We start from the raw sequence: 121896 nt of genomic DNA, 5'->3' as shown, positions 1-121896 counted from the left end.
AATTAAGCTGACTTTGTAATAATGCCGCTTGGGGTGTGTGTGAAAGCCCTCACAAGCAGGCATATACATAGAACGAAGGCTACTGCTAAGCTTGTAAGCCGCCCTGAGTCTTCGGAGAAGGGCGGGATGTGAGGTGTTCTCACAATGAATCGTTAAAGGAGCTTCCAAGCAAAGGCATCACGCAGAGATGCAATCATATTTAGCTTTATTCATGATAGATCAAAGAGAAAGAAGTACTTGGCATGAAAGCATTCATGCCTGCATGTAAGAGAGAAATAAAATAAAACAAAACAAGCTAGGATTACATGACTAAAATAGAGGTTAGGAGTAGAGATAGAACTGGAGACTGGAAAATGGAGAACAAAGAGCAGCCCCTCGTGCAGAGGTATTTATGGGGGGTCTTGGCCCCTCCTTGACCATAAAAACTCTCTCGCCAATGGGGCTGTGGGTCTGGGACCCTTGGCTCATCAGTGGAAGCAAAGAAACCTCTTTGCCTCCATCTGATGACCCTTTTGGGGAACTGCCAATGGCTGGCACTAATCATCTAACAATTCCCCTTCTTGCCAGCCAATGACAGGGACCAGTGAATGTATGTAAGGGGCGAGCAGGTGTCATAGACATGTATGAAAACATTCAGAAGGCCAAACACAAACGCTTACACAGAAGGTTGTGCCGGTCAACGGGAACAGGCTTGGTAAACAGATCAGCTATCTGGTCAGCTGTATTACAGTGCTCAACATGTATAAAACCCTCTTTCGCAAGGTGCCTGACATTTTTATAGCGTATGTCTATATGGCGAGATCTGGAGCCTACTGCATAAGCCTCCGAGATTGCAATTGCGGCAGTGTTGTCCTCTAGAATTTGGATGGGCAGAGGGGGAGATGCCCAGATGTTTGTTATCAGCTCATTGAACCAAGTCAAATCATTGGCCGTGTCTGACAGACTAGCAAATTCAGCCTCGGCCGTGGAGCAAGAAATAAATTTTTGCTGCCTAACATGCCAATGTATTGGGCAGCCATTTAGCAATATGAGGAAACCAGAAGTGCTCCGTCTACTTTTGGAGTCGCCAGCCCAGTCTGCGTCTGAGTAAGCGGAGAGCTGGGCCGTCTTCCCCTTCTCTGGTTCTAGCATGAGAAGAGCATCAGCTGTGCCCTTTAGGTATCTGAGCACCCTTTTGACAGCAGTCCAGTGGAATTCCTTTGGGTGTTCCACGTGCCTGGACAATAGATTCACAGCTAAAGCTATGTCAGGTCTGCTCCAATTGCTGATGTATAGCAAGGAGCCAATCACAGATCTGTAGAGCGTGTTATCTGTGAACTCAGGACCGTCCTTATGGGTGTGGTTGTAAAAGTCGCTTTGCATTGGGCTATGCGTAGGATTGGATTCTGTCATTTTGCATTTGGCCAGTAATTCCTCTATCTTTTCTTTTTGTGATAGAGCGAACCCCCCTTTAGTGGCCAAAATATGCACACCCAAGTACTTGTCAACCCGCCCCAAAGACTTCAGAGTAAACTTTTCTTCCAGGGCCTTGGCAAATTCATCACACCTTTCCTTGTTAGGCCCTACATATAATAGGTCGTCCACATAAACTAACACCCGTTCTGTGGTTCCCTTGGAATTGCGTGTGAAAACACATTGATCTGCATGAGATTCTGAGAAACCAACTCGTTCTAAACTCTTTCTAAGACAGTCATACCATAATTTCCCTGACTGCTTAAGACCATATAACCCTTTGTGAAGCAACCATGTATTTCCCCCTTCTTGCTGGTAGCCAGGAGGAGCCTTCACGTAGATCTGCCGGTCCAAGTTGGCGTGGAGGTAAGCCGTCTGGATGTCAAATTGGAAGACTTCTTCTCCCAGAGCGGCTGCAGTCACGAGGGCGGCCTTGACGCTCTCTGCCCGGACGGTTGGAGAGTAAGTCTCCGAGTAGTCCTCCATATAACGTTGAGCGAAGCCCTGGGCTACCAAACGGGCCTTGTATAGGTAGAGGCCATTGGCAAGTGGTTTGGCCTTGTAAACCCACCTTGTGCCAATGACTTTCCTCTCCTTTGGGGGTTGCTGGGGGGTGAAGACCTTGAGTTGTTTTAAGCTCTGCATTTCCTTCTCCATCGCGAGCTGCCATCTCTCCTGCTCCTCGATGGGCAGCTCCTGGATGTCAGAGAAGGATTTTGGGGTGACCACAACGCTGTTGACAGACGCGATGTGGCCAATGTCAATTCTCTTTGGCGGGACCCCCTTGTTGGACCGCTTTGACCTCCTTACCTTCTGCCACTCACCGCTCTTTTCTTCCGCGGGTCTCTGAGGTGTCGCTGGGGGTGGAGACGGTGTGTCTTCCTCCATGGGACTGGACGCATCTTCGTCTTGTTCCTCACTTTCGTCGGTGGCAGGGTACGAGGTCGCCTCTGGTGATGTCGCGGTCGGGGTGTCCTTGCTGGGTCGGTTGGCATATGGGCTCAGATCATTTGAGTGGATCTGAGTCCAATTGGAGTCCTCTTCGAAAGAGGCAGATTGGGAAGTCACAGGCCTGCCCCCTTCTCCCAGGAAACGATAGGCCTTGGAGCCAGGAGCATAGCCCAAGAACCTTAGTCTCTGAGAAACAGATCTCCCCTTCTTCCGCAGCTGCTTGGGAATGTGTACCCATGCATAGGAACCAAACACGCGCAAATGTGCCAGATTTGGTTTCCTACCGTGAACCAGGAAATATGGGGTCTGGTTCACAACACTGCTCCAGGTGCGGTTTAAAGTGTAATTGGCATAATGAATTGCCTCCCCCCAGTATGATTCTGCGACACCCGCGTCTGCAATCAGACTACGCATCATGGTTTGCAGGATTCCATTCCTTTTCTCAGCTACACCATTTTGCGAAGGCGTGAATGGTGCAGTTAGAAAATGGCGGATGCCCTTACGCCTTACCCAGTCCTGGAACTTCTGAGACATGAACTCAGCCCCACGATCGCTCTGCAATTGTGCGATCTTGGTCTTGTACTGGGTCTCTACGAAGTTGTACAGCGACTTTATGGCGTCAAAGGCTTCAGATTTCTCTGTGAGAGTATACACATGACCGTAACGTGAAAAATCATCAACAGCAGTGAGAAAATACCTTTTCTTTCCTAGGGAAGGTGTAAAAGGCCCAACTAAATCAACATGTACTAGTTGGTAAGGGTGTTGAGTCTTACGGGATGACATCTTTGGTATAGGAGCAGCCTTCCTCTTTGTTTTCTTGCAAATGGCACAGTCCAGAAACACATCACAGTCCTTGAGCTGGACTCCCTCAGCAAATTCTCCCATCTTTTTAACTACAGGGAAGCTTGCATGACCCAGCCTTCTGTGCAATAAGTGGGCGCACTTATCGTGAATTGGCTTCCCTATTGACACTCTCTTGGCTCTGGTTGCTTTGAGTGGTGCTGCAGGTGCCTGCTGAGATTCAGGCTTCTTGCCCACACTGCCCTTGGAAAGCCTTGGGGCAGGTTGTGGTGCCTTGGGAGAAAAATATGGCAAGCCATTTATTATTGTAATATTTCCAATGACCTTCTGGTCTCGGGTGACATGACCTCCCCCCTTGCGAAATAGGACTTCCACTTTGTCATCGTCACACAATTTGGTGATGCTCAAAAGGTTGTTGGCTATAGAAGGCGCGTGCAAGACACCCTCTACTTTTCCAAGCCCAGGTAGAGAAACAAAACCCTCCCCAACAATTGGAGCAGTGTCACCGTTTGCAACCTTGACAGATGAGTTAATTTTCTTTAACCTTTTAAAACCTTGACTCATATTAGTAATGTGAGAAGAAGCTCCAGAGTCCAGTAACCATAAATCAGTGGAGCTATCAGCCCTTGTTGTGGGGGTGAGGGAACAAGTATGCAGTGAATTTCCTTTGCCCCTGCCACGCCCCTTTCCTCCCCCTTTGCTTCTTACTTGATTGGGACCACGTTTAGGGGCTTGATGTTGATGGGGGCAGTCTTTCTTGAGGTGCTCCTCAGAGCCACAGATGAAACATTTAAGCAGAGCATTAATTTGCTCTGAGTTGTGGCGCCCCCTTCTGGCTTGCTGAGTGGTGACTCTAGCGTATTCTCCAGCATTTCTCCTTCTCCGATCTTCTTCGATCAGTCTCCCTGTGAGGTAGGACAGATTTATGTCTTCCCTCTTGACCGCTTCGAGTGAAACAATGAAATTGCTCCAACTCCTGTCTAGAGAAGTAAAAATTATGGAGAGCATGCTCACATCAGACACAGGAAAATCTCTGGAAATCAATTCTGCCCTGAGTGCCTTTAATTTTGCAAGATGTTCAGGCATGCTGGCACCAAACTTCAGTTTGGTTGTATAAAGCTCAGTTGTATATCTGGTGATGGAACCAATGGTATTGCTGTTGAATAAATTGTATAACAGTTTCCAGACCTCAGCAGCTCTGAGACCAGCTGGAATGCTTGGGAACAAGTTATTGTCCAGAGAACTGAGTAGAGCAGAATAAGCCTGCAAGTGTCGCAGCTCTTCTTGACGTCCCCATGGGGGAGGGGGGGGGGTTCCGAACCATTTGTAGAATCCCATTCTTTAAGAGATGTAGCTGTATATCTTTACTCCAACTGCTATAATTCTCCCCATCCAGCTGTAGTTTTTTAAAATCATTTGGCAAATTTGTTACAGGAATAGAGTCCTTATCAGACCCACTTTCAAAATTTTTTGATATGTCCATTGATGTAAAAGGAAGCGGAAAAATGCTTAAGTCTGAAGTGAGTCCTTCAGTGAAAGGGTTCCCTCTAGTGGTCGAGGAGGGAATCCTTTCTTGATTACTTATTGACTCCAGGTGGGCGTGCCCGGGAACCACGTGACCCGGGGGAGGGCGTTGTTCAGGGTTTCTCCCTTCTTCCCATGAGGCATTGGGGGGGCGGAGCCCAGATTTGCCGGCCGGCATCCCTTTCTTGTTGCTGCAAGCACATGGATTTTCATCATTGTCTGTTTCTCTTTGCCCTCGCTGGTCATGAAGACCTGAAGAGAAGGTGGGAGGCCGTGGGGGTTGATTGTTGGGAGGCTGCAGGCTGGATTCCCCCCGGCAGTTGGGCTCTGGGGAGAGGATGGGAGGCCTTGGAGGGGGGGTGGGCACCCCCGATGTCTGTTTGGCCGCTGTCTTGCTGGCCTCAAAGGCAGTGGCCAGAGCTTGCATGGCTGTCTGGAGGGCCGTTGTAACAGTTTTGGCTGGACAGACATCATTGCTATCATAGCATTTTAGGCTTTGTGGGGGGGAGAAATCAGGAATATGCATGCTGTCTTGGCTGGAAGCCAGGGATTGCATGTCATTTCTGCTGTACGCCAGGGACTGCAGGCTATTCTGGTTGGAAGCCACGGATTGCTGGCTTTCCAGACTTAAAGAAATCAAGTCTTTGTTAGATATAGTGGGGGCCGCCATCTTGTTTCCTGTGCCAGACCACGTGGGCGGAGCCATCTTGTTTCCGCTTGCCCCAGGAAGCTGTAGCTCACAGCTGGGGGGGCGGGTTCGCGCCAAAAGCCTTGGGGTCCCGGGGTCACTAAGGGAGGTGGGCGCCATATTTGGGGGCCTCGTGGTCTCTAGGGAGAGGCTCACCAGGGGTTCTAAGGCTTTCTGAGCTGTTCCCTGGGCTGCCCCTCCCTCCTCCTGCATTGCAAGGATTTCTTTAAGCAGCTCTTCACGTTCCTGTGCAGTCAGTTTACTCACGCGGCGTTTGGTCTCAGCCAGGTCCGTCTCTGCAGCATCTGAGCAGCCTTGGACAGTCTGTAATCCTTCTATGCTCTCCTCTGTGGCGTTCAGTTGTAGAGAGGCAAGTGAAGGGGTCCTAGACGCTCTGCTGGATCCTCTGACGGGATGAAGGCCATTTGTGCTTTCATCTGCAGCTGAGGTTGCTTCAGGGACTGAAGTCTTGGATGTAGGCAGGGAGGCTGTCTTCGATCGATGACTCCTGGTCACGATAGTAGAAGTCCTGCCATCTGTTATAAATGGATTGGAGCCGGGTCCTCCAGACATCTTATTGGTTAGTTCCTGGCTGGCTTGGAAGCTTTCCTTTAAACCATCCTCTGCTACCAACTTGTGAGGTGTTCTCACAATGAATCGTTAAAGGAGCTTCCAAGCAAAGGCATCACGCAGAGATGCAATCATATTTAGCTTTATTCATGATAGATCAAAGAGAAAGAAGTACTTGGCATGAAAGCATTCATGCCTGCATGTAAGAGAGAAATAAAATAAAACAAAACAAGCTAGGATTACATGACTAAAATAGAGGTTAGGAGTAGAGATAGAACTGGAGACTGGAAAATGGAGAACAAAGAGCAGCCCCTCGTGCAGAGGTATTTATGGGGGGTCTTGGCCCCTCCTTGACCATAAAAACTCTCTCGCCAATGGGGCTGTGGGTCTGGGACCCTTGGCTCATCAGTGGAAGCAAAGAAACCTCTTTGCCTCCATCTGATGACCCTTTTGGGGAACTGCCAATGGCTGGCACTAATCATCTAACACGGGATATAAATGGAATTAAAATAAATAAATAAATAAGTATTCTATTCGAATGTTCCAATGGAAGCATTAGAGGAAACCTATTCTCAACCTTGGAAGCACAGAATTGCAGCTCTTTATGTTAATTGTGCTTGCATTTATATAGATGTGCACTTGGATCCCTTCCCTGAATGGAGAGCAGCTTTTTGCACACGTTTCCTACTGAATTGGGCTACCAGATCTCAGCTACAAAAATGTAGACCATGAAATGGCACCCAATATATATTTACAAATATAGTGAATATACAGATTATTGCAATATATATCTATTTTTAAGACAGCTCTTTGCTGCTCTCTAGTGGCCATCTGATCCTGTGTTTCTCGACCTCAGCAGCTTTAATTATGTGGACTTCAACTCCCAGAATTCCCAAGTCAGCATGCCTTGGCTGGGGAATGCTGGGAGTTGAAATCCACATATCTTAAAGTGGCTGAAGTTAGGAAGTGCTGTTAATTTAATCCCTAGTAAACTTTCTTTCCGTTTGTTGATACAGATCCAGCTCTGGATTCCAGATTCCTCCAAATTGTTGAGGGCAATGCAATAAACTGGAATCTAGCCTGTGCACCTCTTTTCCAGGACATAATCCCTCCACTAAAGCAGCATAATTCTTGTCCTTCCTGTCCCAACATGTTATTAGTACAGTCGTCAGCTTATGACCATTCGTTGAGCAACCATTCAAACTTACTGAAATTAGTGAATTACCAGTCTTTTTATTCACAACTGTCACAGTGTCCCCCACGGTCACGTGATCACAATATGGGCACTTGGCAACCAGCATGTATTTAGGATGACTGTAGTATCCACAGGGTCACGTGATCTCCATTTGTGACCTTCCCGGATGGCCTCCGACAAGCAAACTCAATGTGCAAAGCTGGATTTGCTTAACAACTGCAGCAAAAAAAGGGCTGTAAAACCAGACATGGTCATGTGATGACTCATTTAGCGATGGAAGTTCTGGTCCCAGTCGTTGCCATAAGTCAGGGACTACTTGCATGCATTGAATAACAGCATTGGGCATATAAAACCATATAGAAACCTCTTTTGTTTTCCATTTTCCATTCTTGCTTAGCCTAAGAGATAACACTCTTTCCTTCTTCCTAGCTGCGTACAGCCCCCCAATCTTATAAACATCCTGCAAGGGGCTTGCTAACAGGGTGGGAAGGAGGGATGACAGAATCCAGAGCTTCCAACAAGGTGGTCCCAGAAGGAGTGCCCTCTTTCCTAGTGATGCTCCAGTCCTTGGACCAAGGCATCTGCAAAAGAAACAGGAAACTGGCTGCAGAGATGTGAATACCCACACAAAACCCTGGAGAAATCTGACACCACGGTGTTACGCAATTTTGCTGCCAAATGTAAGCCAGACGCTTCCAAGATTTCAGAGGGTGAGCTAAGTACAGTACCTAGCTTGCTCTTACAATACATGAGTTAACAGCTGATTTGGTTACAGATGTTACTAGAACATACTTTTTTTCAAACTTGTCAACTTTGAGATGGGTGGACTTCAACTCCTAGAATTCCCCAGGCCAGCCACGCTGGGTAGGGAATTCTGGGAGTTGAAATCCACCCATCTTAAAATTGACAAGTTTGAAAAACACTGCTTTAAACACAGGAAACTCACATCTTAAAGCTGACACACGTGTGTGTGCAAAGTCCAGGCATCTTAAAAGATTACAAGTTTGAAAAACACTCCTTTAACACAAGGAAACAATATTTTAAACACAAGAAACACTACTTAAAGCCAGGGAGTGAGAGGAACAAGGAGTCCATAAACTACTCACATTGCTGTTGGGCTCCAACAGGTTGTCCCAATGCCTGCCAGAGATGGGCACCAAGGCAACAGTAGCCAGATTGTAGCCAATCTTCTTAATGTTGGTGCTCACTTCCTTCATGATTTCCTTTACAGCAGGCATTGCTGTAAAGAGGCTTTGTGGAATCCGTCTTGTTTACTCCAATGGTTAATTGCTTCACCCCTATAGAGTAGGCTAAGAGGGCATGTTCTCACGTTTGCCCATTCTTGCAGATGCCCCGCTTCAGATTCACCCACACCTGCAGCCACAATCAGAACAGCACAGTCAGCCTAGACAGAAATTCCCAAATCAGATGATTTGCATTGACCACCAGGGTCCATTTTTTTTCTTGGCAAAAGGAAAGAAACTGTTTACATTGTCTTTTTTATGTTCTTGGCTGACACTCCTGCTGTTGCCTGTGGTCTCATATCCAAATATTACCCAGATTCAATCTTGTTTAGTTTCCAACACCAGCTAAAGTCTGCTACCTCCTCAGGCAATGTAAACTTAATTACGTTTATTTCATTTCCATGTATGCAATTCAGTTTTCCTTCCAGTCCATTTAGGTGGTCCTAACCACCTTTTCTGAATTTGATTTTAATCCTTATATTTTCTCCTGGCTTCTCACCAAAGTTCAGGCTCCGGATCAGCCCTTCAAGACAGACCAGACAAGAGGGAGAATCTTCTATGCACAAAGGTGGAGAGACACACTAATTCTTGGATGATAAATGTGATGGAGTTGGTGGAGATGACGAAACTGACTGTTTTAATTAAACAAAAGAGTTTTTGTCTCTACTTACAAGGCCCTTCTGGATTTGTTTACTCAAAATTGAAAAAAAATCCTGAAACTTTAGAATGATTTTGTAATTTTAGAAATGGCTCGAAATGTTGTAAAATATAAAGCAAAAGATTGATGTTGTGTTCATTTTGTAATTTAGTGCACCAAAGAAAGTCAGAAGTCATTACTTTTTCCTCTCATTGCATTTTTTCTTCTTTCTCCTTTATTTCTTCTATATTGTATCATATAATGAAAGTTAATTAAAAAATGCAAGCAGTCCTTGACTTACAACCATTCATTTAGTGACTGTTCAAAGTTACAATGGCAACTGAAAAAGTGGCTTTTGACCATTTTTAACATGACCGTTGCAGCATCCCCATGGTCACATGATCAAAAATTCAGATCCATGGCAACTGGCATGTATTTATGACGACTGCAGTGTTCCATGGTCATGCAGTCATCTTGTCATGGTTCCGACAGATGAAACTCTTCAAAAGAACTTTGAGGCATTGTTTACTTTAAAGGATCTTTTATTCGAGTAGCATAACATCGGCACTACATAATCTAAGCCAAAAACTGAATTCCCCTCCCCTGGGCACATAGTATCAAAGCACAATTCCCTCCTCCAATTAACAGTCATAAATCACATTCCCCAATTAGCTTGAAGCATGGGCTTCCTCTCCAACTCTCCAGCCTGCCAATTCTTTATCAACTCTGGGCTCAGTAACCTTGATTCTCATGCTACGTTTAGTGTTGTTATGTCTAGCTGGACTCTCATTCACATTCCACCCCCCCCCAGCATCATCTAACTTCAGATTATAAATGGAATATGATTATAATCCAGATGATAAATGCTTCCATTTCTGCTGAATGATGGCATGCAATATGTTGATCTACTCAGAAAGAAATATTTTTAGTTGCATATGTACCAAAATCTAATCCATAACTTATAAACCACAGTATCTATCCTACAGCAGGCTAAAGCAAAACAAATACTGAACACTAATTCATACCGGTATATCCAAGACAAAATATGGTTTGCAGCTTTTGGCTTAGCCACTGTATTTTGTGGTCCTCTGTTTGTAGCTTAGCATGCTGAGTTAATAACAGCCAGAGAGAATATGAATGACGTATGAATCCATCCATGCACCTAATCTCAGTTCTGGGAGACTCTATAGCATCCTGAAATAAAGAAGCTTTTGGATGCTAAGATGGAGAACATCCTCCAAATTGGTACTGGTGTAAAGTAAAAAGCCAATTTTGCTCCTTTTTTACATATATAAAGAAGTCTAGATCAGAAAAAAAATCTTAGACTGTTGAATGGGGAATGAAACCAGACTGTGTCTGGGCTGCAGAATCCAGATCATCATTACGTGGCAGCGAAGGCTTCAGAGGTTTTTAGCATTTCCTTGCACTATTTACACAGGTATATCAGATATCCTGAATCTGTAGCACATGTGTCAAAAATGCCAACATTCACCAACACCCAACAACTATTCTCTAAAAGAATGCCCCATTCTTGCATGATTTTTGGAGGCTGCAGAGGCCATCAATATATGGGGTTCCCCTGTCACACAGAGTTGAAATGGACTTGTAAACCATGGTTTATAGTCTTAGGGGGGCAGAATTAATTAACTGCTTCATTCAGGAAAGGCTGGTCGGTCCCAGAACAGCACAATGTAATGTATGGGTCTCATGAAAGACACAATTTACTCCACATGCTAAAGTGCAATACGTGAAGTCAGTCCCTTAGTCAAAATGGAGGCAACCTTGCCCATTTCCTGATGGTTGAAGTGGAATGTTTACTCCGTAAAATTCTCAGGGGTTGGAGCGTGTCTGTTGAAAATAGGCAGTTGGTGAGGCAGTTGGTGTAGGAGTGGTCCTGTGCCTTAAACACATTGGATTTTGGAAAGACAAATCACCTGTCCAAGAGGATCTAGTCTGATCCACAGTGTTAAAGAATCCAAGATCTGGAGCAACCTCCCTCTCTAGGAATAAGTACATTAATGGGTGTTAATAGCATCTCATTCTTTTATTATTGTCTTACAAGATAACATCCTTATCTTGCTTCAGGATGGGAACTAAAACATAGATTAAAGAACCGGACTGATTTAGTATTTTAAGCCCTGAAACTTGTAAGCACTTAATATAATTAGACTTAGCAAAGCTCCTGGCTATATGGCAAATTGTCATTATTATCATTATCATCCTAATTTATCTTGTAGCTGCTTTTTTCCCTAAGAGAAGCTGAAAGTACAGTATGTGCAAAGTCCAATAGGTTAGTCTCCAATAGAAACAATATTTATAAAAAGAATATTAAGACCATGAAAACAATTAAAATTCAACTTGTATAGAGTTGGTCCTAGAATAGAGAATCATTTAAAATGATTCTGAATTGCAAAGAAGGACAAACGGGAAGACATTTGTGGATCTTATAGTAGGCACCTATGGTTTTGTTTACCCCAGATGCAGACAGGAGCCCCACAGGGTGTCAAAATAGTCAAGAAAGTGGCTGTTTGTATTCTCAAAGTACAACCACCCCCCCCCCCCATTTTTAATGTACATCACAACAATGTAAAGTTGACACATCAATTAATAATAACAACAACAATAACAACAATAATAAAGTTGGAAGGGACCTTGTAGGTCATCTAGTCCAACCCCCTGCTCAGGCAGGAAACCCTATATCATTTCATACAAATGGCTATCCACTCTCTTCTTTAAAACTTCCAGTGTCGGACTTTATGAGCTTTTTTGTCGTAAAGCAACCCCATTGTTTGCAGTGGGCCATTTTTGCCAAAAACCAGGTTTTACTTTGGGTTTTCAGCAAAAATGTCGTAAATCACGGTCACGTGACTATGGGTGTGGCAACCAGCTGTAAATGTGGGCTGGTTGCCGAGCACCCAAAATGATGGGCATGGGGGGGGGGGGAAACTAACTGCTGGAACTTTGGAAATGGGTCTTAAGTACCTTTTGTGTGGGTCATTGGAACTTTGAACTGTCACTAAGTGATCAGTTGTGAGACAAGGAGTAATTTATCTCCAGGTATCCCAGCATACTTATTGAGCTAAGTAGGTATTTGAGCCTAGGTTTTCTGTTAGTTGAAGTCCACAAGTCTTAAAAGTTGCCAAGTTAGAAGACCCCTGTACTAAACCATTTTGGATCTTGGGCTGAGGGAGGGGCAACTTCCCCAGAAACCCCAGAGGAGCTTCTGTGGCTCAAGAAGAGCTAGAATCTTGATTTCCATTCTCCAAGTCTAACTCCTTCAGCCCCACATCATGCTGGCTCTCTTCTCACACTGGCTTTGTAATTGGCAATTGTGTTCCTCCCAAACTATACAGGTTCTGGTCTCATTTTCCTCCCTTTGTCCTCCTCCCTACCCTACCCTGATCAGGAAGGATCAGAAGATGGAGAAGATGCTTCAGAGTGAGAACCAAGGGAGAATCTGCAGCAAGGACCAAGAGATGGAAGGATATGACTGCTGTGCTCCATTGCTTCCAGCTCAAATGCCTAATGATGGGAATTGGCATAGTCCTAAGATGCCTACAACCTCAAAGCCAGACCATTTAGAGCATCCTCGCACACCAGTTCCTTGGTGCAAACAAAGACCAAGCAGGTTCAGTCACAAGCCTGTAGGTGTGTATCTCCTGCTTTGGTTTCTTCATTCCTCCCACCCTCCCACTCTCCCACCATGATAAACACCGATGAGGTTTAAGCTTTTTCTGGAGCTTGATGTTTCTGGGTTTTTTCTTCTTGTTGTGCGTGTTCATTTCTTGTCCATCTTAATGAGTTCAATCAATGTCAGACCCAAAGAACCAAGAAAGACACCTGGTGATTCTTCCAAGCTGAGTTCTTTATTGTTTCCACACCTATAGACAGAATCTTGCCAAACTGAAACAAGCTATCTGCATCTACAACATTCTCTGGGAACGATTAGGGAAGGGCTGTCTTCATCCTCTTTCTCTCACACAAAACATGCAGACTGACTTCTCTCTTATTCTACTGGAATGCACCTCCTTTCTTGGCAATCCATTTGACTACATTCCATCACAGTCAACCCTTAATGGTCCATGGCTACATCCCTCCTCATTCCCCAAATGTAGTGTGGAAAATGCACAAAAGTGAGGCAGTACACTGAGTTGCATGCCTCTCCAGAAGCGAGACTCTCAGACTTCGGTGAATTTTACCTCCTGATGAACAATGGATTGTAGCGGGCTCATGAAAAGAGATTGTTGGGGGCAATTAAGCTGACTTTGTAATAATGCCGCTTGGGGTGTGTGTGAAAGCCCTAATAAGCAGGCATATACATAGAATGAAGGCTACTGCTAAGCTTGTAAGCCGCCCTGAGTCTTCGGAGAAGGGCGGGATATAAATGGAATTAAAATAAATAAAAATAAAAAATAAATGTCAAAGGCTGGGTTAATTCTATTTGGGAAGCTAGCTGGGTCTGTCTGCATACTCTCTCCATCACCCAAATAGGTACATCCAAACCTAAAATGCACTACTTGTCCCCAAGGATGCTCTCTTTGCAAGGACTCTAATTCAGTGGCAGCTGCTCTCGGATCTCTCCGTCATCGTGGGAAGTGTGGGATGGGAAACCTGTCTGTGCTATAATTCTCACCACTTTTATTCCAGCAGGTGAAGGAAAGAAGCTTTCTCTCACCACCTCCACAAAACGATCAGAAAGACTAGCAGCCTTGGCAGCTGCGGCTGTGGGAAGCGGAGGCCACCAAGTGCAACAGGCTGAAGACATTGTGAAGGAAAAGGAGGCCAAGACTTTGCACCCAGGGCATTCAGATAAAGTCAAAGCACTGGGTGTTGTTGAGCACTTCATAGCCCACTTCCTCATTCACCTGCATGAATGTCCAGACAGACCTGAGTTCAGGGATACCAGAGAACTGATCCCAGGAGATAATTATGCATACGAACAGGTACGGACAGCAATTATCTATAAACTCTTATAAAAACTCCTGCTAATTTACCGCAGTGTTTCCCATTTTCCAGATGTGTGAGCTTCTATTCCCAGAATCCTTCACAAGGGCCATTCTGGCTGGAGAACCCTGGAAGTTGAAATCCACCAATCAGGAAGTTACTCGTGTTGGGAAACGCTGGAATAGAGCAGGGGCCATCCACACAGGAGATGGAAAAAGCAAGATGGTGGCCATGCCTAGGGGACCAAAGCCCTACCTCTGTTTAGATGCATGGACACATGTAAAAAAGAGGTAGTGCTTCAATTGCTCAAGCATGGTAGCCAACTTGACGTTTTGATAAAAAATGATTAAATGCCCAAGAAGGAATCATGTTAATTCTACCTAGTCTAATTGTTGTTTTGCCTTTAGTTCTTACGTCCAGGTGAGTTTGAGGTCCTCCTGACCATCCCCCTTCCAGATTGCACCCAATACATGGAAGTAGAAGGCTACAGAGGCCTCTTCTACACCCTGTCCCTCTTGAAGAAGTCCCATGGCTTCCCAGCAGCTTTTCTCCTGGAAGATGGAAAAACCATATCCCCAAGGAACATGACGGAGGAATTCTGGAAGCAGGTCAACGCGTTCATTAACACTGCTTATTCAGGTGGGATTTCCAGGTGGGACAGCAAGGGGAATACAGGTAGACCTTGAGTTACGACCACAATTGAGCCCCAATTTTCCATTGCTAAGGTCATAAGTACCCCCTCGGAGGTCTATTGTAATTTCAAACAGTCGTTAAGTGACTGGTCATAAATTGAGGACTACCTGTATTGGGGGAGGTACCTAGAAGGAGAAGAGAAGGAAGATGCAGCAATACCTTTCCTTCCATATTCCATCTTACATTGCATGCACACACTTTACTTGGGGTGCAGACTCCTCTATTTTGCTCCGCTTGCCATCTCTTGGGGGACGCGGTCATGTTTGCCTGATGAACTATCCGTCTGCTGTCTCAGTGCCTTTCCCAGGTTGGCAGGTGAGGCTGGAGAAGAAGAAAGCCAACAGTCCCATGGTTAGCCTGGTCGTGCTGGATGACTGTTGTGCCATGTTCATGACCATGAACCTCGTCCCTCTTCTGGAGCTCACTGGCCAGGGGCCGCTTGCAAAACAGGCCAGAGAACTGACGGAGGAGAACTTTGTGGCATCTCTGATGAAGAGGTTTTATTTTACTGCCGAACAGTGTCCGGGGAGACATAATAAAGGTAACAAATCCCTGGGACCTCAGCAAAGGTTTTTTTTTTTCATCCAACAAAATAGTTTTGTAAAAATGCTAGACAAATTTTGCTAGCTTGCCAAAAAGAAAAAGAAAAAAAAGAAAAAATAGAATGAGAGAATTGAAAGAGAAGCGGAGGGAGTCCTCGACATACAATCACAATTGAGCCCAAAATTTCTGCTGTTAAGCAAGGCAGTGAGTTTTGCCCCATTCTATGACCTTTCTTGCCACAGCTGTTAAGTGAATCACTGCAGTTGTTAGTAAGACAGTTGTTAAGAAAATCTGGCTTCCCCGCTGACTTTGCTCATCAGGAGATCGCAAAAGACCTTAGGATAGGGGTGTCAAACCTCTGGCCTGAGTGCCGGATGCGTCATGCCGAAACCGCGCCCACCCCATTGCCAGCAATGGAAAAAAAGTCGCGCTATGTCGTGACACGTCACATGACGTTGCGAGTTTGACACCCCTGCTTTAGGATATTGCATGTTTTATCCCAAATCTGGGATATCAATCTCATTCTTATATATACAAGTAGTCCTTCACTTTTGTTGCTTAGCAACCTTTCAAAGTTATGATGGACCCTTGAAAAGCTACTTATGACCCAGTTTTTAAGTTCCAAATTTTGTCCCTCGTTTGATCACATGAGTGCTTTTCAGGCACTTGGCAACTGACCTGCATTTTGGCTGTTTGCCAAACCACAATTTATGACAAGTTTTGCTGGACACTAGCTTCTACTTCTGACAAAACCTGCCCCGTAGCAAACAATGGCTTTGCTTAATAGCAGATTGTATAGATTTCAGCATCTGTCTGTCTCTGACCTGTTGTATTCAATATATGTATATATTTTAGAAACATGGAAAATTTCCTTCTCTCATGTGGAAAAAGAGATTCTGTACCACCACAGCACTCCTCCAGCATGCTACAGACACCATGGGTCAAAATGCTGCAGGTATGTGTGTCTAGATTACCTTACATCAAGGATCTTCAAACTTGGCCCTTTTATGACTTGTGGACTTCAACTCCCAGAATTCCTCAGCGAGGCACGTGTATTTTATTTTATGGCAAGTCATAGAAGGGCCAAGTTTGAAGATCCCTGCCTTACATGGTCTAAGTTGGACTGAATTTGCTGAAGATACCTTTGAGTCAGACCAAAAAATATTTTGATTGCATCACCCTGATGGGATGATGATCAAGTTCACTCTTTCCCAAACTGGCATCTTTCAGGGGTGTCATGTCATTTCTCAGAATCTCTAGTGTTATAGTCACCACAATATGAAAAAAGAGGTTGAGACTCTAGATTCTAGAAAGAGTACAGAGAAGAGCAACAAAGATGATTAGCGGACTGTAGGATAAATCATAGGAAGAACGGTTGCGGGAATTGGGTAGGTCTAGTTTAATGAAAAGAAGGACTAGGGGTGACATGATAGTAGTGTTCCAATATCTGAGGGGTTGCTACAAAGAAGAGGGGGGTCAAATTATTTTCCAAAGCACCAGAAGGCAGGATAAGAAGCAATGGATGGAAACTAATCAAGGAGAGAAGCAACCTAGAACTAAGGAGAAACTTCTTAACAGTGAGAACAATTAACCAGTGGAACAGCTTACCTTCAGAAATTGTGGGTGCTTCATCACTGGAAGTTTTTAAGAGATTGGACAGCCATTTGTCTGAAATGGTGTAGGGTTTCCTGCTTGAGCAGGAGGTTGGACTAGATAGAAGACCTCCAAGGTCCCTTCCAACTCTGTTGTTCTATTATTCTAGAGGAGCATTAGCTTATAAGAAGCTAAAAGACCACGTTGCAGCCCTTCTAACAATGAATCCATGACCTCCCCACTCCCAAATCACCATGATAGTTTAGGAAAACCTGGAATAGAATTAGAATTGAATTGTGATGTTTTGGGTTTTTTTTGTTAACGTTCCAGGAATGATTGCCTGAAGATGCTACAAGATCTGGTGGATTCTCTTAAGATGGAACACCCGCTGATGTTGGCTCCGCTGAGTTCTTATCACCTTCAGATGTCTTTTCTGCACACTCTCTGGACGTGGAAGGCTGACACGGATTGGAAACCCTCTGAGGTCGCTTACTGCTTCCAGAGAGTCCTGGGCAATTTCATTCAGGAGGTGGCCTCTGCTCACCTGAGCCATTTCTTTCTCCCTACATGCAATCTGTTTGCAGCAAAGCTCTATCCGCCCACTAAACTGAAGTTCTTGTACTGTCATCTGAAAGAGAAAGAAGCCATTGCCAAGACTTCCCGTCAGAAAAGTTATCCTGCTCTGGCTGTGCGTTCTGACATGACACGGCCACACTGGGCTGCTCTCAGTTGTTCTCCTTGATGTGGCCGTTTAACCCACATTTCTTTTGCTCCACTGGGCAAAAGAAAAGCTGGGCGCCTTCTTTGTTAGCAACCAAGTCATTTAAGCCAATCCAGGTGATTCACAGGTTTCGCAATTGCAGCAGGTCCAAAGAGGGATTCTTTATGGACTTCTAGAGGGCAAGTCTGAGCATTCTTGTAAAATCCATAAATCTTTTCCCATCCATTTCCAGTCACATTGTCTGTGAGAATACTAACACTCATCCCACAAAAGGCCAAATATTACCTCTCAAGCGACGATGGCAGGCAACCTCTTTGGGTATTTTGTACTGCAGTTCCTATCATTCATGATGGCTGCTCATTTTGCAAGTGGCTGATGAGAGCGGCTATCCTAAAACTCAAAGGTGGGAAGAGCTGTAGCACATCTTCCCATTACAATTTGATTTATAAAAGTAGGTGACGACAAAGCATACTTTGTGCTTCAGGGGAAAACCTATTCTAAAATAATGTACCAATTCATTATTCTTAGCCAACTGGGAACTAATTTTGTTCTCCCTTGAACTAGAAGTTGCTGCCAAGGAATGTTGATTGATGCTTCAATATCTTTTTGATGTACGTTTCATTATGTACCAATCTTGTTCCCTCTGGTGCCCTCTTGATGTTCCAGGACTACCACTCCCAGAAGTCTCTGCCAGCTTATCAGGGAATGCCAGTCTGGACTTTGTATTTCTTTTGAATCTTGAATTTTAAGCTGAGCTACTTTTTACAAGGGCAGGAGCACAATAAATTCAAGGGGCTTTACCCCACCACCCCCTCTGCCAATACCAACAGCAAGATTGCAAATGTGTGAATGGCTGGTTGGGGAAATTCTGAAGTTGAAGTTACCAAGTTTGGGGACCCCTGGCTTAGATCATTGCTTCTTTTGTTCGTTTGTTTTCCTTGTTTGGTGGAATAGCCAAGTTAACGAGGGGCACACAGTTTGTTTTCCATGTTCTTGTTGTTGTGGTTTTTGATATGAATTGCTACAATAATTTTTGTGTTCTGAAGCAATCTGTTCCATTCTTTCTTTCCATCTGAAAATACACTTTTTTCTCCCCAAAACCTGAACTGGCAGTTGCATTTTTGTCTATTGCAATCTTTCTACCAAAATGTTCAAACAGTTGTAAATTGCTCATCATTTTCTTTTTCTTCTTTTCTCCTCCTATCAAATGGGTCTTCCAGGCTTCTGGGGGATTGAGAAGCACCATCTGAGGTTGTGTAAAAATGTGCAGGTGGATTTTTTTTTCCTACCCAGTTTGATGGAAGTTGAGAAAACCATACATTCCCACTTTCAAAAAATGCCCAAATACACTGCTGAAATGATGGCCATCTCTGGAAAGCAAGAGATGGTTTAGACTGGAAGATGATGACCGGCTCAAGATCACCCAGTGAATTTCATGGCAGCTCCAGTCACAAAGAGGCAACAGCAAAGATGCTTAGCATTAAAATTGTGGGTGCTCCATCACTGGAGGTTTTAAAAAAGAGACTGGACAATCACCTGTCTGAGACGGTATAGGTCCTCCTGCTTGAGCAGGGGGCTGGACTAGAAGACCTCCAAGATTCTATTCTATTCTATTCTATTCTATTCTATTCTATTCTATTCTATTCTATTCTATTCTATTCTATTCTATTCTACTCTACTCTCTGGAGCAATGTTTCTCAATCGTGGCAACTTTAAGCTGGGCGGAATTCAACTCCCAGACTTGCCCAGCTAGTAATGCCCCACTGTAGTGCCCCATGTTGGTTGGGGGAATTCTGGGAGTTGAAGTCCACACAGTTTAAATTCGCCAAGGTTGAGCTTCTTGGTAAAAGGTAAAGGTTCCTCCACACATGCATGCTAGTTGTTTCCAACTCTAGGGGCCGGTGCTCATCTCCTCATCTCCGTAAGAGCCAGCGCTTGTCCGAGGACGTCTCCGTGGTCATGTGGCCGGCATGACTAGACGCCAAAGGCGCACGGAACGCTGTTGCCTTCCCACCGCAGTGGTCCCTATTTTTCTACTTGCATTTTTACGTGCTTTCGAACTGCTAGGTTGGCAGAAGCTGGGACGAGTAACAGGCGCTCACTCTGCTACGCGGCCCTCGGGATTCGACCCGCCAAACTGCCGACCTTCCGATCGACAAGCTCAGCGTCCTAACCCACTGACCCGGCTTTAAACGACGGGTAGGGTGCAGTGCTTTCTTCCTACCTTCAGAGGGCAGTGCGGCGTCGATCCCACCTCTCTAGGGAACCCCTCGGTTTACGAACTCACTGCCTTGACTCGGGCTCTATGGCAGTTTCGCGTGACCGGCCGCATTAAGATCCTCTTCCGGAGCTCCCGTCCTTTTTCCACGCCTCCAAGATGTCGGTGAGTTGTAGTTTTGCTCTAGCGGCTCCCTGAGTCGCCTTAAATCCACCTCCATCCTCACGGATCTGAGGCTTCTCGGCCAGGGCTCTGTGCCAGCTGGGCAGGGAAGGGTCGGGGCCTCCTTTGGGGCGATTATGGTAAGCGGCCAGCGGAGATTCCTGCGCGGATGAAACGGTATAGAAAAACGACTGGCCCCTTTGTCCAGCGCGGTCCCTGCTCCAGGCCGGCTCAAGATTTAATTCCCCACCTCGGCCTTCCTGTGGAGTTTCCCCTCCGCGAGAGAGGTGCTTCTTCTTCCCCGTCCCAAAACGGCTGGGCCTGACCTGTGCTCTTGCCAGCTAAAAGACAACTCTGGCCGGGTTCCCACGACATACTGACCTTAGTTTAGCCAGTTAATCGGGGTGTCTCTGCGTTTCTTGGTAGTAATGCAGGTTCGGTGAATTCAGGGCCTTTGCTTAGGGCAGGGGTCTTCAAACTTGGCCCTGTTATGACTTGTGTACTTCAACTCCCAGAATTCCTCAGCCAGGCATGCTGGCTGAGGAATTCTGGGAGTTGAAGTCCACAAGTCATAAAAGGGCCAAGTTTGAAGACCTCTGGCTTAGGGGGTGGTGTGTATTTTATTTATTTATTTATTTATTTTAATCCCATTTATATCCCGCCCTTCTCCGAAGACTCAGGGCAGCTTACAATCTAAGAAGCACAAACCAATGTGCTTAGCAGTAGCCTTCATTCTATGTATATGCCTGCTTATTAGGGCTTTTGGGGCCCCCCAAGCGGCATTATTACAAAGTCAGCTTAATTGCCCCCAACAATCTGGGTCCTCATTTTACCTACCTCGGAAGGAGGGAAGGCTGAGTCAACCTTGAGCCTGGTGGGATGCGAACCTGCAATAATTGCAGGCAGCTGGTGTTACTTAAGGAGGCATTAGCCCACTGCTCCACCAAGGTAGTGGATTGTGTGCATGCAAGTCCAGAAAACGTGCATATTCAGTTAAGGTGTTGTGTGAACAGTTTTTTTCTTTATGTGATCAGCTGGTGGCTAACTCCCCTGTCGCTCCTTCTTGAGGATAGTCAGAAATGCAGTTGTCATTTCATGCCTTGGGAAAGTGTCCTTCGTTAAATTAACACTCAGATGGCCAGCACGAATTGCCCGCTGCCTGGTAACTATATGTCAGTCTGATGTTAAGAGGAGTATGATTAAATCTGTATTTTGCAGCAATGTAGAAATGCAATTTAAAAATCTCTGCTTAAGGTAAGAATAAGCCCAGTCCTAATTATTGTGTTAAATTTTAAATTTGGGCATTATATTTAATTGTATTTTAACTTTTATATTCTGTTTTTTATATTTATCGCCCTGTACACTGCCCTGAGTCCTTCGGGAGAAGGGCGGTCTAAAAATATAATTAATTAATTAATTAATTAATTAATTAATAACGTAAGGCACTACGGTCTTGGTTTCTAAATATAATTAATAAAAGGCGCTGAATAAGGACGACAGAAATATAGGGGCACCCTGAAGAAAAGAGCACGCGTTGGATGCTGTATATTTGGTCAGAATGTTTTCGTTTCTGCGCTCTTTGTAATTGCATGATATCACTTTTTCATGGGAAACCGATTTTACTATTTCAAGAGCTCAGACTTTTTAATCTGCTTTTTTTAGTGCAAACTCAGGTTAGCAGTAGCTTTCCAAGCAGGAGGAGTTATTAACTTAAGAGATTCTATAGGTAGTTCTCAACCTATGGCCTCAATTGAGCCCAAAATTTCTGTTGCTAAGTGAGACAGATGTTAAGTGAGTTTTGCCCCCTTTACGACCCTTCTAGCCACGGTTGTTAAGTGAATCGCTGCAGGTATTAAGTTAGCAACACCGTTAAGTGAATCTGGATTCCCCCATTAACTTATCATGTTATAAAAGCGGATCACATGACCTGGGACACTGCAGCCATCTTAAATATGAGTCAGTTGCCAAGCATCTGTATCCATGGGGATAAAGCAGTGTTTGTAAGTGTGAAAAAAAAGTCATAAGTCGCTTTAGTCAGTGTGGTAACTTGGAACGATCACTATACAAATTGTTGTAAGTCGAGGTCTAGCTGTATTTTTTAAAGCTGAGGATATCAGTAATTGAATTCAGAGCCTTGGTGCATCCAAAACATGTTTTATGCAACTGAGTTATAATCTCACCCTATTGATTCATTCAAGCGTGAGCTAATGAGTTAATTGTTTTTATTTTTCAAGAATAGTGCTAATATTACTAGTTATGAAGGTTATTTTCATTCACATGTTTTAGATTGCTCCAGTCCTGTGGTGTTTCTGTTTGGGTATAAACTAAATCATAACTTGCACTATGGGGGACTATGGGGACTTTGTGAATTTCCACACAGCACTATAATTGTTTTTCTTTTTTAAGGTATATTCAGTGGGGCCAGGGGGCCCTAACCTGTGACTTATAATTAGAGCTAAAATTAGTAGTGCATTAAACTCCTGCTTTAAGTAGCTGTTGTTGTTAGCTGCGAAGTCGTGTCCGACCCATCGCGACCCTATGGACAGCGTTCCTCCAGGCCTTCCTATCCTCTACCATCTTCTGGAGTCCATTTAAGCTCACGCCTACTGCTTCAGTGACTCCATCCAGCCACCTCATTCTCTGTCGTCCCCTTCTCTTGCCCTCAATCCTTCCCAGCATGAGGCTCATCTCCAGTGAGTCCTTCCTTCTCATGAGGTGGCCAAAGTATTTGAGTTTTAGCTTCAGGATCTGGCCTTCTAAAGAGCAGTCGCTACCACAAATTAAGAGCAGTAGCTGCCACAAATTAAATAGTTTTTGAAACTGGAGCACCAAAGTTTAGGAGCTATTTAGTCACTACTTTTTTCTGTGTGGTGCTTCTAAGTTTGCTGTGCATTCTGGCTATGATATCAAGACTGATTTGTGCAGACGAAGAAATATGGGGATTTCTATGCGATTTTGAATTGACTATGCTAATAACGCCTACCTGGTGCTAATTATGGTTTCCTCTCCCCTTAGCTTACTAGTAGGTAGATTGGCAGATTGAAGCTGGAGAGCTCAAAAACAGGCAAGAGTTACAATCGTGATTGATAGCTCAAAACTACTACAGGGAAGAGTGGGGTAACCAGTTGAAGGCATTTAAGGCAGAGGTCCTCAACCTTTTGGACACCAGGGACTGGTTATATGGAAAGAGATTTTTCCATGGACCGGAAGGGGCGTGGTTTTGTGTGTTGCCTGCATCCCACAGATGGGGCTTTGCTTGTTTGTGTGGCCCGGTTGCTGGCATGACACAGCCTGGAACGGGTCCACGGACCAGAGGTTAGGGACCCCTGATTTAAGGCGTTATGCTTTATTTGTAACATAAAACCGAAAATAGCCATGCCAGTCTCAAGAAATCGAATCCCAGTTCCAAGTGTTGCTCCTTGTTCCAGAGTACATATGATGAGAATAAGACTGGTACATTTCTGCCATAACCACAACCCCTTTTCTCCCCACACCCCCTACCATTTTGCAGCATCAAGACCAGGGTGAGAAGGAAAACCCCATGAGGGAGCTGCGCATTCGCAAACTCTGCTTGAACATCTGCGTTGGAGAGAGTGGGGACAGGCTCACGCGAGCAGCCAAAGTGTTGGAGCAGCTCACAGGACAGACCCCCGTCTTCTCGAAAGGTAAATTTGGTCAAAGGCGTTGATTGAATTACAAGAACTAGCAGCCTTCTGATCAGCCGCCTCCTCGTTCAGCTGCCAGCCTTCGTTGAATTGCCAGCCTTCACCAAGCTGGTGCTTTGATATAGCCCTGGGTTGGGGAAGATTATTGTAGAGCAAAGAGTCGTGAAAATGACTCTAGAATCATTTGAGGTTTTCCTCTATGAGATTCCAAATATTTGGGGTGGTTGTGCTGTGAGGAGTTTGTTTAGCGTCATGATCTGGTATAAATAAGCCTTTTGAATTAGGCTCAGATTCCTTCCTGTCAGAAATCAAGAAACAGGCTAAAGTACCTCACAGTCCCATTTCCAGACATCTTTTCAATAATGAGGGCTTGAACTTAAAGTGGATAGAAGTGAATACAGCAATTCAGCGGCAAATTTATTTTAAAGAAATTACAGGGTATGTGATATGCTATCCTCAATAATACAGGTAAGCTGGCTTGAATCCTGCTCCCATTTTTAAAACAGTTCAAGCCCTCATTATTGAAAAGATGTCTGGAAATGTATTATTGAGGATAGCATATCACATACCCTGTAATTTCTTAAAAATAAATTTGCCGCTGAATTGCTGTATTCACTTCTATCCACTTTGAGCCACTGGGAATAAGCAGGAAATATAAGGAACGGGCCAGTCAGTTTTCTGTCCAGTGAGGAAAATGCACAAAGACAGCCTTTGCTGTTTTTCCATCTGAGCCTACAATCTCATTATGTCAGCACTGCCAAGAATATACTAGTTTCGTTTTGTTTTCCAATAACAATTGAGCTGGAAATACTTTGAGCTTTAAAACACTTAATTATACAAAGCTTTTGTCCTGAAATGGACTGTTATGTGAGGATGCCCATGACCTTCCCCAGATGTGTTGAACTAAGTCTGGTGTTAGATATCCCAGTGGGTGACATTTGAGATAGGATGCCATACATCTGGAAGGCTGCAGACTTAAGGCTGATCTGAGCTGTTGACTCAGGAGATCTCAACCGATACTTGGATTTGGGATTTCCAAATTCTTTTTGTATATTTGCTGAAGTTTGTTTTCTGCTTATTTTTCTGACTTCAAAATACCTTATAAAACTGGGTTTGTTTTGCAGCTCGATACACCGTCCGATCATTTGGGATCAGGAGAAATGAGAAGATTGCTGTGCACTGCACTGTACGTGGGGCAAAAGCTGAAGAGATCTTGGAGAAAGGATTGAAGGTAAACTGCTGTTAATCACTTTTCTAACATACGGAACTTGGAAGGGTAAAGATTTAAACTAATGTCATTATTTCAGGTGCGAGAATATGAGCTGAGAAAGAATAACTTCTCTGACACTGGCAATTTCGGATTTGGGATCCAAGAACACATTGACTTGGGAATTAAATATGATCCCAGTATTGGCATCTATGGCTTGGACTTCTATGTGGTTTGTATATTTTGCTTAAACTTCTACATTCTTACATTTTTATGTTGTATAACACTAGTTTGGGCCCTTTCTAACACTGCAATGACAGCAGAGATGCTTGGCTCGTTCTCATAAACTGAAAGGGGACTGGTATCCTAAAAAATGGAGAAATGGACAAAATGTTGCAGGTGGCGTACTTGAAGCATACACGAACCAAAACAGAGAGAGATTTCAGTCTATAATATTAAATGTAGGTAACTGGAATGACACATGACTCATCTTGCCTTCTGGCTCCATGCCCCTTCCAATAACATCTGGAGAGAAGGCTTTTATGGTTTAATTTAGTGTTTCTCAACTTCAGCAACTTGAAGGTGCATGGATCTCAATTCCCAGGATTCCCCAACCAGCCATGCTGCATGGAGAAAGCTTTGAGTCTTCTGTTTTATTACCAGATTTGGTGTTGAAGAATTCTGTCTCATACCTGTGAGAATTAAGTCAGGAGTGTATGGCAGGGAATAGGGTAGCAGAAGCAGTGGCAGAACCTGGGGACGGGGTCAAAAGAGGAATCCGCCTAGAGTCACTATATAGCCACAAACAACTAAGTGCAACCCCTCTTGGATTCCTTTAATCTAGGACCAAAATAGTGCTAACCTGTGAGTAGATTCCTGCGCATAGCATCAACGGTAAATCAGTTTAGCTGGAATTTCACTTGTCTTTCTGGCTTGACAGATAATACAGATAATAAATTGAGAAGCATGACCAGGAAGAATGTCATTATTACTGCTGCACCCAGAAAGAACTGAACCAATTTTAGAAGAAGTGGAAGTTTGTTGGTTTCATTTTGTTCATGGTTTGATTCACTTTAAGAATGAAACTAGCGTTTGTATTGAGTGAAACGCTGTCGCAGATGTAAACAACCTGGTGCTTCCCAGATGTTTGGAGCTCCCAAATCCTATCAGCCACAGTATATCCAGAGGACATTTGCTTACCTTTGATATATCTGCTGTTTTTTTAAAAGATATTTCTAGGAGGCGTGATACTAGTTTCCTGGTTATGATATTTATAGCTTTCATTTCCAGGATTTTTATAGTTGATGGGCGTTTTGTCATGTGACTTGTTTTCCACCACATTAAAAAGAGAATGGATTAATAAGTCTGTAGAATGTTTTAGAAAACCTAATAAGAATTGATCCCTGACCTGTTCTAGCTAGGATTATCCTGTGAACAGCTCATTTCATTTATTTGGGGGTGCTTATAATTTTTCTTCCTTCCATGGAGCTTTAAGCTTTGCCATAACTGTTAAATAGATTAGTATGTAGCCTGTATCTTTCAGGGACCCCTTTCACCTCTTCATTGTTAAGGTCTTTAAAGCTGTAGCTGTTCTGTATCCCAGGTTGAACACACTAGGTCAGCGGTCTTCAAACCTGGCCCTTTTATGACTTGTGGACTGCAACTCCCAGAATTCCTCAGCCAGCAAAAACTGGCTGAGGAATTCTGGGAATTGAAGTCCACAAGTCATAAAAATGCCAAGTTTGAAGACCCCTGTTCTAGGTGCTGCAGCCCACAGGCTCAGCCTCTGAGAATCTGAGGGACCCCCCTGTTGATTAACCTCTGCTCTCCAAAATTTCTGGTGCTAAGTTTACTTTCAGCAGTTTGCTAGTTATGAGTTACTCCCTTTGAATTACTGGGAGCGTGTCGGAAAGGCTTTCCCGAAGCTTGCCTTTAGGAGTTAACTCTGCTTGTGTGTGCTACTGCTTGTGCTTCAGGTTCTGGGGAGGCCAGGATTCAGCATTGCTGACAAGAAACGCCGAACTGGCAGCATCGGGGCCAAGCATAGAATCAGCAAGGAGGAAGCCATGCGCTGGTTTCAGCAAAAGGTAAATCGGTGCAGTTTTTAACCACCACAAACAAGCTTTTGCGCTGTTGGTTTTTAAATCGGTGGCAGGCATTCCTTAAACCAGCCTTTCCCATCTGGTGCCCTTCGGAGGGATGCAATGAGAATTCCCAGATACAATGCTGGAGAGTCCTGCCGCCCGGGAATGTTGGGAATCGTAGTTCCAGCTGTTTGGGAGGCACATCTCTAATCCAGCATATGCAACCCATTGCCTCTCCTATCCTAGTGAGGAACGCCAAAAGTATACAGGGAGTCCTCCACCAATGACCATTTGTTCGGAGGTTGGTCAAAGTTACAGTAGTGTTGAACAAAGCGGAGGGAGGGGGGAGTTGGGACCAATCCTCAGAGTTTTGGCCATCCCAGCATCCCCACAGTGACATGATCTTGATCTGGTGGAGGCCCTTTGCATTTACAATCATCCTGCAGTCATGTGATCAGGATTGGTGACCTTCCCTGCTGGCTTCCAAAGAAAGTCAGTGAGGAAGCCAGCAGGGAAGTTCGCAGGTTGTTGGGATGTCTCACACCTCTCCAGCTCTTTGCACGCTCCCTCCCCCACTTGGGAGTAGCCACTTGCCTATCTGCCAGCCTAGGACTTGTAACTTTGTGTTGGCTTCTCCAGTTACTTTGGTTGTGGGAAGCTGACAGGAAGTTGCTTTGCTTTATGACTGTGCAATTCAGTTAATAACAGCAGCTGCGACTGCAGTGATGCAGTCACACTTTGCAAATGTGCGGAGCAATGGAAATTCTGGTCCCAATTGCCATCATAAGTTGGGTAGTAAATTTCTTTCTTAGTGGTTTTGTTGGATCGGATAGTTTTGGAGGGTTACCTTGAATTGCTAGCATCTATCAGTCCTTAACTAAGAGAGATCTGTTAAAACAAATGTAAGAGAAGGGCATATGCTTCACATGTTACAGCAAATTGTAGTTTATATGGTTTTAATTATGCATCAATTGTCATGGAATATCCAGGAACATTGTATTTCAAACGTGCTTCCATATGAGAAGACTGTTCTTTAATGCATCTCATTCATGAGACCCTCTTTTTTCCGCAACCTAATTGCACAAGGAAAATTTTAAATAGTTAGATGGGTTGAGTAAATAGAGCCTTTGAAGACAGTCTCAAATTAATTATTCATCTTTTTAGGCCTCAGTCCAGAATAAAGTGTCAGTAAAATATTTTACAAGCTTCAACCTTTTTGAGTCCGTTTTGTGAGATTGTACATACATTCACACATACATGGAAGTTGGGGATAGAGGGGGATGGGATGTGTGAATGTTGAACTGGTTTGAACCTGCTGTGTGTTCAGGCATAGCTTATAAATCTGAAAAAAATAGAATGTGAGGGACCTTACATGTTTAAAGCAGAGCTTGCCTTGCTTATACCTCATCCAATTTCTTTTTTTCTCGTTGCAGTATGATGGCATCATCCTTCCAGGCAAATGAATTGTTTCCACTAGGAAGTAAATGTGAATAAAATTTTACATTGTTTAATTTGCCATTGGGTAATCTTATCTTCTCTCCATGGACTTTTCTATATTTGGGCATTGGATATCACTCTTTTGGAAGAAATCTGAAGATTAGTATAAAGTATTTTGGGACTTCTGTGCTGCATCGGGTAGGAGCATATGGGTTTCTGAAGAGGTTAATTGTTATTCATCTGGATTTGGCAGTTTGTTGGCATCTGGAAGCCCCAGTGTGATTCAGTGGGTTTGATGGCAACACTACTAAATATGCAAGATGTGTCATAGGTCTTCCTTTTTCTCTTTTGTACAATAACTTGGAAAATATCCAGTTTTCATTCAATTTCCCTACACCAGTCTTTCTCAACTGCAGCAACTTTCAGATGTGTGGCATGGCTGGCTGGGAAATTCTGGGAGTTGACGGTCACACCACCTAAAATTGCTAGTTTGAGAAACATTGTCCTGGAGTCTAGACCAGGAATGGACAATAGGCTGCGTACACCCTATGGGCATTCCAAAAACAGCACTGCTGAAATCCGAGGGCCAATCCTCAAGAATGTATAATCCTTTGATTTTGTTGCAAATATAACAGTAGGATTGGCGCAAACCAAATTCATTTCTCTTCTAAAAATCCATCAAAGCTGCATCGTTTCAGTTGTTGCCGTGAGTTCAAAGATGGAGTGGTTTCTCTTCACAGAAACTCCTCTTCCTCCCTGTTCCAAAAGGTCCTGTAAGGAGGCTAACTGCTTCATTAGACCATTGCTCCAGTACATTCTTCAAGAGAAGTGCATTCACAGACCGGCCAAGCATAGAGTTTGATCCTTGCTGGAGGTGATAAACCACGGGTGTCAAACTCCGCATCATGTGACGTGTCACAACATATCGTGACTTTTTTTTTTGTTTTTTGCATTGCCAGCGCTGGGGTGGCTGCGGCCTCCGTGTGATGCAACCGCGGCCCACAGGCTGGCAGTTTGACACCCCTGCAATAGACTGCTATATAGGTGAATCCTGTGGAATGGTAATTTTGAAGTCTCATTTGCCTATTAAAGACATGTCTAGGCATGTCGTAATTCTGAGGAAAAGCTTCCTTCCCTGACAACCAACCTCAAAATACCTCTCACAGCTGCACATGTTATCCCCTTGTGTTCAATTCATTCTGTGCTGGCAAAGTGTATTTGCTGTACTCAGCCTGCAATTATTGCTCTTCGCCTCCTTGGTCCTCTGATTCGAAAATGGATATGAAAGGAGACATGAAGATGAAAGAATAAAATATAAACTGGGTTTTGGGAAACAGGTTCTGCAGCTAAATGTCTTTTTTTTTTAACTTGGTGATGAAATGCCTAAATTGAACAGGAAAGGTGGAAACTACATTTATTCCCAACTAACAAATGTGAGTGCAGATGTCTAAGGATGCTCAAATAAGAACCTGCCTTTTTCTGCATAGCCAGCATTACTGAGGCTGAATTTTATAATTGGGTAAGAAATGATGCTATCCTTAGAAATGGGGCACATTCTGGGCTCATATAACCATCACAAATTAGGTACCTTTCTATATCAAGTGTATTCTGCAAACCTACTCCAAGCGTGTTCTTTTAAATCATTTGATGCAAAACCAAAAAATCAAGATAGTTGACTAAACCAGGGGTGTCAAACTCGCCACGTGGCGTGACTTTTTCCGTTGTTGGCAATGGGGTGGGCGCAGTTTCGGCATGACACATCCAGCCCGTGGGCTGGCAGTTTGACACCCCTGGACTAAACTAGATATCCATGCTACATGAACACAACTACTATATTAAAATTTGCTTTCTCCGAAAGGAAGGAAAATGACGTTGCATGCAATACGTTTAAACAATCTTGTATCTGGCTAGGCTTACCACATAGAAGATTAAAGCCAGTTCCAGGTGTGAACTAAGTTGTACTATCTGAATCTTGGCAGATTTAATTAATTACACAATAAATGCTTGACTTTCCTGCTGTCGCCGCATGACACATCTGGTTCTCCCATTCCTGGTCTTATTCCTTAGTTGCCTCTGATTATGATGCCAATACTTAGTATTGCACTGATTCCATCACAACTCTCCCCATATAGGATGGTATATGGAGCTAGTTTGGCGTAGCGGTTAAGGCAGGGGTGTCAAACTCAATTTCATGGAGGGCCGCATCAGCATTGCGGTTGCCCTCGGGGCCGGGTGGGTATTGCCAGGGTGGGTGTGGTGTACTGGGTGGGTGTGGCTAGAGTGTGTATGGCCTACTGGGTGGGCGTGGCCAGCTCTACATCATTCGCATCAAGGGTGCCTATGGGGGCCTGGGCAGGAGTGGGACAGATCTGAGGGTCTCTGGCAGAAGGAGGGTCTCTGGGCCAGGGCCAAGGCAGTGGGGGCCATTCCCTCACTGTTTCCAGGATGGCTTCGCGGGCCACATGAAACCACTTAGCAGGCTGGATCCGGCCCCTGGGCTTGTGTTTGACATGTCTGGGTTAAGTAAGGCATTAGGCTACAAACTGGGACACTGAATTCTATTTCCACCTTAGGTGTGAAAGCTGGCTAGGTACCCTTGGCTAGTCATTCTTAGCCCAACTCACAGGGTTGTGGGGAAATAGGAAGGAGTATTAAGTATGTTTGCCACCTTGAGGTATTTCTACAAATAATAAAGGAATATAAATAGTGCTGGGTGCAGAAATGTCACGGATACATGTGTAATCAAGTTCTAGTTTCATAACGTTAAGTGAACTAGGCCCATTATGACTTATTCAGTAAAATCCAATTAAAGTGATGTATAAATCCAGCCACCATTATCCACCCCACCCCAAATTAAGGGACTCCCAAGACATTTTCAAGCCCTAAGCCAAGTTCACCCATCCTGCACTTTGAGCGATTTACTGTGGGATTTAAAACTCGTGCAATCCTCCCATCATCCCCAATCAAGCTGGCCCATGTGCATGTTTTATAACCAAATTGTTAACCCCACTATCTTTAGAGAAAACCGGTGGAACGAGAGCTCTGCATGAACTAAAGGTTAGCTAAACTGGGAGTCCCAACTGGCTGATAAGATTGTGTAAATGAACAATAGTGCTTCATAGTCTTGTACAGTTCCATGTAGAAACTGGTGCTCCTATTTGAAGCATTGTTTCTCCTAGACCAGGTGTGGGGAATCCTGTGGCCTTCCAGATGTTAAAATACAACTCAACATGTCTCAGTTGCCATCTCATTTGTGGTTGGGATCTGTAGTTCAACAAAAAGTTAAAGCTAATGAATACTTCCTAGTTTAGTCATGCAGTGGAGCAAGAACAGAGGCTGGGAATATTCACGTGATATCAAACTTCTCTGCTTGGTTAATGACAATCCATTTCCAGCTTTATTTTCTTTGGCTCTTTATCTGTGGTTTGTGTTGTGACTCAGGGCCAGCCTGTGGGTCCGACAGCCGGCTCTGATGTATCGGATGACTCTGAGGGGGAGGAGGGAAACGAACCGGCTGATGATGGTTTGGAGGAGGGAAACGAACCGGCTGATGATGGTTTGGAGGCTTTGCAGAGTCCTCAGCCGGGGACCTCTTCTCAGCTGCGTGAGCCCGAGAGTGCGGAGGATGATGACCCACAGCTGGCCCTGTTCAAGGACGCCCGACGCAGGAGGCAGTCAAGCAGGAACAAACAAAGAAAGGCTGCAGGACTCCTCGGGAGGAGGCACAGGGAGACCACGCCCTGAGCTCTTTATAAAAGGAGTGTTTGGGGAGGGGCTGGTTGCTGAAAGCAACTTTTCCGCTTGAGAAGACAAGCTCTTGTGTTTTTTGTTAACTGCGTAATTAAATCTTGGCAGAAGCCTTTTAGCCTTGGACGCTTTCCAGACTCTTCTTTTTGAATAGGGGTTGCGAGAAGAGGGCTGGTTCAGAACAGTTTGTGGTTACACAACACCTTATTCAGGATATCAGTCATTTGTAGTTAACATGACAGAGAGCGTTCACACAACATCCCAAATCAGTTCTTCTGGACTTGCAAATGACATTGATCTATAAAATAGCTAAATGAGCTAGCTGCAAGAAATTAACCAAGCTAACTCTGACCATACTTAGTATTTGCAACGTCATGGCTTGATCTGGTTAAGGAGACTTTGGTGAATAAAGATATGACTAATCTTAGGTTTGAAATTTTTTTTCCTGCTACAGAACGATAGCACCTCTTAGCTTGGATAACATGTTTGGAAACAGACAATGTCAGTGAGCCAGGTCACTGGGCGGGTGGTGGTGTGCATTCCCAACTGCCTAGAGGGGGTTTAGCGGTTGTGTGAATATGCAAGAAGGAGCAAATTGGTAAATTTTTCATGGAATAGCTACATTTCCCAGGTGAGCTGACAGATACAAAAAAGACACTGGGTCTTAAAAAGCATGCAGAGAAGAGCCATAAAGGGGATAAGGGGCTTGGAGGCTAAACCATATGAACGGCTAAAGGAGCAAGATATATTTGTGCTAAGGAAAGCTTAGGGGAGACAAAATAACAGTGCCCCAATACTTGAATGGCTGCCAAAGGGAAGAGTGTTGATTCATTCTCCAAAGCACCTGAGGGCAGGGCCAGAACCAGTGGGTGGAAGCTCATCAGGGAGATCCAACCCGGAAATAAGGAGGAATTTCCTGACAGGGAGAACAATTAATGAGTGCAACAGTTTGCCTGTCAGAATTGTGGGTGCTCCATCACTAGAGGTTTTTAAGAAGAGATTGGACAACCCTGGATTGGATTCCTGACTTGGGCAGTGGGCTGAACTAGAAGATCTCCAAGGTCCCTTCCAGCCTTGATTCTTTATAAATGGGCTACAGCAGGGGTCTGCAACCTTGAGAACTTTAAGACTTCTGGACTTCAGCTCCCAGAGTTTTAAGTCCACAAGTCTTAAAAGTTCTCAAGGTTGCAGACCCCTGGGCTAGAGTACTTAAACCAGGGGTAGGCAACCTCGGCTCTTTTATGACTCATGGACTTCAACTCCCAGAATTCCAAGCTGGCTCAGGAATTCTGGGAGTTGAAGTCCATGAGTCATAAAAGAGCCGAGGTTGCCTACCCCTGACTTAAACAAAAACACAATGTTTTTGTCTTGCCTTTAATTAAGGGCTGAGGTGCCCAGGAAACTGACCATTCCTTGAAAAGAGCCCCTCCCCAAGGCTTCCCAATCCTTTAAAAATCGGGGCTATTCTGGGGGGAGGATGGGAGAAGATTTCAGATTATAATGAGGAAAAGAGGTCCCTTGCAGAAGTGAAAGGCCTTAACGTCTGATGAGTCAGCTCTGGACATGTTTCAGTTTTCAGTTCCCCAAAGGAGTTACAAAAAGGTCTAGACTAGAGGTAAATCCGAGCATCCAAAAAAAAAAGGGCTATTATTGGGACGTGAACCACAACCCACAACAACCCTGTGCAATGGGAACTCTCTTCAGCAAACCCAGCGCATCCTTCACCTTTCCTGCGAAGCCCCCCCCCCCCCATTCAGCAAGCCACCAGAACCCAAATTCCCACAGCTCAACCACCGCTCCATTTACATGCTCACAGAGGCCGAGGCAACCGAACTAGCTCTGGAACTGCGGGTGTTCGCCTGAGGAAGAGCAACGGTGCAGCAAGAGACCCCCACGGTGCCTTCCAAAAGCTCCCCTTCCTCGGTCCATTCGTTCAGATCGGGGTTGAAGGCGTGAATTGTCTTCTGGTATTTTTTCCCACTTTCGTTCCATCCCCCAACGAGGAGAATTTGCCCACCGAGAGTGGCCACCCCCGCCATGCTCAGGCCGGTGGTCAAGGGGGCCATGAAGCTCCACTGATTGGCGGAGGGGTCATAGCACTCCACTGGAATGACGTCGACCCTCTCTCCGCGGGGGCCCAGCTGGCTGCCCCCCAGAACATAGGCCCGGTCAGCCAATGTGGCAGCACAGTGCCAACCTCGAGGGCTGCTCAGCCAGCTACAGTCCCGCCAAGAATCCAGGGCAGGGTCATAGCTGCAGACGGTCCGGGAGTAAGCGTTGTTCACATAGCCGCCGGTCAGCAGGATCTTCCCGTCAATGACCACGCTGGCGTGGCAGCAGCGTGGCAGCTCCATGTTGGCTTTGGGCTGCCAGCTGTTGGCCGAAGGGATGTAGCATTCGATGGAGACCAAGGTGCCTTTGGCATTGCGGCCTCCGATGGCATAGAGGTGCCCATTGAAAGCACTGAGGCTGAAGTGAGTCCTCTTGTGGGTCATGTTAGACAAGTGTAGCCAAGTGCCGAACCGTGGATCATACCTGCAGAGAAAGAAAAGGATGGTTTGTGAGGATTTGGTGGTATCCTTTGGGGACTCTAGCCATGATACATGGCACAGGAGCCTATCAGATAAGAGGAGAGCACTGATGCCCGGTTTTGGGAGGGACGCAATGTCAAAAAAGCCAAGATTGTACAACTGGATACTCAAAGCTGGCCCCAACCTTGGCAACCTTTGCTGGCTGAGGAATTCTGGGAGTTGAAGTCCACAAGTCTTAAAGTTGTCAAGGTTGAGGTCCCCTGTTGTCAGGCACATGAAGGGGGGCTGAGCTTCAGTTGCATAACTGAAGGCTGCCATTTTGATTTGTTTGACCTCCCTCCCAGACACATCTGGATGCAAAATATGAACTCAGCCCAATGCAATAGGAACCAGGAAAACAAAGTATCCTTGTAGTATCAAGACCAGTGATTCTCAATCTCAGAAGGTTGAAGATATGTGGACTTCAATTCCTATTGAAGCTATGCTGGCTGGGGAATTCTGGGAACTGAAGTCCACACATCTTCAATGAGCTAAGATTGAGAAACACTGATCGAGACAGTGATTCTCAGCTGTGGCAACTTCCAAGCGGGAGGACTTCAACTCTCGCAATTCTTGCCCAAGGCCCTGCTGGTTGTGGAATTCTGGGATTTGAAGTCCACACACCTAAGTTGCCAATACTGGGAAGCAGAGATCTAGGAGAAACTTTCTTGTTTTAATCAATGCCTCACAAGAGGCCTTGAAAAGATTCCTTAATATATCTTGAAAATTCTCTGGGCTTTTAAAGTCAGACCAAAGTCTGTTCAAATGGCTATATTCAAATATTGTTTAAACCATAATGTGGTCTCTTTGGATTTTGCTTAGTGCAGTGAGGCTGGTAACAGGCACTGGTCAAAAAATGCAAGATGGTGGCTGTGTGATTCAAAACACTCCCTGAAGACTAGTCACAGTGACCATCTTATCTTTCTTTTGCCCTGCCCCTGCCAGATGATGCTGGTTTAGTGTATTGGATGAACACAGCCTACTGTTTTCCATAACAAATCATGATTAAACAATGATTTGGTTTCACATGGGAAAACACTCATTGGTCTGGTTCACTTAAGGTAATATGGTAAAACGTAATGCGGTTTGTTTGCTTTTTCATCAGGATGTTACATAAATCAACTATAGGTAATCCTCCACTTACAACCATTCATTGAGTGGTCATTCAGAGGTGCAACAGCACTTGTGACTTGTGACCATTTTTCACACTTATGGCCATTGCAGCACCCCCAGGGTCACCTGATCAAAATTTAGACACTTGGCAACTGACTCATACTTATACCAGTTACATGTCATTGGGGAAGAACAATGGTGTTACTAACTTAACAACTGCAGTGATTCACATAACTGTGACAAGTAAGTTTGTAAAATGGGGCAAAACTCATGCAGGTCCTAAAAGTAAGCATCAGAATATTTGGTCTCCTAACTTGCAGCGGCAATACCAGGCCTGGGAAATGTTCTTGCTTGGAGATTTGGAAGGGCCAAGTAGACAGAATGGCATAAGGACCCAGATTGTTGGGGGCAATAAGCTGACTTTGTAATAATGCCGCTTGGGTGTGTGTGTGAAAGCCCTAACAAGCAGGCATATACATAGAATGAAGGCTACTGCTAAGCTTGTAAGCCGCCCTGAGTCTTCGGAGAAGGGCGGGATATAAATGGAATAAAAATAAAAAAATAAAAATAAATAAAAATAAATAAATAAGATGGAACAATGGTCTGGCCCAGCATTAAATCAGCTTCCTATATTAAACCTCTTCTTCGCTGTTCCAAGAGATCTTATCTTTGTATTGTTATTACCTGCATAAATTGCTAATTGCATGTTTTGCTTGGTTCCGGGCGTCGTTTTGATCTTCACCGCCTGCCACATAAAGGAAGCTGTCCATGACGGCAACACATTGGTTGAAACATTTGGTGGGCATCTCGGTCAGCTTAGCCCAGTTCCCTTCTTGATCTCTGTAGCTCACATCTTTGCTGAGGGCCTTCTCCGCAGAACATGGCCGCCCGCCAACCATAAGCAGCACCTTCTGGCCCCCTCGAATTTTGGTTCTTCTGGACTGAAGCTCATTTTGCTGATAAGGAAGCAAATGGTAATTCATCGCATCTACCAAAAGTTTGTGACATTCTGGGTTCTGCATCATACACGGAACAGGTTGGACATAATTGATCAAGTCATGAGCTGGGATCGTGCCGAACCGCACGTTCTTCAGGAGATCTGCCCCATACTTGATCCTCTTGGCATCAAACTCAAGCCATTTCATGGCAATCTGGAAGACCATCACCTCACTGGGGAACTCCAGATTATCATCCATCAGCAATTCATTCAAATGTTCAAAGGTGAGTTTCAAAAACTGCTCAGTATCCGAGAACTCTAGGAAATGTTCCCGGATGAACCTCCGGGCAGCATCTTTAACCCGGCTGAGATTGTATGTGTTTGCCATATTGGCAATATACATCCAGTTTTCCACATTCATCTCCTGGATGAGGAAATCGGAGCACATGTTGAGCAGTGCAAACATCTGCAGGTGGCTGGCGGTGGAAAGGGTGCTGCCAATGGTGTACAGGGAAAGACTCAACTTTCCGGTGTACGCATATGAGATGACAGTAGCCAGGCCCAAGGAGGAGATGTCATTGAGGTCCACTTGCTGAAGGTTGGGGCCCTTTTTCAGCTGATTTTTGAAATATTCACTGCAGGAGGACATCACCAGTTTATGAACTCTGAACGATTTGGTTTTGGTAGCAATTGTGAGATCACAAAGGAAGTGCTCTTGCTGCAGAGAACTCATCTCCATCAGCATGTCAGTTCCATGGCTTGGATTGGTGACTTCCGTGGCAGTGCAAAGGAAGCCATCGGAACCGTTTTCAAACAAACTGTCCAGTTGATGATGGTGGTCAATGTCAAGAGAGGGATCTTCGGCTAGGGTGACGTTAACAGGAGTGTCTCTCTTCACCGGCTTGCTCTTTTTGGAGCTTTTCTTCTTGGGGGCCATTGGGGCAAAGGGCGGCCTGTAAGGTGATATCAAGAAGTTGCTTGGTCAAGGAAGACACATCCTACCCAGCCTATGCCAGCCTTCTCCAATCTGCGCCCTGCAAGAGTGGTTTAATTAAGGACAATATTATTGTGCGTTTTCATTAACAAAAATCAAAGCAGTGCAGCTAGTCCCCGACTTATGACCACAACAGAGCCCAAAATGTCCATTGTTAAGTGAGACATCTGTTAAGTCAGTTTTGCCCCATTTTACCACCTTTCTTGCCACAGTTGTTAAGTGAATCACTGCAGTTGTTAAGTTACTAAGGCGGTTGTTAAGCGAATCTGGCTTCCCCACGGACTTTGCCTGTCGAAAGGTCGCAAAGGGTGATCAGGTGACACACGCACACATCCTGGACACAGCAGCCGTCATAAATATGAATCAGCTGCCAAGCATCTGAATTTTGATCACGTGACCGTGGGGATGCTGCAATGGTCATAATTGTGAAAAAACAGTCATAAGTCACTTTTCAGAGGTGTTATAACTTTGAACAGTCACTAAATGAACTGTTGTAAGTCGAGGACTACCTGTACACGGGATATCAGCAGAACGTAAAGTTAGGTGGACATTTGCAGAAACAAGAGATTCCTTAGAGCAGGGGTCTTCAAACTTGGCCCTTTTATGACTTGTGGATTTGAACTCACAGAATTCCTCAGCCAGGCATGCTGGCTGAGGAATTCTGGGAGTTGAAGTCCACAAGTCATAAAAGGGCCAAGTTTGAGGACCCCTGCCTTAGAGAGAATCTGGTCTTGAGCTGCTCAGGATCTCATGAGTTAATTTCACAATCAGCACCTTGACAAAAACTTGGCAGATAATTGGCAGCCTCTAGATATACCAACACAGCTGCTGAATGCATGCACTAAAGCAGGGGTCTTGAAACTTGGCCCTTTTATGACTTGTGGACTTCAACTCCCAGAATTCCTCAGCCAGTGTGGCTGAGGAATTCTGGGAGTTGAAGTCTGCAAGTTATAAAAGGGCCAAGTTTCAAGACCCCTGCACTAAAGTCCTGTGACAACAGCACCCAGAATTTCCAGCCATCCTATTCAAATTGGGAATTTTGAGACAGAAAGTATTGTACCAAACATCTGGAATGGGAAGTGGAAAAGGCTGATCTATATTAAATTGCTGAATCTGGGAAAGAACATATCATTATATTGTCAAAACATATCATTATATTTGTGCCTGGCCCTAATGAGAGTCCACCAACTAATCCATTTTTGCTTGCCTTGGTTCAGTTCAGAAGAGGTGCTTTATAACATACAGGAGCATGAATGCAGCACCTCTCCATCTCATTAAAGCAACTGTGTCTACTTCTAGTGTTCTTTTCAAAGGCATTCCCTGATTGATAATACAGTAGGCCAGGGGTCTTGAAACCTGGCCCTTTTATGACTTGTGGACTTCAACTCCCAGAATTCCTCTGCCAGACAAGCTGGCTGAGGAATTCTGGGAGTTGAAGACCGCAAGTCATAAAAGGGCCAAGTTTCAAGACCCCTGCAATAGGTAATATTTGCATATTGCACATACTCTGAGTGTGGTTAACTGAACCACGAATCAATTAAGCCAATGTTCACAAAATCCTGGGAGTGTTTATATAATCTACTAGCTATCTGATGTGGTTTGCAAGTACGAATTCAAACCAGCTGTGCTGGTAGTAGGCAAAACCTTGAAAGAAGGGAGAAGAGATGCAAGGGAACCATCAGATAAGAAACAGCATAGCCTGCATCTGGATAATGAGTGGGACACAAGACCCTCCCTTTTTTTCTCTGATAGTAAAGGACACAGCAGCAGAATTGTGTTTTCTGACTTGCAAGATTTCGTTAATGTAGCTTTAAAATAAAGTAGAATGAGCTCATCTGGTCATGTTTCCTGTCTGGTCTACCTGGTAAGAGCGACACTGTCTGGGTTTATCTCAGTCTGCTCCATCTGGACTGCAGGAACTTGGACAAACTGCATTTGGTCCCAAACTAAGTTATGTAGGGAATCCTGCCCTCTACAGAGGAACATTGGCCTGATGGAGTCCCCAGCTGTTCCTCAGCTGTTTCTGTCCTCCTCCCCTTTTGAGCAAAAGGGGTGAGATTGCTGAGCTACTGGATAACAGACCTGTTTGTAGCAGGACAGAAATAGCCAAGTAGCTGTGCTTCACATTCTCCCCTCCGAGCTGGACATCAAGATCAGGTTTCTGGAAGGTTAGGCAATCTATCATTCTCAGAATAGGAGGGGGTGGATGAAAGGATGAGAAGTAAATCACTGTTGCCTTTCCAGGCTAGGGTTGCCAAGTTTGCTACTTGTCTCTGCAGCTATGCCTTTAAGGGAAAGGTGAGGCACAGGCATCAGCAGGTAGGTGTTAATATTTATTGCTCCCTCCAGATATGCAGAATGGGGCTTCCCTCTGCTGCTAGAAGGATGGACTGCACTGGTGGCCAGGAAGGGGTTTGCTCCCAGGTATTGCTTGGGAGCAAACACACTTCTTTGATGAAACCCAGATTGGGCTACTGCAGTATGAGTCAGCTGGGGCTGCCCTTGAAGACTGTTGCAAGGCTACACCTGGGTTTCAACTCTAATTGCCTGAAGCCTTTTGTTCAGACCATGTGACTGCACTAGTATTTAGCCGCACTTTGACCTGAAGTGCTCAGTTGAAATTTGGGAAAGGTAGAAGATGGCTAGTTCCTATGAGGGTTGGGTAAGAGCTGCTTCGTATCTCACCACTTTTCTGTTGGGTTTCCCTTCCCCCCCCTCCGCCCCCATATAGGAGCCTGTTCTGGTTTCTCTGCTGCCTAAAACACTTTTTAAAAATTTGGATAATGCTGCTTTTTCTTTTTGAAATGAGTTAATGGTTGGTTTTGTAAAACTTAGTTTTATAGCATGATTGTAGTTTTATTTAACTTGATAACTGATCTTTCCTCTCTTTCTGGGGTTAGGCTGAACCATAAGCAAGCCAAGTTAGTTTATAATCATGGTGTACAAACACAGGTTTGAGTAACCCATGGTTTAGTTAACTCTGGGTAAGTCTATGGTGTAAATGCAGTTTCTATTTAAACATGGCCGCTGTAAGACACGCTGGTTTTACTTTTCCCTGAGTGCCTACAATGAATTACTTTACAGTAGCTTTTTCCATTTCTACCTAATAGTATAACCTGAAAAATGTACTGTAAAATAGAACCATAATCCATAGTTAACAAACCCTGATGGCTCAATTGGCATAATGCTGAATGAAACATGGTATAATGTAACAGACCAGCATACTACAACATACTAAGATACAATGGATGCATTTGTATTCTGTGCTAAAGTTGGTTAGTTTTAATGTTGGTTAGTGGTGGTGGTTTAGGTGAACCTATTAAGTGTGACTAGTTCAATATTATGTAAATTTAGAAAATTGGATAACTTAAAATTGGATAATGATGGATAAGCATGTTAACTGAAAACTTGTGATTGGGTTTAAGTGGGCTTATCTATAATGTGAACACAAAAAATGAAGTTGAAAGTGTTTGCTCAGAGTTAAAATAGCTAAATTGCATTTTTTAAACAGGATAAATATTAAGCTTACAAAAATAATTGTAGCACAGTGAATTACATTCAATTTAGTTTTTGCTTTGGTCTTGCAAGCATGCTGGAATCAAACCTCCATTGGTTTTTAAGAGCTCATGAAGGTATATAGCAGATTTATTCTAGATTTATTTCCAGATAAATGAGTACCATTAACATATCTTTGTAGTTGACTGAACAAACCCTTGTAACATTAAGTCTTCAGAACATGGTAAATATAATAGAGAGCCTGTGTATGCACAACTGCCTTTCTTAGGAAAATGTGAACTACCTATATTTTAAACTACGAATTTCTGTAAAGGCTAATTTGTAATGTTGGCATCAAGTAACCCACTCCTCACTAAATGTGTATGCTACATAGTAAGGTGGGAGATATGCTAGCTTAAAAAAATGTTCTTATAGAGCACCCTTCTCCAAGGTGGAGCCCTCTAGGCTGCAACTCGTATTGCCTACTCCATATCTGGGGAGTGGCAGTTCCAGCCCACCCCCACCCCCACCCCCAAAGATGTTGTCTAGTTGGCGAAGCTGTTATCAACCAAGGTTTTGTCCTTCATCTATCTTAGTTCTTCCTTACCTAGCAAAATGGCATATTTGGAAAAGGAGATCTAATGTTTAACAAAATATTTTGTCTTGAATTCCAGCCTAATTATTTTTGAAAATGAGTAATGAATAAGTCTCATTAAATCCAGGTGTCGTCTATGCAATCTATTTAGGTTACTATCTTATATGGAGCTAAGAGGAAGGCCCTCTAAATTCCACGGGGCTTATTTTGAAGAAAACAGGGGTAGGATTATGGTCTTAGTTTGCACCTGACTTTCAGTTATTCTAGCTGCACGATCCCTACCAGTAGCAAACAATTAATGAAGATTAATCACACTACAGGTCATTGCAAATATATACTGTATACATTTGTGTGTATTTATTACAAATCATGCATAAATATTGTGCATAGGCTCTGTTGTGGTGGATTACATTCCATAACTTTAAAAGAAGATTCTTCCTTCTTGATTCAAGGTATGTGATAGAAACACATTTTGGGGGATGAAATGAACTATACACCAGTACTAGGGATCCTCACATTTATGCTCCAGAACTATCGAGCAGTATTTAAGAATTCTACATTACATATACTTGCTGCTTTCTATGATCCACTGTTGCTACGTATCTTGGTAAATTCTTCACTCTTAGGTGCCTCTTTTTGTTCTTCACACCTTATTTTAGCTAACAAAATTTAATATCCCAAATTAGATTAGTTAACCAGTTTTATGCGGATCTTTTTTAGAGGGGAAGAATCCACAAGCTAAACTTTTAAAGTGCAGACTCAAGATCACCCACCCACATGGCATAGTGATCTGCGTCAACGGATACCAAGAACTGCTAGGCGATACTTTAGCTTCACCAGGGATGAAGTTAGATCAGGCCAAGATCTGCATACTGTAATCCAGGATACTTTATAAGCAGCCTGGCCACTTGCAAGTCTGGGGTGATTAACCAGAAATTAACCCCTGATGAGTCTGTTTTTAGATTGTTTCTCACCTGTGCCCACTTGTGGAATAAACCACACTCTCATCACCGCTATTCACCACACACACACACACACACACACACACACACACATGTACACAGGTATACTTTCATGTTTATATAAAGATGTAGATATATATATACATACCATTCAGAGAAAAAGCCTGAGGTTTCAGCCACCACATCTAAGCTTTGACATTTACTTTTCTCTTTTTAGACCTTGGCAACTGATATCTCTTTCACAGAATGACTTCTGTTACCTGCTCAGTCACAGCTCAAGAGACTTGGAAGCCCCCTCCCAACTCCTAGCAAAAAAAAAAAAGAATATGGAAAAAGAGCATCTGGGCTCATTCACCAGCTGGGCTCAGAACCGCCACCGCCTTTGAACTTACCTGGAAACGGAGTATGGCCCAGGAGAGGGAAAGGATCTGATGCCCGTCTGCTCCACACGCTGGATGACCCTGCTGGTTCCAGCAGAAGCCTTGAAATGTGGCAATGCTACTGCCCCTCCTCCCTTTTTCCCAATTCAGCTTGGCCAGCTGACCATCCTTCTCATATCGCCTGTTCCCCTGGCTGGATGCTTGTGACGCAGGGGGGATGCCTGATAGGGCTGGAAAGAGAAGAGGGCCAAGCGTCCACTTCAGCTTCCAGAATCCAGATAGCTCTGATCTGCTCTGGGCTGGACTGACCGATGGAAGGGAAGGAGGATAAACTTTGCAGAAGGAACTGCTTCCCTTTTCATTTCCACCATCTGCTCTCCAGGAGCCTGAGGCCAGCTAATTTTCTAGACTTTACCTCAACTTTTTTTTATTTGCTATGAAAGCTGCTTCAATTGTTTCTCTCAACCTCAGCAAAGTGAAGATGGGTGGACTTCAACTCCCAGAAGTTCCCAGCCAGCTATGCTGACTGGTGAATTCTGGGAGTTGAAGTCCACCCGTCTTGAAGTTGTTGAGGTTGAGAAACACCGCTCTACCTAAATGCATGGATGTGTATGCGCCTGCACAAAGTTTTTGTTCTTTCAACTGATTCTCTCTCTCTCTCTCTCTCTCTGGAATTCCATCAACTCCATTCAACTGTGACTTTCTCAGTTTTTGACTTCATCTGCAAGCATACAAGTAATATTAATAATGACCTACTTTACGGAGCTATTGTAAGGCATTCTGAGTTTGTATCAGCATAGTACATGTATCTCGGAGTGTTCTGGGGAGAGGGGTAGGCAATACCTCAGTGGTTTACAGAATAGACTCTCCATTAGAGATGCTCTGTGACAATGTCTTGCTGCAAATACTGTATCTGAGCATGCACGGAGCAAAATACACAAGTTCCCCTTGTGTTCTATTGGACAAGTGCTAATAGTCCAGAACTATCCTTACCATTAGCAAGGAACACTGCATCTGGCACAAGTACATCAAAAGCTGGAAATCTGTTTTATACCTTCTTTGTATTACTACATATCTTATGTAAAAACATTGGATTCAAGCTCCTCACGGGCAACAGAAGTTAATGTCTCTGGGCACCTCTATATCTATGTATTGTATCAAATGGCTTTAATTTCTTTGTGCTTTGCATAATGCTGTCGACCTAGAAAATGGGTAGCACAATTGATGCGAATGTATGCTTGTAAAGATTTAATGTCCTTTTCTACGACAAAGCAAAGTGGCAGAGTCTGAAAGCTATTTTGTCCTGCCAGTTTCAGGCTGTGTAGGGAGTGATATTTGCAGGGAGTGATATTTTTGAGTGAAGTCGTCTTTCTAGATTCTTCATGCAGAGGGAAAAAAATGCATCAAGTTCCATGGAATAAGCCAGTTAGAGTAGAGTTATTAACTCTCAAAACGTCTTCACAAGTTCCTTCAGTGTACAGGTAGTCCTTGGCATAAGAGCACAACGGAGCTCAAACTATTTGTTGCTAAGCAAGATAGTTAAGTGCACTTTGACCCCATTTTATGACCTTTCTTACCACAGTTGAGTGAATCCAGATGTTAAGTTAGTAACACAGTTTTTAAATGAATCTGGCTTCCCCATTGACACTGCTGATCAGATTATCACAAAAGGGGATCACATGACCCCGGGACACTGCAACCGTCATAAATATAAGTCAGTTGCCAAGCGTCTGAATTTTAATCACATGACCATGGGGATGCTGCAACGGTCATGTGAAGAAATGGTCACAATGGACATTTTTTTCAGTGGCGTTGTAACCTTGAATGGTCACTAAATGAACTCTTATAAGTTGAGGACTACCTGTATTGGAAGTAATGACTCTATTGTTTTTTATGGATGATTATCTTTTTCTCTTCACGCAGCCTGAAAAGAGACCATGGGAACATTCAACTAGAAGAACTCTCCTTGAGCAGAATTGGCATCCAAATCTCGAAGAGCCCTGTTGTTTTGGATCAAGGGGTACACACCACATCTTGCAGCAGTGAACACCCTAAATTAACTTTGCATCACACCAGTTTGAGGAGAATAGCTTGTCTGTGCTATTTTTCTTAAATTCCCAGCTTTTGTGTGTGTGTACTTGGTGGGAGACTATTTTGCACACATGTTTCTTTGAGCAGGGAGTTAAAATCCAAAAGAAAATACGTGTGTGTGTGGGGGGCGTGTGGTGCGTGGCGCTTTGTGAGTACAACATGGCATTTGACATTGGAACCCAGCCATCATCTTTGCCATGTTCTCAATTTATTAGATTCCTGTCCCCCCCATCCCCATTCCGTCCCCCCCATCCCCATTCCCCCCCCAACCCGGGTATTTTCCATTTAGTTTCCTAGCTTTTTCTATGGGAAGTCATGCTTTCCAAGAGACACTCAATCAGGGTTGCTATTTTGTGAATGGACATTCTTCCCTGTGTCACGGCATGTATTTTAAAAGAGCCTACAAGGTGCCCCGCTCAACCCTGAGTGATTTTAGGACTCCTCCAGAGATTCTCCTAAGAATAGATATATAGAAAAATTATCAAATATGATTATAATCCAATAAATGCAGAGACTATCCCCAGAAATGGATTCCATATTTTCAGCATCCATTTTCTGGGTTCTGTGAGACACATGTTGGGCAACAAGATCTTGTGACACCCAGGCATAGCTCATGTAATGCATGCAAACCACCAATTGTGGCTTTTTTTGCTAAAACATAAAATAACCCACAGCTAATCTGGGTGCAATGCAAGAATTTAGTCTGAGCCTCCAGTGCATTGCCTGTTGAATGTGAGAGTAAAAGTACACAAACCATAATTGCTAGTCTGTAGCACAGGCTGTATAAAACCTATTCTGGGTTGAAAAACCATGGTTTGTGTTATTGTACTATGTAAATTGAGCCAGGAGTACTTTATTCAACAAACTATTGCTTGGTGTGTTGCATGAAATAATCTCTTCCCAGAATTCCCCAGCCAGCATAGTTGGCTGGGGAATTATGGGAATTGTAGTCCATATAAAAGTTGCTGAGAGAGAGAAACACTGCTTCAAATTCTATAATTTTTAAATGTGCTTTAAGCAGTGGTAATGGGTTTTTAAGCACTGTAAACTGGATTCCTGCCTCTGCGAAGGAGTATATGTGATTCAAAGCATTTTGTGTGAATGTCAGTTAATCTGTGGTCAGCCCAATTGGACGATAGCCTCCATAAAGGCCAAAAAAAAGTCTCATACTGGTAATGAAGGTCTTATTTGAACTCTACTGGCAATAATATTGGAAAATCGGTGAAAAAGCAGAAGCGCTTTCTGGACAGGGACTAGCCAGCCGTGGCAGACCAGGCTCTTGCCAATATTTAAAATGGCCACTAGGTCACAGCAGGACGGTTCTTGCCCTTATTAAAGATGGGGACGTTCTCAGCTGTCCGTTTAACAGCTGTTTCTTACCGTTTGCCCTGACCCATGATGGCGATTTTCCTTCTTCCCTGCCTTCTCGACTGAGAAGCCTTTGCCAGCTTACGAAATGGCGGCACCGGCGGGCAAAGGGAACGGCCGATTGGTCTCTCTTTCAGCCCCGCCTATTTTCCCCGCCCCTTCCTTTTCTGCCCGCAATAAAAATGGCGCCACGAAACGCGATTCGAGAACCCCCTAGGCCTAGGAGTTCGGAAGGAGGGAAGCCCGAGTTCTCCTGGGAAGCCGCTGAAGCAACGGCCACTTCCGCCGAGCAGAGACCTCGCCAGGAGTAAAAATGGCGGAGTCGGTACTAGAAGTTGTCCGAAAGCTGCAGTCTCGGCTGGCTTCGGAGCCAAAGAAGGTAAAAAAAGGGACCCTGAAGGGAGAGGCAAATTGGGCGGAGAGTGGCTCTGGGGGGGCCGGATGGCGGCTGGGGTGCCCCCGCCCGGGGGGGCCAGCAGGGGTCCCTTTAGAGGGGCCACGGCGAGGGGTGGGAGAAACGAGGGGTGCCTGAGTGAAAGAGGGAGACTAGGCGGGGGGCAAGGATGAATTGGGCAGCGGGTGGGGGGCGAGGCAAAAGGGGCTGTGCTTTGGAGTCAAAAGAAGGGGCGAGCGAAGGCGCAAGTGGGATACTTCCCCCCCCTCCTCCGACCGTTACTGGACAAGCGAAGCGCTGCGAGTTTTTCAGGCTCATCAGAAGACTCCCCTCCCCCCCTCCCCCCCCTGGAGGATGCTATACTTGTGCTGGGTACGTGTACAAATCACATATATTGAAAATCCATCCCCCGATTAATTTATATATATGTGTGGATGTTCGATGGGAGAAGCAGAGGCCGGAGAGAACAGCAGTTTAACGGCTGAAGTTTGAACGCGGGAGAGATCCATGTCCATTGTCCCTTGGGGGTGGGGGTTTCGGGGTGGTCGGTCCTGTTCCAGATGGACAAGGCAAAATTGGGGGTGTCACGGATTCCAGAGGGGGTTGTCATGTCCCTTGGTGTGTGTGTGGGGGGGTATGCAGTGAGGGCTTAGCCAAAAAAGGCTCTTGGGGCGTTTTTATTGCTTTGTGTGTTTTTAATAAAAAGAAATAAATCTAAAAGTAATACTGTAAGCATCATTATTATCATCATCATCAAGTGGGCTGTACAGTAGTCACCAGAGGCTTGTAGAAATGTGTGAGTCTCAGAAGTGCCACAAGAGCACTGTGGAAAGAAGAGGAAGCTTGTGCAGATCTGGGGAGGGGATTGTGCATGTTGTCCATCTCTTCTTCCGAACATCCAGGGAAGGGCAGAAGAAGATGCTGGCAATACAATTTGAATCACCTCTAGTGTTGTTGTTTTTTTAAAAAAAGAAACCACTACCAGTAATCTAGTGCAGGATCTCTGCTGTTTGCATCAACTTTACAACTGCTGAAATAAACCTCTCTCGCAATCCTGCCTGTAAATCCTGACAGCCTGTAAAGAAAACAGTCAGGAGTTAGAAATCTGCAAAGGAGTAACTGCTAAGTGATTTCCTTTGTGTCCTAAAGATGTGAGAAGCAGGAAATGAGGGAGGCTCTTTAAATAACAACTGAAGGACTGGAGTTTCTTTTTCTTTTGGTTCAATGGATTTTTCCTCTACCTTGCAGAGCAGCATCCACTGAATAGCTTATAGTTGTTTTTTCATTGAAAGGACCTAATGTTAAGGATAGAAGAGAGAGGTATATGATAGAGGGCAAAACTAATTCTAGAGCATATTCTTGCATCTTTAAATCATCAAGCAAAGAAATGTCACTTCTAAAAGCATTTCATGGAATGCTTGAACGTGGCTTGAATATTTTGTGTTTTGTCAGGAGCAATCTGAATTAATTTTTTACTTGGAAAAACCAAATTCAAACGGTCCATTCTTTCTGGTGTCTGGGAGTTAAGAATTATTGAGATCTGTACTTCAAATTACTCAGGACATGCTTTGAATCATCTTAAAGTGCAAATTGTAACTCTTTTCTTGATTCGTAAGTTTTCTAATGGAGGAACCTGCAGGTATAAAGCATATCAGGCTGCATGTATGTGCCAGACTATGTAATCATAGTAGCTAAGAAAGATTTGGTCCCTCTCTAATTCTACCCCCACCTCATCCACACCTTTATGCACCGACTAATGGAACTCAGTGGGTCTAGTCTATGAACAGTAGATGGTGCTCTTGTGCTCCAGAAATCCTCTTTTCTGTCTGATTTTTGTTTTGTCACCTTTTGTTTTATATTTATTTAATTTTTATCCCACCTATATTATTTTTATTAATAAATCAAGGCAGCAAGCATACGTAATATTCCTTCCTCCTAATTTCTCCACGAAAACAACTTTGTTAGGTGGGCTGGGCTAAGAAAGAATGACTGAGTTCAACAGGCAACTCATGAAAATCTTTGTCTCTTCTTTGCACCTCCCCCCCCCCACAAGAGATAACTTCTCTGACCATGTTCAATGCTAAATTACTATCTTTAGGTATCAGAGACTCCTTCCAAGTACTTTCCCTTTTATTGGTCAGTGGTCAGAAGGAATGCTGAAAAAAATACTTCAAAATTCAAAGAGCTGTTGGAATGGAAGAAAGCACATTCAGCTCAGTTTGGGGTTTGGGCTTCATATTTTGCTTTTGCCTTGTATTAAATGCAGATTGCACGTTCAATGAGGTTTAAATTTCTAGGAAGAATGAAGGTACCAGAAAAACCAGAGCATTAATTTTAGAGATCAAAAATGTTTCTGTGTGGATGTAAGCCACCTTATCCCCAGTTGTCATAAGTCTAGGACGATTCTCAGTCATCCAGGTCATAGTTGTATCAAAAGTGGTTTTTATTTTTGAAAAAGGCAACTGGACTGATTTTTTGAGGAAAAAGAAGATCTTTCACTTCCTATCCTGGAATCTTGATCAGTTGTACTGGATGGTGTGGGAGACAGTCAACTGTCCTTCAACTGTCAATAACTGCCCTTCCATCTCCAACACCATCCAGTACAATTGATCAAGCTTCCAATTGCCTTTTCGAAAATAAAAGCCACTTGTCATTGTCCAGAGATTTTAGAACTAGGACTTGGTCATGTTGGGGATATTAGAAGTGTCTTCTCAACCAGCTGCATAGCTCCACACTGGGAATGGCTGCCTTTAAAAGAAAATGTATTGCAGTTTGGAAGGCTAACATTCCATTTGCTTTTATGAAATGGCCTATCATGATGGAAGATGAGAGTGGGTTTTTTTCCCTTATTGAACATTTCTGTTGATCAGCAATGTTACACTAAGGCTTAGCTAGCATGGGGAGAAGAAGGTAGGTGAGGCAGATATATGGTGAGCCTTTTCCCAAATTCTTCAGACTACTGAAGGTATCCAGAAATATTCTCTTTGAGAGACACCTGCCTCTGATCCAATTGGATTTTCTCTTACTTTTGATTCATCATGAGGGTGGGTTTCCAAACAGATTTGGGGCTAGCAGCTCCAGATCCCTCTGATCAAGCCTACAATCCTTATTTGGGTGGGATTGCTGCAACCATAAGATTTTTGCTCTGCTTCATTTGTCTGCAACATGTTAAGCCTGCTCTTTCTGTGGCATCTTAGCAGCTCTGTGGGTTTGTTTTTTTGAACGTCTTGAACACTGCAGAAGAAAAGGCTCTCCATTACAGAGCTGACTTCTCAATCCTTTTCTGTTCCCCTCTACAGCTGATGAAGACTTTGAAGAAACTTTCTGAACTGCCAATTACAATTGACATTCTTATGGTAAGTGTTATTTTGTAGTATCATTTCTTGCCTTAGGGAACTTAATCCTGTTGGAAATTCCAAGTATTGCTGCCCAGGATGATGGTTCTAGGGAGTGAGAAGTTGCAAATCTGAATAACCTCTCTGAAGATTGATTATTTATAAGTTTTGATGGCACAACAGCAGTAAAACCCAATAAACTACAGCTCTTGGTGACTCTTTCTACTATGGTGCAGTGTCCTTTGAGTCATCTAAGCCAGGATGGGGCTAAATCTGTCCTGTTGTGATGGCGCTGTCCTAATTGCAAATGGGAAGGCTCAGATAGAGCCTGCAAAATTCATAAGGAAAAATGTTTTGTTGCTCCACATATATCCCGCTAAGCCATAAATGTGCTTTAAATAAGTCACAGCTAGGCTGGGTTAATATCTTGCATTCAGCCATAATTGGTTTGTCTGTTTTAGGTCTAGCTAGTTGTATGAACTCAGCTGTTAACTAGCTATCATTGTCAAAGCTGGTTTTCTACATCCTTTCCGCAGGAGACTGGAGTCGGAAAGACTGTGAACGGTTTACGAAAACATGAACTTGTTGGGGAATTTGCCAGGAACTTGGTAGCGAGATGGAAGAAGCTGGTGCCAGTTCCGCAGGAAACAGAGCGGTGAGTTGGGCCTTTATAATATCTCTGCTCTCGAATGTTTCTCTTCAGTAGACAATGTCCTTGTATACTTCATCTGCCCTGAAGAACAATTTGAAACGCTGTTTCCTGATACAGCTCCACTGCCTGGTGGAATGTGCTAAATGTCCCTTTAGAGCTTTAATAGCCGGAGAGAACATAAACAATGAAATACCAAGATGTTTTGATAAAATAATGCAAAGGGGAAAAAAGAAACGTGTAAGCTTTGTAGATAATATATGAAGAACGGTTGTAGGATTTGGGTATGGCTAGTCTAGAGAAAAGAAGGACTAGGGATGACATGATAGCAGTATTTCAGTATTTGAGGGGCTGCCACAAAGAAGAGTGTGGGGGGGGGGGTCAACGTATTTCCCAAGGCACCTGAAGGCAAGAAACAATGGATGGAAACTAATCTAGGAGAGAACATGGAATTAAGGAGAAAGTTCCTAACAGTGAGAACAATTAACCAGTGCCTTCAGAAGTTGTGGATCTTTTATCACTGGAGGTTTTTAAGAAAAGACCGGACAGTCACTTGTCTGAAATGGTTTAGGGTCTCCTGCTTGGACTAGAAGGCCTCCAGGGTCCCTTCCAGCTCTATTCTATTCTAAATTCTAGTCTAGAAAGATAGAGGTTGGCTGCATTCTGTTTTGGAGTTAAGAAGATGGGTCTAGGTAATCGTAGCTTTAGTTTAGGGTTTCAGTAATTTTCAGCTAGATTCAATAATCCAATTCTTTCTCTGTTTCTCCTTTTTTTAAGGCATCATCTTGAATCTACAACACAGGGCTATGACCAAAACATCTCTAGGAAACGACAGCGAGACCTTCATCCCAAAGAGGATGAAAAGGCCTACTCAGAGACATATCAGCCTTCTTGCAGCCAGTCATATGAGTTGGATTGTGGAACTAAAAAGACCAAGAGGTATTCAGACCCGGAAAAATCTCAGCATGATGTAAGCTATGGTATTCCAGAAGACAGGTCATGGAGGAGGGGGTCCTCTGACCTGGAATGTTCTGATTATGGACACACAGTCTCATCTGAGCTCAGTGAAAGTCCTCAGGAACTATATATGGACCTCCATCATGCTGCAGAACAAGAGAGGGAGCAAAAATCTTTTCCCCAAAAGGGGATTAAAAGCCACCAATTTCAGGACAGGCAAGAAGTTACTCCTCCACATAGGAGCTTCAGTGACTGTCAAGATAAAGCTAGTTCAAGTCGGAGCAAAGAGTCTAAATCTTCTCAAAAGGAGAGGCAGTGGCCAGAAACCAAGGGGAAGGAGAAAGCGCCTGTATTTAGCCCAGAGAGATTACCAAAGGCTTCTTCATCCCACGAAGCTTCCTTATCAGGCAGCAGCAAAGAGAAGCCAAAGGCCCTGGACAGCCTCAAACAAGACAAGAAAAAAGATGGCAGCGGCATCAAGAAGGAGAAGGCCCACTTTGACTTGGACGATAGCTTGAATGAACATAGGAAGAAACAAAAAACCCATGACTTCGAAAGGGCCAAACCAGCCAAGATGAAACTTAGCGTGGAAACCGTGTGTGGAGATCGGGAGAAACCAAAACCTGTGGGTGATTTGCCCAATAAGAACAGGGAGAAGAAGGCTTCCAGCAGCTTCAAAACCTCCGAGGGCAAACCCAAAGTCTCTGAATCAAACAAAAGACCAGCAGGCGTCTCACTTTCCAGAGAGGGAGAGGCGGAGGATGTGTTTGAACAGCCCACCATGTCCTTTGAGTCCTACTTGAGTTATGACCTGCCTCAGAAGAAGAAAAGAAAGCTGGCCAAGCCTACAACTCCAGTCCCAGAGAAGGAGAAAGCACCTGGCAAGCAGAACGGTTCCAAGTGCAGTGCCAAGAGCTCCGACGCAAGCCGGAAGGCTCCCAAGCTACCGAGCGAGAAGAAGCTGGAGGAGCCACCTAAGGCAAAAAAAGTAAGGTTTTTCATGGGGGAATCATTGCTTCACTGTTACCTTTTCTTGGGCAAATTGATGTTTAAAGGCAACTGAATGAATTTAGCACTTCAGTCATCCGGTTCACCCAGCACTGTCACAATGTGGGTTATTTGGGGATGTTGGCATGTGCATCATCTGGCTATCCTAATTTATAAATCGTTGCAAATGATGGTTCCTTCAGCAAATTGGTTAAGCCAGTCAGGGCTTGCATGGCCAACAGCATTGTTTAGCCCAGGGAAGTGAATGCCAGACGAAGGTTCTGCAGACTTCAGAGGCAGCTTGTGCTTCTAACAGTTTGGGCCCATTAATAACTAGTTTTGCCCAGAGGCTTTTCAGATACGCTATCATCCAATAGCCATCATACCTATGCTGGTTGAGGATGATAGCAGTTGTAGTCCTGTCCTTTCGAAAGGTGCCAGATTAGAAAAGGTGATTGAGCATTGAAATCTATTGAGAATGTTTTCATTCTCCCCCTGCTGTCTTTATGGAATGTGCTCCTCTGTTAACCTTACCCCAGGGATAAAAATGGAACTCGGTCCTTTTCAAAAACTCCTTGTTGAGTAAGCTAGCTTTGGGAGAGGTGCCGTTTTCTCTCCAGGGGAAATGAAAGGAGTCCTTGGTGCTCACTGAGCTTGGTTGATTGCAGATGTTTCACTACCCAATTAGGTAAGATAATTGCAAGTGAGTGGGATTTACCCTCTGCCAGTAGTATACTATTACCTGCCAAAGAAATATTTAGCTACATCATTTCCATTGTTTGTAACGGAATATATAAATATTTCAAATAATGTCTTAAAGTTATTCCCTAGACCAGGGGTAGGCAACCTTGGCTCTTTTATGACTCATGGACTTCAGTTCCCAGAATTCTTGAGCCAGCAATTCTGGGAGTTGAAGTCCAGAAGTCATAAAAGAGCCAAGGTTGCCTACCCCTGCCCTAGACCAATTTTTCTATAGGTTGATAGGTAGGCAGCACTCAGCGCTGAAGAAAGTAGAAGATGAGAGAGCACAGGGTTTGTTCTTTGAACGCCCCATAATTTCTAATAACCAGGGCTTTTTTTCTCATAGAACGCTCAGAACGGAGTTCCGGCACCTTTTTTGGATGGAACCTTGTAGGGTAGGCAAGGAGGGTTATTTGACATTTGTGAGTTCCGGCACCTTTTTCTTTTACAAAAAAAGCATTTCTAATAACAGAATACTCGACCTATTTGAGTTTACCTCTGTTGAAGTACAGCCTGCTCAAAATGTTCAGTGAAAAGTTTTGTTGTGAGTCTGTTTGGTTCCGAGGATGATTTTTTTTTTTTACACACAGCAAATACAGACTTTTGCATAGCTATCTTAACCAAACATGGGCTTCCTCCCCTCCAGATACTTATTGATGTGGTGCCGATGCTTCCTGACATCCCATTGCCTCCAATCCAGGCAAATTATCGTCCTCTTCCTTCAATGGACACGATCCCATTCACCCAACCAAAGAGAAGAGGTAAACTTTCATTTACTGTTTCTAAACGTTGTGGTTGAGTGATACAGAAAAGATCACATAGACGTTTTGGATTTTTCTGTTACCTTTTATTCACTTGTATAGTGTGAAAGAGGAGGAAAGAGCGCTAGATAAAATATAATAAGAATAGACGCCAATTTGGATTCAGAGAAATAGTCGAATAGCTCAATTGGCAGTTGATAATTTCTCTGGTGCTTTCCGAGAAGGAAAGGAATGTGATTGTGGCTTTGCTTCCAAGCATAGTGCATCTTCGTTGTTCGATCATGAAGATTTTTCGTGCAGTGAGGAATCCTCTGCATCACATTAAAAGCATGAAGAAATAGTTTTCGGTCACTGTCCCAAAGTTCAGCTTATTCCCTTGACTTGGAAGCGGTGATTTTTCCATGTAAGCCGCCTAGAGTATAGCCCCGTGGCGAGATAGGCGGCGACTAAATTTAACAAATAAATAATAAATAATGGGAAGGCTTTCACAAACTAAGCTATAGATGGGCACCTATGTAAACGTGCTGTATCAGAGACCTGTCTGGTAGCTGTAAACTACCGTGCAACTACCGTGAACTTTCCAGCATCATCTGGGTGGGGTTGGAGTATGTTTTTGGTCTTCTGTGACACACACACACCCCGGGGGGGGGGCATCAGGCTGGATGATACCCTGGTCTCTAATGCGTCTTTTCTCTGCTTTATCTTCCGCTGGCTTTGCAGCACTCTCCTCCCCAACTCAAGAGGATGAGTCTGGCTTCACAGGACGTCGGTTGAATTCCAAGATGCAGGTTTACTCAGGTTCCAAGTCGGCTTATCTTCCGAAGATGATGAGTCTCCATGAGCAATGCATACGGGTTCTCAGCAATAATATTGATTGTGAGTCCCATAGGTTGGCCTGTGGACTGTGAAGGGGAAGGAATTTGACGGGGAACGTAAACCCAGATATTTATTTATTTATTATGTTTATATGGCTGCCCAACTCACAGTAACACACAGGCAGCTTTTGATGCCTGGTACCGAACACAGGGGGTCCTGGACTTATGACCATCTGCTTAATGACTGTTTGAAATTGAAAACAGTTGACTTAACAACTGTTCCTCACTCTTGCAACCGTCAACAGCATTCACCGCAGCCACGTCATCAGGATTTGGGTTGCTTGGCAACCAGCATGCATTCATAACAGTTGCAGCATCCTTGGGGGGGGGGGGTGTCACGTGATTGCCACTTGCAATCTTCCCAGGAAGCTCCCAACAAGCAAAGTCAGCGGGGGAAGCTGGATTTGCTTAATGACTGCCCAGTTCACTTAGCAACCCTGGCAAAAAGGTCTTAAAATCAGGCACAACTCACTAGACTGTCTTGGTTAGCAATGGGAATTTGGATCCCAATTGTGGTCGTAATTCGAGGAGTACTTGTAGATCTGCCATGCAAACATTTGCACTAGAGGGCTGCTTAATTCATTACTTCTCCGTCCAGCTGACCAGTTCCCTTTCAGAGCTCCTTTTCTTTTACAACCATGTTAATTTCTGATTTGGGGTGGAGTCTGAGGAGGAGGCGGAAAAGGCACAATTAAGGCAAGAGCTTCTGTGAAAGGAGAAAGAATGAAGAAGGTGTCTCTTCCTACCCATATTTCTCTCTTGTGACCATCTTTGCATTACCTTTGAAAGGCAATGCTGGGCTTAGGTGTCAAATGCCGAGCTCTTTGGCCTTTATCAGGATTCCATCCACACCTTGTGTAAAGCTAGGGTTTGTTTATAGTTTTTTTTACTGGAAACATTGGAACAGAATAAGTAAACATACGCTCCCAGTGGCTCCACTGAAAGAGACAGTGGCATAAAGAGACCATCTGATCTGGGATTGGCGTGAAAAGAAACAATAGTTCATGGTTAACCAAAGGGGCTAAACTGACAGTGGTGTGCCTTACTACTGCCACTTAGTTCTGTTTAGTCCTAGAACAGTCAGCCATTCTGTGGTTCCTTTTCTTTCTAGGGAAAAATTGATTTGGACAACATCTATTAGCGTCTTGGTTTTATATTTTTTTATTTTATTTTTATTTTAATTCCATTTATATCCCGCCCTTCTCCGAAGACTCAGGGCGGCTTACAAGACTCAGGGCGGCTTATTTTGCACCCATGACATTATAGAAAGACCTTGGTTCCCTTGTGTGACCTAGAAAACATTCTGGTCCTTTTATCCACACTTAGCTGATTTTATGCCTCCTGAATTTCAGAAGATGCTCCCATGTTCTGTAATGCATATAAAACCAAATATCTGTTTCCCACTTGGAAAATGTGCCCTGAAAATGAAGAAAGATCTGTCCTTTTTTCTCCTAGCAATCTATGAAGTGGGTGGTGTCCCATATTCTGTAATTGAGCCTGTTTTGGAACGCTGCACTCCAGAACAGTTGTATCGCATTGAGGAGTACAATCACGTGAGTGTTACTAGATAAGAGGGAATGGGATGTGTTGATCATGGATGATTCTTCACCATTTGCAGTAAGACCAATAGATGGTTCAAATAAGGTGTGGTTTAGTCTTCAAGGATTCTGCTTGTCTCTGCTTCAGGATTTAAACTTAGACCTTGTAGCACCTCTTTAAAGGACAGTGGCTAAATTTTATTTACTCAAGAGTGGTTCCTACCTATGGATGTAACTCAAAAACAGCTGGTATAACATCAGTATATGGAATGCCATATTTAAGAAAAATACTCTATTTTTTATTCAGATGACATAAATGTGCAAGACAAAATATACAGGAGGAAGTTAATTGAAGGATATCAATTATGTATAATAAATACAAAGTTCATTATATAATAATACAACCTCTGACAATGGTATCTTATAAGAAGAGTTAGTAAAATAATAGCACTGTGATTAGATAATAGAGAGGAGCCTCAGAAAATGAAAACTTCGTGGAAAAGCAAAGATTTTGAGGAACGGTTTCTTTCTGTAGAGCAGCATTGCTCAACCGTGGCAACTTTTAAGAGGGGGAACGTCAACTCCCAGAGTTCCTCAATCATCAAGGGGAATTGGGCTTGGAAGTTCTAGCAGTTGAAGTCCACACATCTGAAAGCTGTCAGGTTGAGAAATGCTGCTGTACAGAAAAGCTAATTTTGACCTGCTCTGCAAGATGAATGAAGTTCCTTTGCAGAAATTTTACACACTACCTGATACCAGTACTACCAAATGATAAATTGGCATTTGGGAGGGTGGGTGGGTGAGTGAGGACGATACTGAGGTTACATTGTAAAGCCCCTACCCAATGAATTTCGGGATTTGGCTATTAGCTAATGAAGTTAATGGATTGGACAGATTTCCTTCTGTGCCAGCCTCTCCCGTAAACGGTATAGTAATAGCTAGCTTTAAAACCTGCTCTTAATTACCCTGTGTGCTTTCCAAGCGTATTTGGTAGAGGGAATTAAATTGGGTCTTGGCGACGTTGCCACATGCTTGTCACCAGCTGCCGTTCTCCTTAAATATTCCTCTAAGGAACAAATAACGATCAAGCGAGTCAAGAGTGACTTTAGAGATGGGAAGCGCCTACCCCTTCATTTTCTTAAACCCCACAAGGATGAATGGCAGCAAAACGACTAAAGGGCAGGTGATAAAAGAAGTCTCTTAAGAAGAGCCCAAGAGGTTATGTGCACGTGGAAGGCCATTCTGTAAGCCCTTGACGTTGCTTCCTTTATTGCCAGCCCAAACAGCAAAGAGGATCGAATGTGCTATTTTTCGAAAGTTGTCCTTGTTGGCAAAAGTGATTCCAGTCCTCTCCGGTGAATAACCCTAAAAGGAAAAGATTTTTTATTAGTAGTTCTCAACTTAAGGCTCCAGTTGGGAGCAGAATTTTAGTCGTAAGTTGTGTGGCATTCACGTGACTAGAGCTGTTTTTACAACTTGGGGTTTTGTAGTATTTCCCTGTTGTTTTTGTTGTTTTAAATCTGAGAGTATATCTTCCAGTTGGCAGATTGCATCTCAGACAACTAGATCTTGGTTCATAAAGGTTTGGAACTTGTATACCCTCAGAATAATTCTCTATTTATTCTTTCTGAGGTACTCCAACCCTAGGCTCAATCTTCATTTGCTCTTGGCCTCCAGGTTTTAACTGAAGACACAGATCAGTTGTGGCAGAATCATTGCCAGCGTGATTTCAAGAAAGAGAAGCCAGATGAGTTTGAGAGCTGGAGAGAAATGTACCTACGGCTGCATGATGCTCGAGAGCAGCGACTTCTGATGCTAACGCAAAACATCCGTTCAGCTCATGCCAATAAGCCCAAAGGTAGAGTGCTGGGCAGAGCGATTGAGCGGGCATGGAGACATGGGGATATTGGATGTTAACTCCCATCATTACTTTGGCTGTGCTGGCTTGGAATGAAGGGAATTGAATTCCCATAGGTCTAGAACAGGGGTCTTCAAACTTGGCCCTTTTATGTCTTGCAGACTTCAACTCCCAGAATTCCCCAGCCAGGCATGTGTGCTGAGGAATTCTGGGAGTTGAAGTCCTCAAGTCATAAAAGGGACAAGTTTGAAGACCCCTGGTCTACAAGTTGCCAGGTCTTGGATGATGGGCTGCTAGAAACCAGCTCATAGTGAATAGCTGTGTGGCCTTTTGAACAATTGGCAACCCTACCCAGCTTTCAAAGTTGACTTTGGCATGTTTCAAGAAGGATAGAGTTCCCTATTCCTTTAACTCAGAGGATGATGGAGGTTCCAGTGAATATGGAGATTCTCAATCATCCAAGTCATGATTGTCCCAAAGGTGCTTTTCCAAAAGGCAAGTAAGTGGACTTTCTTGGTTTTTTTCCCCTTGAACTGAAGTTGGAACTGAAGAAGCTTCTTGGATGAGAAGTGAAATGATTTCAAGGAGGAAAAAAACCAAGAAAGTCCACTTGCCTTTTGGAAAAGCATCTTTGGGAGTTCCAATGAATAGGGATGCCCATTTATGAGATTACAGAGCTGACTTGATGTGCTCTTGGGCTGAAAACTAACCTATAAAAACCTTCATGCTAGAAACAAGAATGATTGTGGGAATCATCGTGTCTTAGAAGAGGAGGGAGAGAAGAACATTTCCACCAAAGAGGAGACATGTTTCTTAGGCGTCCTCTCCCATCAGTTGTCACAGGGATTTTCCTTCCGCACTTTCTGAGTTGACCTCACTTTCTTGGCTTTGTTCCTCTTTTAGCCAGAGTAGCTAAGATGGCATTTGTCAACTCAACAGTCAAGCCACCCCGGGAGGTGAGGAGAAGACAAGAAAAATTTGGAACTGGAGGAGCAGCTGTCCCAGAGAAGATCAAGTACGTTTTATATGAAGGCTTTCACTTTTATCTTCCTCTTGAGGGGTGAGAGAGCTGGGACAAGCTGCAGGGAATATATATATATATATATATATGGAAGGCTGCATCTATCCTGCCTATCAGAATTCATTTTGGGAGGAGACGCAACATCGTGCATGATTATGATATGGCTAGTTTTAGACACCTATGTACCTATCTTAGGCATCACCTTGCTTCTTTGAGAGAGGTAATGGTTAAACTTTTAAACAAAGTGATGAGCAGGCCACTAAGAAAATGCAACCTGGCCTTGCAATGGGGACCAAAATAAAACGGATTTTTCCGGATCCAAATTCCTGATGCTTGAGTGAAGAGGGAGTAATTGATTTCCAGTAACTCTGGCTGTTCCTGGGTGACACATTTTCGGTGCCTATTACGGTCCAGGCTCTGCTACAAAAATTGCCTCGGTGGCCCTGGGCAAGCACATTTGTTGAATATGCAGAGTGGACATTTCCTTACCGCTCACCATCTTCTCTTTCCTCAGAATCAAACCTCTGCTCTTCACGCCAGCGAAAACTAGCAGCGTTCACGCTGAAGAGGAACCGGCTTACGACAGGCCCAGTACCAGCAGCGGCCTCTCAGGGTCATCCCTGGGCAGCATTTCATCAGTGACCTATGACCCGAGGAAGCCCCAGGTGAAGAGTAAGTGAGCTGATGCCTCTCCATCCTGTAAAAAGATTGAGGGTTTTCATGAAAAATAGTTTATATTAATCTCTAATGGGCTTAAATTATGTTTACGTAAACGTTCTATGAATGTGTCCATTTTAGATTTTAGATTTAGATTTTATTAGATTTATATACCGCCCTTTCCCGAAGGACTCAGGGCGGTTTACAGGGCATTTTAAAATCATACCAATACAAAATACAAAGTTAAAAGACAAATAAAAGATTAAATTATCCCTGAAAATAAAACCCAGTTAAAATTCTCAGCCTGGGTCAGAGAGCTCAAAGAGCCAAGTCTTCAGGTCTCGGCGGAATGAACGTAGGTCAGGGGTAGTCCTGAGCTCCACGGGCAGCTGGTTCCAGAGGGCAGGCGCACCCACAGAAAAGGCCCTCCCCCTGGGTGTTATCCGCCGGCAATCTTTTACCGGCGGCATCCTGAGAAGACCCTCCCTCTGTGAGTGCACTGGACGAAGGGAGCTTGATTTTAACCTTTGATACAGTAAAGATGGATAAACGTAACAAAATATTCAAACAAAAGCTCTTTTCTGGGGGAGGGGGTGTCTTTGTGTCTCCATAATTTTTTAGATGGGAAGCAATTCAGAGGGCAAAAAGCTTAAGAACACTGTTCTTGAGCGTGCAGAATCCTATCAAGACAGTCTTCCCCCTCTGCTATAAAAGGCTGGTTCAGAGGCATAGTTTGGTGCGTAAAATGTCTGGTTCTGCACAACTGCCGCACTCTAGCCCAAATAAGAATGATATGTAGATTAGCGTGATGTGTAAATATATGTCCTTATGTCCATAGAGATAGAAATCACTAGCCATTAGTGTGTGCCTTGCAAAGATTTCCCCCCCCCCCAGTAAAATAGAATTGGCTTGCTTCCTTAATGTTTCGAAACCTTTTCCTTCAAATGCAAGTCCAGATTTGCATTCTGTATATATCTGTGCATCTTAATGCTACAGCTTATATGAAGGTAACCTTTCTTTTCTCCCTTTTGCCTTTTTGGTTTTGCAGAAATTGCACCTATGATGGCAAAGACTATCAAAGCTTTCAAAAACCGATTTTCTCGAAGATAAAGGCACTGTCAGGCTCCAGTGAATGCGAAGGAGAAATCTTATGGAAGCAGTGCTTACAGGAAAATGGGAATTTGTTGGGGGTGGGGTGTCCTCAAATCCCCCAAAGCCCTATTTAAGACCAACTGCACAGTATTGTTCAAAAACCCCTTCCAGTTTTCTCCCTTTGTCCCCGTAATTTGTTTCTATCTGCCAAGCGTTTTACAAATGTGAAGTCTTGGCACCTGGCTGAGACATGAAGGTCCACAAACTATAGCTCTTTCTTCAGTCTCTTTATTCTGGACTCCAGAATGGAAAGAGATCTGCCTTCCACCATCTGCAGTGTTTTGGGTTTTTTTTGTCACCCCTTGGCCAGTTGTAAGACTTCAGATCTGCTCTTCTAGTGTCCACTGTGAAAGACCATCTTTTTGCAGATACTGTTCACGATTAGCAACCTTTGCTGAAGGACCTCTTGAGACTTCTACAATCTTGGTCAATCTTCCAGCAAATGATTTCCCCAGACGACATTTTCTCCTCCTTTTCTGTTTTTCAGTCGCAGCTCTTAAGTGTTCATCTCATGCCTAAAACCCTTTGTGCCAGATACAAGTTGATTGGCCTTTCTTATACGGGGACATCTGGAGGTGCCACTGTCGCTCTGTTCACTTGGCTAAGGAAAAAAATAATAATAAAGTAAGATGGGTACATGTTATTTTAAACTCTTAGGAAAAAAAAGCAGCACAACTCAGGAAGCGAAGAATAAGTCACTTTGCACACATCTGGATTTTAAGCATTCATCGGAGGTTTCTTATTTTAAAAATGTATAGTGACGATAATGGGGATAGGTTCCGCCCTCCCCATTTTAAATGGAAAACAAGGACTTACATTAGATTTTCCTCTTCTATCCCTCTGGTTTTAACAACAGAACAGGCACTTTAATTCACTTTAAAGAGCTCCATTGACAAAACCTCACTCATCTAGGAGTTTTGGATGTTCCAGAACAGAAAAGTTAGGCCAAGCCAAGGGGGCAGGTTTTGGTCTGGAGTTACAGCATCTGCTATGTTACAGCATCTGCTATGTTACTGGAGTTACAGCATCTACAGAACATTTCATGCACAGAACAAGCCAGGGGAAAAAAGCTTTGAGAGTGGTCTATCTGTCTCGATGCTCATTGGCTGTGGTCGTTTTTAGTCCTGGAGGGGACATTGAGCTGATGATTTTATTTATGCTGATGTTGATAGTTATATGTTGTAGAGAGGAAAGACAGACCTGATTTTGGAAGGCTTGATGGTGTGCTTCCTTAGTGCCACAGTTGAATAAACATTGATGTCCATGTGTTTTATGAAGGAATCTGGCCTTTCCCTGATGATACAAATGGAGGAAAAAGAGGTTTGTCCCAATGACCTTCTAGTGCCACCATTCTGAACTCTGGCCTTCAGGTTTTCTGCTGACACCCAGTTACTCATGAGAGGAGTAGTCCAAAAGCCCCATTAACTTTAAAAATCAGCAATTCCTCCATTAATCTAAAGCTGGAGGGGATATGGAGTATGTGCCACTCTTGATGTTCACTGCCAATCTAACCACCAATGTCCACTGAAGTTCCAATACTTGGCAGTTGCTGGGGATTTAAATTCAGCTCCAAAACTGCATGAAAAAGACAGCACCTTTTTCAAAACCTATCATATAATTAAAATTTTATATGCACTTATGTGGATTTTGTGTACACACACATACATACACATACACAAAATATGTGTAGTGTGTGTTCAGCCATACACACACACACATGAAAAGCAGAATGCGTTGTGTGTGTGTATGTGTATGTGTATATATATATGTATATGTACACACACACGTGTGTGTGTGTGTGTGTGTGTGTATACACACACACACACATACATACAAAATGCATATAAAGTCCATATAAAATTTTAATTATATGATGGTTTTTAAAAAAGGCACCACCTTCCTCATGCAGTTTTGGAGCTGAATTTAAATCCCCAGCAATTTTGTGCAGCATCTTAAATTAAAGGCTGATTGGATTTAATGATGTTGGATTTTTTAAAAATGCTCCTTTTGCATTACTGCACCTAATTTTGTGGGTTTTGACTTACCTTCTTCTGCCGGTTGTTGTACCTGGTGTATTTTCTCCTTTACATTGTTGGATTTGGTGGTAGAAGGGAGTGCCCAAGAAACTTCTCAACAGAGGAAATTTACAAGAGTCTTGTTGGTCCAACTTGGCTGACACCCAATTAATTAGTCATCAAAAGAGTAGTCACAAAACTCCCATTAACTCTAAAAACCAGCAATTCCTCCATAAATATAAAGCTGGAGGGGATATGTAGTATGTGCCATCTGGGACCAGGGAACTCTTGGTTTTCTCACTCCAATCTAAACAACAATGTCCCCTCAAGTTCCAATATATAAGAAAAAGACAGCACCTTTTTCAAAACCCATCATAGAATCAAAATTTTATATGTATTTTGTGGAAGTATGTGTGTATATGTATGTACACATACATGTATGTATATACGTGTGTGTGTACACATACAAAAAATATGTGAAGTGTGTGTTCAGCCATACACACATGAAAAGCATAGAATGCGTTTTGTGTATGTGTGTGTGTATGTATGTGTATGTATACACACACGTGTATATACATATGCATGTGTATATATATACACACACACATACATACAAAATGCATATAAAATTTTAATTATATGATGGTTTTTAAAAAAGGGGCCGTCTTCCTTATGTAGTTTTGGAACTGAATTTAAATCCCCAGCAGCTTTGTGCAGCATTTTAAATTAAAGGGGAATTGGATTTAATGATGTTGGATTTTTTTTAAAAATGCTCCTTTTGCATTACTGCACCTAATTTTGTGGGTTTTGACTTACCTTCTTCTGCCGGTTGTTGTACCTGGTGTATTTTCTCCTTTACATTGTTGGATTTGGTGGTAGAAGGGAGTGCCCAAGAAACTTCTCAACAGAGGAAATTTACAAGAGTCTTGTTGGTCCAACTTGGCTGATACCCAATTAATTAGTCATCAGAGGAGCAGTCACAAAAACCCCATTAACATTAAAAACCAGCAATTCCTCCATAAATGTAAAGCTGGAGGGGATATGTAGTATGTGCCATCTGGGATCAGGAAACTCTTGGTTTTCTCTGTCCAGTCTGTCCCCAGTAACTTCAACTAGTCCAAAATATTATAGTTGAATATAGCCAATTGTTTCATCCATAGTTGGAAGTTGCTGGGGATTTAAATTCAACTCCAAAACTGCATGGAAAAAGACAGCACCTTTTTCAAAACCCATCATAGAACCAAAATTTTATATGCATTTGTGAATGTATGTGTATATGTATGTACACATACATGTATGTATATACAAATGTGTATATGTGTGTATATACACACATACACAAAATATGTGTAGTGTGTGTTCAGCCATACACACACACACATGAAAAGCATATAGAATGCGTTTTGTGTATGTATGTGTGTATATATATACTGTACACATGTATATACATATGAATGTGTATAAATACATACAAAATGCATATAAAATTTTAATTATATGATGGTTTTTAAAAAAAGGCTCTGTCTTCCTTATGTAGTCTTGGAGCTGAATTTAAATCCCCAGCAATTTTGTGCAGCATTTTAAGTTAAAGGCGGATTGGATTTAATGATGTTGGATTTTTAAAAAAATGCTCCTTTTACTTTGCTGCACCTAAATTCTGTGGTATTTGACTTATGATATGTTCTTCTGCTGGTTGTTGTACCTGGTGTATTTTCTTCTTTTCGTTGTTGGATTTGGTGGTAGAAGGGAGTGCCCAGGAAACTTCTCAACCACAGAAGGAAATTTACAAGAGTCTTTGTTGGTTCAACTGTTAGTTATAATAATTGGTGGATGATTTTCTCAACCTCTTTTTTCCCATCTGGAGAACTTGAAATAATCAACTGGCTGGCTGGAGCCCCTTTCTTGCCACTGTGATATTTTTGTTTGCAATGGTTTTACTGTAGGACACCATTCCCAACCTGAGACGGTACTTCCAAGTTGTGCAGGATTTGAATAGCCATTAACCTGTGCTGGCTACAGGTTATGGGGTTTCCTGTCCTATATATCTGGAGAAGGCATATGGCAGGGAAGGTTGGGTAATGCCATCATGATGCCTTTTCATAGCACAAACCTGTCACCAGGTGGACTGACAGCAGTAGTCACTGGTAACTGCAAGATTGACTTTTCAAAGCTTGTGTCAACTACAGGTATTATGGGCTCATTTTATCAGTGATGGAGTATCCCCTTTAAACACAGTTTCTATGGCCCTAATGGTCAAGAAGAACACTTGTAGATTAACCACTGCACTTGTAGATTAACACTGCACAATGGCTATATCCAACTATAATATTTTGGACTAGTTGATTACCTTCTCTGATTAGTTCAAATTAGATACTGCAAGCTTATCCAAACTGGCATATTCCAGATGTTTCAATTCCCACATTCTTTCCCAATGCTCTCTAGGGGGGATTCTGGGAATTTCATGAAGTGACAGCACCTCAAGTCTGGTTAGAAACCATTTCCATGGAAAGGACTGTAAGAACATCCAGGTCATTCGTCCCTCTCTAATGTTATTTTGTTTTATTTAATGTTGTTTTAAATTTAGCCAAAAGTTACATGAATTGGTTTTTAACTTCATTTTGGAACCTCCTTTTTAATGGCTGGGGATACGCAAAAGACTCAGTTGCTGAATATGATAACTCGGCTTCCTTTTCTCATTGGGGACCCCACATGTTTTAAAGTGGGCGCGATTTTCAGTTGCACACTACAAGCAAAAGAGCCATAGGAAATTGTGGCCCCCTGCTGCTGCTGTTCCCCTCCTCCCTGTGTATACTGCAAAAGAAAAAGTAATACATCTGTCTGTTAATTCCCCCCTTGTAAATAGTTTTCTATTTTACTTTTTGGTGGTAACTATTGAGATAAATATTTTAATTAGATAACTTATAAGAAATGAATTACATTGTGTATCAATAAAAGCCAAACACTGGAATTTGTCTCATTTTTTCCCCCTCTCTGGAACTGTACCCTCTGGCCCCCCCCACCTCCCAAAATATAACAATTCCTAGACTGTCTGCCAGGCTGTGCTTCCATGCCAAAAAAAATAAGGCATGGAGTAATTGGGAGTTTTAGCTAGAAACAGAGGTCTGTGAGAACTTAATGGGGGTTCCATGAGAGATCAAGAGCAATAAGAATAAAATTTCACTTGGACCCAGGCCAGAGACTTTCGTGGGCATTTTTGGAAAGGCCGGCCATGCAATATAGATGCAATTATGCAGCATAGAATTGGGGAGGCAAAAGGGAAAATGTATTACTTTGGTTATGAAGTACTGTATGTGCTGTACTGTAGGCATTTCTAGATAGCCAACTACATATAGTACTTTATAACCGGAATTACTTCTGGATCTTTTGGTTGAAGAATTGGGGTGGCCAAAACTTTTAATGGAGAACACAGAATTTCATACAATGTTCCTTCCTGTGTATTTTGGTTCCTATTGGCATGAGCACCTTGTTTTTGTTCATCTTGTTTTTTATCCAGAGAAAGTACTGAAGGTAGCTTTATTCTGGATACTGTTCTAGATTTTATTTGTTCAAAGAACAAATTCTCCCTTACAGGAATTTATTTGTAATTGTTTTTTGTTCATCATGCATTAATGTGCATTGTACAAAAGATCGATCTGGAGAGTTATTTATCTTGAGACAATTTTTCAGTCATGGCAAACAGCAACATGTATGTGCAAAAATCCAGCCTTCTCTGCCTGGTTCTACCAGACCATGGTTGAAAATGTTGAGCTTTATAATCATAATATATTTGGAAGGGACCATGGTAGAATCCAACATTTTTAGGGAGTTCATTTTAGATTTAAAATTTTGGGATGGTTAGGACAGATATTAATATTTATTTCCTTTAAAGGTAAATTAATTGTATTTCACACCTGTAATTCCAATATAGTTAATTAATGTCGGATTATCAAATTCTTTGCAATGAACTCTTAAAGGCTCTACTCTGGGTTTTGAGGGACTACAAATCTTGTATCTCTGCCATCTGGGGAATATTTTTTTTAAAAAAAAGATAATTCAGGACCCACAATTAAACTCCAAAACCTGTGAATGGTTTTGAGGACCCCTGAGGAGGTCTTGGGGGACCCCCTGGGATCCGAGGACCATGGTTTAAAAAACACTGGCTTAGCGCGCTGTAGGTGCCCAACCCTGGAGGTCCATAAACCGTCATCTGGGGCTAAGTTTCCCCCATGTAAACCCATTGCCACCGAGCTTGGTTGAGCACAGCGCCACTTGGGAAGGAGGACGTTTTATTTCTCGATGCCTCACGAGTTCGGCAAACGAAGGTAAAAACAGCCATCCGGTTGCCTGGGCAGCGAGAAGGCACGGCCCCTCACCACGTGATAGGGATGGTCCGGAAGGACGGCACTGCGCCTGCGCTCCCTCACTTTCGTTGACGCGCGCGCGTGCTACCGGTGGTGACTCCAGGTTTCGGGGTGGTGGTGGGGGTGGTGGTGGGGGTCCCCTCGCGCTCGGCCATGTCTCACGGGCACAGCCACGGCGGAGGCAGCTGTTGCCATGGCGACGACCACGAGGAGCCTCCTGAGCGGCGAGGCCAGGCCTGGGGCCTTTACCTGCGCATCGACCGCGAGCGCCTGGAGTGCCTCAACGAGCGGAGGGAAGGCAGCGGGGCGCAAGTGTTCCGCGCCTGGGAAGACCGTGGGGATAGGCAGAAGGTCGGTCTCTCCCCGGGAGCGGGCAGGGCAAGGGCAGGCGGGCCGTGGCTATTGACGGTTCAGGTGTTTCAAGGAGACGCCTTTCACACAGCGCCCGTAACCCTGGCGGGAGTCGTGTCATAGGATTCCTGCCAGCTAAGGGCGAGCGCAGCCACAGAATGAATATTAGGCTAGATGAGGATTTTCTCAATTTGGGCCACTTTAAGATGGGTGGACTTCAACTCCCAGAATCCCTCAGCCGGTAGTTTAAGCCCACCGAGTTTAAACCATATTGGCTAGGGAATTCTGGGAGTTGAAGTTCACCCATGTGAAGTGGCCAAGGTTGGGAATACTCAGTCTATACACATTCATTATGTGAATTAAGACTGACTTCAAGTCCGGAGTACAAGGAAACTGCAGCTGTGGAGAGGGTCTGGGAACAATTGTCGTTTGCAATATATATTTCAGATTGAATGTAAAACTCATACATTAAATCCTATTCATTTTTTCCCCTAGTTTGTAGAAAGTGATGATGATGAAGAGCTCTTATTTAATATTCCGTAAGTACCCCCTTTTTTAAAAAAAATATTGCTGTCTTTTGATTTCCTTTTGGAGATTTTATAAGGTGGTTTTGGAAGTGGGCTGATAGCAATCAAACAGAGAGAGAGCCAGTTTGTTGTAGTGGTTAAGGTGCTGTCCTAGAAGCCGGGAGACTGTGAGTTCTAGGTCTTCCTTAGGCATAAAAGCCAGCTGGGTGACTATGGGCAAGTTCCTCTGTCTCAGCCCAATCTACCTCACACAGTTGTGGGGAAAAGAATATTGGGTATGTTTGCTAATTTGAGCTATATATTTTTTAAAAGGTATGATAAAAATCTAATAATAATAGATTATTTTTAAAATAATTGTGTGGTCTTGTTATAACTAGATTCAGCCAAGACTGGTTACTAAGACAATTTATGGTGAAAAACTCAATGTTAGGGTTGTGTTAAGGATATGTAGTTATTTTGTTTAAGTCTTAACTGATGATTTTGTGGTTTAGTTCCAGAACAGATGGCAGGTGTGGCTAATGAAAACAATAAGATTCCTTGCAAGCTGAAATCCTTAGGTGCAGTAACTGAACAAAAAGAAATGAAGGACCAATGGGATTTTTTTTTCTTTTTGCAGATTTACAGGCAATGTGAAATTAAAAGGAATAATTGTGATGAAGGACCAATGGGATTTTTTTTCTTTTTGCAGATTTACAGGCAATGTGAAATTAAAAGGAATAATTGTGATGGGAGAAGATGACAATACGCATCCCTCAGAAATGAGACTGTAAGTTGAAGCAGTGGACAGATCACTCATGTTGCAGAAGTCCCTAATTATGATAGTTTTTTTTTTACTGCAATGAATATATGAATGGTTTTAGCCTTAATTTTTGCTTTAATAGTCTGAATTAGTAATAGCTACTGGGCTGGCTTGCTGTAAAATAATAAAATATCTTTTTGTTGATTTTGATACGTTCTACACTGAAATTCTGCAAGAAAAGAATTGGCTGGCTTAATGAAATACAGGACCCAACATGCACAAATATATGTGGTACTTTTTGGCTTCTTTGAAGTTTTCAGATCTTCTGCCTATATATTAACACAGTTGCCAGAACATATTTATTCAGGATTTAGTTTCCTCACATCCTTTCAGTCACTTACAAATTTTCTTCTCTTTAGCAGAATTTACTGAATTTGTACTTTTCTTTAGCTATTTTTGTAGTAGTTGTCTTTTCCTGAACTTGCTATTTCTTTCATGCAATGAATAAATAAAAGACTGGGAAAAATTATTTCTGGAATTATAATAATGATTCTTGATCTCAAGGAATTCTTATAGATCTGTTTACCAGCCTTTGCTTGAAAGTGAAATGTCTTTAAATGGCTACAATTTTAAAGTCTTGAGAGCCAAACAGCTACTAAAAGAATCTGGAGTGTGCTTGTATTATCACTGCTTTATAAAGTTATAATTTCTTTCCACATTGTAAATTTCAATACATGAGCTGAAACAACTGCAATTTTAGAACTGCAGTATATTGTTGATGGCTTTGCTTGACAACCATATTTCCATTTGTCATTTGCTATTCTTAGTGGCTGGTTTATTTACACATTTATTATGAAACTTTATATGCCTCACTACCTCCAAGGACTCAGAGTGATTTACAATAATAGTACAAGGAGAGCCCGTTTGGTCTAGTTCAGGGGTAGGCAACGTTGGCTCTTTTATGACTTGTGGACGTCAACTCCCAGAATTCCTGAGCCAGCCATGCTGAGGAGGAAAAGAGAGGCTTCCATGCTGAGCCATGCTGGCTCAGGAATTCTGGGAGTTGACCTCCACGAGTCATAAAAGAGCCGAGGTTGCCTACCCCTGGTCTAGTTAATCACCAGGCTAGAAACCAAGAAATCAAGAAGCTGTCAGTTAAGGCATGAAAGCCAGCCAGGTGACTTTTGGCTGGTCATTTTCTCTTGGCCCATCCCACCTCAGAAGGTTGTTGCTATGGGGAAAATAGGACGAGGAAGTACAGTGTGTATTTGCCACCTTGAGTTATCTATAAAAACAATAAAGACAGCATTAAAAAATTCTTAAAGAAAATCCCAAAGCAAAGAGTTACAGTAGCATTCCAGAAAGTCCACTTTCTGTGCCGAGGAATTTTTGGAAAAATCTTTTGTACTTGCCTTACAAAAAGTAAGTGGTGGTGTTTCCCTGTGGCTCAACAAATATTGGAGTTGCTGATGGAAGGTATTCCTCTGGCACCCTGTTCCTTGTTCCCCGTTGAGATGAGCACACAAGACAAACTAAATCTGTCAGGAGAAATGGTCCTATAAGTTCATCTGTGCTGACCCATAAAGGACTTCATAGATTAAAAACAGCATCTGCAACTGAACCTGGAAGCTCAGTGGCAACCATGCGCTGCAGCCTTGCTCTTAGTTATTAATTTCAGGTGCTATTCTTGTATTTCTGGATGATGGAAGATGCAGAAGTTTAAAAAAAGGGAAATTTGTCGTATGACTGAGGCCCTCAATTATAAAATTAATAATTTAATATATCAGTGTTGACTTATGAACATAGTTACTTATAGGCCTGTTTTGGGAAGTAATCTTTTTTTTTATGCAGTGTTGTAAACAACTGAAGCTGAAAGAACCGAAGAAGCTTCTAGGATGAGAAGCGAAAAGTCTTCAAAGAAAAACAAAGAAAGTCTAGTTGCCTCTTGGATGACAGAATCTCCATAGACAACTAAAACTGAACTTTTTCAGTATTGCTTTTTTGATCTTCATTTTTGTGCAGTCCTAAGAACCAGTTTGAGTATTCCTCCATTTTCTAATCCACATGACTACAGTGACTGGCTGTTGAAAACATCCTGTGACATTTATACAAACTGACCCTTGCCTTTTTCTAGGTTTAAGAATGTTCCTCATATATCCTTTGAGGATACTGCCCGAGAACCAGATCAGATCTTCAGCCTGAATCGTGATGTTTTAGGAGAACTGGAATATCCCACAAAGTATGTCATGGCTTATTCAGTCTTTATTCAAGGTGCCCAGTATTTGAGCCCCAAGTTCAAGAACATGCGCCGTGGACTCTAATAATTGAGGGTGCCAAGATGGAGGAGTTCTCTCCCAGTGCTTTTTTGTGGAGGATGTAACAGACTGTAAAGGAAACCATAGCAGTAAAAACTGTAGCTCTGTTTCAGGTGTAGGAGGAACTCCCAAAGAGAAGAACAAGTATTGGTAATCTGTATTTTAAAATGTTAACTTCTTTCTAAAATTAGTTAGTTGCCATATGACAGCCTTTCTGCAATCTCCCTCCCTCCAGTAGTATTGGAACTGAAATCCCAATCCCAGCATGTTTGCCTACAGCAACTGGCTGCCCTCTAGCAACAGCTCTCAGGGATAATAAACCAGAATGGCACAGCTAAAAATAAAAACCACTTTGTTACTCGGTGAATGAATTACATAGTGAAATATTGCCATTAGATCTGGGGGGAAAAAAAAGCTAGTGAGGCCCTCATGGAATGAAAGATAGAGGAACTGTGTGTAGTTAGGATTTAAAGCCTTGGACTTTGGGGAGATCAGCATCGGAGTAAGCTAATTTCTTATGTCCCCTCCCCTACTCTCAAGGTTTTCTTCCCAGAAGATAGGAAAAGTACGGAATGTATTACATTGATTTTATTTCATACGTTCAGGTGCCATATAGCCTTTCTGATTTGGGGCAGGTTATCAGAACGAGACTGATAGTTGTCCAATCAGGATTTCAGAAAGGGCTATCAGAAATCAATAAAACGAATGTTGCCATCAAAAGGTCTACAAAAATATTAGGGTAATAGTTCAGATCACTAAAACTGGTTAATGCTGCAGAAACTGCAAAGGGAGAGAGATCCTGGTGTGAATCAGTCCTAAAGAGGAACATCTGAGAGAAGAACGCTTAGAAAAGCATATTTAGATTGGTTTATCATGGGACTTTATCAGCATTGGGAACAAGGACTCATGCGTCCAAGACAGCCCAAAGTCCTCCAACAGTTATTGCAATGTAGAGTGTTGAGGTTGCTTTTTCTTTCTTAGCTTCTGAGAATGTTTTTTGCTTTTCATCAGGTAGAAATTCTAGTCCCGCTGAGCTATAATGAAAAGTTTTACCAATATTGCTTACCCTGAAAGGGAACAGTGTATGTCCTGGCACAAAGTGCCTGTGCTTGGTTCCTTTTGTTATTGGGAAGTACTGAATGATGATGGAAACCTCTATTTTTCTAACCAACCAACCTGTTCTGTGCTATACAGGTTGGTTAGCTTTCTTGGCTTGTCCTTTCCTTTACATGCCAAAACTGTTGGCCAGGAGCTTTTAATGTTTTTTAAAGAGTGAAGTAACCTAGGAATCTTGGTTTAGATATGAAATTGAACAAAGATACAGACAGAGGTTTTGCAGTTTGTTGAATTGATGTGGCTGGCGGGAAGTTCCAAAAAGAGCAATCTAGGAAGACACATCAATGTGCATACTTGCTTAAACTGAATGCTACAGTATTTTTATTGCAGAGTTATAATTTACTTGGGAAAAAACCCTTGGCTTTGATATAGTTTAGTTTTAAAGGTTAAAACGTATAAGTGTCCTATATGTTACAATTGTAAATGCAGATTTTTCCCCCCTCCTTTTCCAGAATTGCTCGCTTCTCAAATGTTTATCATCTCTCCATCCACTTCTCCAAGAACTTTGGTGCCAAGACAACAAAAATCTTTTACATTGGCCTAAGGGGAGAATGGACAGAAGTAAGTGTGAGGATGGAGATGACAGAAAAAAAAACTAAACAAATAGATGCAGGGTGCAGAAGCTTTTGGGATTGAAGGTGCACCTCAAACTATGCGCTTAGATTCGCGAACAAGAGTCTGTGAGACTCTGGCATAATGCTCATACTTAAGGGGGTGTAACTGCTGTTTTATTATGTCTTCCCAGGATAGCTTTGTTCATCATGGCATCCTTCAGTTACCTTGGACTGCATGCCTTTAAAATCTGTGTTGGTTGGGAGTTCTGGGAGAGGTTGTGTTAACAAATTCGGACTATGTCAGCTAACCCTGTATTCCACCCTTAAACTTCCTGTTTCTATTTGGGGTGGATGGTGAGGAATCTAAAGGAAACAGCTTTGAAAGTTATTAGTGTCCCCCCTCCCACGTTTTTGCCAGCCTGAATCACTATTAGTCAGATATAGCACACTATAAAAGACCTGTTTTCTTCATTAAATAAACTTTCCTGCCACCTCACTGGTTGGTTATTACTATGCCTCAAGAGGTAACTGAATGAGTGTTATTTTAAGCCAAAATATGTCCTTCCAACTGCCACTTTCAGGCACTTACAAATGGATTGGCATGAAAATGCCCCCAAGGTTTCCTGTTTTTACATAAACCAGGATTTATTTTTCTATGTTGAGCTGTTGAGCCAGGAGCTAAAGCGAAGAGTTTGAAGTAATTGTCCGAGTCTTGTCTTTCTTTCCTGTCTTGTCCCTTTTGCTGTTTTCTAGCCCAGTGCCTTTCAAGCTAAGCAACCATTGGCAGGTGTTGACTCGAATTCTGCCATGTTGAGTAAATGTGCGAAAACATTTCAGTCAAAACATCCTCACCAAGGAAGGTCCCATTCTGTCCTTGGAATGGCTGTTCTGATTTCACTGGAAATGTTCCAAGGTCAGAATGATTTGTTCTGACTCATCAGAAGTGCTCTGTTCTTGAAAGGGTTTTCCTCCTGGGAAGACCAAGGTCACTAGCTCATTTAGGCCCAGAAGATTTTCAGCATGTTCAAGATGTGATCTTTGGGGATTGAGATACATCTTTTGCACACCCCTGATTTTAAACCTGTGCATACAGTGCAATGTGAAGGAATGACGTGTTACGAATTTAGGTGGGAAGTTTATAAAAAGACAAGTTGCAAATTCCTTAAAAGAAGGACAAGTTATTCAGAATGAACTACATGTACAAGTAGTCCTTGACTTAAACAACAGTTCATTTAGTGACTGTTCAAAGTTACAACCACACTGAAAAATGTGACATGGCCATTTTTCACAGTTACAACCTTTGCAGCTTCCCCATAATCATGTGATCAAAATTCAGATGCTTGGCAACTGGTTCATATTTACAACCGTTGCTGTATCTCAAGGTCATGGGATCACCTTTTGCAACTTTCTCACAAGCAAAGTTAATGGGGAAGCCAGATTCACTTACCAATTGCAGTGATTCACTTAACAACTGTGGCAAGAAAGGTCGTAAAATGGGGCAAAACTCATTTAACAAATATCTCACTCAACAACAGAAATTTTGGGGTCAATTGTGGTCATAAGTCAAGGACTACCTGTAGTTTTTATAAGAGTAGATGTAATGATGGCTTGTCCAAATGGAGAAGGAAAATCAAATGATTGCTCTAGCTGTCTAAGATTCACAATGAGATGTCTAAAGAAATGTTCAAATTGTCTCTCTGCAGCCTCATCGACACGAAGTGACCATCTGTAACTATGAAGCAGCAGCAAACCCGGCCGATCACAAACTTGATCAGACCACGCCACAGACACACTTCATTTCCTAACTGGGAAGGCATCAACAGAACGCTTGGGTAGACTTGGGAAGATGTTGAACAGTTGAAGCTAAAAAGGATGGTGTGGCTATTACTGTTTTTGGGTGAGATGTACGCCTGTGGTTTTGGAAGGATAGAGTATCAAACGCTTGACAGCTATGTACAAAATTACACTATTGCCAAGATCAATTGTAAAAGTTGATCTTAAAATCATTAACTCTTCCTGTCCTTTACCATGTTTGTCTTGGCAATATCTTCTTGGCCCACAATGTTTCTAAATGGTGATTTTTTTTGCTTAGTTGCTGCTACTTTTCTTGCTGGCCTACGTAAGGGATGAGGCTATTAGGTGGTGGCATAATAATCTCTAGTGTATATAATTTTCCAGCATAATAGTGACTGGGCTGTGCACCAAAGTGCTTCAGAGATTGCCATAAGCATAATTCAATAGCTATCTTGCTGATGCATAACAATGTCAGTTGTGAGTTTAAAACCTAGAAAATATAAAGATTTATGAATTTATCTTGTCTAAAATGTAACTTTTTGCAAATAAATATGCCAGAGTATCCCTTGCTTACAACTTTTTTTAAAAAAAAAAATTCTGAACTGAAATCTGTCTTAATGATGAGATACATCATTGGTACAAAATAAGTGCAATAAAGTAAAAAATGGTGTAAAAAATTACTGTGGAATGCTCTCAAGATTAGGAACATTTTGATCTGTAGTCTCTTAATTTTGTTCATAAAAAGAAAAGATTTGTAGCCTATCAGGAGCTGTCCTTTTAAGACCAACCCCTAAACTATTAGGTAAATCTATGTGGGCTGGCCTGCATATTGCTTATCTATGATTTGTTTGGCTTCTGCCTATCATGTTGTATGAATCTAGTTCAAAGTTTCTCAACAAACTAGTTGACAATTGTGTCCACTCAGTTATTAGTATTTCTATCTGTTCTTGCCTTATCTCTTACGTTAGAGTGGTAACTTTATGATATCCTAGAGGTGATTTCCAAAGCGTCCAAAATATTAGCTATCTCACTTTGTATTTTGAAAATAAATACTTGCTGCAACCTTCTTAGATTAATGTAGGAAGTGGTTTCTACATATATACTTTTTATTTTGAACAAAGATGAAAAGGCTCCCATCGGGTCTTTTCAACCTTGGCAACTTTTAATAAAAGACTTTTTTAAGTCCACCCATCTTAAAGTTGCCAAAGTTGAAAAAACACCGATAGTGTCGCAGAGCTTCAGAACCAAAGGCTGAATCCTACCTGCCAGCTTCATGGGTTATTAAATACCACCAGGGATTACAAAACAGGACATCCTGTTCTCCCCGCAGCGCATCAGTTATGTGGATGTTGTGATTTAAGTGACAAACCTAGCCGCCGGCGTTTCCAGTTCAAAAATAACAGCCACGCCAACCTAGCTGTTTACCACCCAGTGAGGAATACTCATTTAAAACCAGTTATTACCTGCACGATCCATTACCAACCCGGGGTGGGGTGGGGAATCCCAAACACCATCTTTCGCGATGGCAGCGGGTCACGGTTCTGAAAAGAACAAAGGCACCCGAAGACGGAAGAAATCCTGGGGCTACGGACGGTGGATGAGCACGAAGGCGGAAAGCCGCCGCAAGATGGCTGCGCCCCTAGGCGGCTCCTTTCCCCTTTTTCCGCTTTCCGTACAAACCGAGGCAGAGCGTCACAATGGCTTTCCTGCCGGGCCGAAGCTTAAAGTGGTCCCGCCCACTTTGTCTAGCGCGGGCTGCTGGTGGCGGAAGTTCCGGAGGGGAGGGAGGGAGGGGGGAGGAGAGAAGGAGGGAGCGCGCGACAGCTCGAGCCTGACTGAGCCCTCAGTCAGAAGCCGGGTCGGAAGAGTCGGAGCCGAGAAGAAAGAGGTGAGGGCGGCGGGAAGGTCAGTCGGGAGGCGGAGGGGACGGACGGACGGAGGTTCGGGGTGGCGCCGCGCTTCTTTTCTGACTGAAGCGGAGGAGGGAAGGCGATATTGGGAAGGGGCGGGGCAGGCCGCCCCCGAGGGCCGCGGGTGGCGGGCGGGCGGGGGGGGGAGGGGAGGCCTGAGGGGATGAGGGAAAAGAGGCGTCCCTGGATCCAGGGAAGGGCCCCGAGGAGGCCTGGCGCGGAAATGGAGAGCAGCCCCGCTTCGGAGGCTCCCGGGCTGGGAGGAGATGGGGGTGGGGATGGGCTGGCTGGCTGATGCCTTTATTAGCACCAGCCGAACCTGGACAGGTAAAAAGGTGTGCAAGCTTTCGAGCTCCCCGATTCTCTCTAGTCAGGTGAGAGGCTGGAGAAGCCGAGGGAGGGGAAGAAGAAGCGGCTGGAGGTTGGGGAAACTGAGGAAAAGGGAGGAGGAGGAGGGCGGCTGAGCGCTTTTCTTCTTTGGGATATCCTGAGGAGGAACCAGGTTGCCTTCACACAGCAGCAGCCCGACCCGGGTGGCGCGTATAAACAAACGGCGGCTGCCCCGGCGCCGCGTGCTCCTTCGGCTTGACTTTTAAAGGGGGATGATGGATGGCTGTCGTCGGCGCGTGGGGCTAACCGAGAAGAGGGGTTTGTTCCGCAACCGGGAGGAAGCCTGTGGATGAGCGAGGTCTAAGCCAGAGGGCGAAAGGCGGAGGATATTTGAGAGAGGCAGACGGGCCACATCCAGTTGGGTTCTTGCACCACTGAGAGTTGGGGATTCCTGGAATTTGCAAGGGCTTTTTTTTTCTCTCCAAACTTTCACTTGCCCCGTTAAACTTTGCTTTCGAAATGGAACAAAGCAGGCAGGCGAAGCAACCGGCTCCCTTCTTGCCTCTGGTCATTCTAAGACAGGGGTCTTCAAACTTGGCCCTTTTATGACTTGTGGACTTTGCTGGCTGAGGAATTCTGGGAGTTGAAGTCCACAAGTCATAAAAGGGCCAAGTTTGAAGACCCCTGTTCTAAGAGGATGGGCAGGTGAAAAGAGTTGGGGCTGGCAAGGAACAAGGCATTTTCAGTTGAAAGTCATTAGTTTTTTTCTGAGTTTGCAACCGAGCACAATTGGTATACACAGCACTGAGTGGTTAGGGCAGGGATCAGCAACCTGAAACAGTGAAAGAGCCACTCGGAACCGGTTCCCTCACAAAAGGAAAAACTGGGAGCCGTAAAAAATGTGTGCACATGCGCATACATGCGCAGAACAGGGTTTGACTGAAGAGTGGAGCCAAGGCGAGATATGCACCTACCCTGCATATTTGAATTGATTGGCTGAACTTTTTTAGTCCCACTTTTTTTTTGGGGGGGGGACTGCACATGGCAGAGGACTGGGAGCCGCAGGAGACGGCTGAAAGAGCTGCATGCGGCTCCGGAGCCGCGGGTTGCAGACCTGTGGGTTAGGGTATGTCTTGTCTTTGGATAAAGCAATTGCGATGCCTAATGGGCAGTGCAGGATGTTATATCTGACACTATGTAAGAGAACGCAGATTTCTTCGCAGAAGCATTTTTAAAATTATGGGATTGTAGAAAGGGCTTTTAAGAAAACTATAGAGCAGGTTTCCAGAAGATACATGTATGTCTCATATTAGTTCTTGTGACTTTGTAAACAGAAGAAATCAGGTTTACAGTCTACCTTTACTAAGCCATCACAAAAAGTAGGCAAATATTTGATATCTCCAGATCTCATGTGGAAGCAAGATATAAAAATAAAGGTTAATCATAGATTTTGTGTAATCATGCAACTAGTCGATGTAATGAGATGACTAAAATTATGTTTACGTTTTTCTTAAGAAACTCAGTTTATATTTAACAAACACATAGAACCTTGTATGCCCAACAATCCTTACAGTAACATCATAAAGGAATATGTGTGTTTGTGTCTATGGGTAGGGTAAGCATTGTAATGCTTATTTAAATAATCCAGCTGATGTTCTTATAATAAAGATAGTACTTTTGGTTGTAAGTTATTTATAAATATAAATATTTAAATCATTAAATGTGTGTCAATTTAAAACTTACTGAACTTCCTGTTTTGGTGCTTTTGTCATGGTTATATGTGAGATCAGTATTTTTTAGTTGTAATGTATGGAAATATCCTTGTGATGTGGGACCAAGATCTCTTGAGATTGGCACTATATCTTTCATAGTAGTTAAATGCCCCTAAAGCATATATACAGGATGTGTACATTTTTGTCTGTTGCTGTCATCTGATATTTGATAACAGATGTTCCCCATCTTGTATAACAATCTAATTTGAACTCAATTTTACAAAAATGTTTCAGTAAACCAAAAATAAACCAAAAAAAAGAAAAAAAATGAAAATAATGGCTGAATTTCAGCTTCAGCAAAAATTGGGTTACATAAACCCTTCTGGATTATATATAAATTCATAAATACCTAATCCTGCATCTAAACATGGGACTCTATCCCACTGAGTTTCTGTGGCTGATAATGGTTGTTGGTTTTGTCTTCCATGATCTTGAGCATTTCTCTTTCAAAAAATATCTAATTTAGACATTAGCCATTCTTGAAGTATTTATTCCCACCTGAGGATAATATCACTTTATTAAGAAATATTTTTTATGTTGAACAGGCAAAAAATCGGAGCTGTATGGTAATGTGTGGGGAAAGTTTAAGAGAGGAAGAATTTGTTCCTCTTTCCATTTCCCAAAAAACAAGATTGATGAACCAAGCCATTTATGGTATCAGTTGACTTGTGGTATCAGTTTATTGTATATGAAACAACTTAAAATTTGTTGACTTCTGTAATAATGATTTTTTTACTTATTAAAAGGACCAGAGGAAGAGAAGTCCATTTTAAAATTATTTATCTTTGCTTATAGTTAAAAAATCAGCACTAGCTTATTTTCAAAAAGGGGGTTTATCTCACCATAATTTCAAGGAAATCTTCTCTGATGTCACCTTTGGGTGAATAAAAATGATTATATATTTGCAGCCTAAAAATTACAATAGCTTGTTAGGGGGTAAATATCAGTAATATAATATTAAAGCCATGGAAAATATCATAAACTAATAAGCTGGCTTACAGTTTCTTTGGAAACTTGTTCACTCGTTGCTTTATAATAGCTAGATCTAAGCTCTAATGAAGAAGCTAATTGTTGTTTTAGCATTCCTTGGATTAAGAGTTCATTGGGGCCTTGTAGCAAACTCATCTCTTAGAACTGTTATTTCTATTATTAATATTGCATAGCTTCCTTTTGTGTTAACAGGCCATGCAATTGAAATTCTGTTCACAATTTTGAACTGTTTCACTCTTCATGCAAAGTTGGGTAGAGAACTATATTTCTTTTTCAGCTCATTTAATTCTCATTCTAATAAAGGAAGGTAGTATTTAAGAACCATGCAGTGTTCATGCTAAGTTCCTTTTCCAAGTTTTGTTTTTGTTTTTAACTACTGTATGGCTAACTAAATTGCTCCAGAATCTCACAAACTGGCTGTGACAGATATCCTTTACTGCCTTTGAACATGAATTTATCTGATCTCTTTAAAAAGCCAAGCCCAAGCCAATTAGTGACTGATGCTTCAGTCTGTGGTAACAAATTTCAGAAGCTTAATTAAAAATGTTTTGTCAAGTTCTCTTTCTACTATGTGCTGAGCTTACTGCCGATAAACTTTCTTGTGTTCCCAAAGAGATGTCTACATTCTCCACTCTGTTCAATATTTTATAAGCATTTCTCACATCTTTTCCTGTTCTTTTAGCAAATGCACTTAACCTTTTTTTGGCTTATTTTTTGTTAACTTAAATATAAGTCTGTATCCAGTCTTTCTACCAATCATTTGGATCAGAAATTAATTGATTTGAATTTACAGTCAAGGACTAGAAAGAAAAGAGAGGGATAGTAATTCAATCTGGTGCCTAAAGTTCTTATAACTTTGATTCTTGATATATAGGTGTCCTGGAACCTGGAGTTTTTTCTGACTTGTCAAAAGGATGATTATTAAACTTGTTGCCTCCTGTACTTTTCTTTTGTTAATCAAACAATGGCATGAAATAGAAGTGAGAAAAACATGGTTCCTTCTCTATGAGATTGTGGACATACCTGCAGTTTTGTACCCCAGTCTTCTCAGCTTCTTGTTACCTACTATTTGACATACTGGGATAGTTACCCAGCATAAAATGAAGCATAATTCAATGGGTGTTAAATTTGCACAGATGGAGGAGAAATTGGAGAAATTGGAGCAGAGAATGGAAGAAAGGATGGAACAGAAACTTGGAGAGATGAAGGTAGACATTTTGTCCTCAGTGCATAAAATAGCTAAATGTGTGGAGGTGCTGGATGGCAAAGTGGCAGAACTGACTCAAAAGAATGCTATATTAGAAGCAAAAGTATTGGAAATTGAAGATTTTAAAGACAAAATGGATAGCGAACTGATTTTGGCCCAATTTTTTCAGATGCAGTTTGCTGTTAGAATTAGAGGCCTAAAAGAGAATATTAAGGAAGATTTAAAGCAGCTGGTTTCTGAGGCTTTTGAGGTGGTATTGAACCATCCAGCATCTGAAATAAAACAAGGCATGGACAAAGTGTTTCGTGTGAACTCGTGGATTGCTAAACAGAGAAAGTTGCCTAGAGATGTGGTGGTTTATTTTGTAAAAAGGGAAATTAGAGATGAAGTTATACAAGCTGCCTATGATACTAAAGTTGTGATTGCTGGTCAAGAAGTTTTGGTTTTAAAAGAAATTCCTCCAAAGATTTTAAAGAGAAGGAAGGACTTTATATTTCTTGTGCAAGAGCTCAAGCAAAGGGATATAAGGTTCAGATGGGAGATCCCAGCTGGGTTGAGCTTCATGTATGAAGGCAAAAGGTACTGTTTGGGTACTGTGAAGCAAGCGCATGATTTTTACAACAATGTCTTAAAAGCAACCCCATCAACACTTTTGGAAGCTGCAGAGGGATCTGGAGAAGGAGAACATCAAGAGGATGAAGATGGACAGATAGACGAGAATGGTACAGGAGGAGATCAAGCTGCAACTCTTTTGGATGATCCTAGAGAACAGAGGGTGACGCGTGCTGCCTTAAAACGCTCAAAAAAGAAAAGAAGATAGGTCTAGTAGAAATCTATGGAACTTCCACAACATACTGATAGTCAAGTGGTAGTTGTGTTTTTAAGAGTTTTGGGATGATATGTATGGTAACAGAATCTTTAATTTGGAATTAATGGACAATTTACTACAGAGGAAGAGGAAGAAAGTTTTGTGGGTTAATGTGGGTTAATTTGTGTAAGAATTATCTATTATAGCCTATTTTGGCTAGAGAGGTTAATAGGGATAGGTGTTTGTGATGTGTAAATGAGAATATGTTTAGGAAATAGTGAATTGTGGAAGAACATAGATGGGAATGACGCTAGTTTTCTTTTATTTTAGTTCTTTATACATATTTAGTATTATTAAGGATTGGTTTACTCTATATAAGCTAGAGAGTGATGGATTTTAGAGTTTATAATTGTTAGTATATGATTGTTTATGATTGCTTTTTAGATATATACCTTGTATTTTGCTCTGGGAAGTCGGGGGGGGGGGGGAGGGGGGGAGGAGGGGAAGTAGGGGGGGGAGGCAGGGGAGGGAGGAGGGAGAGGGGGAGGGGGGAGGTAGGGAGGGGAGGAGGGAGGGGCAAGGGGGGGTTTTTTAAAGGAAAACTGTATTTTAAAACTTTTCAATAAAAAAAAAAATGAAGCATAATTAAATTCATTGTTTCGCAGCAGAATTAAGTGCACTTAACACGTAAGGTTTTTCCTTGATTGAGTTCATCATAACTTCTTTTTAAATTTGCAAATAGGCTTCAGAAATACTATGGTTGGTCACACAGTGAGATGTTTAGACTGGATTAAGCATTTTTAGCCACCTATCAAAGCCTTCCCAAGGGCCTGGGATAGGCAGATATTATTGTTTAATAATATTAAAGATATCTTTGAAGGGTGTAAGCTATTCTAAATAAAGCTGCCTTTTTCAATTGTTTGATGGTGTTTTTGTCAATACTGATGCTATTCTAGTGGTGCTCCAGATGTTTTGGAATTGTAACCAAGAGGCGTATTATTATTGGTATTACCTTTGCTTTCTTTTGCCACAAATAGTTTTGCTTCTATTTGCAGGTCTTTATATTTTGTAATTTTCTCCAGTTCTTTCTCTTCTATTCTGCTATCTCCAGATATAATGTTTACTATCCAAACTTTTTGGTCTTGATCTCAACAGTTCTTGCTTGGGGGCAAGAAGTATTTCTTGCAGATAATCCAGTGCATCATTATTGTTACATTGTCATTCTGTTTGTAATTGGTGTGTTGGATCTTCTTGCATCAGCTGACTGAGTGGTCTACTGTTTCTTTGCAGACATGACATTAGCTGGCTATCTTCTCAATTTGTTTTTAAGGCTTGGTCTTGTGCAGCCAAAATTAGTCTCTCTCATCTCTTTCAGCAACTTTCCTGTTTTCAGCCATTGCCAGTTCTTGCTGTTATCTTGTTTGCCTGCTCTTTTTAATGTACTGGTCATATAATACTTTGTCTTGCCATGTGTCTTTTCTGTTCTTCATCTTTTGTTGCTTATGGGCCAGTTTTGTCTCTCTGTATTCATTAAAGCCTTCATGTTGTACTAGATTCAGTGCATCTTCTCCACTGTCCTTCAGCTATTCCAGTGCCCTTTTTTTTATTCAACTGTCTGGTGTACTTGCAACATTACATGCCTACCTGTGCTCCTTGGAAAGTACAGTCATTGTTGCTGCACAGATGAAGGACATGATTCATTGTCATTATTGTTCTGGTCCTTCTATCCAGTGCTTCTGGTTCAGCTTGAAGCAGTCTGCTATTCCAGTTGTGTATCTAATGAGTAAAATTGCCCAGGTGTTAATTGTGATGGTGGTATTTCCTCCACTGAGACTGGAGTTTAAGATCTAAAGATTTTCCAACATTTCTGCCATTATAAAAAAAAAGAGCCTTGGTGGAGCAGTGGGCTAATGCCTCCTTAAGTAACACCAGCTGCCTGCAATTAGTGCAGGTTCGCATCCCACCAGGCTCAAGGTTGACTCAGCCTTCCATCCTTCCATCCTTCCGAGGTAGGTAAAATGAGGACCCAGATTGTTGGGGGCAATTAAGCTGACTTTGTAATAATGCCGCTTGGGGGTGTGTGTGAAAGCCCTAATAAGCAGGCATATACATAGAATGAAAGCTACTGCTAAGTTTGTAAGCCGCCCTGAGTCTTCGGAGAAGGGCGGGATATAAATGGAATTAAAATTTTTAAAAAAATTACAAGTTGCTTATGAAATCTCACCTTCTTCCAAAGGATGTTCAACAATATGTTAATTGCTTGGCATGCAAATTTTCGATACCTATTTTGAGATTGGTAATTAGCACTTCAGAGTAGACCTAGCCAAAGAACCACTTAGTGAATCTCTCATACTCCCTGACACCATGCCATTCATGTTACAGCTAGAAGAGCATCTTATTCCATTGTGTTGGAGTTGTGTGGAAATTAGATATATGGATAAGTTGTCTTAAGAAGTGACTTGGGCCTTAAAAATTGTTTAGTTTGAATTTCTTGTGGTCTGTATCAGTGACAAGCAGTTAATTTTCCCAAGGGGCCATATGAGAAACGGAGTGTTTTGGAGGACTGAAACAATAGAATTATGAAGGTGGATAGGCCTGCATGCACACTTGTGTAAATTGAAAATTCAAAATAAAAGGAATCCACATGGGCCAGATAGGGAGAGCCGAAGAGTCCAGTGTGGCGTATGTAAAATGCCCAGGTCTAGTCTACACTGTAATAGAGACGGTTGGGGGCTCATAATAAAGGTAAGGAACATTGGAAGAGGAAGCTGGCTGGTGGATGGTCCAAATGAAGAATTTTATCAGTGCTTTGCATTGCAGGGAAAACTGAAACTGGGATTCTTTCTGCAAACCTAGAAGACTAGGACTTTTATTTTTAGCCTGGAAAAAATGATTTTTAGATGGATTGCCCAGTTTCTTAGTTTTGTGATCCAGTGTTGTTTTCCTGGCTATGATATTTTTCTCTTTTTTCTGACTGTGCCAGCAGCAACAGAACCAGAATGTAATATGACTGCACTGCAAGAGACAAGTCACAACAGACTTTCCCAGCAGGAAGAAAATGGCCTTTCTGATCAAGCCATGCGCTGTAGATAATATTTGTTTCCTTATTATCAGCTACATCAGTAGTAGCACTGCGGTGATAAGGAAGACGCATTTAGTTCTTCATGTGCCTGGATTGTTATCGGCGCTTATATAAACAGCTGTGCCCTACACTTGGTGGACATGGGAGAAAAGTTTGATTTAATCTTTCAATTGTTGGGGTGTATAGAACCATGTTTAAATGAGCACTCCTTAAGCTGTCCTAAGTAAATGACTTCCTCTTGTGATGTTTCTCAAGGTTCTGTGTGGGACGTTGATAAGAGCCTGTCTTCAAAGTGGGTAAAACCCAAGCTTGGAAATGACACGTGAGTTAGGGGATAGAGTAGCACCTAATCTGGTACTGGTTTCAGAATGAGGAAACCTTTTCACAATGATGGCAGTCATTGAAATGCCATATCCCCAAAATGAAAGCATTACAGAGAATTGTACATTCATATTTTGCAAATAGAAGCTTCTTAGCAATATCCTGAGGCTGAGGCTGTTGAGGAAGGTGCTAATTTAGTTTCCTTCATACTCTGTGTTTAAAAGTTCTTTTCAATCCAGTTGATTAATAATCATTTATTACTTCCTTAAGTATTGTGTGAGGAATAAAGTTCATATCAGAGACAAAATGCTGCTAGAACTCAAGTCTTTATCATCTGAAGAGGCCAATACTGTAGATTGAGAGAATGTTATATTTTCTAATAGTTTGCCTTTTAAAAATTATTATTTTAGCTCTGGACAAATGTAATATTCTTCAGCTCCATTCAAAGTTTACTGTTGAGTCTACTCACTGGGCCAATAGCTGTAATACTCCAAAATGTATGGAAGGCATCAGATTGTCTATTTCTGCCAAATCTACCAGTATGTAATTTCATGGATTTTACCTCATTTCTTCCTAAGACCATTGAAAAGCTAAGGTAGCATTCTTGAATGTGGCACTGTGCAGACTTATCAATCTATTTGTCTATCAATCAATCTATCCCATCTACCCCTATCTATCCCTCCTGAGTTTGTCTGTTTATCTATCCTATCTATCTTACATGCTGAAATATTGAGATTACAGCTTCCCAAAGTCCAAGCTAGTATGTTATTCTCTGGGAGTGTCAATCCCAGTGCAACTGAAGTGTCCAGAGTTGGGGAAGGCTCTATTAAAACATATGGGCAAAATCTAGCAAAAGAAACCTAAACATATGTAAATGGGATTGCTAAACAGAATTATATCTCACAGTCAGCTGGGTGAATAGCTAAGTAAGTATCGGGACGAAAATATTTCCAACTGGAGAAAATGTAGTCTTTTAGTCTTGCTGTGCCATAGATGTCTCTCGGTGTGGATGGAAGGACATATGCTAAAAACTTATAAAATGCTTTTCTTTTTTTCCCAATGGCTGTCTTAGCTTGTTCATCAACTGGAATTTAATCTGATTATCATTGCGAGCTAAAGGCATGTTCACAAAATTGGTGCAAAATAAATTACTGTATATAGGCTTTCTTTCTTTAAAAGCTTGTCATTGCTTAGGTTTAAGGGTAGAATGTTTAGGCTTTGGAATACGGCCCACTTGGATTGCTATTTTTTGTCAGGAAGTCACACTACAATGGTTAGACTTTCACAAGCCAACGGCTTGTTCACTTACCTTCTGTAATGGGTAAAGTAACAGGTAAAATTCTGGAAATGGCCCTTATAGTGATTTTTTTCATTGTAATTCCTGATACTTTGGGGAGCATTAGAGGTAAATGCTGCCAGCAGGCTGGCTCTTTGCAGATTATATTTTACATAAGGAATGAAATGTGTGTTTTGGTCCTGCCTTAGGCGTGAAAGCTGGTTGGGTGATCTTGGATCAATCCCTCTTTCAGCCCAGCCCATCTCACAGGGGGTTATTTTGGGGAAAATAGAAAGGAGAAGCAATAGGGACCTTTGCTGCTTATTCGAGCAAAAGCCGTGGCTGGCCTTGTTGTTATTGACTCAGGGTCCCCCCACCCCTGTATTTTGCGTTTGTGTTTTATTGGTCTGAGATAATGAATGAAATGAAATTAGCCAGCTTTGACTTCAGTGGGGTTTTTTTTGGCTGCCTAGTATACTGTTCTTTTTCCTGATTATCTCCCATTAAAATAAAAGGCTGTCCTTCCTGTTTCTAATACTCTTATGAGTTTTTTTTTATAGCCACAACTGAAATAAGTTAAAGAACAGTTGAAAACATTTGGAAGTACTTTGGGTTTCTAAAATAAATCTGGAAAAAGGAAAGCAATAGCTAACAATTGGCAACCAGTTCTTAGTACGTTCTCATGTATACACACACACACACACACACACACACACACACACATATAGAAATATACATTTGTTAGTGTAGCTATGTTTTGAACTTTTGCAACAGTATTATCATTCACTGTTCTTTCTATATATATATATGTAATTTACAATGTATAGATATATACAAGAAGTGAGAAAATAACTTTTAATAAAAAGTACTTTAAAAGTCTTGGGAGCAATTCAGCAAATGAATTACTTGTCTAGAAAAATGTTTCCCAATCTGAAGCTGCCAGTTGGCCTTCAACATATAATTCTCAACCAGCATGCTGGCAAGTGTGCTAATATGGGAATGCTAATCTAAATATGCAGAACATGTAATGTTTAATACCTATGACTTATCTTAATCCCAGCATGTAGGTCATTGTCTAGTTGCAGGGAAAACTAAGACACCTTGGAGTGCTTTTCATATTTTTAACATTCCTGTTATTGCCCCAGCTGAATGGGGCCTTAAAACATTTACTGCTTTTGAGCATCAGCTGCAAATTTTGCTTCTAGTTTAAGTAGCATAATTCTGTTTTAGCATCTGAAACAACCTTTAAGTTAAAAAGAGTTTGCAGCATCCTTGTGAAATTTTAAAAACATGCTGCTATGAGATATAAAGTATTTTCAAAACTGAGTTGGATTTTGGTGTGAACTATGTTGAGTCTTTGGGAAACACATTTACTAGACAAGCACCGTCTTCAGAATAGTTGACTGCAGCTTATATTTTTCTGGTCTAATTGTCAAAGACAATTGTTACTTAGAAAATGCTGGATTTCATTAAAAATGAAAAAATACCTTTTAAAAAAAAGCAAGCCTCTATTCCTCATTGTTTATGGACCAAGAGAAAACTGAAAAAGTTTGAGAGTGAACTTGCAGGGATTTGATGGGAAGCTATGAATCTTCTGGATCCTAAAGTGGCTTATTTACAGCTCTGCTATCAGTTCCTAAAAAGTAAATGCTGTGGAGTATTTCTTATATTAAAACTTACAGCAGTAAATTAAGGGTTTAGCATAGGCATTTCACTCTCAAAATTCCCAGCCAGCATCTAAAAGCATCCGACTATAGGTGGCTGATTTAAATAAATTAATTGGTTGTGTGTTTCTCATCCTCTGCAGGTGTGAATTGTATAGTTGTATGTGCGGTAACAACATGTCTGTCCCCCTCCTTGCTGATGCTGTGACCGTTTCAGGGACAGAGCGGGAGACTGCAGCGGTAAGGGCATGCTGTTTTGGGCTTACCATCTGTTGGCATCCAGAAAGATTAGGGAATTAATGGGTTTTTCTCCTCTAGCCCATCCTCTCTGCTGATATGAAAGGCAAAGGGATTGTTCTTCCCATAATGGGGAGGCTATTTCCGAGAAAGGAATGCTACTTGTGGTAAGAATTTGGTATCAGTTTTTCTGGAGGCTGGGGAACTACAGAAGGAGATCAGATCAGTTTCCTTCCTTTTCAATAAACTGTACAATGTTGTTTGTAGGACCTGTGCAAAATCCACCCTGTTGCCTCTGGCAGGTAATTAGTCCAACTGTATCCTGTTGTGTTGCCCTTAGTGCTATTCTCTTGCACTAATTAGGTAATAATTGACTAAAACCTGCTTCTTCCCCTCCCCTTCCAGTTATGGGGCTGGCATGGTGAATTATTGTAGTAGGTAACACTGTGCTGTGGCACTGAACCAATGCTACAAAACTCCAAAACTACTTTAATTTTCAGTCTCATTGCTGGCCTGGTCTGGACTTGTGCCATCCAAACTCACTGAAAATGTATTGCTTGGTGGTGTGGAAGAGAGAATTTTGCTTTCCTCTTCCCCAAGATCTAAAGTCTAAAAGTCAGCTAGAACAATAGTGAAGACCCAATATGTTTGCCAAGATTGGCTTATTTTATATAATTCTGCTTCCACAATATAACCTGAGGAGTGTGTGGATAGGAACATAGCCACTCTTGGCGCTGAAATTGCATCTTCATGACTATGGTTAGTTCTATCCAGTCTGTAGATTCCTCCTTTTCATTTTTTAGCATCTTAAAAATTGGCCTCTCCAAAACAGTCCAAGATGCACATAAACCATTGTACCATATTCTGCACTTGCATGGCTATTAAGCAGATACCACAAATTTAATCAAATTCAGCAGTACAATTCCAGCACTGGGACCATTTTTTTCTAGAATATTATTTAAACATAACACTTAAAATGGAATTATAATTTTAGTATATTGAGGGAATGGGTATGAATTTTTAGAATGTTCTGGGGCTATTGAAACTCGTGGGATTTTGAAAGATCAAAGTGCCAATTTCTAATTCTATTGAGAAATGTTATAATGTTGAAACACCACTCAAATATCTATTGATGGATATGTTGATCAAAGATGGGAGGGAAGGTGATTATAGTATTTGAAATATCTTTGGCAAAGAACAGTGATAAGAGGAGTGGATTATATGAAGAATGAAACTCAGGCAGTAGATGATTTTTTAACCCAGGGATTTGTGATCAAGGACGGGAAGTGGGACCTGTTCTTCTGCCACAATCATAGAGTCCATAAAATTAGTTTTCCTTTAAAAAAAATTGAAGATCACATTCGAGAATGACTTGAACCTAACTAGTTCTTAAGATCTGTGCTACAAGTAAAGCTTGATAACTCTCTTGAGGCTCCTTTGCCTTCCGGGATTTCATCAGACACTGCTTACTGCTTCTACCTCCACTTCCACAGTCTTTAGGGAACTTGTTCTCTATAGCAATAGAAGCATTTATCAGGAAGCTGAATTCTGTGCTCCTGCTCTACTAGAATCCTTTTATATCTTGGTTTAGTGGATGAGTGGAAAATCAGAAATGAATTAGGAAGGAATCAGGAAGAAGCGGGTGATGGCAACCTGTCAGATTAAGTCAAAGATGGCAATAGCTTTGGCCCAATGGTGCCATGTAAGAAGAAAGCTTTCTTGAACATTCCAGAAATTTGGTCATTTAGTGAAATGTAGTAAATATTGACAGATATATTTGCATATTTTTCTAGTGAATCATCATCTTGTTAGGGGGAAGGCATCATGATAGGATGGTAACTTGGTCACAAATGGATTCAGTCACACACATCTTCATTTTCATCTTCTTCTAAATTACCTTAGGTTGAGTGACTCCTGCTTCTTCCCTTCTGCGCAATCTGTTTTTGTTTTGCAACTAATTGACCTCACAGCACCCTTCCTGATTATAGTAGCTTTGCTAGCACTTTCTCACTTGCTGAGCCGGCTAATGTGCTTATTTTCTACTTGACTTTGCAGGTCATTTTTTTGCATGGTCTCGGTGACACAGGGTGAGTATTGGGAAAATCTGGGATGTATAGCTATGCTGGTAATGGGAGTTGGGTAATGGCAATGGCAGATGGGGAGGCAAAAACCTCTCTACATTTCACAAACCTGGATTGGGAATATCAACAGATGGAGGTAAATGTGAAATGTTGGTATTGTTAGCCACCATAGAGAGCAGAATATTAAAGGATTGGAATGAGAAGATGCTGAGGTGAAGTCGATGACTTTAGTGTTTAGAACCTAGTTTTTGTATAGAAAAGAACCTAGGAAGCTGTTGGTCCATCTAGTGGGGGAGTAAGCATCTGTGGGCCTATGCAGCTCCCCAACAACCCAATTTGATTTAAAAATGGACAAATTTTGTGGCATTTTTGCTTGCTGGCTTTTTAAAAAATTATGGGTGAAGAGCAGGAGTCTTAGAGGAGACAGACTAATTCCATCTCCTCATTTACATCAGCCTTAACTACCAAAACTCCTGCCCACCAAGCAGTCTCCGATTTGCCTAGCAGTTTGAAAGCATCCAAATTAAAGCAGATAAATATGTACCACTTTGGTGGGAAGCTAACTGCGTTCCGTGCCCCTTAGCATATAGTCATGCTGGCCACATGACCACGGAAAGGGGCTTCAGACAATCCTGGCTCCCTCGGCTAAGAAACTGAGGCAAGCACCGCTCCCTAGAGTCGGATATAAGTGGACAGGAGAAATCTTTACCTTTAACTGCAAAAAGTTGGTGAGAAGAACTGCACAGATTGGGAGGGTATGTGGGGAGTGTGAGAGGTGTGGGTTGGGGAGGGTGCACAAGAGGTGCTGCATGGGTCGAGGGCTGAGACTATGCAGAGGTAAAAGAGGGTGCACGAGAGGGGCCATGTGGTTCTGGAAGTGTACGCAGGGGTGCATGAGAGACACTGAGTTGGTGAGGAGGGTGTATGAGAGAATGTACGGAGATGGACAGACTTACATTGAGGTTGAAAGAAAAAGAAGAAACAGAATATTATCAGACTTGGGACTTATGTTATCAATGGCAAGAGAAAAGAATAAAGGATTAGGAATTAAATTTGTATTAAATTTGAATGTAAAACTCAGACAACATTTGTTGACAAATACTATTGAATGTATGAAAAAAATGAAAAATTTTATAAAAAAGAGAGAGAGAGAGAGAGAGAGAGAGAGAGAGAGAGACTGGGGCAAGCACACAAGGGCTGCGGGAGTGTGCCCTGGTGGTGGAGAATTACCCCATCCCAGTGACTTGTAATATTTCCTGCCAGCTTCCCCTTTGACTTTCTGGGGAAGCTGGCATAGAAGGTTGCTAAGGCGGTCATATGATTGCGGGGCGCTTGGCAAGCAGCTGAAAGTGCAAATGGCTTCCAGGCACCCGTATCACAGTCATGTGACTGGGGCGGTGCTGGGATGACTGGAACTCTGAGTACCAGTAGTAAGGTAAAGTTTCCCCCGCACATGCGTGCTAGTCATTTCCGACTCTAGGGGCCGGTGCTCATGTCCGTTTCAAAGTCGAAGAGCCAGCGCTTGTCCAAGGACGTCTCCATAGTCATGTGGCCGGCATGACTAGACACCAAAGGCGCATGGAACACTGTTACCTTCCCATCATAGTAGTCCCTATTTTTGTACTTGCATTTTTACGTGCAAGTAGGTTGGCAGAAGCTGGGACGAGTAACAGGCGGTCACTCTGTTACGCGGCACTCGGGATTCGACCTGCCAAACTGCTGACCTTCTGATCGACAAGCTCAGCGTCCTAACCCACTGAGCCACCGCGTCCCTTTTTGTACCAGTAGTAGCCAGCATTTATTCAGTGCCAATGTAAACTTCAAAGAGTCTGAACAAATGGTCATAAGTTCAAGGACTACTTGTCTATCTGAATGTTGCACTGATATGAGGACATGATCTCCCCTACCAAGCTGTTCTCACTGATGCACTGTGTGGGATGAATTTTGGGGAAAACCAGGCACAGATCCTTATTGCAGCTGGCAGATATGGGCCAGCCGATATTTGCCAGCTGCAATAAGGATCTGTGCCTGGTTTTCCCAACTGCCTTTTTAGCAGAATGAGCCTCTGGGATGGGGCAGTAGTGAAAAATGTTTGCCTTTTCATTTTTATGTTGGGTGGCGACCTGACCTGCTTTCTTTTGCCCTTCCCTTTCAGGCACAGCTGGGCTGATGCTCTGTCTTCCATCCGGCTCCCTTACGTGAAATACATCTGCCCTCATGCGTAAGTATCACCGTTATTCTGTCTTTAAAATGCAGGTTTAAAAGCACTGAACTTCACCCCCAATTCTCTCTGAGCGATGGAAACAGAAAAGCACCTGTTTTATGATGTTATTGTATCACTGGCCACACCTCTTGCATCTCTTGGGCATGGCAGAGAGATGAAACGTGGCTACTGGACTGAAAAGAGTTTCCTACTGTTTGCTTTTCAGTAAAATATTTTTGCCTGTCATTCCATGGCTTTCAGGGCAGTGTACAATCGACATAACCATCATGCCCCCAAAGGATGACTATATAACAATAACATGCATGGATTCTCAAATACTGGATTCTGATATATTCTCCTTAATATGTTAGGGCATCCTAATTAGGAGTCTTGGCACAGTGGTTAGAATGCAGTATTGCAGACTAATTCTGCTGACTGCTGATTGCCAGCAGCTTGGCAGTTTGATCCTGACCACTCAAGGTTGACTCAGCCTTCCATCCTTCCAAGATCAGTAAAATGAGGACCTAGATTGTTAGGGGCAATATGCTGACTCTATAGAGAGGCTGTAAAGCAGCACTGTGAAGTGGTATATAAGTTTAAGTGCTAGTGCTAGTGCTGTCCTGAGTTTCTGGGAAGAACTTGATGTCACTTCACATTGTTGTGTATATAGTGATAATAATACCTTCAAACCACAACATCTGCCTATCCCAGGTCCTTGGGAAGGACTCAATAAGTAATAATAATAACAGTAGTAATCTTTGTAGCCACCACTACCTAAAAACCAGTAAAAGACCACCTGGAGACTCATTCACCATAACTCTCCGGTATTCCAGGACTTTCTCTTAATTCAAAGATAGAAACTTTTGATAGTGGGCAGGGCTAGGTGTTGCTATTTGAAAAGGGAGTTGCAAAATCAGCAGAGAATAGTATCAGCAAGTGAAAGAACTGCAGGTTGCAAGCAAAGTATAACAAGCAGAGGCGTTACATCACTCAGAAATTGGCATATATTTTTAATATTTGCTTTATCCACGTCACTGTTCTATCAGGCTTTCCCATGCTTCCTTACTGGTCAAAACGTATAGTTCTTAGAAGCCTGCAAACTAATGATTAAAATACTGAGCGATAGCTATTTCCCCTTCGACCCTATTGCCTTTTTCTGGAGCTTCCCTTTTTTTTCCACTCCTGCTTCCTTAATAGACTGAGGAGAAAAAAAAGACCTACTCTGACTTCTTTTAGGCTTGAGTTCACTGGCTGGAAGTATGTGCAAGGGGTGACATAATTTGTGCCAAGAAGTTTTTCATTAATAATTTATTCTGATTATGTACACTTAGACATTGTATTCTCCTCCCTATTAACCACTTCTAGGGATCTGGAATTCAAACTGTCACAAAGCCCCAGCTGAGTCTCAGCTTCCTATTTGGCCATGTACAGAAATTCCAAATGTGAGACTTCGTTAGCAACAGAGATTGAGGTCCATCCACTGAAATGGACAGGAAGTTGATGTACCAAATAATGAGCAGGAATGTATTTCCCACCTGAATATCTCCAGATCCCGAACAGGCAAACAGCAAGTTGGGGCCCCCAAAGGGACTGCATAGTGCTGCTTCATCCTCACATACAGATAGTAAATATGAGAGATGCTAAAGGAAAGTATCCAGAATTGTGTCTGAAGCTACCACCGGCCCTCTTGCCTTTCTCGGTGTTTATCTCTTACCTTAGAGTATTGCCCCAGTGGTTCTTGCAGCACATTCTATGGCTGATTCTATGCTGTGTTGCTCTCTCAGTCCTGTTGCTTGAGTTTCAGCGATGGGCAGTAGGCAGATACTTCCCAGTCCCAAAACCAGTGTTGCTGAGGGCAGAATCAATAGAAAGACATGGCGGTTTGTTTCTCAGCTGCTTCCTAGCAAAAGCACCAAGCCCAGGATCAAGTCAGTCCCCTAATGGTCAGGTCCCAGGATAGTTTACTAGGCAACCACACCAAACACTTCTTGATTGAGCAGGGACTCTAAATAAAATAGAGGAGGGAGAACCCGATCTGCCTGCAAAATATCTTCCCTACTGTCAGTTTTATGGGGAAGGTCTAGACACTGTGGCCTGATGCTAAACTATTCCTGTTGACTTAGTGCACCGCTTTGAAGAATTCCAAGAATGTTGGTGATACTTTTTTTAAAATATGATTTTTGATGTTTATCATTTTTGTTTCCTTACCCTTCTGACCTGTGGTCCTGCTAGAATTATACCCCATCTTCCGTCTCTCTTTGCAGACCCAGAATCCCTGTCACTCTCAACATGAAGATGGTTATGCCCTCCTGGTTAGTATTGAGCAATATTTCTTGGATTATTAGCAGCCAAACTCTTCTGCCCTATTTTCAGTTCCACGTGCAGCTGGAATTGCCCTAGGAGCACTGGGAAAAGATCTTGGTGAAGTGGTGAAGGAAAAGGTGAAGGAAGCAGACTAATGGGATGGTGCAAATTTGGAGAAAATACATGGAAGTATTACTTAGTAACATTACTCATGGAAGTATTCACTTAGTAACATTAAGTGTGTGGTGTAAATACAGCCTTCTTACACTGCCTTATAATAATCTTAGCAGAGTTGTAGGTAGTTTCACTGGTTGTTTTGGCCTTTTTTCAAATTGCTACCTGCCACAAAGCTTCCAGTTAAGCTTTCTCCAAACTGCTACCCTCCAAATACGACATAAATATATCACGACATAGCCAGCTGGGGGGAGCTACAATCTTAATATTTTGGATTAAAAGTTATTGTAGCTGTTAGCTTCCATTTCTGGGCAGTGACATGGACGCAATTCTCACACACCATATCAGATCAATCTTGATTACAGTCCTGTAATCTGGGATGCGTTCAACCCAAAGTAGATAGATTTGGTCAGTTTATGCCTCATTTTAAGGTCTGGTGGAATGGAAATCAGATGGAAGATGCTGAGGGGTAGACAGAATTTTGCTCCTATTTCCAAATGCTGCTGCTGGAGTTCCATATAGCCAGGTTACCACTGCACCATAATACTATGCCCCTTAATTGGCCCTAGGAGAATGTCTTAGAAGATCCTGACTGTGATGGTTTTTCCCTTTTCCCCCCCATTTCAGGTTTGATTTAATGGGACTAAGTCCAGATGCACCAGAAGATGAAAATGGAATTAAAAAAGCTGCTGAGAACAGTAAGAAAGGCGTTTCCTTGGGCATCTTCTGAGTCGGCCCACTTTTCTCTCAATCATAATTTCCAGTGGTTGGAAACCAAGAAAGGCAGTTGGGGTCCTTTCCTAAGGCTAAAAAAGAACTCTTGAACCCTTTTTGCTTTTTTCAGTTACTGCCTAATTCACACAAAAAGTAAAGCCAGCAAAATGGCCTGGAAAATTTAATTTCTTGTATATCGCAGAAGCCAGATGTCGAGATTCTCCAGCTGGTTGAACACTGGGCCTCTGCAGGCTACTTTTTGAAGAACATAAGCTGTCCTTGGGAATGTGCAGACATGCAGGTCATAAATCTGAAGAAAAAAAACAAATCTTTGGGCTTGAGGAAATCTAATTTGCCTTGGTGCATATAACCTTGCTTTTAGGGCAGAAAAAAGCCTGTATTATGTCAGGCCCATATCTCAAATAATTTACACCCAGCTTGAGCAATTCAGATGATCCTAGTGAATACCCACTCTCCTTTTTGTGGCCCCTACATCACCTGTTGATTATTCTGCCTAAATTTAATGTTGCAGGGTTTTTTTTCCCTTCCCTTTGGAGGCATGCATATGGAATTATGCAAAATAGGTGCATTAGGTTTTGAACGCACTTAATGAGCTGACATTTCCACTAGACCCGCTTCGTAAAGAAGGAACCAAGGCTGTGGCAATAATATTCAAAGTGACATTATGGTATCTTCCATGGTTCTTGGAGCCCAGGAAAAAAAAGTACATAAATTGTAAAAAGTACACTCTTTGACTGCCACAAACATGGTATCTGTGGCTCTTTAAAGCAGTCTGCCTCTACCCTGCCTCTTGTCTGTGGGGACGCATTTTCTGGGAATTGCACACACCTGGAGGGCCCCAGGTTGGAGAAAGGCTTCTCCCAACTGGAAACCTTCCCAGCTCTTAAGGCGAAGATGAGAAGATAGAATCTGGGCTATTCTCCAAGAGAGCCATGTCGTTCCCCCCTGAGCTGCAGCGCTTCTTTGATAAATGTAAAGGTTAATGGTGGCAGGAAAGGGAGGATCAAGGGAGTCTCGATTTGCACACCTGGCCCTTTCCCCAATCTCTTGCTCATTTCATGCCTTCGTATAAAAGAGCCCCCTGCCCGTCCCTCTACTATTTATGTTGCTGACTGCAGCAAACCAGAATTAATATGCTGCACAGTAACGACTAAGGAAAAGAAGAGTTGTCCAACAGGCAGGTAAAAGAGGAGCTAAAGTAAAAGCATTGAATAAAATCTACGCCCTCTAGGAAAGAAATGCCTCCCTAAATAAGGGCTTCGCCAGCTGGCAAATTGCGGTCTGAGGAAATAGTCCAGCCTCCCAAGGAGTTCTGAAATTCAGTGTGGCCAAAGAGAAGTTCCTCTCTTCAAGGCTGGTTGAAGAAGAGAGTCACGGTTGTGCCCTGTGTGGTCATTTGAAACCGCTTCCTCCCGAAGGCAAATTCCAGAGCTGTTTTTGCAAAAACAGAGGGGTTGTGGTGCTGCTCTGGACTTTTGCACCCCCTCCAACCATCTCCATGGTTTCTCACGGCATACTCCCTGTTGACTTGCACCTCTGTTCTTTCCTTTGAGCGCTGATCTGGTGGCTCTTTTGGCTTGAGTTTTGTGTTTTGTTTTTTTTAAAGGGGCTTTTCTAACAGGGCGAACCACGCCACGGATCCCTACTAGCAGACCTGTTTGCTTCATGACCGCTTCCAACTCTGTGTTAACTTGCTGTCAAACTGAATATCTCTTTTTTCCTCTTTTCTGCTTTCCAGTTAAAGCTGTAATTGACCATGAAGTAAAAAATGGGATCCCAGCCAACCGGATCGTCTTGGGAGGCTTTTCACAGGTGGGAACTAGTGGGGCATGGCGGAGGCAGGTCTCTATGCTGACTTAAGAAGAGAGACCTCAGATCTGGTGCTTCTGGGGCACTCGGGAAACCCCCTTCACAGAGAACGGAGATGATCAGTATTTCTCAGGCTGGCTGGGGAAAGTTGCCAAGGTTAAGAAACACTGCTTTAGGATGTCCATCTTGACCACACAGCTGCACCAAAAATGGAAGAAAGTGAGGGGGGTTTTTTGTGTGTGTTTGTTTTTTTGAGAGCCCAAAATTGCTCCAGAGGGCCTTATATAGTGAGTGCTCCTGCTTTATTGGAAAAAAAAAAGACATGGGCAGCTTGGTTAGGCCAAAGGTCACACCAGGCTGCAAAAAGAGGCAGAGTCACATGAAAAAGAAGAAAAGAGAACAGCTCAAAAATTAAATTAGAGTAATGTAATAGTCGTGTTAATTACGTTAATTAAAGGATTGGAGTGGCGCAGCGGTGTCGGCTGAGAAGCCGGCAGCCCAGTTTCGAAACCTGAGCTCCACTGTGAGGGGTGAGCTCCCGTCCTCGCCCCAGCTCCTGCTAACCGAGCAGTGTGAAAGCATACAAATGCAAGTAGACAAATAGATGCCACTTTGGTGGGAAGGTAACAGTGCGCCGTGATGTCATCCTGGTCACAGGACTGCAGAAATGTCTTCGGACAGCGCAGGCTCAGTGGCCTTGAAACAAGAGATGAGCACGCTATAGCCGGCAATGACTAGCAGAACTCCCCTACCTTCCTTTACCCTAACTAAATAATTGAGTTGTACAGGTTACAGGGTCGTAAAAAGGGAGTTCTAATGCAAGCAAAGCATCTCGCAGTTCATACTTCAGTTCAAAATTTGAAAACTTCCTCCTGTTCCACAAATTCTTTTCCATATACCCGCTATCCCTCTCCACGCATTTCTTTTTATTCCCAGAGAGAGGAAAAATAGTAATAACGGATGCAATTTATGGAAATAATGAAAAATCTGGCAGCCGAATCAAAAGAGGTTGGAAGGAAATCTGAGGCTGTATTTAAATCTCTTGATTAAGCCATGGATCTCAGCAAAAAGATATAAGCTTCTAATTCTTAAGATCCTGGGAAGCGTGCATTTTACGTTTTGCAATAGTGTCTGCCAAGCTCCTCTAAGCTGAGGATAGAGTTGGACATTTAGAATGGATTTTCAACACTTTTTTTTTCCGTTTCCTTTTTGGGCAAACGGTCTCGTGTCAAATACTCTCGTTCAACTTTTCCTATAAATAGGTTCAACTTGCAGACAGCTAATGATTTTTTTTCATTTATGAGATTCTGATAAGCAAATAACTGGAAGGGAAGGGTTTCTTGAAGCCTGTATTTAGGGACAGCATTCTTTGCAGTGAAATGGCTGGGGGGGGGCACTAGAGGGGGAGATTGGTTTGAGGAGGGATGTTTTGGCGGGAAAGCCTTACTGGAATAAGCTCTGAGCAGTTTTCTGATGTGGCTGTGCTTCAGGGTGGCGCCCTCTCCCTCTACACGGCGCTTACTTGCTCTCACCAGTTGGCTGGCATTGTGGCCCTCAGCTGTTGGCTCCCCCTGCACAGGACCTTCCCTCAGGTATGTGGCCTAACCTCTCTTTTGGAACTGGGGGGGGAGGGAGGGAGGGGGAGAGATGCACGCTGGGCCAAGGTCTGTTGGATAAAATCACTTCTTTTGCAGTTACCGTCCAGGATATCAAACTTTATTCATGGATGATTCACAGGCTGCTGTTGTTGATTGTAGGCAGCAAGTCATGGCGTGAACAAAGATATCCCCATTCTGCAGTGCCACGGTGAGATGGACCCGATGATCCCAGTGCGCTTTGGAGCTCTCACTGCAGAGAAGCTGAAGGGGGTTGTGAATCCTAGCAGAATCCAGTTTAGAACCTACCCAAGAATGATGCACAATTCTTGCCCTCAGGTTGGTTGGTAGCCACTCCGCTTCTCACAGCTGGGGTCTGATTGCAAAAAAGGTTTGTGCTGAGATGAATGGGGTTAAGGTACTTTATGTGGCCTGGCAAGCTCTGTCCCTAGATTGTGGATCTTCTGAGTTTCCGCTGGCAGCAGCTGGAAATGGATTTCTTTTTTTGTGGAGGTCTCTCTTATACAGAGTTCTTCCTTATGTAACATACACTACAGCTTTCTAAGAAAGACACGTCTCTAGGAGTCCGTAGGCTGAGCTTAAACTCTTGTGCTGCCACACGTCTGCAGAAATTTATGATCATGGGGTATGTGTGCATTTAAAACACTACTAATTCAGGAGGTGTGGTGGTGCAGTGGTTAAAATGCAGTATTGCAGGCTAATTCTGCTGATTGTCAGCAGTTCGATTCTGAGCAGCTCAAGGGTGACTCAGCCTTTTATCCTTTCAAGGTCAGTAAAATGAGGACCCAGATTGTTGGAGGCAACATGCTGACTCTGTCAACTGCTTAGAGAAGGCTGTAAAGCATTATGAAGCAGTATATGTCTAAGTGCTATTGCTAATTCTGCAAGGCAAGCATTCTTAATCTGTAGTAGTGAAACCATTTTGTATATTACAAGCTTCTTTGAATCACCAAAGATTTGCTTAACATTTCTGTGTAGCAACTGATGGGGAGGGAATTTTCTAAAATACCTGTTTTTATTTCTGAGATTGTTTCATGGAGTTTGTGGGCACCTCTAACTCCCAGTCCAACTGCAAAAATCTCAATTTCTGCAGTTTAGTTGTGAGGAACTACCATCCGGAATGCAAACAGGTTATCTCATGAGCTCCCTTTGATTGAGGGAGATTACACTGGCCGGAATCCACTTTCCTGTCAGTGTTCTCAACTGCAATATCTCTCTGCTCCTGTGGAGATAGCAGCCCATCATAACTCCCCACGGGAAGTTTCTGACTTGATCATATTTGGGGTATGCTAAGACTTGGGGGCCAGGAAGAGAGGCATCAGTGCTGGCTGGGTGGGTCCCTCTCTCTCGTGTGGCCTCAAGAAGTAAAACAGTATTTTTTTTCCCCTCCTCTTCGACCTGTGCAGGAGATGATGGCCGTGAAAGACTTCGTTGAGAAGCTGTTGCCCAGGATTTAAGCCGAGCTAGTCAAGACTGTTGCAGGGAGAGGAGACAGAGGTCACCAGCTTTGATCTTGAACCCTTGACCTGTTGGCTGCAATTGGAAGCCATGGCAATCCACCTCCTCACCAGTCACTCGTCTCCTTTCTCCAGCCTTCCCCTCCTGCCTGCGCTGTCCCCCCTCCTGTGCAAGGGGGGGGGGAGAGAGAGACTGTCCTTCTCTCCCACATGGCGGGTGAAGGTACCAAGTGGTTTTAAGGTACAGCTGAGATCCTAATCTTGCAGATTATTATTTCAGTCACCTTTCAGTATTTCCCTGTTCTCTCCTCTTTCCTGTTTTTGTCTCACCCACCCACCCCCTACCCAAAAACAAAAAAACAAATCTAAACGTAAACTGCCTGTGGCTGTGGCAAAAGAACTGCGTGGTAGCCAGAGGCTTAAAGCAAAAGGTATTAAGAGACGGTGTTCTGGCTATTAACAGTACTTTCAAAGGAGTTTTACAGTTCAGTCTTCTCAACTGCCCACCACGCATCCTTCCCCTCACGAGGCTCAGCCCGTCCCACGTCGTATTTCACTGGAACCATTTGAGCGATGCAGTGAGGCTCAGTTCTGTGCTGTAGGCTCTCCTCCAAAAGTCCATCAGCAAAAAGAGGGAAGAGTGGCGTTGTGTTGAAGGGCCACGGCCGGTCGGCTCCCCTTGTAACAGTGGCAGCTGCTCCACCAGTCCCTGCCCTGAATGGAGTGATAAAGTGGTGGAGAGGACCCACTGCGCCAGGAGTCACTTCATGTTGTGTGCTGTGGACTGTTGTGTTGTGTTCTGTCCTCTCATCCAGGCTGCCTTTATCCTGACCCGTGGGAGCCTTTCTCTTTTGTTGTGAGCAAGAGAAAATGGTTATTCAGGGGAGTGGACTCAAGACGGCACCGGCCAGTAGGCCTCCCTAGACTACGGTCTCTTGACAGTTCCACCTAGAGCCTGGGCAGTGCTCAGGCAATGGCTGCTCTAGCCTGCTACGCCAACTTGTGTGTTCCTGCCCAGTCACACCAAGCAAGTGCAAGCTGGGTTTTGGTGTGTGCCGTGTTGCCAGAATTGTGCTCCTGCTGTTTCTCTCCCCACCCCCCAACTTCCTGTGTGGTTCCCTGAGTCCATTGTCTCTTGTTTTCTCCTCGAGATCAGGCTTGTGCCTCAGAGCAGTGTGCTGTTGAACAGCAGCAATGTTCCTCTTCCTTCTTTCCCTTGCCCCAGTGAGTCATTGCTATGGGCTTATCATAGGACTGGCAGCCAGGGAAAAGATGCAACTTCAAAAGGAAACCCTCCCCCCCGTTTCTTTTTTCTTTTGGTGAAGGGCTAGTCTTGTCTTGTGTGTCACCCTGCCACCTGTTCTGTGTGCGGACTTTGCACCCTTCCTTCTCCCTGCCCTATGCAGTCTTTTCCACTGGGCAACAGCAATAAGAAGACCCAGGACTAGGACAGATCTCTCCTTTCCCCTCCTGGCTTTTTTGATGGGATAGAGACAGGCTTACCCAACATGCCACTGAGGTTCCACTGCATTTGGGGCATCCAAATTGAGATACTTGCGAACTGGAGCTCCCTCTCAGGCTGGTAATCCAGCCAGCATTGCCAATGCCTTTTGCAAAATTGGCTCCTCTTCTTCTCAGAAGCTGAACTTGTGGGGGATGACCTGTGCGGGGCTGCTGTGTGGCAAAGTAGGACCATCCAGTGAAAGGGAGACAACGGTTTGGGCAGAGGAAGAGGCCTGGCCTCTTTGTGCAACCCCCACCTCCCCCAGCAAAGGAAGGCTTACCTCCCTTCATCTCTAGATTGCAGGGGCATCTCCATCAGAACCTTATGTCTGAGCTGAGTGCAGCTCCTGTCCACAAAGGTAATAAGTGGTGGTGGAAAAGGAGAATGTCTTCAGCCTCCTATCCTGGCCAAGAAAAGAAAATATTCCTCTTCAGCTCGTTTGTGTTTCCCCTGTTTCAAAGGAAGGGCTTCTGCAGCTGCCTGGCCTGCACTTGGAAGCCTTAATAGATAGGAAAAATACTCCTGCTCAGTCTTGCTACTGAGTATCACCAGAAAGTAGTGGTAAAATTCTGAGATGGTAAAATGCGTTGTACAACCAAATGGACTACAAGTGTGTGCAGATATCTTTCCCGATGTTTCCATTTAAGAAAAAAAATCTTTGCAAGTAAAACATAACATAAAAAGGGAATCCTGGCTCACCTTCCCCCCCCTTTCTGCTTATTTTTTTTAAGAATGGAGTTTGTTTTGCTAAATTAGGTTCTGCACACATTTGCAGCAAGAAATATTGCAGCCTACTTCACCATCTCGTATCCTCCACGTTCTACTGCATTTCAGCTTCCTTCTGCACCCAGTAACATGCAAGGGGCCATGTGTGGACAGATTGGTTGCCTGTTGTCACCACTCAGCTCCTCTCAGGCCACTGAGTTGTAATGTCCTGGCAGAGCAAGTGGAGAGATCTCTGCTCTGGTTTCTGCTGGCCCAACTTCCTCGTTGGGCCTTGCCAAAACTGTTGTCGATGTGGCCTGCATGGTATAGAAGGGACGGGAATGAACACAGAAGCCCAAGGAAGAAGATGCTTCTCTCTGTTCCTGCAAGGGGATCTCAACAATCTCTTCTCCCTTTCCCTTTTGTCTTCCTCGTATGTCATTTTAATTTTTGTGTTCCTTCCTTCAAGATTAAACAGAAACCAACATTGGTTGTCTCATCTTTTGGTTTGTTAAAACCTACTCGCGGGGCGTCACTTTCTCCTGCAAGGGAGGGTTTTAAGTGTTCGACAGCTCTTGCGAACATCTGAAACCTGGGCTGGTCTGTACTTGACTGCTGTGAGGGGCTGGATAACCAGAGAAAGAGCTACCCCAAAGGTGCCTTTTTCCAAAAGGCAACTGGACTTTCTTTGTTGTTGTTGTTTTCTTGAAAACATTTTGCTTCTCATCCAAGAAACTTTCAGAAGCTTCTTAAATGAGAAACAAAATATTTTCAAGGAAAAAAAAAATCATGACCTGAATGATGGAGAATTTCCATAGGCAGAGAAAGGGCTGTTTACTTCCTCTGGGCTCCACCTCTCTATTCGGTTATGTTTTTGCCAGCAGCTTTTGCCATGCTGGCCTGGTAAGTTGAGTGAAGTCAACTGTGGGTGAGGTGATCCACCTTTGTGCTTTGTGTGCACCCAAGGTTTGGTCTGGAATTCTATGCAAAGGGTATGAATGATCTGCATGTAAGATAGCACTGTTGCTGATTGGAAGGGAGGAGCAGTTTCAGGGAGGGTTGATTTTATTTTTATTTTTTTTGCTTGGTCTGTTTGCTATTATGCTTCCCAGGGGTTTTCCAAGGTTTCTCTGAGCATTGTCCTTTGACCGTTGTTTCATTCTGAAAACAAGCAGGAGCTTTCCCTCTGAGCAACCAGCCTCTCTTCCCTCCTGTAATTCCAAGCAAAAGTCAGATTTCACTGTGGTTACATTTTATCTGAAGCATTCTTCCTTCCCCTGTGGGAAATTATCTTCTAGTCCTCTGAGAGCATCTCTTCAGGTCCTGCAAATCCTGCCAGGCAGAATCAAGGCCATCCCACCCACCAGTCTGCAGAGTTGTTTCACCACACGAATGTGTTTGTTTGCATAGCAACTAAGCCAGGCCTTCCATCAGAGCAAGAGCTTGAGAGTTGTCACTGACAAAGGCAGCTCTAAAGGGGGTTTATTTTTTAAGAGAGCTTATAGATCAGTTAATAGTGATTTTGATTGATTACATGCCATCAAATTGCTATCATCTCTTAGCAACCACATAGATAGATGTTCTTCATGATGATCTGTCCTTAATGTGGTCCTTCAGGACTTTAAAGCCTAATCTAGTTGCTGCTGGTTGTCCCCCCCTTCTACTCTTTCCTTCTACTTTTCTCAATATCAGCTTTCTCCAGAGAGACGGGTCTTCAAATCAAGTGTCCAAACAAGCATAATTTGAGCCTGATTACCTAATTGTAAATGTTGTATACAGTAAGATATTGTGGGAAGCCAGACCCCCTTTATAAACCAATTTCAGCAGTTATAGTTTATTAAACCCCTAACCAAACATCTTGCATGAATGCAGCCAATGAATACAGCAAATTCATTACTTATCTACGCCGCTGCAACCAACAACCAATTCATATTACCACCTCAAAAGTAAGTAATTTATTACAGCAATAATATAATTTACTCAAGGCATTTATTCTTTATGTCACTTTTCCCCCCTAGGTATTCCTGGGGTATTGTTATCAAATTGCTTGTTAGCTTTTCCCCTGTGTTTCTTAATATCTGGTTCAGATTTTCGGGAAGCTTGGTTTTGGGGAGGAGCAGGCAACCTTAGTGCAGCTTTGGCTTCCTTTAAAGAGGGCTAATGGGTAACTTACAGCAAATGAACCTGTTGCTACCCTTTTTGCTACAAGACCTTTCATAGCATTTTTACTGTAGGATCTCTTTAAAATCTCTGCTGAAATGCTTCTTTTACCACTATCTGAAAAGTCTTAATACAGGGGTTCCCCACCAGGGGTCCTTGCACCTGGGGTTGCTAGGTGATATTCCAGGGGGTGCGAAAACTTGGGTTTTCAAAATTATATATGCATAATTCGTTGTCGTTATTTTGAACTCTTGTAAGGGGTGCGAGAATATATCAGAAGCATTTTAGGGGTGCGGGGTATAGAAAAGGTTGGGAACCACTGTCTTAATAGAATAGCTCAGGGTTGAACTGTAGAGTTCTTGATGCTCTCCGAGCTTGGTTGTTTGCCTTCAGATGTGTGAGGTTGGCTCCCTCTTTATATAAAATAGCTTGCCCTGCCACAGTTGGTGGATGTGTGGTTTTTCTACTTGGTTGTTCCTTGATTAATGCACAGTTTTCTGCTTGATTGTTTGTCTGATGTTGATCCCTGTTTATCTGGGTGTAGACTGCTGGAGAGGATGCGTTCTGATCTTTTTGTTCCCTTCTTAGCTTTTTATTGTTTCTTTTGAATGGTGCGTAAATGTGGTTTATCTCTATGTGTCTATTTATGGCCAATTTATCTGAATGCTAAGCTTCTAGGAATTCTCTAGCATTTCCAGATTTGGCTTGATCTGTAACGCTCATTGTTTCTTAGTTGAAACTATGATTGATCTATCCATGTGTTGTGAGATTAAGATTTCATTGTGTCATCTGATTACTAGTTGGTGTTCATGAATGTGCTCTGCTAATCTTATACTTCTCTGTCTCAGACAAGTTGTTGATGGGTCTTTTGGGTTTTTTTAAGAGATTTTGGAGAGCTTTTGTTGATTTGTGTGTGTTATGATTGTAATAGTCTGTTGGTTGTTTCTGAGATGTTTTTGATATTTGGCAATGTTATTCTTTTCATAACTTGTGTTGGTTGTAGTGTAATGGGTTGAGTGGCTAGGCATTTTTTTGACAATGATTTCCTTAAAAGCATTTTAATGCAAATCCGTAAGTCTGCCTTTGGGGTGGGGGAGTTGTTCATGCCATTTTTAGATTCTTGCTGTTGTGCTTCCCAACAGAGACAGAACATAGCTTGGTGCACAGTTCACCAAAATCCATCCTCTCTGGCCTGAGATAGAGCAATTCTAAGAGCTGTTCCAGCAAAACAGATGCGGGGATGGGGAGGCTGTTGAATAAATAACGTGCTTGTTTTAGTAAAACACAACTAGTGTTTGTTTTTTAAAAAAAAAACCAGAATCCCCCCCCTTTTCCAGGAATATCACTACATCACCATCTTAAAGCCCTTGAAACCATTTTGGTTTATTTTTAAGTGAAACTCTCACGGCTCCAAAAAGATTGCCCATTCCTACTCTTGAAGCCTCCAGAAAGGGTTTTTTAATTTATGTGCACATTAATATTAATCATGTAACATTGATGTCCTGAGTCTTGAAAGCTATTTAAATTTCTTTCAAAAGTTGTTTTTGAAAGTTATTCTTATCCTCACAAGGCTAACATTAGGGGAAAAACAGTGAGATTTCAAAAATCACTTGTGAATTACTGACCAGGGAGTGAGTGAGCAGAAGTCCTAGATTGTGCATAATAATCTGAAAGGCAGAAGACATAACCATAAAGGTTAAAAAGAAGAAAGAACAAGTCCATGTTTGCTAATAATAAAAAATCAAAGTAGCTTTTAATGGAGGAATGGAGCAGGAATGCAAAAAAAAAAGGTAATTTATGGCCAAGCAGATTTAGTTGTTCCATCTTGCCCCTTGCAAATTCCACAAATGTTTGTCATTTGTTCTTTTGGGTTAACGCAAAGACTGGAATTTCATTGGATAATCAAGAATGGGTTGGAAGGAACCGTGAAAGAAATCTAGTCACTTCCTTAGTGGATAATCATGGTTATCATAACATGATTTTGACCAAGTTGTTTGCAGCATGAAAATTAAAATAAAATTTGTTCTTAAACTGTAAACTCAAATTGGCATAAAATGCTAAACAAAAATGCTAACCAGACAGAGCAAGATTCCTTATGCTGCACTAAATGCTGCTTGTATGGGCGTTGAGCCAGAGCCTAAAATAGTGGCTCCCATTGGAAACAAGATGGGAGACTGCTTTAGATTATTTTCAGTGTATCAAAACAAACCTGTAAATAGCTTCAACCTGCATAATGAAGTCATTTATACAGCCCAAGAAAGAGGTAGTGATTTGCATTAGAAACACATTGTCCCTACGTCACAAAATGGAAGTGGGCAAAAGCAATTCTGCTGAAGTTGTTTTAAAGAGTACACGTGTCTAAAGTCTTATATTTGCAACATGAGCAGATACTTTCACAGCACTGAGTCCTGGAATTGTCTTGTAGCCCCACTACTCTCCACCTCTTACAAGCAGTCTCTCCCTCTCCGCTCTCTGATAAAACTTGTTTTGGAGACGCTGTGTCAAACTTTCATAGCTGCCACTACCTTAGGAAAATGGTAGTGCTGGGGGGGGGGGGCTGTCTAGTTTGACAGGCCTTTGAATCCTAACTGAAATGCTAAACTCATTGATTTGTGCTTAGATTGTAAGCCGCCCTGAGTCTTCGGAGAAGGGCGGGATATAAATGGGATTAAAAATAAAAAGATATATTGTATTTCAAGAGCTTTGCTTTCCCACCAGCTTTGTTCTAAGTAACTGGCTGACGCTGTTGGCAGAAGAATCTGAGTTCAGCTTAAATTCTGCACTGACGGTCACAGTATTTAATAATTTGAGTCCCTTGATCATGCAGAGCATCTTCTTTTATAAGTAGTCCTCCATTTATGACTGGTCACTTAGTGACAGTTTGAAGTTATGACGGACCTAATTCAGTAAAAAAACACGTCCCCTCAGTCAGTAAAAAGACTCTTGAGTTTCTTTCTGGCAGAGAGAGAGGATGAGGAGAAGAGAACAGGTAACTTAAAGAGGGCAATGCCATCCTCTGCTGGTGTGATGAGTCGGTTCCAAAAAGGAAAGAAGGAACAAGCATGGACCGTCTTCCTTTTTCAAAACTAGTCAGCCCTGGACCAGTGGGCCAGTGGTTGTACGTGGGTAGAACAAGAAGCATCTTCCATCTCCTAGTTCTTGCTGAAACCGATGGGATTCTGTGACTGCCACCGCCATAAGTCCTCACCTGAAAACGAGGGAGAGGAAGGAGAGTAGAGAGAGGAATAATAAGGGTCCGGCAGCTTGCCTTTAGGTAGGTATCAAAAGGTACTGGGAAGGATAGATGTTGACTTCATTCTCCAGTAGGAGGGGGAAGCAAAATGTTCCTTGAAAGATGAGGAGCAGCAAGCAGAAAGATTCTACTTACACATTTTGTCCAGGCCAAAGATAGCTTTCCAACCCAGCTCCCGCTCAGCTAAACCAGGGTTTGCATAACAAGAGGCTACGTCCCCTTCCCGGCGTTCAACGATCTTGTAGTTTATCTAAAATAAATAAACAGCCTGCCTTTATATTTCTGGGAAATGAGTTGGATACAGTTGCTAAGGATGCCAAGTGAGAGACTGGTTAGGTCCCAGGCTGATCATAAACTAGCAGAGCAGAGGGTGGATTTCTGCTGAAAGCGCCCGAGTCTGAGAAAGCGGACAGCTTCACAATAAGATCTCAAGGTGTAGGTCCCAGGCACTTTTAAGTCTTGGTGTAGGAGAACTGCATATTGGCTGTCAGTCCCTGCACCTCATCTTCAGCCTACCTGTCTTCCAGATGCCTTCTCCATGGCTTTGACCATCTGCAAGACCGAGTAGCCAACACCAGTCCCAAGGTTGTAAATCTGTAAAAATGCAATTTTTTTTGGCTCATCATTATATTCTTCTATGCTCCTCCTTTGCTGGGGGAAGCAAAGGAGAGCTTAAATATGAGAAGATACACCAACTTGTTTTCAGTATGGCTCTAGCAGGTGGATGCAGAGGGTGCATCTGATTTAAAGCTATTAAGTTTGGTCTCCTGCGCTGTAAGATCATTCAGAAATGAAATAAGAAAAATAAGGATTATGAAAACACCCTTTGACCTTAGCAGGGCATTTTCCTTCTCAGAGGATGGACACTTTTACAATGAACATCCTTACCTTGCATCCACAGTTCTCCTTGAGCTTCTGCAAGGCTGCAATATGGCCCTTTGCCAGATCAGTTACATGGATATAATCCCGGATGCCTGTCAGAGAACAATCTTGTCAACGTTTTGCTCACCCAGCTGATGCACATGTATTTCCACATTTTTGGATGTGCATTCTCTTGGGCAAATACGTTCACAACACACATAATAGAGAACAAATTTTGCACATTAGGCCAGGGATGGCGTTAATAGTCTCTCTTTCCCAAGCCATTTAGGAATCCTGCTCAACCAGAACTGCCTATCTTTTTCTTGAGGCCAGGAGGGGCTCTCTAATAAGTCTCAGTTCCCAGCAAAGAAAATTAGTATTTGAGACTCAGGAGGTGATCATATGTAGTTCCATTTTAATTTAGCCCATGTACACCTTCATTGCCCCTTTAACCAGTAGTTTAGCAGTCAAGTAATTCTACCAGAAAAGAGTTTTAGGACTTAAGTTAGTAAAATGTTGCCATCAATGGTACTCACAACCTCCCACCTCCAAATAAATTTATAAAGTGCTTGAAATTTTAAGAGGCTGTCAAATATGAGAGACTTCTGGTATGAAATCCTGGAATGTCTCAGAAGGTGATAACGGAATATTCAGCTTTGGGCTATTATGATTATGTCTTCCTAAAGGTGCTTAGCCCTGGTTGGTTTAAGATAGCAAGAAAGTAAGTCCTGGTTTCAGAAGAATTGTGGACAATATATTTGCATCTTCCTTGAGGGTAAGTTCCAAATTGTGACTCTTGCTATGTTTTTTTTTCCACTGAGCTTCTCCACTCAGCCTTTTTTTTAAAGGGGGAGGTCTTTATTTTAAAGTTTGGATGATTCTGAGCCCCACGCACCTGTCCCATCCACTGTGTCATAATCATTCCCAAAGACATTCAGATGCTCTCTGCGCCCCACAGCCACCTGGAACAGGCAGAAGATGAAAAAAAAATATGAAACAGTAAACTGAGAAAAACTCAATGCAGCAGATCGAGTAGCACAAACTCTCTTTAAGATCTGTGTACCTGAGCAACATAAGGCATCAGATTGTTTGGGATGCCCTGGGGGTCTTCTCCAATTTTTCCGGACTTGTGAGCTCCAATAGGGTTAAAATATCGCAAGAGAACAGCGTTCCACTCCTAGGACAAAAAAAACCCCACACCAAGTAAATCCAGTGGGACACAGCAGCCTACATGGGAATCAAAGTGCAGCACTGCTCTCTTACTGGTTCTGCCTTGCACAAATCTTGGATCATCTCCTCAATGAAATACTTGGATTTGCCGTAGGGGTTGGTGCAGCTGCCGACCGGGTGCTTCTCGTCAAGAGGGAGGTAAACAGGGTCTCCATAGACTGTGGCTGAACTGCTGAAGACTATGTCCCTGACTCCATGGGCTTTCATGGTCTGAGAGGCAAAAAAATAAAAGGACAGATAAGCTAGATTCTGAATCGGGTCAGAGGGATCAGATAAATCTTGACAACAGGGATGATATTCCTTGCCCTTGTTTTATCCAAGCGAGCATGGCTCTGGATGAAAACTGATGCAACTGACTAGTGACCATCCCAATGCTTAATGAGAGGATACTCTATGCTGTGGGGTTTTGGTATGGGGGTCTTGTGTTAGCATCCAAGATGGCCTTAAAAGGTCATAATCAGCTGACCCCAACTGGACAGCTTCTAAATCTCTTGGAAGCCATCTCCCACATTCCTCAGCCAGGTACTAGTTGGGGGCTATAAAAGCTGAAGTCCAACAAATTCGGAGAATTTGGGAAGGCCGTGCTAAATCTTTGCAGGATGTTGCTGTTTAACACATTAACAGTTGCAGGGTTTCAACTTCTGGCCAAGTGACTCTGACCTCTCAACATTTGAGCCCTAGAAGGTCTGATCTGCACATCAGTGCAAATGACCAATCACAGGTCCTGGTATAAATTCTCCTGATTTTTGCTCTTAGATCCATTTGCTATGGTGACTGAACGAGAGCTTCTTCCCCACAACCATCTTCTATTGACTCTATAGTTAAACTTTCATTATAACCTTGCATAATGGAAGCTCACCTCCAGCAAACGGATGGTCCCTGTCAGATTCACCTTGTAATATTCCAGTGGCATCTGAACTGACTCTCCAACGGCTTTAAGACCCGCAAAATGTATCACTGCAGAAAAGTGATGCTGGAAATGGAAGAAGGACCAAAATAATGTCGCTGTTGCTACTAATAACAAAATTAACTTTCATTGTGTTTTTTTTTCATTAAGTCAAGGATATTTAACTTCTAAATCAAAGAAGCCCATTTTTCAGTTAAATTATTTTAAGGTATTCTAAACTGGGAAGGCAAAAATATGAAGCCTGGATCAAAATGACTATTCAATACATGGCCTATATGGTGACTACATTCCATCTCTAAAGACTCACCAAAATAACCCCATAATATTCTCTGAGGCTTTTGTTTTTCAAGAGGTTGGACCTATTTGTGTCTCATTGGTTTTCTGCTCCTATTCCCATCTTTAAAAGTCCCACAAAGGAAAAAAAGGAATTCCGAAGAACGAAGAAAACATTCAACAAATACAAGGTGTTCATTTTCCTGCTGAATTTCAGAAATACAATTCTGGACTCCAGGGCCACCAACATTATGCTTGGGAGTCTGTGACTCACAGACTGCCCATTCCACTCTGGCAGCTATCCACAGAGCACAAAAACACTCAGGTCTTTGCCCAGTTTTGGGAAAAAGGCCGATTCAGATGCCTTTCAACTGAGCTGACAATGCAAAAATCACTTATAGAGTCTTTTATAGGCTGGTTACTTGCCAATGCTTTAACATCCATGGTCTGAGAGCAGAGATTTCCCCCAACAAGTATGGACTGAGTCACTTAGAGTTTTTCCTTGCAGTTTTTCAGCACAACCAGCCACACTGAAAGTCAATGTAGCCATGAGAACATTGAGGCACCATCAAACTATGGAAACTTTGCAGAATGTCCTTGGCCAGTATAAAATCTCTCCCAAGATTGATGGGGTGAAGAACCAAAATGGATGACCATATAGGAAAAAGCAGATGAGTCTTTGACCTAGGCACAGTTCATGGTGCTGCTGAGCAGGCAAAAACTCAGCTTATTTGCAGAGCAGAAGCTGAGTCAGTTTCATAACTGGTACAATGACAAAGAAAAGTCAAACTTATCAGATTAGCGATGTCATCACACCTTTTTGAAGAGCTCCTGAAGGCCCCTCTCGTCAAGAACATCCAGTTCCTGGAATGGGATCTCCTTTCCCACAATCTCCATCACCCGTTGAATACTCTCTGGGACCATATTTTCTCCTGTAGAGAGAATTAGTGTTTTGATGCAATGCTGGATGGACTCAGCTTCATGCCAGTCTGCTGCTGCCCTCTTTAGGGAAAAGAAGGTAAGAAAGCCTACCATTCCATGCCCTTAGTCTGGATGGTCCTTTGGACCTTAAGGATGGCCTAGCTTTTGACTAAAAACATCCTAACCTCCACCATTCCTGCTTCCCGTTACGTAAGCCAAACATCTACCCCTCTTGTAAACAGCCAGGGATGCTCTTTCTCTCTGCCATTTGCTCAGAAATGCTGTGGTACTGTCAAGGCCTTTGAGGAAAGCAAACTCAAGAAACACTCCTCTTTATTTCTGAAGGATCTTCAGTGCTCACACGCCATTGTAAGAGAATCTTGAAAGCCTCCAGAGCAATTATCCATCTCAACTTATATAGCTAGCCTAATTAAGGTGGCGTCTCCTCCTTGCATTCACTTACCTCCCCTGAACTCGACTTTTCTGTAATGGTCCTCTATTTTCCGGTAATATATCTTTCACTCTTCTCCCTATTCTCAGGCCTGTTAGTCATTCCATCATACATACTCCCTCTACCTCCATCCCAGTGGCTATCTGAGTAGGAAATGAGAGCATGACTAGAATCTGGTTTTTCTGTCAGTATTTAGGGATCAATAAAGGACACGGGGGGTTTAGCCAATGTTTCAGTGCCATCCTGAGGCGAAAGAGAAATAATCCTTGCCTAGGGGAGTCACTGTTGGCTCCCCACTCCAGCTAAGTCACAGTTTAGTTGATAGACCCAGCCATAATTTGCAAGATTGATGCAACTTACACACTGGGGCTTGTTTGATTCTGGTTTAGTGTGTTCTATAAAATTACTCATTGTGATTTGTAAACCACAGGTTATGACTAACATATTACCTGTAAAGTAAGTCATGATGATAAACATGGCTCAGAGGAAGGCCTGAATTCAGCCACTGGTCCAAGCAAACAGTTCTTTGAACAGTCTGCCTATAAACCAGGTACTTCACTGTCAATTTAAGGTGTCCTGCTAAATGGAAAACGACAGCTTTGGATGCAAACCTTGCTGTCAATCAGCTCCTGGATACCGCCCTTACCTCGGATGGCATTGTGGAAGTTATCGATAACTACCGGGGTATAGCCAGCCTCAACCAGCTCCAGAACACAGTGGCTCCCTATATAGCCAGCTCCACCTGTCACGAGGATCTTTTCCGACATGGTCTTCTGAAAAGAAACAGAAAAATCCTTGGAGGAAGAGAAAAAGTAATAACTGCATTATGGAGGTCAGGGTAGGCAATTAATCTTCCCAAGAGAACATGTGAGAAACTATGACTGTTATGGAGTGCCAAACCAATAGGGCTATGAAGGTACATAGGCAAGCATGCATGCACATATATAAACTGGGGCGGGGAGAACAGTTGCCTTCCAAATAAAAGCAATCCATGCATGTTGGATAGGGACAGCCAAAGGGCTGGATGTGGCCCAGGGCCCATAAAATGCACAGGTCTGATTTAGGCCAACCTGGAACACTCCAGATGTTTTGGGATTGCCGACTGAACATTCCAAATCTCTAGATTGGAATTCTGGGGATTGTGGCTTCAAGAAGTCCAGAGGGCACCGAAATGGGTATAAGCGGCGATGCCTTGTTTCCAGCATAGATTTTCTTGGTCAGATTCAGTGCCAATAGAAACCTTCCTGAGAGAAGTCACTCAATACTAAAAGGTTAAGCATTCTGTCAGAATTCACAAATGTTGATCCTAGGCTAGAATTCATCCTTGCTTATGCCAAAGGAAAAAAAGGGACAGGTAAAAATCTGGACCAAGGCAGTCTGGAAAATGGAGGTGATGCCTGGAGACAGTTCAGAAGCTAAGTGGTGAGCAAGGAGTATTTACCTAGAAGCAAAAGGATGGGGCAGCCTGAGTAGCAGGCCATTGCTCTGCAGAAGTGAGAATTACATGTTTACTAAGCTCTGAATGGCCTCTCAAATATATATTCTTTCACCTTGCAAAGCTGTTGTGAAATTACCAAATCAAATTTGGAGCATTTTGCATCAGTTTGATGAATTGATATTCCTGAAAGCTTTTAACAGCCTAGGGAACCCCCTTTATGTACCCTCCTTTTCCATATGATGTGCCTCTGTATCTTATAGTCATTTTTACCCGCAATTTGCAGAATCAATATTGGACTGGAAAAAGAAAGAACGTGGTTTACACAAGTAAATATAACCTGTCCAAGATAAGCTTTCTATAATAGAATCCTTCCCCCTTTGTCATCTATCTGACATTAATGAGTGTTTCCTTTCACCAGATGTGCCACGTTCCATGCAAAAAGTAAGCAAACCCCTGAGCGTAAATGGAATCTCCCATCCTTGTTTAATTAACGTCAGTTTCCACAAAAGTCCTGCTTGTCAGATGTTAACCAGCTTTTATATACCTCGTCTAACAAACTGGTAGTGTTTGCATTTGAACAATCCCACGCAACCAGTTACAGCCCTACAACATGCTTAATCTTGCTAAGTCCTTTTTGAATTTAGTACCCTCTGTGGACCCAGCCCATTTGATTACAGACCCAGGAAACGGGTCCAGGAACCAAGTTACGTTTTGTTATGAGATTGTGATACACAAGAAAAAAAGGAGACAGAACTGAAATATTTAGACAACTCTTCCACCTATCTCCGGCCCTTTTTTCTTTTTTGTCTTTTTCACTTGGTGTTCTTATTGCCAGGGGAGGAAATTGCAACCGCCTGTGAGTCAGACACCAGATCATTTAAATGTTAGGGGATAGAAAAATAATACTTTCCAGAATTGAGATTGAGAACTCCAAGTCCAACTTAGCTAAGTAGCACAGCGGGGAGCAGGAGAAAGACGAAGCTTCTTAAACCCATTTGTCAAAACAACATTTAACCTAGGACTGTTGTAGTTCTTTTCCCTAAAACCGTGTCTTTGCCTGTTTCTCCTCCCTCCCGTGCTCAGTCACGGACAGAGCCACTCTCTCTGCACAGAAAAGCTTCTGTCTTTCTGTTCCAGAAGTCTATTACTATTTATTTTCCAGTCCCGCAAAATACCGTAATATTTTTTTTAGAACAGATGCACTTCAGTCTGAAAATCACAAGGTTGAGGCTTTGCCGGGAAGAGCAGGACTGAAGTCAGAAGAGCTGCTGAGAAGAGGGAGGGGGCCACCTGGACAGAATTGCCCCCCCCAAAGACCCATGAAAAGAGAGTCTGTGTGTACACAGCCACAAGGAAAAGCATTCATCCTGAAATACATCACCCACAGTTTGCATGCCGGTCAAAGTTTTAGTCTTGATCCTGGGTTCAGAGTCAGATTTAACTTCAACTGTATATCTGAGCATCCAGATGTGGCTGGTTCACTTTTCCTAGCACCTTAGTTTGCCTATCTGTAAAATATACTGGTTTCTGGGATCCAGCCTCAATTCCTCATTCTTGCTTTCAAGATCTTCCTTAGCTTTCCCACTCCTTCTCTCTTAACTCCTGATTTCTCGTTAATTTCTCGCCCTCTAACCTTTGCTCCTTCAAGTCCAAAAGCCGTGGTCCAGGACTCAACTTTTTCCTCTTGCAAGGAAAAGCAGTGATCTTCGCCCAATGCTGTGTCATAGCTCCTCTCTTCCTCCAGCACAAACCAATCCTTTCTCGGAAAGGTTGGCACAACGTCCAGTACCAAAATTGGTACCAAGCACAACTTGTCTCTCTGCATCTACAACTAGATTGAGGCCTCATCCCTCCAGTGCCCATGTTGCTCATTTTTAACTACTCAATTAGGTAGACTGCAGGACAGTGTTTGGATTCAGATGGTTTGCACCAGTTCAGCAGAACCAGTAGCTAAATTTTGCTGAGTTCGAAGAACCTGCTGAATACACAATGCTTCTAGAAGTCCAGTCTAGGCCTTGGAGGCCTGGAGGAGTCCTCCCAGGCCTAGAATGGCCCACCAAAAGTTCATGGATGCCACTTCCAGAAGTCCATTCTAGGCCTCAGAGGCCTGGAGGAGGCCTTCAGGCCTATAACGGTTCACCGGAAGTTTGTGGATGCCACTTCTGGAAGTCCATTCTAGGCCTTGGAGGCCCAGGCCTGCATCCAATAAGAGAACTGGTGGTTCAGGTATTTCAATCCCACCGCTGCTGCAGGATGAAAGAGGTGGAGGGCGGGATACCATTCCCTTCCTCTGGTACAAACAGCATTTCTCAACTTTGGTTACTTTAAGAGGTGTGGACTTCAACTCCCAGAATTCCCCAGCTAGCATGCAGCACTTGAAGTCCAGGCATTTTAGAATGGCCAAGGTTGAGAACTACCACCTTGGCCAAAACAGAAGCTCAGAGCACTATGAGCAGTTGCAATGCTTTCCTTCTGTCTTTTCTCCTGAGGAACAAACCATCTGTCTGGCTCTCACTTGCTCCTCCACCCATCAACACTCAGGCTGGGCCAAAATCACGCCGTCACTCAAATTTTACTTGCTTTAGATCTGCTGCCTCTGCTGAAGGGCAATTGAATCTGTCTTCTAGGAAAAATGAGAGATCTAATCCTCCTGCAAACAGCTGTCGTTCTTGTCATTTTTAAAATATTTTAATTTCCTGGTTTGGTTTCTCTGTCCTTCCACACTGGTCTCCCTAGCTAGCAGATATTTAGCAAGTGGAGCGTTGCCTGTACTTCAAACCTCTTTTTGCTAGCACGGGAGAGTCTAATGTTCAGTGTTTAGTGATGCTTATCAGGTATTTATTTATGAAATGTATTAGATTAGAACAATATAAAATCCTGGCTATTTGGTTCCCATGCTGCTAGCAAAGTATAGAAGAGATAAAAAAGGATCTGCAGTAGTTCAGTTCACTTTCTTCCTCCCTTTAGCCAATCCTTTACTTGGATAAAAGCCAACCTGGTTCAGGATGTAGTGATTACTCACTATTTACTCAGAGATATTAAAAACCAGGAAACTGAACACTTGATATGACTGGTGCAATAGGATGACAAAATATCCACCACTGGGAGAAGAGATCTGAGCTGGATTGCACTTTCCATAGCCGGATCCACGTGGGGAGAACAACCCACAATCAGGCATGTAATTGCACAGCCAAGTTGGCAACAACTTGTTCACACCTGGTCCGTTTGCTGGAATCAGGGTAACCTTAGCAAAGGGGCAGAATGACGTTGCTTCGTTGTTTTATCCATCAAAGCTGAGACCTGCCCAACCGGAGCCTGGTACAAAAAAAATATCATTCACACACAAGGACATTTGCTCGCCTGTAGTTCAATATATAGTTTGAATACTGCTGAGAACTGTTCTTCAAAAAGTAGTAAGATAGGTCCAAAATGAAATTTGATTGCACTTCATTGATAGTAAAGTTAAATAGAGGGCATATTACTATTCCATCAGTTTAAAAACATTTCTCCAGTTTGCCACACTATAATGTAACACTCCTGGGGAACCCATAAGGGACTTTAGAGCCAAAGCAATCCTGACACTTCTGCTTAGGAAAATGCATGAACTCAACTGCAAGGGATTTGCAACCAGGAATTGGTTTGGAGAATCAAGAATTCTTCTCCCACTTGCCAAGCCCTCTTTCCTTATGATTTTTAGTTTTGTGCACATCAAGTATGACTGTCATTTTGCTGTGGCTCTTTTAAAACAATTGTATGAAAGAGATCTTTCCTCCTTTATCCCGGAATCAACCAGCCAATCCACATGAATAAGCAGACCATTTCATAGCTGAAATAGTTTCACACTTTAAAAAAAAGTTCCTTGTTGAAAACAGGACTTTCCACATTTCACATGCACGAGCTTGAGACAGGATGTTTTGCACGCTCTTCTAAGTCGGTAGTAAGCTATTGGACCTATAGGGGTGCAAACCTTGGCTCAGCCCATCATGGGATTCACTTGGTTTTCACTTAACACAAGATCGGGCAACTTCCCAACTAAGCTATAACTTTGTCTCACAAGTGGCTGGAGTTTTGCAGGTGAAATTACTAACCCGGAAGGGCTGTTCCCCCCCCCCAATCTTTCAGGTTTTTAAGAGTGGGAAGAACAGCCTCTCCACACCCTCAAATAAATGTGTTAAGACCCTAGTTGGTTTCTGGCTGCATCGTTGGGGAGGGGGGAGATTAATAGTGGAACTGGAGCAATTTTCTTCCAGAGCCTCCCACTCTGGTATTTAAAATAAATTGTACTAAACATTAGTCTTTCACTTTAGTAAGGGGATGATGGAATGGTGTGATCTCCCTGTGTGCTGCAGACTGCCCATTCCTGATTCAACACATTGGTGAGCCTTACAAATTTTGGTCTGTTTAGATAGCCATAATCACATCAGCCAAAAGCAATTTACAGTATGTGAAGTTTGTTGGAATACAATGTTTACTGGGGGGGAAAAGATATACCGTACTTATCTGCAACTGAGATTTGGGCAGCTGGATATGGAACTTTCCACCAACTGTATACAGCTGTGTTATCCCCTCCCCTCTACTTTTAAATGACAACTAATGAAAAGCTGATTCACTCAAAACAATTGGCATGGCCACACTGCTTTTCAAATTAATTGCACACAGTTAAATATTGCTCTTTCCGTTGTTTTCTTTTTATGCTTTATATAGCGAGTTGTTTCAGTAGATTGTTTTTATTGCAGTTATACAACTGAATTTTTATGACAGCCTTATGCCAATCAAAAGATTGCTATATATATATTTTTTTGCTGTGCGGTGATCTTCAGGAATGTAAGAGCTCTATTAAGAAAAGTAAATCATAATGGATCATATCCTATTACAACCCTTCAAACAGAACAGAGTGCCACGATATGCAAACAAATGGTGGCACTCTGCTAATTCAACCTGCTCAGCTCTCCCCATACTGAAATGGTCAAGTGGTCAATGGAGGCTATACAAGGCATCCCTCAAAAGACAATCAACTTTTTTACATTTTCCCTATGTAAAAGAACAGCTTCCGTTCAGTCCTTCCAAGAGAAAAACTGATCACTGTTGGGATCACTCTCTCTCCTCTTCCTCCAATACTGGATACTCTGTCTATGGAGATAGATTCTCAGTCATCCAAGTCATAGTTGTCCCAAAGTGCTTTCCCCTCCCCCCCAAAAAAAGCTTCTTTAGTTCTCATCCAAGAAATGTCTTCAGAACTAAAGAAGCTTCTTGGATGAGAAGCAAAACATCTTCAAGGAAAAACAAAGTCCAGTTGCCTTTTGAAAAAAGAAAATCTTTGGGACACTGCATAGCGTGATTGCTCAGACTTGGAACAGATCTCGGGCGGATAGTATACTGCCAAGATGTCCTTTGGAGGGCTAAAATGACAGAAGCCGCTTTGCACCATAAGCGCTGCCCTGTCTGGGTGTCTGCTTGGACACCCCAAGTTGTGTGAAAGGAGTGGAGCTGTTGTTGCAATCCATCTCTTTGTAGCAATAAAGTCAGCTCAAATTTTCCCCCCAAGAATGAAGCAGGAGAGTCCTCTTTCAACTGGGAAGAAACCTTCCCTAAAAAATAAAAATAGGGAAGTGTGATCCTCTTGGCTTCTCTCACAAAATCTAACCAGGATTAGTACCTGAGGGAGGACTGAGACTGACTGGACTGGGATTTATTTTAAAAACAAGCTTTGCTTTTTTACGAGTTTGACTAGGCAAATTGCACACCCTCAAACTTCAGCCAGCCGCAGTGTTTTCTGCCTGCCTACCAGAATAGATGCTGCATTTCCTTCTTCCGACGATCCCTCTAGGGCAGGGGTAGGCAACCTCGGCTCTTTTATGACTCGTGGACTTCAACTCCCAGAATTCCTGAGCCAGCATAGGGGTTGCCTACCCCTGCCCTAGAGGGATCGTCGGAAGAAGGAAATGCATAGCTGGCTCAGGAATTCTGGGAGTTGAAGTCCACGAGTCATAAAAGAGCCGAGGTTGCCTACCCCTGCCCTAGGGCAGCGTTTCTCCACCTTGGCAGCTTGAACATGGGTGAACTTCAGCTTCGAGAATTCCCTAGCTGCAGCATAAGCATGCTACGCTATGGTAGGCTGGGGAATCCTGGGAGTTGGAAAGTCCACCCATGTTCAAGCCGCCAAGGTGGAGAAACAGTGTTCTTGGGATGCAGGATTCAGAAAGTTTCCCCAAAGCCCAAGAAAACCAGGCTCCCATCGTCAGCCCTTCTTCCCTTCCGGCTGAAATACCTGCTGCCTCCTGGCCAAGGCAGGGCAGCGGGTGCCGGGCGGGAGAAGCGAGCTCCCGGCTTCCCTGACAAGAGCCAGGCGGATCTTCCCAGGGGCTGAAGAGCCGTCTCTCGAAGGCCAGCCGGGCAACCTTTGGGCCCGTTTACCGACCTACCTTTGCCAGCCAAGGCGGAGATCCGCGTCGCCTCCCCGCGACGGTCTCCCTTCTTAGCCGGGCGGCAGAATTCCTGCCGAAACCTCACTGTCCCCGCCCATCGCGCTCCGTTTCTCCCGGGGGCGCCATTCATTCAGTCATTCACACGTGCAGCCACGGCTCTCGACGCCCCGCCAGCCCGGAGCCTCACCTGCAGCTCCGCAGACTCCTCCGAGGTAGCGAGGTCGCGGCCCCTTTAAGGGCTTCTCCCGGAGCCGCTCTCTTCTCCCCTTTAGGCCACGCCTCCGCGGATTGGACGGCCACACGCCGCCGCTTCCCCATGGAAACGTGTCACTTTTTGTCCCGCCCCGTGCCAACCCCTCCCTCTTGGTACGGAAAGTGGCGAGGATCAAAAAGGTGTCCCCAATGCCACGCATCCTTTGGATGGAGCTAGTCGGGGTTTTTCCCCGCCAGAGGCTGCAAATAGGGGTTCTCAGCCCGGAAGAAAACAAGGAAGTTCTGAGCTGCTTGTATGTGG

At 43.0% G+C, this 121896-nt stretch overlaps 7 protein-coding genes and 1 long non-coding RNA gene across 16 annotated transcripts; 5 read left to right on the top strand and 3 right to left on the bottom strand.

Moving 5' to 3' along the window:
* Positions 1-13137: 13137 nt before the first annotated feature.
* CGAS (cyclic GMP-AMP synthase) lies at positions 13138-17577 on the top strand (the record flags this gene model as incomplete). The annotated part of the gene is made up of 6 exons (XM_081334377.1): positions 13138-13195; positions 13713-14026; positions 14414-14645; positions 14995-15240; positions 16098-16197; positions 17166-17577. The coding sequence occupies 6 exons, from the start codon at positions 13138-13140 to the stop codon at positions 17575-17577; spliced, it is 1362 nt and encodes a 453-aa protein (XP_081190503.1).
* A 2252-nt stretch (positions 17578-19829) lies between these two features.
* Positions 19830-28408, top strand: RPL11 (ribosomal protein L11). 2 transcript variants are annotated; one of them, XM_081334793.1, is made up of 6 exons: positions 19830-19939; positions 23448-23601; positions 24726-24832; positions 24909-25040; positions 26785-26895; positions 28326-28408. In XM_081334793.1, the coding sequence occupies exons 1-6, from the start codon at positions 19934-19936 to the stop codon at positions 28353-28355; spliced, it is 540 nt and encodes a 179-aa protein (XP_081190919.1). In that variant the 5' UTR covers positions 19830-19933; the 3' UTR covers positions 28356-28408. The 2 variants fall into 2 exon arrangements, with proteins under 2 accessions (XP_081190919.1, XP_081190920.1); XM_081334794.1 differs by lacking the exon at positions 19830-19939 and adding an exon at positions 20055-20076.
* A 4863-nt stretch (positions 28409-33271) lies between these two features.
* LOC308672228 (kelch-like protein 31) lies at positions 33272-43209 on the bottom strand. Of its 2 annotated transcripts, XM_081334950.1 has the most exons (5): positions 43135-43167; positions 42891-43047; positions 36444-37730; positions 33419-34611; positions 33272-33284 (listed from the first exon to the last, which is right to left on the bottom strand). In XM_081334950.1, the coding sequence occupies exons 3-4, from the start codon at positions 37631-37633 to the stop codon at positions 33879-33881; spliced, it is 1923 nt and encodes a 640-aa protein (XP_081191076.1). In that variant the 5' UTR covers positions 37634-37730; positions 42891-43047; positions 43135-43167; the 3' UTR covers positions 33272-33284; positions 33419-33878. The 2 variants fall into 2 exon arrangements, with proteins under 2 accessions (XP_081191076.1, XP_081191077.1); XM_081334951.1 differs by lacking the exon at positions 42891-43047 and having other exon boundaries at positions 43135-43209.
* Positions 43210-46851: 3642 nt separating this feature from the next.
* ELOA (elongin A) lies at positions 46852-61691 on the top strand. 2 transcript variants are annotated; one of them, XM_081334737.1, is made up of 11 exons: positions 46852-46960; positions 50275-50331; positions 50847-50965; positions 51737-52904; positions 54291-54405; positions 55126-55281; positions 56736-56833; positions 58496-58676; positions 59580-59691; positions 60212-60362; positions 61403-61691. In XM_081334737.1, exons 1-11 carry the CDS (start codon positions 46895-46897, stop codon positions 61415-61417), a joined length of 2238 nt encoding a protein of 745 aa, XP_081190863.1. In that variant the 5' UTR covers positions 46852-46894; the 3' UTR covers positions 61418-61691. The 2 variants fall into 2 exon arrangements, with proteins under 2 accessions (XP_081190863.1, XP_081190862.1); XM_081334736.1 differs by having other exon boundaries at positions 60212-60369.
* On the bottom strand, positions 57160-62839 carry LOC308672115. The gene is made up of 4 exons (XR_014027350.1): positions 62707-62839; positions 61686-62107; positions 60187-60394; positions 57160-58183 (listed from the first exon to the last, which is right to left on the bottom strand). It is a non-coding gene; the product is annotated as an uncharacterized lncRNA (long non-coding RNA).
* Positions 62840-67946: 5107 nt separating this feature from the next.
* Positions 67947-75840, top strand: PITHD1 (PITH domain containing 1). The gene is made up of 6 exons (XM_081335049.1): positions 67947-68233; positions 68729-68772; positions 69449-69526; positions 71634-71738; positions 73383-73491; positions 75188-75840. The coding sequence occupies exons 1-6, from the start codon at positions 68036-68038 to the stop codon at positions 75287-75289; spliced, it is 636 nt and encodes a 211-aa protein (XP_081191175.1). The 5' UTR covers positions 67947-68035; the 3' UTR covers positions 75290-75840.
* Positions 75841-77061: 1221 nt separating this feature from the next.
* On the top strand, positions 77062-103277 carry LYPLA2 (lysophospholipase 2). Of its 3 annotated transcripts, none has more exons than XM_081334849.1 (10): positions 77062-77166; positions 88782-88878; positions 90931-90962; positions 93112-93177; positions 95424-95471; positions 96265-96335; positions 98111-98184; positions 99672-99773; positions 99939-100115; positions 101204-103277. In XM_081334849.1, exons 2-10 carry the CDS (start codon positions 88801-88803, stop codon positions 101252-101254), a joined length of 699 nt encoding a protein of 232 aa, XP_081190975.1. In that variant the 5' UTR covers positions 77062-77166; positions 88782-88800; the 3' UTR covers positions 101255-103277. The 3 variants fall into 3 exon arrangements, with proteins under 3 accessions (XP_081190975.1, XP_081190974.1, XP_081190976.1); XM_081334848.1 differs by lacking the exon at positions 77062-77166 and adding an exon at positions 77415-77562; XM_081334850.1 differs by lacking the exons at positions 77062-77166; positions 88782-88878 and adding an exon at positions 89023-89042.
* A 1998-nt stretch (positions 103278-105275) lies between these two features.
* GALE (UDP-galactose-4-epimerase) lies at positions 105276-121607 on the bottom strand. 4 transcript variants are annotated; one of them, XM_081334847.1, is made up of 11 exons: positions 121380-121533; positions 114166-114292; positions 112964-113079; positions 111827-111940; positions 111001-111177; positions 110801-110914; positions 110633-110699; positions 109765-109850; positions 109393-109470; positions 109012-109126; positions 105276-108831 (listed from the first exon to the last, which is right to left on the bottom strand). In XM_081334847.1, the coding sequence occupies exons 2-11, from the start codon at positions 114284-114286 to the stop codon at positions 108776-108778; spliced, it is 1044 nt and encodes a 347-aa protein (XP_081190973.1). In that variant the 5' UTR covers positions 114287-114292; positions 121380-121533; the 3' UTR covers positions 105276-108775. The 4 variants fall into 4 exon arrangements, with proteins under 4 accessions (XP_081190973.1, XP_081190970.1, XP_081190972.1 ...); XM_081334844.1 differs by lacking the exon at positions 121380-121533 and adding an exon at positions 117980-118304; XM_081334846.1 differs by lacking the exon at positions 121380-121533 and adding an exon at positions 118174-118291.
* Between the last annotated feature and the right edge of the window lie 289 nt (positions 121608-121896).

The sequence above is a fragment of the Vipera berus genome (genome assembly GCF_964194415.1).
Source record: "Vipera berus genome assembly, chromosome: 9".
In the NCBI taxonomy this organism is placed as follows: Eukaryota; Metazoa; Chordata; class Lepidosauria; order Squamata; family Viperidae; genus Vipera; species Vipera berus.
Note: the sequence above shows the minus strand (reverse complement) of the source record. Positions and strands in the feature narration are given on the sequence as shown.

Coding starts and splice junctions, on each gene's coding strand:
- RPL11 (XM_081334793.1), top strand. Junction 25,041..26,784: donor ATGGCTTGGACTTCTATGTG/GTTTGTATATTT, acceptor CTTGTGCTTCAG/GTTCTGGGGAGGCCAGGATT. Junction 26,896..28,325: donor TGCGCTGGTTTCAGCAAAAG/GTAAATCGGTGC, acceptor TTCTCGTTGCAG/TATGATGGCATCATCCTTCC.
- LOC308672228 (XM_081334951.1), bottom strand. CDS start 37,633: ATGGCCCCCAAGAAGAAAAGCTCCAAAAAGAGCAAGCCGGTGAAGAGA. Junction 34,612..36,443: donor GCAATTAGCAATTTATGCAG/GTAATAACAATA, acceptor CTTTCTCTGCAG/GTATGATCCACGGTTCGGCA.
- ELOA (XM_081334736.1), top strand. CDS start 46,895: ATGGCGGAGTCGGTACTAGAAGTTGTCCGAAAGCTGCAGTCTCGGCTG. Junction 58,677..59,579: donor TCATGCCAATAAGCCCAAAG/GTAGAGTGCTGG, acceptor TTCCTCTTTTAG/CCAGAGTAGCTAAGATGGCA. Junction 59,692..60,211: donor GCTGTCCCAGAGAAGATCAA/GTACGTTTTATA, acceptor CTCTTTCCTCAG/AATCAAACCTCTGCTCTTCA.
- PITHD1 (XM_081335049.1), top strand. CDS start 68,036: ATGTCTCACGGGCACAGCCACGGCGGAGGCAGCTGTTGCCATGGCGAC. Junction 68,234..68,728: donor ACCGTGGGGATAGGCAGAAG/GTCGGTCTCTCC, acceptor TTTTTCCCCTAG/TTTGTAGAAAGTGATGATGA. Junction 69,527..71,633: donor CATCCCTCAGAAATGAGACT/GTAAGTTGAAGC, acceptor GCCTTTTTCTAG/GTTTAAGAATGTTCCTCATA.
- LYPLA2 (XM_081334848.1), top strand. CDS start 77,483: ATGCCTTTATTAGCACCAGCCGAACCTGGACAGGTAAAAAGGTGTGCA. Junction 77,563..88,781: donor CCCCGATTCTCTCTAGTCAG/GTGAGAGGCTGG, acceptor CATCCTCTGCAG/GTGTGAATTGTATAGTTGTA. Junction 88,879..90,930: donor CAGAGCGGGAGACTGCAGCG/GTAAGGGCATGC, acceptor TTGACTTTGCAG/GTCATTTTTTTGCATGGTCT.
- GALE (XM_081334845.1), bottom strand. CDS start 114,286: ATGTCGGAAAAGATCCTCGTGACAGGTGGAGCTGGCTATATAGGGAGC. Junction 109,471..109,764: donor AGGAGAACTGTGGATGCAAG/GTAAGGATGTTC, acceptor GCATTTTTACAG/ATTTACAACCTTGGGACTGG. Junction 108,832..109,011: donor CTTTGGCCTGGACAAAATGT/GTAAGTAGAATC, acceptor CCTCGTTTTCAG/GTGAGGACTTATGGCGGTGG.